Source organism: Mobula birostris, chromosome 6, assembly GCF_030028105.1.
Source record: "Mobula birostris isolate sMobBir1 chromosome 6, sMobBir1.hap1, whole genome shotgun sequence".
Lineage (NCBI taxonomy): Eukaryota > Metazoa > Chordata > Chondrichthyes > Myliobatiformes > Myliobatidae > Mobula > Mobula birostris.
In genome coordinates, this window is record NC_092375.1 from 42,525,382 (window position 1) to 42,669,560 (window position 144,179).

Consider the following 144,179-nt stretch of genomic DNA (forward strand, 5'->3'; position numbering starts at 1 on the left):
AAGGTACAATTTAACAACTAACTGAATGTATTTGCTGGGGTGATCCAATGGAATATTCTGATTATTTTGGTAAATGAGGATGAAATGATGTTGAAGACAGCTCTTCACTTATATAGAGGCTTTGTGATTGTGTTAGCCTCCATGTCACTGATGTATCTTCTAAATTTTAATGTTTTTTTAAAAAATCTTATTTTGTGTTCAAGCAAACTACAATATAAAATAGGCAGCAGCTGTAGCGTGCACAAGAAAACAGCACTTATTAAATCTTATTTTACAGATTATAATCTTCTGTTCTTTCATACAAGAACCAAAAAGCCAAGCCTTTTTTTTAAGTTAGAGGAAAAACAGTCCGTTATATGAAAAGGCTAACTAGTTTTTTTTTTGCAGAAAGAGCAAGTAACTCTGTGTGTGTTTAAAAAGTTTTCTATAAATGCTTAGTTTGGCCAAGAATTGCACATCTGGAATTTCTGCAGGGGTTCTTTCAATCCCCCACTGTAATTGCAATAGAAGATTGGGGCACCCTTGAGAAATGGCAAACATTTTCCATGTTGTTGAGTAGACGCCATAATCATGGTTATGTAATGGAAAAACTTGGCGTGGCAAGTGCCGAGCTCTGGGGCACAGGTGCTTAGCCACAGTAGGATATTGTCCAAGACCTTCTGTTGGACCTTATGCACTTAAGTGTCAGGTGCACTGAGGATGAATGCACATTGGTGACTCTATTGTGTTTTGCATTGCATGTCCATATGAACTTCCCAAATGATAACCAACAGGGCAAATTAATAAACAGAAAATAATAAATTAAAAAATGGAACCAGTTGGAAAGTTACTTCCAGGAAACAAAGCCAGGACTATGACAATTCAATTAGTTAAGGTGTTATTACATCAGTTGGTACGTTGAAAATATTAAAATACAAATATCAAACTATCTTAATTACTGTTACTTGAGCATTTTGGCTAATTATGTTTGGAGCGACTTCTTTCTAATAAATTGTTGGGTTTCACCACGGTAGAGAATGTGAAATTTCATTTCTTGTCCACCAAAATTTTTACTGTTAAAGAGCTCTGCTCTAATTCATTTATTGGTATACAACTGTACCATGTGTTGCACTAGTCAGATTAATTACAGGCGAAGTAATAAAAATTAATGATTGCATTGTTGAGCACACAAAAGATAACTGATCTCCAGATGGCTTTGTTTCTTCTGATAGAAAAAAAGAACAGTGGCTGAGTAAATGTGTAGTTATGGCACGCCACAAATAGGGGACAGCTCACAAACTTCTCCAATCACTAACATGGCACGGCCCTGTAAGCAAGTGCAAGAAATTAGACTTTGATATCTGCAAATAGCTTAAAGAATTAAGTCCGAACAATAAACATGTTGATATGCTGATAACAACCAAAATTTAAATGATCTGGAGAAGTCAAACTGCCAAAGTTTGATAAAAGTTGTGGTTGGGATTCTCCAGTCTCACCTTGTTTCAATGAAGTTCAGGGAATGGGTTCATACAGCAGTTCATAAGCTCAACAGTGACAGTAGAAGGCAGATTAAAATATCATGCAATTAGTAAAACACTTCAGCCTTTAAATGCTTAAAATAGTAAATTATCATAAAATACTGCATTGAAATGAAAGCCAGTATGTACCATGTGCCTGTAGTACAAATAACGTTTTCACACGTGGGCTCAAGCTCCACAAACAAGATATGATTCATGGAAAAGATTTTACATGGTATAATCTGTCCAGATGTACACTCAGATGTGGTTTCTGGATTAGTGGTTGTATTTGCACTTACTTTTAAGTAGGAAAATTGCAGCAATTTCACTTGGATCATTTGAAGTGATATGTATATGTACTGATATACTTGTTTAATCCCTAAAAACAAGCAAGCAATTTCTCATTAGAATTATTATTACTGACTTATAGGGCACAGAATGGCTTTGGAGGCAGAAGCAATACAATTATACATCTTAACCATAAATTACATAAGTTAATTATCATGCAAAAAATAAGCAATCATGAGACTGTGTTCATGAGCTCATAGACTTTTCAGAAACCTGCTGTTGGAGGGGAAGAAGCTACTCATTATGATTAGTCTCTTAGCGACGGATGCTGCCTTCTCAAGGCACTGCCTCTTAAAGATGTCCTTGATGGTACAGAGGGTTGTGCCCTGATGAAGCTGGATGAGTCTAATGAATAGAGTGGGAGGTATTTTTCTCAAATAATTTTGCTGGTTCACTGAGAAATCACCAGTTTTTAAAAAAAACATTTTTGTATCCATTATAGAAACCATAGAAACTACAGCACAGAAACAGGCCTTTTGGCCCTTCTTGGCTGTGCCGAACCATTTTCTGCCTAGTCCCACTGACCTGCACACGGACCATATCCCTCCATACACCTCCCATCCGTGTATCTGTCCAATTTATTCTTAAATGTTAAAAAAGAACCCGCATTTACCACCTCGTCTGGCAGCTCATTCCATACTCCCACCACTCTCTGTGTGAAGAAGCCCCCCCTAATGTTCCCTTTAAACTTTTCCCCCCTCACCCATAACCCATGTCCTCTGGTTTTTTTCTCCCCTTGCCTCAGTGGAAAAAGCCTGCTTGCATTCACTCTATCTATACCCATCATAATTTTATATACCTCTATCAAATCTCCCCTCATTCTTCTACGCTCCAGGGAATAAAGTCCTAACCTATTCAACCTTTCTCTGTAACTGAGTTTCTCAAGTCCCGGCAGCATCCTTGTAAACCTTCTCTGCACTCTTTCAACCTTATTTATATCCTTCCTGTAATTTGGTGACTAAAACTGAACACAATACTCCAGATTCGGCCTCACCAACGCCTTATACAACCTCATCATAACATTCCAGCTCTTATACTCAATACTTCGATTAATAAAAGCCAATGTACCAAAAGCTCTCTTTACGACCCTATCTACCTGTGACGCCACTTTTAGGGAATTTTGTATCTGTATTCCCAGAGCCTCTGTTCCACTGCACTCCTCAGTGCCTTACCATTAACCCTGTATGTTCTACCTTGGTTTGTTCCAGATATTTTCATGATTTGTGGATTAGCAGTCTCGTTGAAATACACTACTGGGATTTAATAATATGACATTGACGCGCCGAACAGGTGAACCCAGACGCAGGACACTGATACAGAGGTAGCGTAATCAGAAGAGTGTTTATTAATGGTTGCAGGGAAGGCCGGGGAGTGAGGATTGGGCAGAGGAAAGCCAAGGAGTGAGCGAGGCTGGACCAGGGATTGAACCCGGGTCGCTATGGTGAGAACGTGGCGTTTAACCACTGAGCCAGCAGAGAGTGTAGCCGGATGGCAGGACGAGGCAGAGCAGGGATGCGGACAAGGGAATGAGTGTGGCTGGGGGAGAAGGGCAGTCGGCATGCCATGCTCCCGTTAACATGGAGAGACAGAGTTAACACAGGCAAACAGAGCGGAAACAGAACGTAGAATACACAATTCTAAGCAGCCGAGAGACAGGGTTAACACAGGCAACCAGCGCAGGTCAACGGAAGAGCAGGAGGCAGGCAATACTTTTCTTGACACCAGGTATTGCTGCAGCTGAATGGCAAACAGGAGACAAGCGGCAGACAACACTTTTCTTGACACAGGAGCATTAAATGGAAAGGCAAACGGTAGGCAATACTTTTTTTGACACCGGGCGTTGCTGGAGCTGAACGGCAAACAGGAGACAGGCGACAGGGAACACTCATCTTGACACAGAGTGTTAAATGGAAAGGCAAATGGAAAAACAAACGGCAGGCAATATTTATCTTGACACGGAGAGACAGAGTTACACAGGTAAACCTCGGTACTGAAGTAAAACTTGGAATACACAATTCTAAGCGGCCGGGAACGTGAATTACCACACTAGTTGAAGCAACGGTCTGGCAATGAGTGGATGCAAAGCCAGGGATTTTATGCTGCAGGTTTAGATGAGAATCAGGTACCACAATCAAGGAGCCCAGGAGAACACAGGGAAAAGGGAATTAGGAGAATAAGAGGAATTAACAGTCGTGACCGTGACAGACATGCAATGACCTTGGCAGCATTTCAAGAGAGGTAGATTTTCTTATAGATTCAATTACTAATATAATAAAATGTTTATTATGTGAGCTGTTCAATCATGCGTCGCATAAGTTACAGTATATAGTGATATAGACCCTATCCAAATTCTTGTATTTCCAATTTGACTGATACTGAAAAATTACATTCTGTAATTAACCATTGGTCTGTTGCTGGCTTTCTTGACTCGAATCCACTAGTAAGATGGGTTGAAGTTAAGGAAATTATTAAACATGGAGAATTTGGCAGAAATAGCCAATATTGGTAGCTATCCACCTTGCTCCAAAACAGAACACATTAAATCACTAGTAGGTACAAATTTCTCAAACAACAGGGAAAGTGATTGGGAGACACTGTTTAATATACAGAAAAATATAACCAATGTCTCTTCTGCAGAACTATAGAAAAGTTACTTTATGTATGTCAGATTGAGCCTGTTTGTCTTCATGCGTAATTTAGTTTATTTCAGAGCCTAATTGAATACACATTCACATTATGTGCTGTAAGTAATGGGAATATTTTATATAGTCCAAGTTTAAGGCACTAACGTTTCTTATTTGAGATTTACCCATCAATAAAACACAAATCTTTACATCATAACATGATTGGTATTTGTATCAAAATTATTAGATTAGGTAGATGTACTCATTGCTCAAAGCCATGTTTATGCAAGGGAAATTATATACCAGCATCAACATATCTGAGTAGTAAGAGAACCCAGGATTAATAAGCTTCAGGCCTGGTGTTTACTGATCAAGCTGATCTTAATTGTAAGGACAGGTATTGATTAGGGTTCAGTTTTGAACACTGGGTGAGACAATGTCAGATTGAACTAAACTGTCTCTCCATTACACACTGCAGATTTGACTCCAAGATATCATCGAGACCTCTCCATCAAGAATGGGTCTTTGAAGATATGGCAGATAGCACCCAGGATTGACAGAGAGGCACATGTCAGTACTATATGCCGGGGAGATCAGGAAGTAGAAAGTATATTTTACAATCATTATTAGATTTGTTTTCTTTATATCTAGATGACCGATTTACATCAAATTCACAATTCTTTGATTTACCTTTTTCCGTTTCATCAGACTGTTTGCAATATTTATGTAAATATAACCACGAGTAATGCGGTACTCCTCGTAGTCTCATTTCAATCAACAGAGAAACAAGACCATTTGTGTCCTTACAAGACAGTTCCGTATATATCATAGATATTCAGATGTGCATTTAATTCTTCAGGTTTTCACTAACAAAGATTGATTCTATTTTGAAACACTCACAGGCATGTTTAGCAGCAACTTTTACCCATTTAATTCACAGAGCACAAATTTTAATCTGGTTTTCTTCTCATATATTTTTGGTTCATTTTCTGAGGGCAGAGAACTTGCCTCTTGACCTCTTTTTGTCTTTAGTTAGCTGAAATGTGCGAAACAGGATTCTCACATATCCTCCTTCAAGTTTCTTCCCTCTGCACGAGGTTCCATTGTGAAGTCATGGCAAAACTATGAGAACACTTATTGTGCTATACGTTAACACAAGTGCTCAGGGATATTAGTATGGGAGCTAGGTGTGAAAATTTTCCTCTTTAACTCGGGATCAAATCCAATCAAAATAAAACAATTTTCTTTTTGCCTTAGGAAAACAGATGGCAATGCATGTTACAGATTTGAATTCTCAATGAAAAATATGCTAGATAACACTGTTTGGTTTCATACATCTTGTTTGCTTTGGAAAATAATTTGAATCCAATTTGACTTTGAAGGACATGTTAAAAAAATGTTGTTTTTTCCGGAGTGTTAGGTCAACCTTGAACACCTCTTCCCTTAAACTAATGAGCTTTTCATTGGTCTGTTTTCTAATGTATAGTTTAGAATAAAGTGTATTATAGTCATTTAGTGTTAATCTGAACACAGTTTGAAATTTAATACAATAGAAACAGACAATGCAGGAGATTCTCAGTAGGTTATCAGGAAGTGTCTGTGGAGAAAAAAAACAATTTCAGGTTGATGATCTCTTGTCGAGAACAGTTAAAGGTAGAGACCAAAAGGTTTAGAAGAGAACAAAAGGAATGTTTGAATGATGTACCTTAAATAAGCGCTCAGCACCCATTAAGTATATCTTCTACCAAATGCTTAGTTCAATAAAATTTGCAACAATGCTATCATAGTTCACAATTTAAAAATGGTTAGCTAAAGCCAACCAGCTTTTGGATTTCTTGGTAAAACGGGTGAGCCAGCTCTTTCGCCTTTTCAGCTCCACGATACAAAACCTGTTCCAGGAAACCTTGCTCTGTTCTAAGTCTTTCAATTTCATTCTTAATTGGTGCAAATTTCTCAATCACTGCCTCAGCTACCACATATTTGTAGCGTGCAGTGTCCAATCCTTTGCTATCTTGCACAACCTCCTCAATCGTCTTTCCAGTCACTGCTGTGTGCACTGCTATCAGATTTGATACTCCTGGCCGTGTTTCAGGGTCATATGTCACTTCAGAGGTGAAGTCTGTAACTGCTTTGCGAAACTTCAATAATATGTCCTCTGCTGAATCATTGATGTATACTGTCGCTAACTTTTGAGAGTCTGACTTTGACATCTTTGTGGCCGGATTTCTCAGTGATTTAATTTTTTTGGCTTCACCTGCAGGAAAAGGAAGGAATAAAGGGAAAATACTTATTTTGGAAGCAAAATGAAACAATAAGGTAATATTCAATACTGAACCTAAATGTTGTACAAACGCAGTCCAACGCAGGTAACACCAGAGCCAAATATTAATCAGATAAAAACATAGAATGAATACGTTACACTTCCCATTGGAAATTTCATGATCCGGAATGGTTCTAGCTCTTTCTGAATCCTTACTTGGACTGAATAAAGAGTGTTCAATCTCACTAGCTTGTACCATCCTGACTTGAGCTAAAGCCAAAGCAGAGACACAAGAGACTGCAGTTGCCTCAGAAACTCAGCCAGTGAGGCAGCACCTATTGAGGCAAAGGGATATTTGACGTTTTGGGTTAAGATCCTGAATCAGGACTGAGAGTGCGAAGGGGAGATAGCTACTATATAGACATGAGAGGAAGGGGTACGCAGTAAGTTAATCCAGGCAAGCAGGGATTGAAGGGGAAACGGTACCAGATTTTGGAAGAAGAGGCAGAAAGGGAGAAAGGGGATAGGGGTTTGGAAAGAGGTGAGTGTGTGAGAGCACAAGGGTGCATTAGGAAGAGAAATAAAGGAACAGAACCAACAGCAGGCTACCTAAAATTGGAGAATTCAATGATTGTGCTGTAGGCTGTAGACCATCCTGGCAGAATACAAGGTGCTGTTCTCTAGATTGTGTTTGGTCTCATCCTTGCAATAGAGAAACCCAAAGATGGACTAGCTGACTTGTGAACGAGGAGGAAGCTGGAATTCAGAATCTCCCATCTCACCAATTTACACTGACCATCATTCCCCCCCGTATTGCCTTTTTAGTTATCTTCTGTTGTTCCTTAAAAGTCTCCCAATCGTCTGGCTTCTCACTCATCCTTGCAGCTATTTACAATATACATTGATGATTTAGATGAAGGGATTAAAAGTAACATTAGCAAATTTGCAGATGACACAAAGCTGGGTGGCAGTGTGAAATGTGAGGAGGATGTTATGAGAATGCAGGGTGACTTGGACAGGTTGGGTGAGTGGGCAGATGCAGTTTAATGTGGATAAATGTGAGGTTATCCACTTTGGTGGCAAGAACAGGAAGGCAGATTAATATCTGAATGGTGTCAAGTTAGGAAAAGGGGAAGTACAACGAGATCTAGGTGTCCTTGTTCATCAGTCAGTGAAAGCAAGCATGCAGGTACAGCAGGCAGTGAAGAAAGCTAGTGGCATGTTGGTCTTCATAACAAGGGGAGTTGAGTATAGGAGCAAAGAGGTCCTTTGCAGTTGTACAGAGCCCTGGTGAGACCACACCTGGAGTATTGTGTACAGTTTTGGTCAAATTTGAGGAAGGACATTCTAGCTATTGAGGGAGTGCAGCGTAGGTTCACGAGGTTAATTCTCAGGATGGCAGGACTGTCATACGTTGAAAGATTGCAGCAACTGGGGTTGTATACACTGGAATTTAGAAGGATGCAGCGTAGGGGATCTGATTGAAACATATAAGATTATTAAGGGATTGGACACACTAGAGGCAGGAAACATGTTCCCGATGTTGGGGGGAGTCCAGAACCAGAGGCCACAGTTTAAGAATAAGGGGTAGACAATTTAGAACGGAGTTGAGGAAAAACTTTTTCACACAGAGGGTTGTGGTTCTGTGGAATGCTCTGCCTCAGAAGGCAGTGGAGGCCAATTCTCTGGATTCTTTCAAGAAAGAGTTAGATAGAGCTCTTAAAGATAGCAGAGTGAAGGGATATGGGGAGAAGGCAGGAAAAGGGTACTGATTGTGGATGATCAGCCATGATCACAGTGAATGGTGGTGCTGGCTCGAAGGGCTGAATGGCCTACTCCTGTACCTCTTGTCTATTGTCTATCTCCCCTTCACTCTCTCTCAGCCTGATGCAGCATCTGAACCCAAAACATCAACTACTCCTTTCTCTCCTCAGATGTTGTTTGATCTGCTCAGTTCCCCCAGCAGCTGGTCCTGAACTATAACCATATCTAATTGCTCAGCAGGCCTATTTGCATTCCTATGTTTTACTTACATTCCTAGTTCAGCTCCATAATGCTCCTGAAAACTTTATTCACCCTTTCAACACTCTTCAAATAGTTGCTTTCTCAAGGATCCTTTCACTGATTCTATCTAGTCCTACACTTCGCAGGCATAGTGGCCTTCCTTACCTCCAATAGCTACTGAGCTACCAAGCTCTAACTTCACTCTTCCTTCTCATTCTGAAACACCATTTCTCCAGTTTCTACCTCTATCTATTTCATAATGAGTGGTTCTACCATCATCTGGCAAGCTGCATCTCCATCTGCATGGTAGCAGTCAATATTTGGGCCAGAAGTCCCTACAAAGAACTGTGTGAATAGCTGAGAGGATCATAGGGGGCCTCCCTACCATCCATCGGAAACATTTATCAGGAGCACTGCATATGCAGGGCCCTAGGAATTATTAGGTATCCCACCCATTCATCCAGCATCTTCTTTGACTTTCTACCATCAGGCTGGAGACTACAATGTATAAAAACAAGAAGAGTCAGGATGAGAAATAATTTCTTCCCCCAAGCTATCAGGTTTCTGAACTCCCTGCCCCATCATATTTGAAGTGTTGCCGGCTAATCTGTTTTGCACCTTACAATATTTAAGATTAATACACTTTATTTTGTTATTTATGTGTGATTCATCTGTAGATTTTATCCTTAGCTCCATAAGTTATCATGTGTTACGTGTACTACTGTGCTTCACACCCTGGTTTGGAGAAATGTCGTCGCATTTTTATACACATTATAGCCTTATATATGTTATATACATGTATATAGTTAAATGGCAATAAACTTGACTATCTGCCCTCAAAAGTCATTCCCCTAAATTTTTTTTTCCTTATAGCCTTTCATCTCACTTGCTTAATAGCTTCTCAAAATCTGCTGAGAAGTCAAACTGAAGATTTACCTGCCTTTTCAGATGACTGTAAGCAACCCTGTAACATTATTTTGAAGAACATGGGAGTTATATTTTGGGTCCAAGGTAGTATTTATCTCTCAATCAACATTATTAAACCAGATTATGCAGTCATTACAACATTATTACTTCTAGGACCTTGCTGTTGTAAAATTGCTTGCTGTATTTTATACATTACAGCAATGACCATTTCAGATATGTGTCAGAAAAGACAAGCAGTACTTTGGTACACCCTCAAGCACCATAAAGATTCAAGATATTCCTTTAGCTGGGCATTGGTCTCTTTACTTCTTGTTCAGCTTTCTGTAGCCATCTAGGAAATATATGGGATGTGCAAAAAAGAACCATTAAGTGGTAGTAGATTTTTTTTACTTACTTAGAATAGCTTTTGGTATAGGGAAAAAGCAGCCATATTGGTTATTGAAGATTCGGGCTAAATCCTGTGTCAATTCTAGGTGTTGCAATTGATCCTCTCCAACAGGTACGTGGGTTGACCTTACAGGAAACAAAAAAAAAAGCACCGCTTAGATTTGACTAAAAATGACAAGAGCACAATTTAAAAAGACATTTCTCCAAGGGACCATAAATAACTGTACCTGAAAGACATCCTTACATCCAGGGCAATTTAGATCTCATCAAAAGTTTTTAAATGTGGTCATTTGTCGTGGAGAAAAATGCGGCAGACATTTACAGATATGAAGGAATCACAAGTTAAAGTACTATAACAACCAGAAACATTTTAATAATGCTGGTCAAATGATATACACTCAATGGCCACTTTATTAGGTGCCTCCTGTACCTAATAAAGTGGTCTTAAGTGTATGTTTGTGACCTTCTGCTGCTATGGACCATCCACTTCAAGTTCGATGCGTTGTGCATTCAGAGATGCTCTTCTGAACACTACTGTTATAACAGGTGGTTATTTGAGTTACTGTCATTTTACTGTCAACTTGAACCAGTCTGCCATTCTCCTCCGATGTCTCTCATTAACAAGACATTTTAGCACACAGAACTGCCACTCACTGGATTTTTTTTTGTTTTTTGCACTCTGTAAACTCCTAGAGACTGCTGTAAGTGAAAATCCCAGCAGATCAGCAGTTTCTGATATAATCAAACCACTGTCAAGCACCAACAAGCATTGCACAATCAGTCTCTTGGATCACATTTCTTCCCCCATTCTGATGTTTGTTCTGAACAATAACTGAGCCTCTTGACCATGTCTGCATACTTTTATGCATTGAGTTGCTGCCACATGATTGTGAACGAGCAGGTTTACAGGTGTATCGAATAAAGTGGCCACTGAGTGTATATTGTCTTTGAGACTGGGCAGAATTCCCCTGCCCTTCTTAATTACAAGAGCACATTCCACTTCCACCTAATGGGCTGATGAATCTTGCTTTAACATTTCATATAAAAGACGACTTTTACCAGTGTGATACTCAATATTACGCTGATGTGTTAGCCTGGGTTATGTTTCAAGTCTCAAAAAGTTATATGGAATAATTGAACATTAGTGACTGACAGCTCTTGGTTTTACTTACACTGATGCTGATGGGGTGCTTTACCTTAATCACTTCCTTGTACAAAACTGGCTTGTTAGGGCAATGGTCGAGTATGTTAGGGAAAGGGTAAACTTCCAGCCATGAATTCCTTACCAGAAAAAAAGTATAGGGGCTGATGATGTGGTGGGGTGAGGATTGGGTTCTTATTCTGGGTTTGTAAAAGGGAGCAGAGAACCTGCATAAGGAGGATGCAAAATATTAATTCAGAAACTACCAATTCTTGTCCTCCCCACAAACAGTCTCACAGCTACAAGTGCCAGCACATATCTGGCCTGATGGTTCAGGCACTCTCCAAGATCTGTGCCCATTTTGGATGGAGTCTAAATTCCCAAAAAGATCTGATGCTGTTAAAGTTGCAGCACATGGAAAGGGATACACAATAATACTTGCAAAAGTTCGTCACACACCAGTTTCAATATTGTAATCTTCAAGTGAGGAGGAGGCAGGTTTATTGTTCATATGATCTACATTGATTAGTCTCATCTCAAATAATAACAAGGCAGCCTACAGAGAAGTCATCACCCTGACACAGTGGTGTCAAGAAAACCTCTCCCTCAATGTCACAAAAACAAAGGAGTTGGTTGTGGACTAGAGGAGGAATGGAGACAGGCTAACCCCTATTGACATCAATTGATCTGAGGTTGAAAGCATGAACAACTTTAAATTCCTCTGCATACACATCACTGAGGTTCTCACATGGTCTGTACATACCAGCTGTGTGGTGAAAAAAATCACAACAGCACCTCTTTCACCTCAGATGGTTGAAGTTTGGCACGAGTCCCCAAATCCCAAGGACCTTCCACAGGGGCACAATTGAGAGCATCCTGACTGGCTGCATCACTGCCTGGTATGGGAACTGTACTTCCCTCAATTGCAGGACCCTGCAGAGAGTGGTGTGGACAGCCCAGCACATCTGTCGATGTGAACTTCCCACTATTCAGAATATTTACAGAGACAACTGTGTAAAAAGGGCCCAAAGGATCATTGGGGACCTGAGTCACCCCAACCACAAACTGTTCCAGCTGCTACTGTAGCATAAAAGCTAGGACCAACAGGCTCCGGGACAGCTTCTTCCAACAGGCCATCAGACTGATTAATTCACGCTGATACAATTCTATTCCTATGTTATATTGACTGTCCTGTTGTACATACTATTTATTACAAATTACTATAAATTGCACATTTAGATGGATACGTAAAGATTTTTACTCCTCATGTATGTGAAGAATGTAAGAAATAAAGTCAATTCAATTGTGTTTCTGATTGTAAATTTAAACCTCTTAAGTATGGATATTTGTCTGAGGGTGGCCAGCTGCAACGCTTTAGAAACAGCATCTTTCCCTCCTCCATCAGATTTCTGAATGGACAACGAACCAACCCATGAACACTACCTCACTACTCTTGCTCTCTTTCTGCACTACTTAATTAATTATTTCAAAAGAAATAAAGAGACAACTACATGTATAAACCAAACCAGGGTAACAGTAGCACCGAGACAGAAGAGTTTTATGATAATCCAGTTACACAATTACTGATCCCACCTACTTCAATTGAGTATCTATTTCTTAATTGAATTTAAATTTCCTGACTACTGTGTTAAAATTTAGACTCGTGTCTCTGGATTAGTAATGTAGGTTTCTGGTTTACTAGTCTAGTTATTAAACCACAAAGCTACAATGACCCTTGTGGAGAGCTAAATGGCTCTCAAATGCTGCTGGAAAGGCAGGCTAAGCTTAATTAACGATGGAATAGACTCTTTTACATGCAGGATTGTTTGCATATGTCAACCATGTTCAATATGCAGTCAGTAATCAAATAAGAGAATGCATGAAAGGAAGGCACAATGCATCTATGAAATGCAGCTAAAATAAGTTAAGGGAATATTGAATATATAAATAATATACAGATGCTGACAGGACAAATGAAGCCTGTTAAGTTGCTTCACAGGCTTTAAAATACGCATGTACTGAAATGAAAGAACAGATTGGTAGCTCGGGTTGACTGCTTGCTTGTAGGGTTGTTCACTGAGCCTGGAGGGTAGCTCACAAACTTTTCATCACCAGTTGAGGTGACATGATTAGTGCGCAACTGAGAGTTGTTACTGCTGAGTGCTTATTTTTACATTGGTCTGCCTCGTTCTGATTGGGTGGCCGTTGCATTGGCCAGGACCTAGTGGAGATTAGCGGCCAGCACAACAATCAACCAATCTGATCAAGGAGTCAGACCAATATAAACGCAAGCACTTGGCAGAAACAACATTCAATTTCACACTGCTGATGTCACCTCAAACATCGACGAAATGTTTGTGATCTAACCTCCGGGCTCCATGAACAGCTCTACAAATAATACACAAGTACTATGAACACTTATCCATGCATACACCAAGTAATTGACTTGCAAACCTGTAGAATTGTATCTCTTACTTGTATAACAGAATATCTGCCGATTGCAGGACTGGATAGGTAAACAGACCCAAACTTCCTTCTTCCTTCTGACCAGAGGTTTTCACCTGTAAAAAAAATAGTAAAAGTACTATTCCTTACATGGCTTTAATGCACACTTTTTAAACCTCTAGTTAAAGGTTAGGTTTATAAAGTAGCTTTTGTTCAGCATATACTATATTTCTTGCATACGAGGATGCTATCAGTCAGATTTTTGCTTTGTGTTAAAATAGGTAAAACAGATAACTTTCCAAAATGTTAAAGGATAAGTTATTGAAAAGAAGGAGCCTAGTTACATTAATAGTTTTCACATCCTCAGAATAAATTTTACTTATAATACAATTTTAAATAATGGGATACCACAAGTGTAGAGGTAGAGAGGTAAATTTGCCTCAACTGGTGATGGTTGAAGGAAATCTATTGGACAAATAGCTGGATGACTTTCTGCACCTTTGCATCACCTTTCTCATTATCTAGTGGGAATTTTTATATAAAATTGAATCAACAGCCATGGTCTATTGTTAATAATAATAAAATATAATATGCTTAATATGGCACAAAACCATTGATTTATTTGCTCATCTCAGAATGTTCAACAATATAATCAGGTTATTACAAAACGGGTTATATCAACAGTTCACAAGGCTACGAGTTTATTCTTTGTGGTTCTATAATCCAAGTGATATAGTGCTGTGCAAAAGTCTTATATATATAGATAGATAGATAGATAGATAGGGTGCCTAAGACTTTTGCACAGCACTATAGTAATTTTATGGATTGTATTGTACTGCCATTGCTACTGTTGCAAAAAACAAATTTCATGACATATGTAAGTGACGATAAACCTGATTCTGATATGGGTCTCTATTGCGGACTGAGAGTGGGAAGGGGGCAGGGAGAGGGGAAGGGACAGGGGAGGGGGGAGGGAGCAGGAGAGACATTCTGTAATGATCGTTTGGAATCAAGTAACCTTGCCTGGTGTCTCAGGGCCAGATGTGGCTGCCCACGTGCCACCTCCTGCCCTTGGCACTCCTTCTCTGCCCGTAGGTTGTGGAAAGATACATTTCAATGATGGGGCAAGTGAAGTTGAGTGAGATTATCCCCTTTGGTTCAACAGCCTGATAGCCGAGAGGTAAGAATTGTTTCTGAACCTGGTGAAAGAGGTGAGAGTGGATACTGGACCACTGGAAAATGACACAGAAGAGGTAGTAATGGGGAACAAAGAAATGGCAGATGAACTTAAGTATTCTGTGTCAGCCTTCACCGTGGAAGACACCAGCAGTATGCCAAAAATTCTTGCTTATCGGGGACAGAAGTCAGTGTGGTTTCTATTACTAAGGAGTAGGTGCTTGCGAAGCTGCAAGGTCTGAAGGTAGATAGGTCACTTGAGCCAGATGGACTGCGCCCCAGGGTTCTGAGAGAGGTAGCTGAAGAAATTGTGGAGACATCAGTAATGACCTTTCAAGAGTCATTAGATTCTGGAATGGTTCTGGAGGAGCAGAAAATTGCAAATGTCACTCTACTCTTCTATGAGGGAGGGAGGCAGAGGAAAGGAAATTATAGGCCAGTTAGCCTGTCATCAGTGGTTGGGAAGACATTGGTTTCCATTATTAAGGATGAGGTTTCAGGGTACTTGGAGGCAACATGATAAAGTAGGCCAAAGTCAACATGGTTTCCTGCAGGGGAAATCCTGCCTAATAAACTTCTTGGAATTCTTTGAGGACAAATTGGAAGAATGGGCAAAAAAGCAGCAGATGGAATATAGTGTAGGGAAGTGTATGGTCACACATTTTGGTCGAAGGAGTAAAGGTCTGGACTATTTTCTAACCAGGGACAAAATTCAGAGCTGCAGAAGAACTTGGGAGTCCTTGTGCAGGATGTCCTAAAGGTTAACTTGCAGGTTTTGTCAGTGGTAAGGAAGGCAAATGCAATGTTAGCATTCATTTAGAGAGGACTTGATTATAAGACCAAGGATGTGATGCTGAGGCTTTATAAGGCATCAGTTAGACTGATCTTGGAGTACTGTGAGCAGTTTTGGGCTCCTTATCTAAGAAAAGATGGGTTGGCATTGCAGAGTGTCCAGAAAAGGTTCACGAGAAAGATTCCCGGTATGAAAGGGATAATGTATGAGGAGTGTTTGATGATTCGGGGCCTGTAAGCACTGGAGTTTAGAAGAATGAGGGTGGATCTCATTGAAGCCTATAGAATATTGAAAGGCCTGGACAGTGTGGAGAGAGTGTTTCTTACAGTGGGGGAGTCTAGGACCAGAGGGCACAGTCTCAGAATATAGGGACATTCATTTAGAACAGAGATGAGAAGGAATTTCTGAAGCAAGTGGTGGTGGTTTATCTATGAAATTCATTGCCACAGATGTCTGTGGAGGCCAAGTATATTTAAAGCAGAGGTTGATTAGTTCTTGGTTAGTCAGGGCATCAAAGGTTATGGAGAGAAGCAGGAGAATGGGGTTGAGAGGGATAATAATCAGCTATGATGGAAAGCAGAGCAGACTCATTGGACTGAGTGACCTAATTCTGCTATGTCTTATGGTCTTATCTGCTATCTGTATTTTTTCATATAGATGGCACTACTGAAATTGGACAGCAGCTTACTGGTGGTTCATAAAACAAGAAATAGAACTACTTTATTAGTAGCACTTTTTCTGTGGAAAATTGTGGTAAACTATCACCGCAAACAATGAAGAGGCAAGCAAAGGCCAGGTTAACTGGAGGGTCGTAGCGTGTGGGTGTGATGCAAAGTCGGAGCAAGGTCAAGGCATGTTCGAGACAGAGACGAATTTGGAGAGAGTGGAGTGGAGTAGTTTCAGAGCCCATCCACCTAAACCGAGAATAAGGTTGAATAGATCTAAGCACCAGGCGGATTTGAAAAAGTCAGGTACAGGCCAGAACATGGTGGCGGGGTTTATGGACCAGTGCATATTAATGCAGTGGGGTCGGGGTCCGGGTCCTAGTACAGGGGACTTTTTTTTTTTTAAATTGGGTTCTTTCAGGTTTCTTGTTTTGTGACTGCCTGTAAGCTGACGAATCTTAAGGTTGTATAATTTATACATACTTTAATAAAAGTACTTTGAATTTTGACAGGCATCGGTGGCTATATAGAATTCGTACAGATTTAGTGGTTCAATAAGAAAAAGGGTACCTTCCACTGAGGTAAATGACGTAATCGCGGCATACTTGTCAGACAGCCCAAAATCCAACCTAATTCATTGTGTTCCGAGACCTTTAATAAACATAATTCATATAAATAGGTCAGTGATTAGGAAATGTATAGCTGTCTAACACATGAACATCAAAAATTTCAATAAATTTGTGATGCAAAAGCAAGAATCTCCCAAATGCGATGACATTAAAATGTAACTGTACAAATACCTCACTACAAATTTCATCATTATATTCTGCAAAATTCATTAGTGGATATTTCTTTTTAAAAGGAGATAATTTTATTTTTTTTCCCATGCAAGTTCAGAGACGACAGTGGGAATTATCCCCTTTCTAGATACTTTGCTTCAATTTACCAATTCAGTAATTGCGGTATCAAAACGGATTAATTTTATCTTTCTTGATGAATACTACTCATATGTGGATGGTTCTTCCAAATATATATATATATATATATATAGCTCTATTAAGTTATACAGCCTAAATACTGTAGCAATAATGATGAGAAAATATCTATGATCATAGTCTTTGTAATGTGAAACTGATGGCTAGTTCTGAATTTTCATACATGAATAGCTTAATGTGGAAATGCTAAACATGTTCTTAGTGATTCAGTCTCCCTCACAGGATGCACTATGTGTGGTCTTCCTCAGCTGCATCACTTAAATTCTCATAGACATTTTGACCAACTAGTTGTGTTGCAATTTACCCAAAAAGCTGCTGCTTTGCTGGAAGAAGCTTAAGCCTTAACAAATTCCTCAGTCCTTAACATTCACCTCTTCAAAACAAAACTGATTTTACATACACTGTACAGAATGTAGGCAATTTTATTTTTAAAATGAGATTATGAGTTTCAGTTCTTACTTTAATATGTTATGTTTATGTCTTGATTTAGTGCTCATTTTATTTAGTTAATTGATCTATCAGCTACTTAAGGGAAAGTTCCACACTTCTATCATCTTTTGTTTGAAAACTATTCATTTGTGAATAGGTAAAATTGGATTTTTAAGGTTGCATTCTCTTGTCTCCTACTGCCCTATCCATAAAGGGGTTAACTGGAAGATTGGTTTCACAAGGTTGCTATGTAGCTCGTACCATTGTGTATTTCAAATGGAGTGCATAATCTGTATCGTTGATAGAACCTAAAGATTAATTGATTGTCTCTGTTAACCAGAAACTTCCATTAATCCTAGTTATTTTGAATAAATGTTCATTGATAACAACCAGGTTCTAAGCTAGTATAGTTATTTACCCTATTGAATAAAACAGAAATATTGAAAATTTTTAAAAAGCACAGATGTTAGAAATTGAATATAAACACAAAAAAAAGAGGAAGCACTCAGCAGGTCAAGCAGCATCTGTGCAAAGAGAAACTGAGTTGACGTTTTCAAGTTGAACAGCATTCAACAAAACGAAATGCTTCACTCTCATGGAATGCAAGCTTACCATTCTGAATGAAGGCCTGACTTGAAACTTCGATTCTGTTTCTCGTTTCACAGATGTTGTCTGACCTATTGAATTGTTTCCCGTGTTTTCTGATTTTACTTCATTAGAAATAAAACCAGTTTCCCTTCTGCATTCTTCCCTTGAAACTTCTCGAAAATAAAACTATTCTTCATCTTCCAGATTCTTATAAAAACATAAACTTCCACATAAAATAATCTCACTAGTGGTACTAGTGGCAAATGTGGCATGCCTTGCCCTCATACTATGCAAATCTATTGTAAATAGGGAAAAAAAATATGACTATATCAGGTATTGGCAGGAAGCAAAGTCTGCAGGATCTTTAAAGGTTAAAAAACAAAAATTAAACTTCTACAGGAACCTTATCACAAACATTCCAGATAATTCTGAATCCAATATTTATGAAAGAAAGAAATTATGGTTTCTCATTACAGTAACAAACGAACTGTGTTGGACTTTTAAACGGTAATGGGAACAAATATACTCATGCCCATAAACCACAATGAATTAAATTTACTACAATAATGTAGCTTTGAAATATTAAAAAAATTGCTTTGAAAAGATTCCATGCCAGAAAGTGGAGACCCAATGATACAGCATAAAGCCTCAATTAATACCACAGAGAACAAGATCAGGAGTGTTAGAAAGCAGATTTAAGCAATAACATTTCTGAAGTAGAAAAGGAATAAAGAGCCACAAAACTTTGTGGCCATCCCAATGAAAACATTCAATTAACGGCATGAAGTTATTTTTACAATTCAAGACACACTGTAGTAGCCACCTGTGTGTTCAACTGCAAAAAGCTTGTTCAGTGTTGCTGAGTCTGCTTGGATCTTCCAGTCCAGCTAAGTGTTTTCTTTGGATGAATGTGCTATTTATACATTAGGAATGTAAAACGTTCAATAATCTTCAGGAGGTCTACAGCTCTACCAAAATTAAAGGGGAGTGGGAAATAGAAAGGGTTTAGAAAGTTAGTTGGAACTGACCTTGGATTGTTGAAATAGGACTGATTGCTCAGGGTTAATACCACATGCCAAGAGACTGGCTGTCATGTCGAGAATGTTTTGCTTGAGTGTGCCAGCATGCTGAGGAACAGTGATGGAGTGCAGATCCGCAATACTGTACAGAATGGAGCTATGTTCATCCTGCAGCCTCACCCAGCTCTCAATTGCTCCAAAGTAGTTTCCCAGGTGAGGAACTCCAGTTGGCTGAATTCCGGAGAAGACTCGATTAGCAATCTGCATTTTAAAAGTAAATATTTCCTTACAATGCATCACTTACTAAAGAGTTAGTATATTCACTAAACAATCTCTCACTGAATCAATTATTTTAGAATATTAAATGTATATGTAAATTCTGATTATTCAGTAATCCAGGATGTAGGTTATCCTTTCAATTTTGTTGCACATTAAACTTTATACTAAACATTAAATGGGAGTCTACCTAGAGTATTTTCAAAGCAGTTTAATTCAGGGTGCATCCAAGTCTACTCCAGCTGTTGGCATCTATTTTCCAGGTGGAGTCACCAGGTAGTAATAAGCAGCTGCAACTCTAGTTCAGAGTTCAAAGTTCAACTCTACTTATGTTCCAGCTGAAATTTGAGATCCTCCATGACTCACACCTCAGTATCATACTGTGAAGTGCATAAATCAACTAGATTCACAGTGGGTTTTAGATCCAGTACATTTAATTAAAATAGCAACACATCATACTGATGCAAAAGATACATTTCGTAGGACTAATGACCTCGTAGCTTAGGACCAACAATTACCATTTCCCCTCGTGGGTAATGACAAAGACTTGCATGAAGGTTCAATTTATTTATAGCATTTCAGGGTATAAGATCTAAAAGGAATTCATACCACCTAAAAACAGATTGTGAAAAATTCCAGTTTCAACATGCTCTGCCTGCTGGGATCCTCACAAAATCCATGGCTGGTGTGGATACACCAGAGATTAACAGCCCTCCAATAGGAAATATTTGCTGCAGGCTTGAATTTGAATTTGACCTGCTGGAAGTGGGTGGGCACTGTTGTGATTTTTTAAGGCTGGAGGTGGATAAAGGAGGCAATGGAAAGATGACTTCCATGGAATTTTAACAGCACCATTTAAAATCCCAACATCGTTCCTCACCTCATCAAAATGAGAGACTGTTTATAAATATGATTCAGTTTAATGCTGACAAATACTGGATTGAGTGTGTCTGGCATTCCACTGATCCTCAGGGATTTAACTTTCAAAAACTTACAATCTGATTTGGTTGGCAAAATTCCAGTGTCGGACCAATCAAAACAGTGAAGTACTAAAGTGTACGCTCCAAGCAGAACACGGGCTTCCCTTTCTAACTTTTAACCATTAACACTTTAGTTAGCATGTTACAATACTGAAGAGGTAGAAAAATCAGTTTGCATTCCTTGAGAGTGAATGGATCCCAAAAGCTTTTCTGTATATAGATGCACAGACTAAATGCTGATGTCTCAAGCAATGGAAGGTTCAAAAAGACTGGTCTAGAGTATGTAACAGCAATAGCTGTGAAACTGCAGGCAATCACCATTTTTATTCCATCAGGCTGACAGCAACTTCAGGAATTCTCTTCAGGAGTAACTTAATGAAATAACAAAATTACTGATAACACACCTCTATAGAGGTGTTGCTTGGAGTTTATTTCCAACACAACTTGGAAATTACTCAGATTGACACATATTTCATCTATTGATTAATTAGATCCACTGCAGTCTAAGAATTTTTAATAATGTGTCAAATTATAATTAATTTTTGAAGACACTCAGAAGCTAAAAATATCTTGTGCATTATTTTATATGAAAATTTCAAAATGCATTGCAAACTTAAAATAATATAGGTCTTGGAGGCACCTGTGTTATTAGAATCTGTGTTATTAGACAACTATTATAGGCAAATCTAACATTTAGCTATCTTTTCTCTTGGGAGATGTGATAACACCCATAATATATAAAACAAAGCATATCATATCTAAGCTGCATTGTAATATTAATTTAAAAATAAAACATCATCCCTTAAAAATATTAAAATACTTCAGCCTCTTTTTCATTGTATGAATACATGTTAATCTTCACCTAACACTCTACGTAATATTTATGGAGCTACTGAAAATATATACATTTTACTCCTTATGTGAGAGCTCTCTCATGTGACTGGCTGTTCAATCAGTCTCACAGCTAACGGCTGTTGGGATCCAGTTGAACTGACATCTTACACAAAGTGCTGGGAAGAAAAGGCTCTTGCCACAGAAATCACCAGATCTTTCTGGGAAACCTATTTTGAGGTCCAAAGAAAGCACACTTGCTTCAGTACCAACTGTGCATCCTGCTTCACATAATCATTTCTTTTGTTGTTTTGAAGTATTTTTAAAATCCAAGCTGCTGGTAGGAATTCTAACAAATGTGGGATATCTCTAACTGCTGAAAGGCCATCAGCAACACACATAAAAAGTGCTGGTGAACGCAGCAGGCCAGGCAGCATCTATAGGAAGAGGTACAGCCAGGACAAAAGGTCTCTGCCCAAAATGTTGACTGTACCTCTTCCTATAGATACCGCCTGGCCTGTGTGTTGCTTGAATTTCCAGCATCTGCAGATTTCCTCGTGTTTGCGAGCTTACAACAAGGGCTTTGTTTCTCTTCCCACCACTGCTGAAATTCTAGGATTTTCTGCTTTAAGTTTCTGCTTTCCAGTATCTGCAACTTTTTGCTTTTTAAGTCTGAACAGTAGGCCACTCAGAGGGGAACTTGCAAGTGATGGTGTCCTATTGTGCTTGTTGTTATTCTTCTTGGTGGCAGAGCATGGAGGCTTGGGAGGTGGCTTCTAAAAGCCTTGGGGATGCTCATATTTTGGATGTCATGTACGCTGTGGCCAGAATGTGCCACCTGTGAACCAAGTGATCGCCTATGGTAATGGATAGGAAACTAAGTAAATACTGCTTTGTCAAGGAAAGCTTTGAGCTTCTTGACTGTGCTTGAGTATATTTCAATCTTTAACACTCTACATAAATTGTAAAGACATCCTGTAACCTACCCTAAGTGACAATTATAGAGTCATGGAGCAAAACACCATTGATACAGATCCTTCAGACCAACAAGTCTATGCCGACCACAGTGCCTACCCCCCTAGTTCCAATTTCCTGTTCTTCAGCCCGATTCCAAAAGCTACTTAAATGATACTGTTGTACCTGCCTTAACTACTTCCTCTTGTTCTACGTCAGTATCAGAATCAGGTTTATTATCACTGGCACGTGATGTGAAATTTGTTAACACAGCAGCAGCAGTAGCTCATAATCTAACTGAGAAAAAAGAAAAAAAATAAAATTAAAAAAGTAAACAAACAAGTAAATCACTTACGTACGCTGAATAGATTTTAAAAAGTGTGCAAAAACTGAAATATTGTGTATTAAAAAAAGCAAGGTAGTGTCCAAAGATTCAATGAGCGTTTAGGAATCGGATGGCAGAGGTGAAGAAGCTGCTCCTGAATCGCTGAGTGTGTGCCTTCAGGCTTCTGTACCTCCCAGCTGATGGTAACAGTGAGAAAAGGGCATGCCCTGGGTGTTGGACGTCCTTAATAATGGACGCTGCCTTTCTGAGACACCGCTCCCTGAAGGTGTCTTGGGTACTTTGTAGGCTAGTACCCAGGATGGAGCTGATTAGATTTACAACCTTCTGCAGCTTCTTTTGTTCCTGTGCAGTAGCCCCTCCATACTAGACAGTGATGCAGTCGGTCAGAATGCTCTCCACGGTACAAATATAGAGGTTTTTGAGTGTATTTGTTGACATGCCAAATCTCTTCAAACTCCTAATAAAGTATAACTACTGTCTTGCCTTCTTTATAACTACATCGATATGTTGGAACCTGGTTAGATCCTCAGAGATCTCGAGATCCAGGAACTTGAAGTTGCTCACTCTCTCCACTTCTGATCCTTCTATGAGTATTGGTACAGTGGCATGCAAAAGTTTGGGCACCCCTGGTCAAAATTTTTGTTACTGTGAATAGTTAAGTGAGTAGAAGATGAACTGATCTCCAAAAGTCACAAAGTTAAAGATGAAACATTCTAAGCAAGTGTATTATTTCTGTTTTGTACAATTTTAAAGTGGGAAAAAAAGGAGCACCATGCAGAAGTTTGAGCACCCCAAGAGATTTGAGCTCTCAGATAACTTTTACCAAGGTCTCAGGCCTTTATTAGCTTGTTAGGGCTATGGCTTGTTCACAATCATCATTAGGAAAGGCCAGGTGATGCAAATTTCAAAGCGTTATAAATACTCTGACTCCTCAAACCTTGTCCCAACAATCAGCAGCCATGGGCTCCTCTAAGCAGCTGCCTAGCACTCTGAAAATTAAAATAAATGATGCCCACAAAGCAGGAGAAGGCTATAAGGTAGCAAAGCATTTTCAGGTAGCCGTTTCCTCAGTTTGTAATTAAGAAATGGCAGTTAACGGGAACGGTGGAGGTCAAGTTGAGGTCTGGAAGACCAAGAAAACTTTCCCAGAGAACTGCTCGTAGGATTGCTAGAAAGTCAAATCAAAACCCCTGTTTGACTGCAAAAGACCTTCAGGAATACTTAGCAGACTCTGGAGTGGTGGTGCACTGTTCTACTGTGCAGCGACACCTGCACAAATATGGCCTTCATGGAAGAGTCATCAGAAAAAAACGTTTCCTGCGTCCTCACCACAAAATTCAGCATCAGAAGTTTGCAAAGGAACATCTAAACAAGCCTGATGCATTTTAGAAACAAGTCCTGTGGACTGATGAAGTTAAAATAGAACATTTTGGCCGCAATGAGAAAAAGTATGTTTGCAGAAAAAAGGGTGCAGAATTTCATGAAAAGAACACCTCTCTAACTGTTAAGCACGGAGGTGGATCGATCATGCTTTGGGCTTGTTTTGCAGCCAGTGGCACGGGGAACATTTCACTGGTAGAGGGAAGAATGAATTCAATTAAATACTAGCAAATTCTGGAAGCAAACATCACACCGTCTGTAAAAAAGAGCTGAAGATGAAAACAGGATGGCTTCTACAACAGGATAATGATCCTAAACACACCTCAAAATCGACAATGGACTACCTCAAGAGGCGCAAGCTGGAGGTTTTGCCATGGCCCTCACAGTCCCCTGACCTAAACATCATCGAAAATCTGTTCACAACATGCTGGAGGAACTCAGCAGGTCGGGCAGCATCTGTGGAAACGAACAGTCAACGTTTCGGGCCAGAAACCTTCGTCAGGACTGAAGAGGGAAGGGGCAGAGACTTGGTGTTTATCAAAAATCTGTTGATAGACCTCAAAAGAGCAGTGCATACAAGACGGCCCAAGGATCTCACAGAACTAGAAGCCTCTTGCAAGGAAGAATGGGCGAAAATCCCCCAAAGAAGAATTGAAAGACTCTTAGCTGGCTACAGAAAGCATTTACAAGCTGTGATACTTGCCAAAGGGGGTGTTACTAAGTACTGACCATGCAGGGTGCCCAAACATTTGCTTCGGGCCCTTTTTCTTTTTTTTTTATTTTGAAACTGTAAAAGATGGAAATAAAAAAGTAATCTTGCTTAAAATATTAAAGAAATGTGTCATCTTTAACTTTATGCCTTTTGTAAATCAGGTCATCTTTTACTCGCTTAGCTATTCACAGTAGCAGAAATTTTGAAAAGGGGTGCCCAAACTTTTGCATGCCACTGTATGTGTTCCTTCGTCTTACCCTTTCTGAAGTCCACAATCAGCTCTTTCGTCTTACTGACGTTGAGTGCCAGGCTGTTGCTGCATCACCACTCCATTAGTTGGTATATCTCACTGCTGTACGCCCTTTCGTCACCACCTGAGATTCTACTGACAATGGTTGTATCGTCAGCAAATTTATAGATGGTATTTGAGCTATGCCTAGCCACACAGTCATGTGTATATAGAGATTTGAGCAGTGGGCTAAGCACACACCCCTGGGGTGCGCCAGTGTTGATCGTCAGTGAGGAGGATATGTTGTCACCAATCCACACAGATTGTGGTCTTCAGGTTAGGAAGTCGAGGATTCAACTGCAGAGGGAGGTACAGAGGTCCAGGTCCTGCAACTTCTCAATGATGGTATTAAATGTTGAGCTATAGTCGATGAACATGCATCCTGACGTAGGTGTTTGTGTTGTCCAGGTGGTCTAAAGCCGTGTGGAGAGCCATTTAGATTGCATCTGCCGTTTTCCTATTGTGGCGATAGGCAAATTGCAATGGGTCTAGGTCCTTGCTGAGGCAGGAGTTCAGTCTAGTCATGATCAACCTCTCAAAGCATTTCATCACTGTCGATGTGAGTGCTACCGGGCAATAGTCATTAAGACAGCCCACATTATTCTTCTTAGGCACTGGTATAATTGTTGCCTTTTTGAAGCAAGTGGGAACTTCTGCTCATAGCACTGAGAGGTTGAAAATGTCCTTGAATACTCCTGCTGGTTGGTTGGCACAGGTTTTCAGAGCCTTACCAGGTACTCCATCGGGACCTTCTGCCTTGAGGGGGTTCACTCTCTTTAAAGACAGTCTAACATCAGCCTCTGAGATGGAGATCACAGGGTCATCAGATGCAGCAGGAATCTTCACAGCTGTAGTTGTGTTCTCTCTTTCAAAGTGTGCATAGAAGGCATTCAGTTCTTCTGGTAATGAAGCATCGCTGCCCATTCATGCTATTGGGTTTCGCTTTGTAGGAAGTAATGTCTTGCAGACTCTGCCAGAGTTGCCGTGCATCCAATCTCGCCTCCAACCTCATTCAAAATTGTCTCTTCGCTCTTGAAATAGCCCTTCTGCAAATCATACCTGTTTTTCTGGTACAGGCCTGGGTTGACAGACTTGAATGTTACAGATCTAGCCTTCAACAGATGACGTACCTCCTGCTTCATCCATGGCTTTTGGTTTCGGAATGTACAGTAAGTCTTTGTGGGCACGCACCCATCCACGTAGGTTCTAATGAAGTCGGTAACGACTGAAGGATACTCATCCAGGTTCGAAGAACCCTCTGTGTAAAAGCAGTTGTCTCTCAAGTCTTTTAAATCTTTCCCCTCTCACCCTAAATCTATGCCCCCTAGTTATGGACTCCCCTAATATGGGGAAAAGATTGCTAAAATTCAGCTTATCTATGCCCCTCTATGCCTCTATAATGTCAACCCCATTTTCCTGACTGCTAAGAAATAAAGACTTGGCCTAGACAACATCTTCCTATAACTCAGGCCCTCTATATCCTGCCAACATCCTCATCAATCTTTTCTACACTCTTTCCAATTTAACGATGTCTTTCCTAATTGTAGAAAATGAACTCTCAAGTACTGTAAAAAATTAATCTTAGAAGTATGGAATCCCAGTTCTTAATAGAGTCAATGATGCTGATATTTTAAAAAAATAAGAAGTAAATTTCCTTTTATGTCTCTTCCCTTGAACTCAGGTATTAGCCCTGAATTTTATTTAATATTTTATATTTCCTGGCCTTTATTTGAAGATTTGTATTCTGCTGGTCTCTGAGGATACTGAAACCTGAATGGTTGAGCAGTTTCCTCACTGTGGAGGTGCCACATGTAATATCAAAGTCCATGCACTCCAGCCCGTGTAAAGTACCCACACAAATGTAAATGAGGTGAATGGTTGTCACCTCTTTGTTGCTCACAGCAAGTTCCAAGCCATTAAAATATCAAAGTTACTACCTACCAAAAGGCAAGGATATTTTAGAAGTTGCACTATACATCTTTAAAACACAAAAGTGGGTTGGTACATAAGGTTTTGAAGGTAATGGCGTGCTTGGAGAAATTAGAAATCCTGATAGGACCTTTAGTTTTAAGAATAGACAAAGAGAACTCAAAAGTGAAACAAATTTTAATAAAATGTGGTTAAGCTTCAGTTGGAGTAGTGTATCCAACCGAGAACCAGGTCTACATGTTAAGAGAAGATAGAATTGCCTAAAATTAGGAATATTTAAAAATACTAAATCAGATGGCTTCTTTTCTCATGGCATCAGTGATAGACTTAAGATTGCTATAAGAATCAGAAATGATGTGGAGGTTCAAAAATAAAACATGCAGTGGTTTATTACGACTTAGAATCCACTTCCTGAAATGACAGTGGAAGCTGGTTGGTCCAATAGCAATATCTGGTTGGAAAAAGGATAAATATTTAAAGGAAAAACTCTTATGAGAGTCTACAAGTGAGCAGGGAGTTGCCTAATAGCTTCATCAAAGTGCTGATACAGGGATGATGGACTGAGTGGTGACAGGCTAAATGTCCAACAGTGCTTCAATCAAGCAAAACTAACTAGTATAGGAGAACAGTTAAGGATGAAGTGCAAAGCAAACTAAAGAAGAGACAGTTAGGAAGCTGGAGGGTTTTAGGTAGAGTATGGGTCTTCCAATATCATGCATGAAGCCCAAAGTTGGAAGAGCGAAAATCAAATGTTGAACAGAGCTGAAGGAACTTTAATGACGTATAACTGAAACACAGTGTCCTTTGTTTCAAATACAGTCAAATGTAATTAGAACAAACTTTTCTGAAACAATCCTCTTCTTACAACAAGTCATTTTGTTGCTCCCTGAGGTAGTTTCCTTCAGTCAGTAAAGCTCAAACTTAAATAATATACCCCACAAATAACTACTTCTTCAACTAACTGAATTAATGATGAAATCTGACCGCACACCAGATTCATTGCCAGCTTTCTATAAAAAAAATTCCAGCATTCTAACAGCTTCCTTAATATAACAGAATTTATTAATACATTTAAATTCACTGTGACAAATTGACTCATGTCATATTTGAACTCACCATTTAGCAACAAATTAAATTCGAATTTAAAAAGAGAGTAAATTTTCAATCTCATCTCGGGCCTACACACAAAAAAAAAATCCTGTCATAATACCCCATGTTTTGCAATGGCACTAGTCCTGGTTCCCCCAGATCAGACAGCTCCGGTCTTCAAAGGGAGAAGATTAATTTGCTTCTTCGTGCAAAGGGAAACAGTCACAAAATGACAATCTTAAAGTCGTTCTTATGCAGACTAGCATCAATTATAGAATCTTAACAGATACTACTTTCATGGGAAATAATTAGTTTCATAAGAAGTATCTGTCTCCATAGAATTGTGTGGTGAAATTAAAAACAAATGATTGTTTGTTCATCATGTAAAGCCATTTCCACAGCTTACTTTATATATGACATTCAAATCGACAGTACAAATGTACTCTATACTCTGCCATAAAATTCAAATAGCAGCTGAAAATTAAAACTCAATTTCCACTAAATATTTTAAATTTAATGTATTATATTACCAGACCTTTTTAAACAATATGTTCAATTTTCATTCCGCAAGTCATTATTATATTAAAGCATTAGTTAAAATTCAAGTATCTGCAATGATCTTGCAGGAATAATTATTCATGCTAAATGATTACAGATATTTGCATTTTCATTTATTCTTTAAAACAGAAGTAGTTTGATTGACATGCCATTTAGAACTAAGTGTCAAAGATGATATCTTTTGCGTAACATGTTAAATTAAGGCCCTCTCTAGTCCTGTAGGAGGATACTTCAGGCATTATTTGAAAGTGACCAGGCGAATTATCTCAAGGGTTCCAGATAGTGTTCACCTGTTAATCAACAGCACTGAATAAGATTGTTTAGCCATTATCATATTCCCCTTTGTGAGAAATTGCTATGTGAAGCAAAACAAAATCACTTTATATTCCCAAATTACAACTAAGACTACACTTAAAAGTGCTTCACTAATTGTAAAGTGCTTCGAGATATACAGAAGTTGCAAACAGATAATTCTTTAAGAAACTGCTTCATAGTTGAAGCAATGAAATTCAGTCACACAAAGGGGATATTGGAAAAAGGCAACCAAAAGCATAGTGAAGGACATAAGCTTCAAGTAGCTCTTAAAGGAAGGGATAAAGGAGACAGCATGGAGTGGTTCAGGGAATGAGTAGTGAAACCTAATGTCTAGGGTCTGAAAAGATGGCCACAGAAGTGATGGATGGAAACTAGGCACAAGGAATAGGCACAAGTTGGGATGAATAGTGACCTTGGACTCCCGTCTAGCCAGAGGAGATGATTGAGACAAGTATGCTGGGCGAAGAGGATTTGAGACAGTGAAATATGAACCAAAGGTTAAGAATTTTAAAAATTGAGGCATTTCACAAATGAAGACAATGTAGCTCAGCCTACAGAGAAAATGTACACGGTTTAAGTTAGAGCATTGGAACTACAGTGAAAGTCAAAAAAGGTTTGGTTCAGGATTTTAGCAGATATATTCAAGGCAGAGGTGGAGAAGAATGATGTAACAAAAATAGAAATAGGTTTGCAGCATGATGGAGTGGATCTTGGGTCAGAAGCTTTGTTCAGGGCTAACTAGTGTGCGAAAGTTGCAGTCTGATTCAGCTCAGCCACGGCCACTGCCAGGCGCTCACTATCTGTGAGTGTATTGTACAACCATCAGGTCACTTCGTTCTTGATCAAGCTCCCAAAACATTTATTCTTTTTTCTTTCAACCACATGCAAGGCTGACAGTTTTGGTGAAAAATAAATAAACCTTAAGTTGCATCACCTTCTCCTCTATGCAACTGTGTCCAAATTCGTCAAAACAACCAAGTTCTCCATCAACACGAGCAGAGTACACTTTGATGTATTGCAACCCAGGGCACCAGGACACACTGTTCATTATATTCACAGAAATCTACAGCACAGAAATGAGCCCTCAAAGCCCTTCTTATCCCTCCAACCTTGATAACTATCTTCTACATTATCCCATTTGACCACATTAGACCTGTATCCCTCTACGCTTTGGCTACTCAAGTACCCATCAAGATACCTAAGCATTGTAATTGTAGCTGCCTCCTCTGGTAGCTTGTTCCAGATATTCACCACCTTGTGTAGGAAATACTTACTAAGAATTTTAAATTTCTCCCTTCCCATTTTAATTCTAGGCCATCTAGTTACAAACAAGAGAAAATCTGCAAATGCTGGAAATCCAAACAACACACACAAAATGCTGGAGGAACTCAGCAGGCCTGGCAGCAACTAAGGAAAACAGTAGTCGACGTTTCGGGCCAAGGCTCTTCATCAGGACTGGAAAAAAGATGAGGAGTCAGAGTAAGGAAGTGTGGGGGGGGGGGGAGGGTAGGAAGAACCACAAAGCGATAGGTGAAACTGGGAGGGTTGAAGTAAAGAGCTGGGAAATTGATTGGTGAAAGAGTTAGAGGGCTGGAGTCCTGACAAAGGGTTCCGGCCCGAAACGTTGACTGATCTTTTCCACGGATGCTGCCCGACCTGCTGAGTTCCTCCAGTGTGTTGTGAGTGTTGCTGATAGGAGAGGGCAGAAGGCCACGGAAGAAAAAAAAGGGGTAAGAGCACCAGGGGGAGGTGATAGGTAGATAAGGAGATACAGTGAGAGAGGGAAATGGGAATGGGGGGGGTGGGGGGGGTTTGCTGGAAGTTCAAGAAATCAATGTGTATTCCATCTGCCACTGTTCCATCCAACTCTCCAGCTGATCTCTGTCCCACTTATCCACTACTCCACCAATGAACTTACTAATCATCTCTCTCCTCATTCTCATCCAAATCATTTATATAAATTACAAACAACAAAGGTCACAGCACCAACTCCTAGAGTATACAGCATGAAAGAAACTCCTAGTCAGAAAAATACCAATCCACAACTACCTGTGCCTCTATCAGCCAGCTAACTTTAGATCCAGTTCACTAACACATTTTGGATCCCTTAAGCCTTAACCTTTTGGACTGCCGTACCATGTGGGACCTTGTCAAAATTCATACTCAAGTCCATACAGACCCCATCAACCACCCTGCTTTTTTCGATCTCCTTGAGTTTTTTGAGGAGGTAACCAATAAGATTTGCAAGACATAATCTCCCCACCACAAACCTGTAGTGACTTCTCTTAATCAATCCCCGCTTCTCCAAATGTATATGAATGAACTGTCTCAGAATCTTCTCCAACAACTTTCCTGCCACTGATGTAAGAATCACCAACTTAGTGTCTCTGGGCTTATCCCTGATGCCGTTTTGGAACAAGGGAACAACATTAGTAATTCTTCAGCCTTCCAGTACTTGATCTGTGGCCAACAAATATGCAAAATCAGCAAGAGCCCAACAACATTCTTACTTGCTTCCTGGGATAAATTCTGTCAGGACATAGAGGACTTGTGTATATAGTGTAATGCACTCCAATATTTCTCGCACTTTTTTCTTTTAAAGATGTGCTTCAGAATATCAGCATACTCCTCCCTTAACACTTTAGCCTTCATGTGCTCCTCCCTGGTGAATACTGTGGAGAAGCATTTATTTAGGAATTTGCTCATGTACTGTCACCAAGCAAAGATGACTCTAATGGTCCCTGACATGCTCTATTCTTTCCTTAGCTACCCTATTGATCCACTTCCTATTGAAGTATATGACTACAACAGTCAAAGCAGATGATCTTGAGTTTTTACAAGAAATGAAGATACGACTTCCACAAAGCATCAGAATGCCATGAAGGGCTATAAAACAAAGTCAAGGCAACACTGCTGATAACAGCACAACCCTTCAGCATGATGCATCCTGTGCAGTTTTTGAACAGGTGGGGATTGGAATATCAACACCCATCCCAACAGTCTCCAATGTCACAGAACCCATGGTCACCGTTCGGGATGCAAGATCAGTCTTCCAGAAAGTGAACCAACAGGAAGCATCTGTCCCAGATGGTACCCCTAGCTGTGTCATTACATCTTGCAGGACTATTTGCAGATATTTATACCCTCTCCCCACTTCAATCAAAAGTTTCCACCTTGTTTAAGAAGGCCATTACCATCCTGGTACCTAAGAAAAACAAGGTAACGTGTCCAAATTACTACCATGTCTGATGGCTTTGACATTTACTATCATAAAACAAGACTGCCCTCCAGGTACTCTATCTACACTTCTGTCTTGTTAAAGCAAGCAGCTAGCATAATTAACAACCCCCAGCCGGGCATTATCACTTGTCCCCCCTGAAAACACATACCACCAAGTTTAAGGACAACTTCTATCCTACTGATAAAAGGATATTGAACTGTTCCCTAATATAAGATGGCCTCTTGACCTCACAATATATCTTGTTATGATTTTGCACCTTATTGTCTATCTGCACTCTCTTTAATTGTAATACTTTATTCTGTCCAGTTATTTTTTTTAAACCTTGTCCTACTTCAATGCACTATTGCAATGCATTGTTCTGTATGAATGATATTGCAAGACAAGTTTTTCCACTGTACTTCAGCACATGTGAAAATAATAAACCAATCTACCAAATTACATACATATCAAGAGGTTTTAGAATTCTCCATAACTCTATTTGTCAAGGTTGCATCAAGGCCTCTTTGTGCCCCCTTATTTTTTCTATTTTTCTTCTGTGTCGAGAAACCTTAATGACTTCTTTGACACCAGTTTCCTGTACCTGATATACATTTCCTTTTCCCTTAAACCATTAATATCCTTCGTTATCCATAGTTCCTGTAACTTACCATCTCTGCCTCTTATCCTTACAGGGACATGCTGACTATGACCAACTTGCTTCCGCTTATCTGCTGTTTTTTTTCCTCCTTGTAGCTGCTCCCAATTTACCTTTCCTGGGTCCTGTTTTACACTAATAAAATATGCCTTTGCTAAGTATAAGGCAAAAGAAACAACTTCATCCTTGCCATTATTTGTGATTGGCAATGGAATTATACACAGTCTTTTTATTAGGGAATAGGATTGACATTGACTTGGTATGATTCCAATTTCCTCAATTTCTAGCAGAGATTGCATGTTCCACCACAGCATAGACCTAGATCTGTAAATGGAGAACTGTCAGGGATCAAAATGGGTGTGTATGGCTCAGCAATTCACTGTTCAAAATCAAGACAGGTGGGATTTACTCTGTACACTTTAGGAAAAAGACTAACTTTATTAAAGCACATTTACCCACCTCATTGAGTTACTCCTTGTGCTAAGATATTATAACTTTGGAATGCTCTGGAGTTCAATGGCAGAGCACAGTCTTGCTGGAGAATCTGCACTGAACTTTTGCATCAGGTTGGAATGCTTCTTTTCTAGTTACTTGTGTTTGGTCTGATAAAGTTTAAGGGAATGGGGGATTCTCAAGATTCCTGTAAACAATGGATTCAGTACTGACTATGTCTGTGACTGCAGTGTGTTTGAATAATGTCTCACAACTGCTTTCCCTGGAGCAAGATTAGGGTTAAAGTTCGCCCAGATCCACATAGGATGTCTCTGGGCTTTTCCCATCTTTTGATTTTGACAAAAAGCAGTACCTGGTGGAAATTAGACAGAACATTCCTTTCTTAATTAAAGCATAAATTTGACAGATGTTCTTACCTTTGTAATTAAGTTGTGGCTCCAGCAAACCAGGTAGGACATTCTTTTCTTTAATTAAGGTGGCTGGAGTGTCTAACAAATTGATTGTACTTTTGTATCAATAGTCCATTGACTTGACTGGAATAGTTATCAGACTGATTTTTCTCTGTATCAATAGACCATTGACTTGACCGGAATGGTTATCAAACTGATTGTTCTTTTGTATCGGTGGCCTTATAACTTCTGACAATTCTGACATCGGGCAGTGAACTTGTAGAACCGCCGGGGAGATGAGAAAGAGTCTCTCCTTGATGTCGGGTCCAAGTTCACTCGCCGGCTGAGCTCGAAGAAATAAACGGGTGAAAAGAAAAGTAACAATCTTTTTGTGCTGTCGTTATTTGATCCAGCAAAGTTACATTTACAGGTTTAATACCGTTAACAATTGAAAACTGTTTCAGTTGATTTTTCTTTAAATATATTTTCCATTTACAAACTTTTCAATTTCTTCTAAATCTTCAACAGGTTTGAAGGAAGATAAAACTGGGTATGGGACATCTGCACAGGCTCTCAGCTAAATTTCATGGGTGGGGCTTGTTCATGACATGACTTTGTTACGTTATATTATACCACTTAGTTTGATGTTGCTCAGTTCTGAAGTTGTATCCGCCATCCTGCATTTAGAATCCATAAAAGGTAAATTTGGGAGAATGATGAGTGTGAGTGGCTAGACCCACGCAGGGAAATTAAGTCCATTCACTAATTGCAAATTTAAGACATTCTTTAAGACTGAAGTATCAAACTGATGTTTTGGAATGGCTCCATTATTTAAAATCTTCTCATAGCAAATTTCACCCTGTAATTTAAAAGAAGTAAAATGACTATTGAGAAATTGAGGACGAACAATGCTTTTTCCAGTTTTTCCTTTTATAGATATCTCCTCCAGATCAGGAAGCATTATACTGGAATTGATTCAAACTTGATATTGGTATTATACAATTAGTTCTTCAGGTGGTAATGTGATAGCCTCAGGAGAGTTTGAAAGTGCTACACAGCCAGTTTTGTGATGGATTTGTGGACCTTTGTGACTATGAGTGGACCTTTCTCTTGCAAACTGCAATTAATGATCTAGGTATTGTTGTGCATGAATCACAACAAGTTAGCAGATAGGTGCAGGAAAATACTCGGCAAGCGGGTTTCAATTTCAAACAATGAAGCGTTGTTACAATTGTGCAGGGTGTTTGTAAGGCTAAATGGCAAATACCTGTACTGTGAAAATTTTTGGGAACCTTATTTAGGACAGGATACACTGGCATTGGAGGCTGTCAAAGAGATTCACAAGGCTAACTGTTGTGATGTGCTCCTATCAGGAGCATATAAAGAAACTAGATTACCATTCTTTGTAATTCAGAAGAATGAGATTTCCTTAATGAAACATTCACAATTGTAAGGAGGTATGATAGAGTAGAAGACAAAATATTTCCCATTTCAGATAGATTTTCGAATGAAGGGACAGGGCTACAATAATGAAGCTGTGGTCACAGAAAACTGAGGTGTGTAGAATTTCTTCTAGTGGAGGGTGGTGAATCCCTGGACCTCTCTACCACAGAGGACTAGAGTGGTCAAATCATTAGACTTATTCAAAGAGGAGATAGACATACTTATGATAGATTAGGAAATTGCAGCTATAGGGATCTGCCACAGAGAGGAGTTGAGGCCTTGGGCAGATTAGCTATTATCATATTGAATAGCAGAGCTTGAGTGGCCAGATAGCCTACTCCTATTCCTATTTTCTTGCCTTCACCCTACAAGTACCAAGTCTGCTTCCTAACTTTGTTCAGTACCCTCTTTACAGCTTCTGTTCTGAAGCAAAACTGCCCCTATTTTTGAACATGTGCCAAATCTTTACTAAAGACATGGTCAGCTAATGAGGCTGATCATGACATGCAATAACTCCAACCTCTCAGGCAACCTTGACCAATTGCAATTCATCTACTGCCAAAACAGATCTATGGCAGATGCCATGTCCTTGGCCACACACTCATCTCTGGAGCATCTGAATAGTAATGACACTTATGTCAGATTATTGTTTGTTGACAACAACTCCAATTCCAAGCAAACTCATCTCCAGACTCCTAGACCAAGGACTCAACAACTCTTTGCATCTGGATCTTTAACTTCCTGACCAGACCAACAGACCATAATCACGAAGGATAGTGAACAACACCTCCACTGGTGCCCCATATGGCAATGTCCTCTGCTCCTACTCAATTCCTTGTAGCTAAATTCTGTTCCAATTCCATCTACAATGTTTGTAGATGATACCACCACCATGAGCTACATCTCAAATAACAATGAATCAAGAGCATAGGAAGGAGATAGAGACCCTGGTGACTTGGTATCATAAAAACAACCTTTCTTTCAATGTCAACAAGAGAGCTGTTCATTGAATTCAGGAAGAAAGGCAACATGCATTCCCATTTATATCAACAGTGCCGAGGTCGAGAGGGTTGAGAGTTTCAAGTACCTCGGAGTGAACATCACCAACAGTCCGTACTGATGCAACCACGTAGAGACCCCATAAGTGCCACAGTCAATAAAAGCTCACTATGGAAAGCACCTTACATAGACACATCACAACTTGTACAGTAATTGCACTGACCATCACTGTAAGGAACTGCAGGGAGTTGTAGATATAGCTCGGTATATCATGGAAAGCAGTCTCCCCTCATGGACTCTAAATAGCATAATCAAAGACCCCACCTACCCTCAACAATCTTTCTGATACCTTCCCCATTGGGCAGAAGATACAAAAGCCTGAAAGCACGTACCACCAGACTCAAGGCCAACTTCCATCCTGCTGTTATAACACTATTAAATGATTCCCTAGTACAATAAGATTGACTCTTGATCTCACAATTCAGTTCATTGTTGACCTTGCTTGCTTGCACCTTGTCTGTAACTTAAACACTTTATTTTACATCGTTATATTTTTGTACCTTGTACTACTTCAGTACACTATTGAAATGAATTGATCTGTATGAATGATATGCAAGACAAGTTCTTCACCGTACTTCAGTACATGACAATAATAAACCAATTTACTAATTTTAGTCAGATTGATGTATACCAGAAAAAAGCATAAGTTATTCAAATTATACACATGAAACAGTAATTGTTGTTTACATAACCATCTGCCCACTCATTTGTGCTGCTGTCCACTGCCATTTGTTCCATTCTGGTGACTAAAATACTTATGGGACAAGAGGCTATTCAGCTCATCACATTCATGCTGATCACAATCAGACTTAGTGACTTATTCCCACTATCCTGCTCAGATACGGCCATTTCCTTTCAACACTATCAGATCCTATAACCCTTAAAATGATAATGATCAGATAATTTAGAGGAAAATATACTTGCCAGGAAGAACTCTGCTCTTCTTTGAAATAATGCCACAGAATCTATTCTGTTCACCTGAGATGGCAGGCAGAGCTTTAGTTCAATGTCTCTTTTGAAACAAATAGCATCTCTTCTTGCTGCTCTTCGGTATTCTATTTGATTGTCACATTAAATTTCAAAAACAACACTGAAAACCAAATTCCCAATTGAGGGGAAAAAGTGCCACCGAAAAAGCTTTAACCATTGCCATAAGACCATAAGACATAGGAGTAGAATTAGGCCATTTGGCCTATCAAGTCTGCTCCACCATTCAATCATGGTTGATCCCTTCTTTTCCCCCCCTCAGCCCCACTCCCTGTATCCTTTGATGCCATGTCCAATCAAGAACCTTTCAAGCTCTGCCTTAAATACATCCGATGACCTGGCTTCCACAGCTGCCTGTGGTAATAAATTCCACAAATTCACCACCCGCTAGCTAAAGAAATTTCTCCGTATCTCTGTATTAAATGGACGCCACTCTGTCCCTCTTGTCCTCGACTCCCCTACCATGGGAAACATCCTTCACACATCCACTCTGTCCAGGCCTTTCAACGTTCAAAAGGTTTCAATGAAATCCCCCCCACCATCCTTCTGAATTTCAGCAAGTACAGACAGCTATCAAATGTTCCTCCTAAGATGACACTTTCATTCTCGGAATCATGCTTGTGAACCTCCTCTGAACCTTCTTTAATGTCAGCACATCTTTCCTTAGATGAGGAGCACAAAACTGTTCACAATATTCAAGGTGAGGCCTCACCAGTGCCTTATAAAGCCTCAGCATCACATCCCTGCTCTTGTATTATAGACCTCTTGAAATGAATGCTAACATTGCATTTGCCTTCCTCATCACCAACTCTACCTGCAAGTTAACCTTTACTGTGTTCTGCACAAGGACTCCCAAGCCCATTTGCATCTCAGATTTTTGGATTTTCTCCCTGATTAGAAAATAGTCTGCACATTTATTTCTACTACCAAAGTGCATGGTCATGCATTTTCCAGCTCTGTATTTCATTTGCCACTCTCTTGCCTATTCTCCTAATCTGTCTAAGTCCTTCTGCACCATACCTGTTTCTTCAACACTACTTGTCCCTCCACCAATCTTCCTATCATCTGCAAATTTGGCAAAAAAAGCCATCTATTCCATCATCTAAATCATTGATATACAGCACAAAAAGAAGCAGTCCCAACATTGACCCCTGCTGAACACCATTAGTCACTGGCAGCCAAACAGAAAAGGATCCTTTTATTCCCACACCCTGCCACCTACCAATCAGCCAATGCTCTAACCATGCCAGTAACTTTACTGTAATACCATGGGCTCAAACTTGGGTAAGCAGCCTCATGCATGGCATCTTTCAAAGGCCTTCTTAAAGTCCAAATATACAACATTCACTACATCCCCTTTATCTATCCTTCATATAATCTCCTCAAAGGATTCCAACAGGTTCTTCAGGCAAGGTTTTCCCACAAGGAAACCATGATGACATTGCCTATCTTGTCCTGTGTCACCAAGTACTCCATAACCTCGTCCTTAACAATTGACTCCAACATCTTCCCTACTACTGAGGTCAGGCTTATTGGTCTTTAATTTCCTTTCTGCTGCCTACCTCCTTTCTTAGGGAGTGGAGTGACATTTTCAGTTTTCCAGTTCTCTGGTACCATGCCAGAGTCCAATGATTTTTGAAAGATCATTACTAATGCCACCACAATCTCTACCGCTATCTCTTTCAGAACCCAAGGGTGCAGGTCATCTGGTCCAGGTGATTTATGTACTTTTAGGTGTTTCAGCTTTTTGAGCAACTTCTCCCTTGTGATAGGTACTGCACTCACTTCTCTTCTCTCACACCCTTCAACATCTGGCACCCTGCTAGCGACTTCCACAGTAAAGACTGATGGAAAAATACTCATTTAGTTCATCTGCCATCTCCTTGTCCCGTTATTATTTTCCTGACTTCATTTTCTAGTCACCCTCTATCCACTCTCATCTCGCTTATTTTTTTTTTACATACTTGAAAAGGCTTTTCTATCCACTTTGAAATTGTTTGCTAGCTTGCTTTCATATTTCATCTTTTCCCTCCTAATGATTCTTTTAGTTGCTCTCTGTAGGGTTTTAAAAACTTCCCAATCCTCTGTCTTCCCCCTAAGTTTTGCTTTGTTGTATATCCTCTCTTTTGCCTTTACATTAGCTTCGACTTCTCTTGTCAGCCATGGTTGTAGTATTTTGCCATTTGAGTATTTCTTCAAATATCTATCCTGCAACTTCCTCACTTTCTCCGGAAACTCAAGCCATTACTGCTCTGCCGTCATCCCTGCCAGCATCTCCTTCCAATTTACTTTGGCCAACTCCTCTCTCATACTATTAATTTCTTTTACTCTACTGAAATACTGCTATGACAGATTTTACTTTCTTCCTTTTAAATTTCAAGGTGAACTCAAACATGCGGTGATCACTGTCTCAATCACAGTGTGCTATAAAACTACATCTTTAATATTGGCATAGCTCTATGACACATTTCAGTACCAGTCTCATTTTGTAATTCATGTCTTTTGCCTGGTTATTCATAGACCCAAATTATTATCAATGAATGCTTTAGAACACAAGTGCATGATGAAAACACAAGTGCATGATGAAATGAGAGTAACTACCTGATTACAGAAACAGAAGGTACACATTACCTAGCTTTTAAGGAGGAGGACATGGTGGAATGGGTTAAATTTCAGTATCTGAATAAACTAAAATAACAAAAAACAGAAGCTCATAGACATCATTAGCTGTTTGCCAAAAGTAACAGGCTTAGGAGAATGGGATCTATAGATGTGCTTAATCAGAAATGGGAGATGATTTATGGCCATCAAGTATAACAAAGACAGTTGTGCAAATGATATCAAAGATAAAAATTAAAGATAAAGATTAACTTTACCTGGCACATGTATATTGAAACATAGAGTGAAATGCATTGTTTGTGTCAAATCAAGTCAGCGATGATTGTGCTGGGCACCCACAAGTGTCATCATACTTCCAGAGCCAACATTGCATGCCTACAACTTAATAACCTTATCCAGTACATCTATGGAATGTGGGAGGAAATCCACTCCTTACAGATAGTGCCTGGAATCAAACCCTGATTGGTGATGGCTGTAGCTGTTAAGTGATTACATTAACCACTCTGCTATAATAACACATCATTAATTGCCTGAAGTTAAGAAAAAGGTCAGAAACCAAGCACTAATGTGAACAAACAATACCTTGTAGTGAGAAAAAATATTTGTAAAGAAAAGATGACGGAGAATGGGAGATAACTTGGATCAGTATGTTAGTACATAAAGAAGAATAGTACTAAATACTAACTAAAAGAAAGAAGCTTCATTTTCTCCATCTTAAAATGAATTTTCTTCTTTGCTATAAATTTAATGCTGCTGTTGGGATGAGAACACATGGGCTGGATTTTCTGTACTTTATCATTTCTACCAGGAAGGATTTCTCTCTTACAATTTAGTTTGTGCCCACCTAAATTGTAATAAGAGTCATCTTTCCATTGTAGCTGGATATAAAGAATGCATGTATCTAATTAACCATCCAAGATCATTAAAGGAGCAGAGAAAAACTATAAATAGATAAATACAAAGAGGCAGGATGCCTGCTCCACTGCATCTGGACCGCTCAGTCACAGTCATGTACTTTTTTCAAATGTGATGAAGGGTTCTGTCTCCAGTATCCAAAAAAACTGGCAGATCCTGGAAACTTGAAAAATAAACAGAAAATTCTGGACAGAGTCAGCAGGGTAGGTATCATCTGCAGAGTGTGAAACAGATAATCATCAACATGAAACATTAACTGTTTTTCTCTGTACAGATGGTACTTGCTTTGCCAAGTGTCTCCAGAACTTTGTTGTTTTTTTAAAATTTCTGTATTTGGATAGTTTGATTTTCATTTAACCAAAGCAGTCCACATCTTTAATCTGTCGCAGATGGCAAACATCTAGAACAGCAATGCTTTTTATTACTCTAATCTTACTAACCCATGTTAGTAGAAGGACATCTGGTTAGAAACTACCACATAAATATATAAAAGATGGGAAATTTATTAGCATTATCTGCATGTCAGTTTGGTCCCACCAATTTAATGTCAAAGCTTGGAGGTAACGTAAAAAATTCAGGACTGCATGCCTTTGGGTTCTCCCAAAATTTATGCTACACTTTAATCTTCTGTATGGAAAGACACACTATGGTCTCACAACATAAAGGAACACATATTGCCTCTTTAATTAAGGAGTGGAACAATGACCAAGATAGAATAATACAGGATGAAAGCTGAGAATTACCAATTAACAGATTCAGTTGTTTCACTCTTATAAGAAAAGTAATTCTGTTAACTAGTCCAGGGTGGGAGAAGAGAGATCAGGACCTCAACTCTCCCCAAAAGACTGTCCATTTCTAGGAGTGTCTGGCATGTGTGTGCAATCACCTGCATTGTTCTATATTCATTTTTGAATGAAAAGTGTTTTGGCAAGTGATCCAAATTCAGAAAACTGAAAGTTTATACTCAGCACATCCTCTTTGCCACTACTAACTAATAAACCTTTCAAATAAAATATTACTAATATTTATGAAATGCCATACACACAGGTCGACGTTCAGTCATGATCTTACACCTTCAAGAATCTCAAGATTGTTTGTCAATTCCAGTACACAAGTGTAAAGGAGAATGAAATAATTATTACTCAGTGTATAGATGTAGATTAATTGTATTTCCATAAAGTGATGCAAGGCATAGGAGTGTCTGCACATAAGATGAATGTCAGGAAATAATAAAGTAGGGGTGGTAGGTTAGTGGGTGGAGATGTAGGTCAGCCTTTCTGCTTGGGGAAAGTAACTGTTCCTGGCGTGGATGCTACATAGCCTCCTCCCTGATGGGAGTGGGACAAACACCGATTGTACAATTTTAAAATCTCACTGATTTTAGTAGACTTCCATATATGGCAGACGCAGCACCTTCACAGAGACAATAAAATGTACTAAAAGAGGCAAAAAGACAAATAGGGACAGAGCGAGAGGCATTCAGCAGAAGGGGGAGCAGCGAATGTCATCATGAGACCTGCTAGTTGAGGCAAGTATCTAATCAGCCAATCATGTGGCGGCAACTCAATGCATAAAAGCAAGCAGACATGGTCAAGAGGTTCAGTTGTTGTTCAGACCAAACATCAGAATGAGGAAGAAATGTAATCTTGGTGACTTTGACCGTGGAATAATTATTGATGACCAACAGGGTGGTTTGAGTATCTCAGAAATTGCTTATCTCCTGGGATTTTCACCCACACCAGTCTCTAGAGTTTATAAAGAATGGTGCAAGAAACAAAAAACATCAAGTGAGTCAGTGGCAGTTCTGTGGTCTAAACGTCTTTTAATGAGAGGTCAGAGAATGGTCAAACCGGTTCAAGCTGACAGGAAGGCAAGAGTTACTCAAATAATCAAGTGTTACAACAGTGATAGGAAGGGCAGCATCTCTGAATACAAAGCACAACAAACCTAAAACTAAGTGGGCTACAGCAGTAGAAGACCATGAACATACACTCAGTGGCCACTTTTTTTAGGTATAGGATGAACCTAATGATGTGGCCACTAAGTGTATAACATTTGAAGAAGAGAATGCATAGTTGAAAAGTCTTACAGAAGTTAGTGGTATGAAATGAGAATTGGATCAGGAGATCATTATGCTGGTTTGAGAGATAGGATATGTAAATAATGCTAAAAACACTGAAATTATGCCAGACCTCACATAGGGAACTCAGGAGGCTGATAAGGTAAGCATCAAAAAAAAAATCAACGGTTGAGATGGAGTCCATAGATGAGAGGCAAAATAGTGCTAGTTATGAGGTTAGCATAGAAGCCAATGTCCTGCACGCCTGCTGAGCTCGTTGACTTCATTAACTTTGCCTCCAACTTTCACCCTGCCCTCAAGTTTACCTGGTCCATTTCCGACACAGCCCTCCCCTTTCTAGATCTTTCTGTCTCTGTCTTTGGAGACAGCTTATCCACTGATGTCTAGTATAAGCCTACTGACTCTCACAGCTATCTGGACTATTCCGTTTCTCACCCTGTCTCTTGCAAAAATGCCATCCCCTTCTCGCAATTCCTCCGTCTCCGCCGCATCTGCTCTCAGGATGAGGCTTTTCATTCCAGGACGAGAGAGATGTCCTCCTTTTTTAAAGAAAGGGGCTTCCCTTCCTCCACTATCAACTCTGCTCTCAAACGCATCTTCCCCATTTCACACACATCTGCTCTCACTCCATCCTCCCGCCACCCCACTAGGAATAGGGTTCCCCTGGTCCTCACCTACCACCCCACCAGCCTCCGGGTCCAACATATTATTCTCCGTAACTTCCGCCACCTCCAACGGGATCCCACCACTAAGCACATCTTTCCCTCCCCTCCTCTCTCTGCTTTCCACAGGGATCGCTCCCTACGCAACTCCCTTGTCCATTCGTCCCCCCCATCCCTCCCCACTGATCTCCCTCCTGGCACTTATCCTTGTAAGTGGAACAAGTGCTACACATGCCCTTACACTTCCTCCCTTACCACCATTCAGGGCCCCAGACAGTCCTTCCAGGTGAGGCGACACTTCACCTGTGAGTTGGCTGGGATGATATACTGTGTCTGGTGCTCCCGATGTGGCCTTCTATATATTGGCGAGACCCGACGCAGACTGGGAGACCGCTTTGCTGAACACCTACGCTCTGTCTGCCAGAGAAAGCAGGATCTCCCAGTGGCCACACATTTTAATTCCACATCCCATTCCCATTCTGACATGTCTATCCACGGCCTCCTCTACTGTAAAGATGAAGCCACACTCAGGTTGGAGGAACAACACCTTATATTCCGTCTGGGTAGCCTCCAACCTGATGGCATGAACATCGACTTCTCTAACTTCCGCTAATGCCCCACCTCCCCCTCGTACCCCATCCGTTATTTATTTTTATACACATATTCTTTCTCTCACTCTCCTTTTTCTCCCTCTGTCCCTCTGACTATACCCCTTGCCCATCCTCTGGTCCCCCCTCCCCCTTGTCTTTCTCCCCGGACCTCCTGTCCTATGATCCTCTCATATCCCCTTTGCCAATCACCTGTCCAGCTCTTGGCTCCATCCCTCCCCCTCCTGTCTTCTCCTATCATTTTGGATCTTGCCCTCCCCCTCCCACTTTCAAATCTCTTACTAACTCTTCCTTCAGTTAGTCCTGATGAAGGGTCTTGGCCTGAAACGTCGACTGTACCTCTTCCTAGAGATGCTGCCTGGCCTGCTGCGTTCACCAGCAACTTTGATGTGTGTTGCTTGAATTTCCAGCATCTGCAGAATTCCTGTTGTTAGCATAGAAGCCAATGTCTTTTAAGTAGCAGAAATATGTGATATTGAGATTGATGGGATAAGCAGTGTAAACTTCAGTTTCAACTGTGATATTGAGTTTGTGAAAGTTATTTCATTTTTGGCTGAAACCAATCTGCAACTGAGAATGTGACAAAAGTTGATAGTTGTAGTGGATAGAACACTATTAAGGTAAAGTTACTTTAAAATATCAGATCTCAGCAAGTAAATATTGAGCCATAGTTCTTTTAATAAGTCGGAATAATGTTATTTTCATATCAGTCACAATCAAACCCATATTTTTGGGGTTGAATCTGTCAAATGATTAGTTTAACAGATGACAGATTCGTTGGATTGTGTCACATGTGAAACCTCACCAGCTATCATGATCAATAATCAAACATATCAAGTGCAAAGATCTAGTATCCACCATAATGGCTTTGCTATTTTCCCCTTTCTGAAATGACTTGGCCAGAACACTAGATGTGATCTTTATTACCCATGTGAAATATCAGATGAGATTAATTAATGGAAATTTATAATTAAGGTAAGGCCGAATGACTTCATCATGACTGAATTTGAATCTTGACTTAAAGACCTCAGTGAATCTTCGCTCTTTGCGCAATGCTATAACAGATCAGTATATATTCCTAATATAAAAATATAGTTAACTGTCTTAATCCAAAATATTTTGCGTACTGTCAGGTGATTCACCCTACTTTACTTTTACTCTCCTGAGAGCAGAATTATTTGGATGTGTGTTAATTTTTCTACTTTTTAAATCAAATATGCACTTTTCTAAAGCTCAAGTAGTTCCCAACGGAATTGGGTGATGGGAACATGCACATACTACTGTAACTTCCACATGCACCAATCCCGAGTTTCAGGAAACTCCTCAGATTCAATAAATGTTATAGAATAGATTGCATGGAGCCAGTTACATGACTTTAAAAAATGTAGTACATGGCAGAACTATGTCTTGGTAAATTTATCGGAGAAAAATCCTCGTAAGGGAACATTTTTAAACATACTTGGTGAGCAGTGGCATTGTTACGAATCACATTAACCTACATGTCATATTTTTTTTGTCCTTTACAAACAAGCTGTTGGTTTGAGTAATGCACATGTGGCCAAAGAAAGGATCTGTTCATTAAAGTTGCGGTTCATGGTCAAGACAGGCAAGATTGATGCTTTCCTCCAAAGTTCCCACTGTGAAGGGCAGAGCAAGCACAGAGACTTCTTGTAAAAGCTGGAGTGTCTGGGGGAGCTGCTCACCATGGGGTTCAATGATAACAAACATTAACACTTAAACTGCCTGCTTGGGCTCAATTTCAGAAAAACTGGACAAACTCTGGGTTTCAACTAATAATCCTTTATGTAGCAGCTCCTTCATGTAACACCTGTGCATTATGAAACTCTAAATTTTAAGATGCAATGCCTAATTCAAGAAATGTACTGATCCAATTTGCAGTTATGGGTTGACTAGCCTGATTTTGGGTTCAAACTAAATCCAAATTGTATACAAATAACAAGTAATGTAACTTTTTTTTTAACTCTATTTATTCAATTTCAGTATAATGAAGTGTAAATAATATTTTACAAAAGTTATAAACAGAAAAATTTATTGTATGTAAAAATATCAAAGTCACACAGAAGAGAAAGGCCGTTTTTCCCTCATAGTACATGCAGACCATCAATTACCTGTCCACATTTATCCCATTTACCAGAACTTGGCTCCCAGCATACAATGCCTTGGTGATTCAAGTCCTCCTCCGAAGGCTTCCTAAAATTTTGAGAGTACCTGCTCCCACCACCATCTCAGGGAGATTGCAAACATCCTCAGCTAAAAAATTTATCTTCCGAAGCCCCTCTAAATCTCTTATTCCTCACAACTTTGCCATGGGGAACAGTTTCTTACTTTCTACCTTATTTATGCTCATTTTGCTTACCTCTATCAGCCTCCTCTCTGTCTTTTCTACTCAAAGAAACACTGCCTATCTGGTGACTTCTCATAACTGCAACATTCCAGACCAGGAAATATCTTGGTGAATCTTACTGTGCAACCTCTTCAGTGCAATGAAGTCTATAGTCATTGAAGTGTGTGACCAGAACTGCACATAACATTCTAGCTGTCACCTAACCAATAATTCATAAAGTTTAAACAAGATCTCACTGGACTTGTATTCTGTTTTAGCCAACAGTTAGGGAATGATACACTATAAAAATGTCTACACAAATTTAATTTAAACAAAATTTGAGTTTTATCACAGAAACCTTTCCAAAGTCAGGAATGTCATGTGCTGAAAAAAGCAGGACAAATTCAAAACTAGTTGATTACTACCAAATCAGTCTGTATCTAATTCCCAGAAAAGTAATTGAAGGCATCTTTGACAGTGCTATAAAATGACACATACGCACCAACAACCTGCTTACAAGTAGCTTATGGGCTTTGTCAGGTCCGCACAGGGCTAACCCTCAACTAGCTGAAGATCCAAACATGATCCGAGAGCGTAATTCCAGAGATATGATAAGAGTAACTGGCCCTGACTGAATTAGACATCATAGAACTAAGGGAAACTGCTCCACTGGTTGATCATATCTTCCACAAAACATGGTAGGGCTGCAGGAGGGCAATCATACTGCAACCAAGTTAGAGGTGCACTGCAATTCCTCATTTCTAACTGGCCTACCAATCAGCTTTGTTGGAGTAGCTTCACCAGACGGTCTACAGCAGTTCAATGTGGCTTACATTAAAATAAGGAAAGGCAATTACTCTGTCCAACCAGGGATGTCTGCACCCCAATTATTTAAACTCCTATTCCTAAAATCCATCATAATAATTCTATTGTGCACTACAAGTACGTAAGGAAAGCATGTATTACAATGGTCTTACTAAATTCACTAAACTGAGAGCTACTTAAAAATGAAGCCCAGTATGCTGTACACAAGGATAGAAATGAATGCGTAATAGTTCTTAATTAACAGTTTTTGTTCATGGTATTAATTGAAACTCAATAAATGATGATAGCATGTAAAATATTTTTTGGCATGTTATCAGATCATATGTTTCTCTTTATAATTGTTCAAAAGATTGTTGATGGAGAAGAATGCTGCTTTTCATTGGCACTACTGTTACAGTGTAAATTACACTAGAGGTTGGACTGAGTATATTGCAGTCCTGAAGCAAAGCTCCTTTAATAGAACATTATTGCAATTCATTCTGAGAGGAATTAATTTTTGTTGCAGTATATAAAGTTATAAGTACATAATTTACTTCTAAAATGAAGCTACAAATATTTTTTTGAGTTTATACATCTTGACAAATTTTACCCAAAAAAATTGTAGAATTTTCCCTTGTGGGATCATTTTGACCTAAGCACTGCGAATGTTCATTAAGGACCTTGCACCCTCAAAACCTCCCAAGAGAAGCAAAACTTTTCTGGAACGCTTATTTTTTCTCTGTGGCAAGAATCTTGAAACTTTACAGAATTGAGTTTTGATCCTGATGTGATTATCTTGTATTTTCTTTGCTAAATTTCTGCTCCAAGTAATTTGTGCATTGGCAAGTATGAAATTTGCCATGAACCAGCATAAACGGGGCTGTGTTTAAGATACATTACATGAAAAGAAAATCCTTGATATATTTCAAAGTGGCAATTTGGTAGAATATGACTAAAGTTGGGTTTATCATGTAAATCTTCATGCCAACCTGCCACCAAAGAATTTGAAGTTTTCAGAGAAAACTGAAAATGGTTTCCAAAATAAACATAGAACGATTTGCTAGGTCCAATGGACTGCTTCGTTATAAAGTTAAAAGAACAATCTTTCAATCAAGATGTGCCTATTACTATCCTTGCATTTTAAAGTTTCAAGAGGTCTATATTAACTACAATTAACAGAAAGTTGGGGTTGATAAATTCGCTTTGGGGAGTAATCTGTTATAGCAGACCCATGCACTGGGTCTGCCTCTGGTGCATTTTTGCCTAAAATTAATGTAAAAAATCTAAGTTACATGGGCCATACACTCAGTGGCCACTTTTTAAGGAACAGTTGCAAGAAATTTGCAATTACCTGGCTTTCTGCATTAATTACTCATAAAATATGGTCTGATCTTCACATAAGTCACAATAATAGGCAAACGCAATCTGCCTAAACTAATAATACACAAACAATTGTACTTTTCAAGTTTTTATTTAACACATTGTTTAATCATTCACAGTCCAGACTGGAAAAAGTATGTGATCTCTTGTATTAAACAACTGGTAGAACCTCCTTTAACAGCAAAAACTTCCACCAAATGTTTCCTGTAGCTGTTGATCAGACTTGCACAATGGTGAGGAGGAATTTTAGGCCATTCCTCCATACAAAACTGTTTCAGTTCATCAATATTTCTGGAATATCTTGCATGAACAGCCCTCTTCAGGTCATATCACAGTATCTCAATTGGATTAAGGTCCGGACTCTGACTTGGCCATTCCAAAACACAAATTTACTTTTTTTAAAAAAAACATTCTGTTGTTGATTTACTCTTGTGTTTCAGATCATTGTCTTGTGGCACCATCCAACTTCTAAAGGGCAACGGACCGCTACCCTGACATTTTCCTGTAAAGTTTCTTGATACAATTTTAAACTTGTTGTTCTCTCAATGACTGCAAACTCTCCAGGACCTGAGGCAGCAAAGCAGCCCCAGAACATGATGCTCCTTCCACCACACTTCACAGTTGGAATGAGGTTTTGGTACTGGTGTGCGGTGACTTTTTTCTTCCAAATGTAGCGGTGTGCATTTCTGCCAAAAAGTACAATTTTTTGAACATTGTCCCAGAAGCATTATAGGGTATCCAGGTGGTCTTTTGCAAACTTGAGCTGTGCAGCAATGGTTTTTTTTGGAGAGCAATGGTTTCCTCCATAGTGCCCTTCCATGAACGCCATTCTTGTTCAGTGTTTTTCTTATGGTGGACACATGAACAAACACTTTAACAAGTTCTGGAGATCTCTGCAGGTCTTTTGCTGTTACCCTGTGGTTCTTTTCATCTCCTTCAGCATTACGCATTGTGCTCTTGGTGTGATCCTTGCACGACGCCCACTCCTAGGGAGAGTAGCAACAGTACTGAATTTCCTCCATTTGTAGACAATTTCTCTTATTGTGGACTGTTGAACACTCAGGTCTTTAGAAATGCCTTTGTAGCCTTTTCCAGCTTCATGCATCTCTACAATTCTCCTTCTAAGGTCCTCTGAAAGTTGTTTTGATCGAGGCATGGTGCAAATAAACAGATCTTTTTTGAGAAGGGCAGGGTCTGTCAGTAACCTGACAGTGTGGCTTTTTTATAGGGCAGGGTATCTCTTCAACCCACACCTCCAATCTCATCTCATTGATTGCAACACCTGATTTCAAATAGTTTTTGTAGAAGGCACTACCCCAGAGGTTCACATACTTTTTTTGAACTTAAGGCTGTGATTGCTTAAATATTGTACTCAGTATTGACGAGAAGAAGTCTAATTGTTTGTATTATTAGTTTAGGCAGATTATATTTATATATTATTGTGACTTGGATGAAGATCAGACCACATTTTATGAGTTATTAATGCAGAAAACCAGGTAATTGCAAAGGGTTCACACACTTTTTTCATGCAACTGTACATCTGCTTGTTAATGCAAATATCTAATCAGCCAATCGTGTGGCACCAACTCAATGCATATAAGCATGCAGAGATGGTCAGGAGGTTCAGTTGTTGTTCAGACCAAACATCAGAATGGGGAAGAAATGATCGTGGAACGTTTGTTGGTGGCAGACAGGTGGTTTGAGTATCTCTGAAACTGCTGATCTCCTGGAAATTTTCATGCACAACAGTCTCTAGAGCTCACAGAGAATGGTGTAAAAAAAACAAGTAAACACCAAGTGAGCAGCAGTTCAGTGGGTGAAAATGCCTTGCTCATGAAAGAGGTCAGAGGAGAATAACCATACAGAGTCAAGCTGATAAGAAGGCAACAGTTACTCAAGTAACCACACATTACAATAGTGGTGCTCAGAAGAGCATTTCTGAATGCACAGTACATCAAACCTTGAAGTGGATAGACTACAGCAGCAGAAGATGACGACGGACATAAACTCAGTGGCCACTTTATTAGGTACAGGAAATACCTAATAATGTGCTGAGTGTAATTGGCACTTTAAATTCTACAATCTTTTTGACATCAGTAAAAACATAGTCTTCATTAAAAAGCAAAACTGGATGGAAACATATTTAATGGAAAAATTATCCATAGTCCTCATTGAAGGGAATACTGTACATGCTGGGTGGGTGGGAAGGTTAGATTGTTTTCAGAATCTAAATTTAAAGGAGAGAGAGAAAAAACTAAGTCATGAGTATTTATAAAGGAAGCTCCATATGGGGTTGCAACACCAGTGTAAGGTCAGACAAAATGGCCACATACATAAGGTCCAGGATGTAGGACAGTAGGAAGCATATGGGAAAGCAAAAGTGGACAAAGTTGGGTTTGATGTGGCTGAGAAAGGACTAGTAGACAGGCAAAGAGTTTATTCAGTGACAACATGGATGCCAATGGCATTAGTTCTTGACAGCAATGAGATGAATGGCCAGTTAAATCTGCTGGAAAACATTTCCAACATTATTTTTATTTCAGATTTTCAATTCAGACCTGCAAACTCTTTTCAAGTCTTTAAAGTCAGAATTGCTATGATTTGCTTATTATAAATTTTAGCACCGAACTTGACTTTTACAGTTCATTGAAACCATTTGACCTGCCCATTAATAAGAATAACACCCGGTGGCTCGATACTAATGTTATGTCCATAGAGACCTGCATTTATGTGGACCACTGACTTCAACAGGACAATAATCAACCCCAAAAGAACTTTGAACAAATTCAACTAGTATAGAAAGTAATTTTACTATGTGTAAATTTTTTAATTAATCAGCACCCTTACTTGATTCATGCTTTAGATTGGAAGGAGAATCACAAATTGGATTCTGTCATTCTTGTAATGAAACGCTGCACTGAATGTGCTTGGCAATTTTCCAGGAACCCTGCTGCCAACAAGAACAACTTACCTCAAAATATTCACAAACCATTTTCTAATGAGGTTTAAGAGTCCCTAGGTTAAGTTTCTGCAATAAATTCCAAATAGCACCACTATTATTTGCAATTTTTCTTATTTCAAATGGAGTTTCTGACAATGGCTTAAAACTCTACATTGTGCACTGATGAAACCCCAAATTACATTACGACAAGTGGACTGATTCACAATTAGCCATGTTGCTTTTTTTAAATGAAATCATTCATTTTTATATATACCTAGGGAACTGTGATTTGAGTTAACACTCCATAAATTTCTGGCGTCACATGCCTCTTCTGGCAGAGTCACTGGAATGCATTAACCTTCACAGAATTACAGGACAACATTTATAAGCCCAGCAGAAAAAATAACAAACCGATCCATGAAATGTCCAATTTGTTGAAAGAAAGAATACTAAAAGACAAGGTTGGTAGATCAAGTTACCAACTCAAAGCATGTTGACATGAAACAGGATCATCAACAGCTTAGGATCGATCTTCATCTGATGAAAATTCCAACCCAAAATATTCACCTACTTTTCTGTTTCTAGTGTTGACACATGTGCTTCATATTGTTAGCCCGTTCTGTCAGTTGGTATTTTTCTTTTTATTTCTATTCTTTGTACTTTTCCATATTAGAAAATCTGGTCAGAACAGTACCTCTGTTCATTTGTATTTTCCAAGGGTGGAAATATGCTGGAAGAAAAATGTGTGGGCCTATACCACAAGACTACAGGCCAAACACTCATTGTCATAGAAGCACAGTCACCATAATAGGGTGGAGCAATGGAAAGATATGAAGCATACATTAAAAATAAATAAAATAAGTTAAAGGTATTTTGAAATGCTGCCGATAAATAAAAAAGGAGCCTCGATTCAATGTTGTTGATTTTCAAGGTTTCCCCCTCCAACTGCTACTCTACTACACTAATCTCTCTACTGGATCACTCTGCCACTTTTGCAGGTCATACTTACGAATTGTGATGGAGGACATTGTTTAAAATGTATAATACTACAGTACGACTTTATTAAACTGTTAATTATTATATAGTCTAATCTAAAGAAAACTCTGGTACAGTATATACAAATCTATACTAAACCTATACAAATCTAATTCTGTATGAAGAAAAAAGCCAAGTTTCATACTAACACTTACAGTACATTAGCAAATCGCAATATTCCTGACTTTAAATAAGTTAAAAGATCTCTTCTGACTTTACTTGCAGATGTGAAACTGCTTATGAGCTAAAATCAGAAGTTCAATTACCTTTTAAATAGTTCAGGTATAGGTTCAGTGATGAGCAATATAATGCAAACAATACCATAAACTGCTCTCATCATTGACATACGACTTACAACAAACAGCACTCAACCCTTAGAGTCAGCAGAAACTCCACATGTACATGGTAGTGCCTGCTGAGAGAGTGATGAAGGCATGCTTATCCCACCTGATGTGTCTGCAGGAGATAAATGGGAAAAAACAAATGAGAGAAAACAAAAATAACACTGGAATTCTGGGACACAACACTCAGTAGCTATAATATGCTGGCAGGAATACACCACATAGGAGACACAAGAGCCACTGGAATCTGGAGCAAAAGACAATTTGCTGGAGGATTTCAGTTGGTTGAGCAGTATCTATGGGAGGAAGGAATTGGCAACATTTCAAATTGAAACCCTACAAGTTTGTTGCAGTAGTCCCAACTCACAAGATTGATTTTGTTACTTAGATGTTGGAATGACTTTAAGTACATACTTAATCATCCAAAAAAAGGGTTACTATGTTGTGTCAATGTAAACTATGCATCACAAAGCCTTGAACAAATTTGAAACATTAAAAAGATAATCTAAAGAATATCATGAAAGGTCAAATGGTAAGTTTAGTTATAATGCTAAAAAAAAGTAACTTCAAAATTCACAAGCCAAAGTTTGCAAGTTCTAAAGCAGCAATGAGGAAAAAATTAAATAGCATATTATTATCTGCCCCAACTTATCTCCCACCTTACACAATAATTATTTCAGATGATACCCACTTGAATACAAGAACAAGAAATACTGGTACTGTACAGCGGGTCAATCTAAAGAGGCTAGGTAAACTCCAGCATCTGTGACAAAGGGCTCACACCTAAAACATTAAGCCAGCCATTTATTTCCAGATGTTGGCTAAATTTTATGTACAAACGTTTGTATTTCCAACATTGCCCGTTGAATTTATTTAAACATGGGCTCCCCTCAGGAACAGATTTCTGATATAACCCATTTCTGGATTACATCCTGAAGCTAATCCTGAATGCAACTAATGGAGCTATTGTGTGAAAGAAAACAATAAATATTAACATATGAGACTTGAAGTGGTAGTACCATTCGGAGGAATTAAAAATGATTAGAACCATTTCTTCTAAATGGCAAGAGATTTTCACTCATTTTCACATATTATTGAAATTTTGCACTGACACCATACCCACACACAACCATTCTACCTTAAAAAAACTATGGTGTTACAGAAACATTTCAGAGATAATTACTGTAGTTACCAGAGAAGAAAATCTGAAAAATGGTTGATGTTGTTTCCGTCTTTAAAAGTGGTTAGTAGTTGGATGTGGAAGTGACAGGCCTGTGAATCTAACTAAACTTAGCAGTGGAAGAAAGATAGGTTCATGTCAACATCAGCATCATATCATATTTCATTTCAGACAACTGCAATCACAGCAGCTCCATCCGGATCAGTGCAACTTACAATGTGGAAAGGCAGATGTCCTGAGGCACATCTCTACAGAGAACATATCTCTTATCCACCAAGTGAAGTTATGGGTACCTTGAAATATTTTTATATTATACTTCGTGAATCGTTAGCTATTGGCCCAGAAATTATGGGCAAAAGTAACAGCAAATCCATGTGCAGTTAATATAACTGTGTAGTTGAAACATCAAAAGAGAAAAAGTACAGATACCTTCCAATTTGCTGATTGATTTGCCATTAGCCTCAATAAGCAGGACCTTAACAACCAATTCAAGAAAAACGTTGTTCAATGCACAAAATGTCAGGCCCAACACATCCATACTATGGCTACAAGAGCAGGTTTAACCTGTACCAGGTGAATTCACTTCCTGACACTCTAAGTCTTCCCAATATCCCCAGGTCACACACACAAAAAGCTGGAGGAACTCAGCAGACCAGGCAGCATCTATGGAAAGGATTTCCAGCATCTGCAGATTTACTCTTGTTTGTGATTGGATCCACAGATCAGCAGTGTTCATGGAACTCCAATTCCAACATCATCATCCAAGACAAGGCAACCTACCCCATTCATCATTCTAAATACTTATTCTCTCCTTCACTTGTGCTCAGTAGCAGCAGAATGTTTTGCAACAGTAACTGTCACAACCAAAACCCACATCATCAGGAGGAACAAAGTCTTTGTGCACATGAGGACACCACTCCAAAACATGCAACAGCATGGCATTGAAACATTGCATTTCTTTCATCACTGCTGGGTCTAAATTCTGATATTCCCTGTTGGAGCACCCTCACAAGAAGGATTTCAGTTGTTCAAGAAGGCTGCTGATCCCAGCATTCTCAAAAACACCCACCCAGAGATCAGCAATGCCATGAACATAAAAACTGTATTAATAAAAATCACAGTGATCCTTCATTGGGATCTCAAACCAAAATGTCGACAGTTCATTTTTTGTTCATAGATACTGCCCGACCTGAATTCCTCCAATAGTTTATGTGTATGTTACTGCTGAATATCAATGTTTCAACTGATTCTTAGAGCATTGCAATTGAAGCAACAGCTAAAATGTGGCAAGTTAAATTTGAAGCTGTACCATCAATTCCAACCTCACCTTTGATTTATACTGACAGGTCTACTCCAGGAAAGAGCAAGCGTTGCTCAGCATCAGTTTCCCATTACTCAAAATATTTGTTTCTAAATCTTATTGTCAAGAGCATATTTTTTCCTGTTCTAACTGAATTTCATTTGATTTGTGAAGAACAGAGTGGTCCAATTATTGCATTTAGAATTATTACAGCAAGCTTCTATCTAAACAATACCATATTCATTTTTTACCTATTACCAGATTTTCCTCCCATTACTCCAAGACACTTGGGACAGCTCTCCTAGTGTTTCTAATATTACATATAGTTACAGTTCATGGTTTGATCCTGTATTGTTTCATGATTTAATTTTCTAGAATTGTTTTTAATGATAGAGGAAATAAATGATTTTGTTTTGAAAGTAGTTTGGTACTGAAAACTAGGCATAGCACAAATTCCACAGGGAAAAACATATTTTATAGATTATTCCCAGTGCTTCTGAGCTATTGAACTTTAATAAAATAATAATTATAGCAGTAAAACACTACTTTCATGTGTGATGAGCAATTATTTCAATTCAAATTGCACAGAACATACAAATACAGTGTGGGTAACACATTCATTCCATTAGATGTGTAATCCTTATACAACACTGAAGTCCAATTTCTAGGCTGTTCGAACAGCAAAGGAATTAATAGTCTCCACTGGCCCTCTGAACTGAATGGCTGGTTCAGCAGTTTCAAGCTGCAGTTAAAAATCAACCACACACAAGCCAGTGGGCATGGATGGCAGATTTCTTTCCCTCAATACCCCATATGAAGCAAATGAGTTTTTACGACAGTCTTGGAATTTCAGGGTTGCCATTATTGACACTAGCTTTTTAATCCAGACTTTGAATTAAACTAGCTAATCCAAACTTGTTTCTGGATCAATCATACATCTCCTAAATCTATTCTATTAAGAAACCCTGAAATAAATTATTTACTTAGGCCAAATAATCGCTAGCTATCTATTTAACTGGAAGAACAAGCACTCTGAAAAACCTTATACGTTTGGAATGTGTGTTCAGGTATCTTAAAGAATTAGCATAAAGACAGCCTGCTATATATAGAAGAATAAATTGTAGCCTTTCTGTACATAGTCTAGTTTTCTGGATGCACAACTTCAATCTCTGAGGAGGAAAAAGCCACTGTTTATGCCTGCTGAACTGTAAGATATTTGTTGTTGTGGGATCTACTATATAAGCAATTATTCCGAAATTGTCGTCAAAAGAATCTGCACAGCAATAATTTCTGAAAACTAGTGATAAGAAATATCACTAGCCAAAAAGATTTTATGTTGCAAGTGAACATATATTCTTTCATTCTTACGTCAAATTTATCATAAATGAATAGAGGTACCACAATTGACAAGACCAATTGTCAGGACAAGGCCACACTCAGGTTGGAGGATCAATATCTTACATTCCATTTGGGTAGCCTCCAATCTGGTGCCTTGAACATCGATTTCTCCAATTTCTGGTAATTACTCATCTCCTCCCCTTCCCTCTCCCCTCTTTCCCACCTCCCTCTGGTGCCCCTCCTCCTTCCCTTTCTCCCATGTTCCACTATGAGATTCCAGCTTCATCCCTTTTCCCCTTCCACCAGCTACCTCCCAGCTTCTTAATTCACCCCCACCCCACATCTACCTTCCCTTTCACCTGGTTTCACCTATTACCTGTCAGCTTAAGCAACACTCACAACACGTTGGAGGAACTCAGCAGGTCGGGCAGCATCCGCGGAAAAGATCGGTCGACGTTTCGGGCCGGAATCCTTCATCGGGACTGTAGGGGGAAGGAGCAGAGGCCCTATAAGGAAGGTGGGGGGAGGGTGGGAAGGAGAAGGCTGGTAGGTTCCAGGTGAAAAACCAGTAAGGGGAAAGATAAAGGGGTGGGGGAGGGGAAGCAGGGAGGTGATAGGCAGGAAAGGTGAAGAAGGAATAGGAGAAAACACAATGGGTAGTAGAAGGTGGTGGAACCAAGAGTGAGGTGGTAGGCAGCTGGGAGAGGGGGCAGAGTGACATAGGGATAGGGGAAGGGAGGGGGAGGGAATTACCAGAAATTGAAGAATTCTATGTTCATACCAAGGGGCTGGAGACTACCTAGATGGTATATGAGGTGTCGCTCCTCCAACCTGAGTTTAGCCTCATCATGGCAGTAGAGGAGGCCATGTATGGACATATCTGAATGGGAGTGGGAAGCAGAGTTGAAGTGGGTGGCTACTGGGAGATCCTGTCTGTTTTGGCGGACGGAGTGGAGGTGCTCGACGAAGCAGTCCCCCAATCTGTTTCGGGTTTCACCGATGTAGAGGAGGCCGCACCAGGAGCACCGGATGCAATAGATGACCCCAACAGACTCACAAGTGAAGTGTTGCCTCACCTGGAAGTACTGTTTGGGGCCCTGAATGGTGGCAAGAGAGGAGGTGTAGTGACAGGTGTAGCACTTGCGCTTACAGGGATAAGTGCCAGGTGGGAGATCCATCGGGAGGGACGTGTGGACCAGGGAGTCGCGGAGGGACCGATCCCTGCGGAAGGTGGAGAGGGGTGGAGAGGGAAAGATGTGCTTAGTGGTGGGGTCCTGTTGAAGGTGGCGGAAGTTGCGGAGGATAATGTGTTGGATCCGGAGGCTACTGGGGTGGTAGGTGAGGACAAGGGGAACTCTGTCCCTGTTGTGGTGGCGGGAGGATGGCGTGAGAGCTGAAGTGCGAGAAATGGAGGAGATGCAGGTGAGGGCATCATTGATGACAGCAGAAGGGAAACCACGATCCTTAAAGAAAGAGGACATTTGAGATGTCCTGGAATGGAAAACCTCATCCTCAGAGCAGATGCGGCGGAGACGGAAGAACTGGGAATAGGAATGCTGCCTGACCTGCTGAGTTCCTCCAGCGTGTTGTGAGTGTTGCTTTGACCCCAGCATCTGCAGATTATTGCAACACACATCAAAGTTGCTGGTGAACGCAGCAGGCCAGGCAGCATCTCTAGGAAGAGGTGCAGTCGATGTTTCAGGCCGAAACCCTTCGTCAGGATGAAGTCAAGACAATCCTGACGAAGGCTCTCGGCCTGAAACGTCGACTGCACCTCTTCCTAGAGATGCTGCCTGGCCTGCTGCGTTCACCAGCAACTTTGATGTGTGTTGCTTGAATTTCCAGCATCTGCAGAATTCCTGTTATCTGCAGATTATTTTGTTTACCTGTCAGCTTGTACTCCTCTCCACCCAAACTTCATATTCAGGCTTCTTCCCCCTTCCTTTCCAATCCTGATGAAGGGTCTCAGCCTGAAACGTTGACTAATTCCTCTCCGTAGATGTTGCCTGACCTGCTGAGTTCCTCCAGCATTTTGTGTGTATTGTTCAACACTGAAATGCCTGGTAATGTTAGATTTATTGCGTTATTTAGTACTTTGGGTGTTGGGAAGAACCATGTACTTTTTAAACCTTAAAAAACACTGACTGAAATTAAATGTTCATATAAATAATTCTGGAAGGGGGAAGGAGGTCAAAGACAAACTCTGAATTATTTTGGCAAGCAAAATGATAACTTGTAAACTAAGAAAAGGAAAATGACAGTAAAAATCATTCCAGGCAGAAATATAAAAAAGATGAATGTGGAGGACTGAAAGTATCATAGGCACAAAACTATAGTTGGAGTAGTGTCAGTGGCATTTAGCCCAGTACTCCAAGTAAGGGTCAGAGCCGTCTCTATTTCCTGAGGAGACTGAGGTCCTTTAACATCTGCCAGACGATGCTGAGGATGTTCTACGAGTCTGTGGTGGCCAGTGCTATCATGTTTGCTGTTGTGCACTGGGGAAGCAGGCTGAGGGTAGCAGACACCAACAGAATCAACAAACTCATTCGTAAGGCCAGTGATGTTGTGGGGATGGAACTGGACTCTCTGACGGTGGTGTCTGAAAAGAGGATGCTGTCTAAGTTGCATGCCATCTCAGTCAATGTCTCCCATCCACTACATAATGTACTGGGTGGGCACAGGAGTATATTCAGCCAGAGACTCATTCCACCGAGATGTAACACAGAGCGTCATAGAAGTCATTCCTGCCTGTGGCCATCAAACTTTACAACTCCTCCCTTGGAGGGTCAGACACCCTGAGCCAATAGGCTGGTCCTGAACTTATTTCCTGGCATAATTTACATATTACTATTTAACTATTTATGGTTTTATTACTATTTATTATTTATGGTACAACTGTAATGAAAACCAATTTCCCCCGGGATCAATAACTATGACTATGACTATATAGAACATTTTAATAGTGGCTGGGTAATAGCAGTGTCCTGTTGTGATTAAATACATATTGTATACACTTTAAAAATAGTAAAAAGTTTAAAAAGAACCTATTAACCATATTCAAATCCAATTACTAATATAAGCAAATATAAATCCCAGTAAAAACATGTGGTCAATTTTGAAGTCAGTAAATACTTGAATATTGTTTTGCTATCAATACAGCTCTAACAATTATTGATTGCTGGAAACAGAAAGATCTTTCCTCCATGACATCTACCCCCAAATGCCCACATAGTACAAGACGGATCAGCAAGTTTGTTCAAATATGGTGGCAGTATTTCTTGAATCTGCTATTGAGAGATTTATTTTTTAAAGATAGTTTTAGTCACAGTTCTGAAAAGACCGAACCCAGGACCATAAAATGCTTACTCATAGGTTTTGTTAAAACTATTATGCATATAAATTCAACACGAGTCGACTTCTATTTTGACACATAGAACATCAGACTTTATATTAAACAAAGTTATAGAGCAAAGCTAGTATATAGCAAATTCCCCACAGAATTATAATGGTGAAGCTTACGTACTTTGGAACATGTGTACCTTCTGTGCCAACTTTATTTGTCAGCAATCTGTCTTTGTAGCACGGCTAGCAGTTTTGACAATTGCCTGTCTATTTCCCATAATATTGCTGACTATTATTCCTAAATTTGCAAGTTGACAGCCAAATTAAAATGAGAAGATGATAGCACATAATACAGAGACAGGGCTTAGAAGGACCTGACTAAAGAATAAAAGCTAATGTGCAAAGTTACATCTGGCTTGTATATTCTGCAGCAGAAATAAAAGTATAACACTATTCTCAAAATTCTTTCTCAGCACTGCCTTGCTTCCATCCTCATGGCTTTCTGGCATTGTGCTCCACTTGAATGTTTTGATCTTGATCTAATTTCTTTTCGCTTTTACTCAGTTACATCCGGATCCCAGGAAGCTGGGATAACATAACAGAGTATTATTGAGGGCCAGAAATAGAAAAGTAAGTGTTCATATGACCTCCTGACTGAGAATATTGCTTGGCCTATGTGGAATGGATTCCAGAAAGTGTTGCTGCATATTGGGTTATCTAATTAGAGGCAAGTTAATTCTTAAGGTCTAAGATTTTTATAAATTTGTGTGATTTTTTTTTAAATTGTAGAGATACATAGTAATACATTATAACTGCCTAAGAGGGTCATCAGGGAATACAATTGTTTCCTTATTTTAAAATGGTTATTGAATACAAATTATTGTTTACTTGATTTAATGCAAGATAAATTTGAGAGAATTTTCAAATTTCATGGATTCTATGGACATCTGGAAAATGCAAACCTTTATTATATTTTTCATTGATTATTTGTCCTTAAAAATGGCATTCCTTCATTTCCATTACAGATTAATCTCCTGCAATCATTTTGTAACAAATCAGCATCAAAAGCAGAAATAAGGGAAGACAGCTAAATGCTATTTAAGGATATTCACAAGAACATAAAAACAAACAGAAGCAAGAGTGAGGGAACAATTACAAAATATGGAGATTGCACAAAACCATGTTAGCATGGTAAATTATGATGAGAAAAGTGAGAACCTTCAGGATGACAATGAAAATGGAATGAATGGGGGCATAATAAATGAAATATAACACAGAAAAGTCTGAAATTATGCACTTCATTGGGAAGGAGGAGAAAAGTCAAAATTAAATGGCACACTTGGAGATGTCTGAATAAGGCCTGGGTCCATATTTACATTGAGGTTTGAGGGCAGCAGGGCAGGTGTATCCTGGGCTTTATATACAAAGATATCCCATGCAAGAGCAAGGAGTTACGATGATTTTTTAAAAAAGTACTAATTCAACTGTAGCTAGTCATTACGCTATAGGAAACGCACAGAGGTTGCAGAAAAGATTTAAGAAAATCAACTACCACCCAAGTGTCAAACAGAGAAAAGGACAAATTGAACAGGCAATGTTAATTCAACCATCACAACCGTTTAATGGTTTCAGAAAATATTCATTACATTAAGGGTCATGGAATATTTTACAATTTAGCAACTGAAAAGTAAATAACAACTTGTGTTTTCTTTTTTTAAAATGTTGCACTTGAGGTTTTGCATATTTAGGGAATCAAGGGATTATAGAGTTGGTGCAGTAATGATCAACCATGATCTTATTTAATGGAACAGCAGCCAAGAGGCCAAATGGCCTATTCTTGCTTCTATATTTATTTCCAATGTTACAGCTTCATACAACACCTTAATTTAGAGTCAGAGTTATACAGTTATTTCTTTGCCCATCTTTGGCCCTACTTGCCATGCCCACTAAGGCACCTTCCTGAGCCAGTGCTATTGTCTCCATTGGACCCATATCTCTTGGACTGATGCATGGTTTTGACTTGAAATATAGACAGTTTCTCTCCGTCAGATGCTGCTCAAATCTCCAAGTTCCTAAGTTCAATATTTGTTGCTCTAGATTCCAGCACCTGCAGGCTCATGTCTCTGCCAAACCAGATTCCGGTTTCAGCAATCTTGTGTTTCCCTGTCCAAATATCTTTTTTTAAGCTTTATTCATGTATCTGCCTCTACCACCTCCTCTGGCAACTTGTTCTATATACACAGCAGTCTCGTATGAAAAAGTTGATCCTCAAATTCTTTTTTAAATCTTTCCTGTCTCATCTATTTCCTCTGAGTTTAGACTCCTCTGCCCTGGGGAAAAAGACAGTAACCCTCCACATTATATAGGTCCCTCATAACTTTATAAACTGCAATAAGGTCACTCAAGGGAAAACTGTTTTAATCTATCCAGCCGCTCCCTAAAACCCAAGCCCTCCAGGCCCAGCAACATCTTTTTGAATCCATTCTTCACCCTCTTGAACTTAATAACATGAATAACAGATGAAGATCAGACCATATTTTATGAGTAATTAATGCGGTAAACAGGTTATTGCAAAGGGTTAATAAACTTTTTCTTGCAACTGTATATACAGCTATCACATGCTGCTTCAGCTACTGAATTCAATGCTCAGCACAATGAAGGCAAACAAACCGTATTCTTCCCTATTTGCATCTCCACCTTCAGGGAAGTTTATATTTGTATCTCCAGGCCTCCCAGTTCTACAACACTTCTCAGAGACCTGTCATTTACTGAGTATATCCAATGCCGGTTTTACTTGCCAAACTGCATCACTTCACAATTGTTTGAATTGAACTTCTTTGCCTATTTTCTCAATTGATCTAGATCCTGTTGTAATCTTAGACAATGTTCTTCACTGTCTACCACACCACCAATTTTGGTCTCGTGCAAATTATTAATTTTAACAATTTAGCATGACAAAATGTTCTTTCTTTTGCTTTTCTTCAAGCAGACTAACATTATTTTCATCCAGCTGTTTATGCTATCTTCTATATAGTCCATAGAATCCCAAGCTACTGAGCTATACAATAAATCAGACAGATGCCAATGCATTTCTCTCCCACCATTGCCTCTAAGTCAGCTTAGTGCAGTTACAGTCCTGCAGAACACGTTGAACAAACTACAGCATTTTTGTGTTTCTTCACCATAGTACAGAAGATATCCTCATGCCTGTTGGTCAGATTTAATCATTCCCATTCACAACTCACAAGCATTTTTCAGCTTGAAACTGCCTGATGGCATTTTGGCCAAAGATGTTTCTTATCGAATGGGGTAAAGATGAAGAGGTTGGTCCAGGTTATTGGAAAATTTTGCATCTACTCACCCATTGTGGCCAGACCTAGATTTCACAGAAGTGGAGTGTTGGAATATTATACAGTAACATTTAGTTTGAGGACATGCATGTACTGCTTTTGTGAATGCACTCAATACTGGAACCCAAACAAAAGGTTAACAGGGTTTAGGAAAAGCACACATAAGAGTTTACATGCAGTAAATGTGCATCATCTACCTCATCACTAGGCATTTTTTCAATTATGGTGGTGATGCTCCCATTCAGAACAGTTTTGGGTGTAAACCTCAGCATCCTCAAGCAGCTCCTTCAGCTAATCCAATTTGACAGACCAATTCAATTGAAACATACAGTTATACAGAATACAATTCTGAGATTTGTCCTCCCGCAACGAAAGAAAGAAACATTGCATTCAAAGAAAATATCAAACACCCAATGTGCAAAAAAAAGAACACTGTGCAAGCAGAAAAAAGTGAGCAAACAAAACAGAATATCAAGCATCAAACTAGAATTTTGCAAATGGGTATACTCCACAGGTCAAATATATAAGAAATACCTTACAGGAAGGACTAAATAAGGTGACCCAGAAAGCCAATCATCTGATCACGGAGTCAGTCAGTGCACAGAAACAGGTCCTTTGGTCCAAATGTTCCATACGAACCAAGATGACCATCTGTTAGTCCCATTTACCCACATTTAACCCATATCCTTCTCAACCTTTTTTATTCATATACCTGCTCAAATAGGTTTTAAAATATTGTTATTGTACCTGCCTCAACCACTTTCTCTTACTATTCATTCCATTTAAGCACCATCTTCTGTGTAAAATTACCCTTTGGGTCCCTTTTAAATGTTTCCCTTTTGTCTGGGAGAAAGATACCACAGTCACCTCATCTAAGCCTCTCAATTAGACACCTAAGGTCAATTGACCCAAGGTCAATTATTTGCAATGTACACAAAATCTAGCACACATTTGTGTTAATTGAAAAGAGTCTGTATCATAGATTGTGCTTATTAGAACAGTTGAAATGTCTAACCGGAACAATTTTTCTAGAGTATTCTTTTTATTAAAATGTATCCAGCACACGTCATCTGTTTAATTGTGAGACCTCTTGTACCATATTAATTTCACCAGGGGGAATCTGACAAAAGCACATACTTATCAACGAACATAAGTTCAGATCAGGCTTACTGATTAAAAAACACTCAAGCTGGTCCACCTCATTCCAAGCACGTTCAATACAGAAGCCACCCAGGACGCTGGGATCACTGCAGTAAAAATTACATTTATAGTTTTATTCTCGTGAATCCTTAACTCCTGCTTTGGAGGCAGCTTTAGACCAGTTTCCAGAGATAAGAAACACAATCCCCACTCTGTAGCACACAAATTAAGGATTACAAGGAATCAGCAAAACAACTCAAAGCGGCTGACACTTTATGACTTCAGAGCAGCGCGTTCCCCCGTGGACGTCTCCCTCTAAAACAGGAGGGCGGGGAAAATGGTTGGAGGATAGAGTAGAGCTTGCAATAGCATCGTTACAGGAGCGCGGATCTAAACACCTTGCGACCGGGGCCCGTGTGCAGATGCCTTCGAACCCTACAAGCGTAGAGACGTGAGGACCTTGAGACCGGTCTCGCCTAAAAATCTGCGCCCGCGTGCTGTCACCTTGGGACAAGGACGATTCTCTCCACTAAAGGAACTGGGCCTAGGTGCCGTTACCTCGGGGCCGCGATCGCTCTCCTCACTGAAGGGCCTGTGCCTGTGCCCTGACGTAAACGCTGGAAATCTAAGGATCCTCCTGGCGACCGGCGCCGCCATCTTCGAGGTAAAAGGTCACCCGGGATCCGACGACGTTATTGGGCAGCGCCGGACGTCATAGCGGAGAGACGAGAGATTCTGTAGTTGTTGGGACTCTGGAGCAATGCCCACAAAGTGGTGGAGAGGCTCAGCGGTTAAGGCAGCGTCTGTGGAGATGAATAGACTACTGGCGTTTCAGGTCCTGATGAATGGTTTCGACCTGAAGTGTTTACTGTGTATTTCCTTCCATAGATGCTTGCCTGATCATTTAGCAACTAGAAGTAAGCCTGACGGAAAATTGTAAGCCAACGACTGAATTTCGTGGCTGGGTTAAACTTAAAGTTGCCAGGAAAGGCTATATAAACACAAGAAATTATTCAAATCATCTGATTAGATTCTGCAGATGCTGGAATTTCAGAGCAACACACACAAAATGCTGGAGGAACTCAGCAGGCCAGTCAGCATCTTGGGAAGCAGAATCAGGTATGTGTCGTGAAAATCGTTGTTTTGCGGCAGCAGTACATTACAATACAAAATAATAAAAAGAACTATTAAGTACAATAAGGAGCATATATAAAATTAACATAAGTAGTGTATAAAATTTTTAAAAGCTAGTTCATGAGTTAATTATCCATTCAGAACGCCCGACGATGCTGAGGATGTTCTACGAGTCTGTGGTGGCCAGTGCTATCATGTTTGCTGTTGTGTGCTGGGGCAGCAGGCTGAGGGTAGCAGACACCAACAGAATCAACAAACACATTCGTTAGGCCAGTGATGTTGTGGGGATGGAACTGGACTCTCTCACGGTGGTGTCTGAAAAGAGGGTGCTGTCTAAGTTGTATGCCATCTTGGTCAATGTCTCCCATCCACTACATAATGTACTGGGTGGGCACAGGAGTACATTCAGCCAGAGACTCATTCCTCCAAGATGCAGCACAGAGTGTCATAGGAAGTCATTCCTGCCTGTGGCCATCAAACTTTACAACTCCTCCCTTGGAGGGTCAGACACCCTGAGCCGATAGGCTGGTCCTGGATTTATTTCATAATTTACTGGCATAATTTACATACTACTATTTAACTATTTATGGTTCTATTACTATTTATTATTTATGGTGCAACTGTAATGAAAACCAATTTCCCCCTGGGATCAATAGAGTATGACTATGACTATGACTAGAAATCTGATGGCAAAGGGCAAGAAGCTGTTCCTGAAACAATGAGTGTGTGTCTTCAGGCTCCTGTACTCCGTTCTTGGGCACTGTATGATTGTCACCCTTTTGAAGCAGGTGTGATCCTCTGACGCCAGCAGTGAGAGACTGGAGGTGTCCTTGAACACTCCTACTAGTTGGTTGGCATAGGTTTTCAGTACCCTACCAGGTACACGATCGGACCCCAATGCCTTGTGAGTGTTCACCTCTTGAAAGATGTTCTGACATCGACCCCTGAGACAGAGATCACAAGGTCACTAGATGCTGCAGTATGTTGTTTTATTCTCCCTTTCAAAGTGTGCGTAACAGGCACTGAGCTCATCTGAGAGTGAAGCATCGCATGTTAGCTTTTACTTTGTACAAAGTAATGGAAGAAGTGAATAAACAAACAATATTTTGGGCCGAGAACCTACATTAGGACTGAAAAACAAGGGGGAGCAAGGCAGAATAAGAAAATAGGGGAGGGAATGGCGTATCAGCTGGCAGGTGATAGGTGGAATCAGGTGAGCGGAAAGGTGGGTGGGCTGTGGAAGGATGTGGATGAATGAGAAGCTGGGGGGTGATAAATAGACATGTAGCTGTAATTGTGAATATGGATGATCATACGGTTGAACAGTTGGAGAGCAGCAGAGATTACAGAGAGAGGATCTAACAGAACTCCCATCCAGGAGAAAATTAAACTTTCTCACAGTAGGCATACCTCAAAGGGACTTTGCAGTGGAGCAGCAAATCATAAAAATGAGATTCTGCAGATGCTAGAAATCCAGAGTAACACACATAAAATGCTGGAGGAACTCAGCATAAATATGGAGGGAGACTCAGCATATATATGGAGGGGAATAAAGCTGATCAGTGGGAAGTATCCCTGGACCTGTTCACTTGTCCATCAGCTCAGGGCAGGGAACACCCACTGAAAGTTTGTCTGTCATCTCAGGGCAGGGTACACCTGCTGAAAACTTGGTGCGGGTGCATAAGTGTGGCTAAATCACTTCTGATGTGAAAAACAATGAAATTACTGTGATATTGGACAGGCTCTAGCTTTAAAACAAGACCTTTAAAACATTTCGGTTTCAATATCTGAAAACTAACATCAGGAGTTATTGCAATGACAATACTGAAACAAGAAAAACATTCTGACACTTTGCATTACAGTATGTATTTGGCAAGTACTGACTATATGGGGCAAAAAGTTAACTGACCTTACAGTTAACTGATCTTTCATCAGTGTGAACTTGTAGCCTTATGGTTTTCGCTAAATAAGTTACCTGTTGCACCAAGTCAGCAGCACATAAATTAAACAAAAAAACTGTCTCATTTTTAAAAAAATAACTATAATGGGAAACATCAAACTGAGAAATATATAAATTGTTGATAATGTACCATGTTTTTTTCTTTATAGTTCCTACTGGTCACTGAAAGCTTCCTGCATTCAATAGCCACAAGACAATTCATCCCCACAGTCACTGAGACATATTATAAATCATGGAGGAATGCAGTCCAAATTGGACCTCTACCTATCTATCCATCATTACTAATTATCAGTTAAATGTAATTCTTGTGTTAAAAAACCTATGATAGTTATTTTCAGCATTAAATTAATTTATTTACTGCTAATTTTGAGTTCTTAGAAATTTAAGAGACTCTTTAGATATCTAGAAATGATACAATCTTGTTTTAATTAGCTTTCCACCCTAATTAATAAGATTATTTTTATGGAAATTCCTTAAATGACAGTTCAAAGTAAATTTATTATTGCAGTACTTAAACAGTTCATCACTGTGTACAAGCCTGAGTATGCCCAAAAGAAAACAAATCTCAGTGTTGCATATGGTGGCATCTATGGACTTTTACTTACTTTGAACTAACTTTCAACTGCAATTATACAATAACAGCAGAAATATTCAACAGTTCACTGTGCAGAACTACGAACGTTTGTACATTTGTACATGAAAAGAAATGTGGCTCTAGGACAACATCCCATGCTCCATCAACCTTCAGGTCATGGGTCATGGGACTTGTGCTAATATTATTTTGTGACTATGTGCTGTTGTAACTATACGTGCTGTGTGCTGTGTGTGACTGTATGCACTGTGTTTTGCACCTTGGCCCCAGAGGAATGATATTTTCTGTAGCTGTATACATGTGTATGATTGAATGATAATTAAACTTGAACTTGAAACCTTTGGGTGCCCTTGGATTGTAAACAAAATTCCAAATACCTAGGATCTAGAGGTATTGTATGTAGCCGGTAGAATGTCACCGTGATTCACCAGCGCCATGTGGGGTGGTCTTTATTTGATTGTATTATTGTTATTATTTTTTATTGATTTATTGAGTATGCCTGCAAGAAAATGAATATTCGGGTTGTGTATAGTGGCATATATGTATTTTGATAATTTATTTTGAAACAGCCTTAGAGAACAGGGGTTCTCTTCATGCATAACATGGCTGGTAATGATGTACGGTACCAGAGATCCAAAGATGAAGAGAATAAATAAATTTAATCTCTGCTCAGTGTGGCTAATATTGGTTCTGTTTTATACTACTCAAGTCTTTTTAAAATGGCAACTTTCTTAAGTGATTAAAAACTATTCACTCACACTTATAGAACTGTAATGCTTGCTCATGTTATACAGTATAACCTTTTTCATATATTCACAATGGTTTTCACAAATTGCGGGGGCCCTGGCAGAAATATTTAAAATGTCGCTGTCTACGGGTGAAGTGCCGGAGGATTGGAGAGTGGCTCATGTTGTTCCGTTGTTTAAAAAAGGATCGAAAAGTAATCTGGGAAATTATAGGCCGGTGAGTTTAACGTCAGTAGTAGGTAAGTTATTGGAGGGAGTACTAAGAGACAGAATCTACAAGCATTTGGATAGACAGGGACTTATTAGGGAGAGTCAACATGGCTTTGTGCGTGGTAGGTCATGTTTGACCAATCTGTTGGAGTTTTTCGAGGAGGTTACCAGGAAAGTGGATGAAGGGAAGGCAGTGGGTATTGTCTACATGGACTTCAGTAAGGTCTTTGACAAGGTCCCGCATGGGAGGTTAGTTAGGAAAATCCAGTCGCTAGGTTTACATGGAGAGGTGGTAAATTGGATTAGACATTGGCTCGATGGAAGAAGCCAGAGAGTGGTGGTAGAGAACTGCTTCTCTGAGTGGAGGCCTGTGACTAGTGGTGTGCCACAGGGATCAGTGCTGGGTCCATTGTTATTTGTCATCTATATCAATGATCTGGATGATAATGTGGTAAATTGGATCAGCAAGTTTGCTGATGATACAAAGATTGGAGGTGCAGTAGACAGTGAGGAAGGTTTTCAGAGCCTGCAGAGGGACTTGGACCAGCTGGAAAAATGGGCTGAAAAATGGCAGATGGAGTTTAATACTGACAAGTGTGAGGTATTGCACTTTGGAAGGGCAAACCAACGTAGAACATACAGGGTTAATGGTAAGGCACTGAGGAGTGCAGTGGAACAGAGGGATCTGGGAATACAGATACAAAATTCCCTAAAAGTGGCATCACAGGTAGATAAGGTCGTAAAGAGAGCTTTTGGTACATTAGCTTTTATTAATCAAATTATTGAGTATAAGAGCTGGAATGTTATGTTGAGGTTGTATAAGGCATTGGTGAGGCCGAATCTGGAATATTGTGTTCAGTTTTGGTCACCAAATTACAGGAAGGATATAAATAAGGTTGAAAGAGTGCAGAGAAGGTTTACAAGGATGTTGCCGGGACTTGAGAAACTCAGTTACAGAGAAAGGTTGAATAGGTTAGGACTTTATTCCCTGGAGCGTAGAAGAATGAGGGGAGATTTGATAGAGGTATATAAAATTATGATGGGTATAGATAGAGTGAATGCAAGCAGGCTTTTTCCACTGAGGCAAGGGGAGAAAAAAACCAAAGGACATGGGTTATGGGTGAGGGGGGGAAAAGTTTAAAGGGAACGTTATAGGGGGCTTCTTCACACAGAGAGTGGTGGGATTATGGAATGAGCTGCCAGACGAGGTGGTAAATGCGGGTTCTTTTTTAACATTTAAGAATAAATTGGACAGATACATGGATGGGAGGTGTATGGAGGGATATGGTCCGTGTGCAGGTCAGTGGGACTAGGCAGAAAATGGTTCAGCACAGCCAAGAAGGGCCAAAGGGCCTGTTTCTGTGCTGTAGTTTCTATGGTTCTTTGGTTTTCTGTTAATTCATGATCTGATTTCCATAATGAATCATACTTCATATATACTTTGGTAACAACCTTGAAATATGATATTCCAATCAAGTAGATTGTTTCTCTAACAGTTTTATTGTCCTCTTCATCTTAGGGCATTGAGGTACCTCATGAATCTAAACTTGTATCTCCACATGAGTGAAATCCTCAGGCAACAGACCAACGCTTGTCCTAATCATATTAAACACCCCCAGCCTGTACTTGATATCAGTAAGATGTAAATTTTACTAAAATGCCAAAGGATTATTTGAACTTGCTTGGTAGTGATGAAACCAATATAGAATATAAACCCAAGATTTCAAAGAACAAAACTCAAAATGTTGAAGATATCAACAAACCTATTTCAAAAGAAAGAAATGTAATGAGGAATAACAAGAGACCTTGTGCAATATGAATCCTTACCACATACTTACATTTATTTACCTTGTGATTGAATTTGTTGTACTGTAATTTAGACAGTTGAGATGATGAGTATTTACCTTGCAAATATAACAGAGTGCTGGTCTAATGGTGCCATGAAACTCCACAACACATTATACTGTATCATGTAAGAAACCATTATGGGGATTCTATTCACCACACGTTTGAATACTTATTTTAAGCTGTGACGTTGGAAGGGCAGAACAGCAAATAGAGACCCTTAATATGACAACATCCATAAAATCCTTCAAAACTAGTTACAGAAATCTGTGAGCAGATTAGCTAACTGGGTTTTCAGAACTTCTGATCTAACCAGGTTGGTTAACTAAGTGATAATATCCAAATTCAGTTATAGATTGTGCTGATTTAATTAACTGTAGTCATCAGTACCTGAGAAATATATGCTGCCTTGGTCCAATATTCCCAGAAGTTAGAGGACAGAGTCTGTAAAGATTTATTTACTAAGATGACTTCTTTCTTGCAAAGTACATTTGTGTAGACAGTGATTGAGGGAAGTCACTGGAATCAACAGTGAAATGGTTCAAAGAGCTTATCTGCATACATTTAAAAAATGACTACTTAAGAGTACAACTGACTTACTGACAAACATATATCCTTAAGTTGCTGTCTTCACAAGATAGAACAAGATTTTAAAAAGGGCAAAATTATTTCAGAGATAAGGTTGTGTTCAACAGAATGATTGCATAAATAAAGCTTAGTGCATATCTTATGCAGCTTTATAAAGGTTTCCCAAATGTCACTGCCCTCTTTACTTACAATGTCTGAATGAGAGGGAAATAAAGGAGAGAGCAAATGTTTGCCTTTATTTATATCTCTATGTTGGATAGAGCACAGCCTTCCATCTGTGTCTCTGCTTGAGGCTGACATGAAAACTATTACTAAGATAGATGATCTTGTACGGCAATGTATGTTGCACATCTTGTTTGCATCAGCTAGTAATAAGACAAAAGATGTAATACCCAACTTGTTGGAATCAGTTATGCAGCCCTTAAGTTTACAAAGGGTACAAACTACACAGTTGGTTATTCTACTTCCTTGTCCTCATACATTATATGTAACTCAATGGACTACAGTAATTGTTTTAAAATCTCATTTGTATGAATGTGTTCACCTTTATTTTAAAATATTATTAATTCCATTTTTTTCATATGCTTCTTGATAAAGATTTTGAAAGAGAGCTTGTGCCTGCTATTTAGTTCTCAAAGGGTTAGTTCTGGATAAAGGGATTAATATCTAAACAAACATGTCACTCACCAATCTGACCTTCCTTGGTGCACAGTTTTTGAACCTTGCTGTCTTCGCCATCTGAATTCTTCAGAATCTGGTGGGGAGCGACCACCTGCACAAACATAACCATTTGACAGAGTCAGACTTCCAATGGAGGCATCTGATACCCTTGTGCATGTGCTTAATTCACAACAGACCTGACACCATCTTGTGCCAGACAATGTCTAAAGCTTGAGCTTTACTCTTGGGTTGACAGGGTGGGCCTGATTGACAGACATCTGGCTGGAACTGGGAGGCTGAAGCCACCCTGGGAGATCACCAGAGGTTTGGAATACTTTGTGAGAGTCTTTATTATAGATATAATACAGTAGAATCTCAGTTAAAGACTTTGCCTTGAGGCAGTTCTACATATGGCTCAATGTTTGATCAACCTAAACAATATTGAACAAAGAAAGTTGGCATATTTTTTCTCTCCATTTAATTTGTTAATAATATTACCAATAATTATATGGCATTTTATTATTTGGAAGCATCTCAATATATTTCCTAGCTAGAATTATTTTTGGAGATTGCTGACTGTAGTTATGCTTGAATATCAGTTCATGCAAGAAGGGCTGAATACCAGTAAAAGTGAAAACACAGGCACCTGAGTTAGGCACATAACTAGGCCTTCAAATTCTTTGGCTGGAAATGCATCATAGTAGACTGTGTAGCAGTTCTACTCAAGTTTTGTGCAAAGACATGTTGCTCTAACTTATACACGTAAGGCTAACACATTGTATTTTGAACATGCTCAAAGATCTTTTCTCTGGTTGCTCCATTTGTCATGGTCCGGTCCATGAAGTCTGCATTCCGGTTCACGGTCCAGTCCATCGATCCGTATTCCAGGTTTTCCGGGTTTCCCTTGCCTCGTTGTGTGCCTTAATTGAGGCACATGATTCTCATTTTGGGCTGGCTACATAAATAGCTCTTGGGTTCAGCTTCATTTGCTGGACTGTTCCCTCCCCTTCCCCTTCCAACTGAAGTCTCACCTGCTACCTTCGCCTGAAGCCTCGCCTGCTACCTTCGCCTGAAGCCTCGCCTGCTACCTTTGCCTGAAGCCTCGCCTGCTACCTTCACCTGTGTCCTTACCTGTAACGCTGTCAGGTTCAACCGCCAGGGCAAGATCGGGGCCTTGCTGTGTCTAGATAAGGAACTGTCTTTCGTTGTTTGGAACTGTCTCTTTGTGTCCTCGCCTTCGCTAGGTAGGTCTGGCCGTTTGCCACTACCTTGAGTTGTGAACTGTCTCTGTGTCCATGGCTTCGCTAGGTAGGTCCAGCCATTTGCTACTACCTTGTATTGGGAACAGTGTCTGTGTCCACGCCTTCGCTAGGTAGGTCTGGCCATTTGCCACTACCTTGTGTTGGGAACCGTCTCTGTGCCCACGCCTTCGCTAGGTAGGTTTGGCTGTTTGTCACTACCCTGTGTTGGGAACCGTCTTGTCATGTTCAGCATTCTGTGTATGAGTCCCGGCCCTACATCCTGTTCCGAAGGAGGGGTCCTGGCTCTGTGTTCCATGTTCCTGTCTCCCAAGACCAAGGGTCTGTATTCTGCTTCCTGTTACCCAAGGCCAAGGCTCTGTGTTCTGCATTTCTGTCTACCAAGACCAAGGCTCTGTGTTCTGCATTCCTGTCTCCCAAGACCAAGTCTGAGCTTTGTGTCCTCATCCAGTTCTGGTCCCGCGTCCTGCCCAGGGGTCCCACATCCTGCCGCCACGTCCGGTCCTGTTGCCTTGCCACGTCTTGTCCTCGCATAGATTCAGAGTCTGAGCCGGAGTCAAGACCCAGGTTCCGGGTCCCTGTCCAGTCTCTGGCTCGGAGACCTTGTCCAGGTTCCTAGTTCCTAGTTCCTTGTCCTGGTTCCGCTTTCCTAGCCAAAGTCCTAGCCCAAGTCTGTGTTCTTGTCCCAGCTCCTGGTCTGCATCCAGTTATGTCCCTAACTCTAGTCCTAATCCTGTTCCTAGTACTTCAGTGTCTGTGCCTTGCATTTGGGTCCGCTCCCAGCGTACCCCCATGACACCATTATTGAGCTGAGGAAAATGCAGTTATTTGGTTTGAAATTCATCTCAGTAGTATGATTGAATACACTATATAGTTATGCACTGCCTTGTGCTCTGCAAGTCATAGGATTCACTTATTTAATTATAATATCCATAGAGAAAATACAAAAATGATTTTCTGCACTATTATTGCATCCAGTGGTGCTCATGGCAAGGTGATGGGAGTATCTTTTTATTTCTATACACCGGTGAGTAAACTGGTCTTAGCATGAAATGGTGGAATGCAGAGGGTCTTACAGAAACACAAACTCCTAATTGGAATGATTGGAACATTATACACTCTGCACCAGAGTTTTCAATATGTACTGCCAATGGCAATGTTTCTGTCAGCAGTGCTGTAGGAACTTAAATAGTTCTGAAATTATTTAACTCACTGAGTTGCATTGGAGCTGAAGAAATTAAATCAAACAAAAACAATTAACACTGAAATAAAAGAAATATTTGAACATATTAACAAAGCTGGGATAAAATGCACTGAAATCTCTCTACAAATAGGAACACACCGGGAATGGAATACAACATCCAAGCACAGTTAATGCATTTCAATTGTGTTACTGATATTAATGACAAAAATTAAATGGAAATACTTTCATTCCTTGCATGGCTTCAAGGCACCAATTGATCATGAATATAAATTCTGTTGGTTGAAGAAAAAAATGTTCACCACAGGGGAATGCCCATGAATTCTTCTTAAAATAGTGTCATCGACCTTTACATCCATATATTTGGTCAGGTTGGACATCAGTTTGCTATTCCACCTGAAAGACAGATCAAGTACACGTGACATCTGTTTTACAAGGGATTGTTGTAGAGGAGTTTCATTCCAATAAAGCGATCCGCATCATAATTTTCCATAAAGCAAAGCTGCCTCATCTGGAATTCATCAAGAAGCACTAGATGAAATAAAAAATAACATTTTTTATTTATATATTTATTCATTTGACACATAAATTATGTGAGAGCAAATTTTAGTCTGTATCTCAAATTTTTGAGTAGCAATTTGTAAAGTCTGAAGGGACAAATTTCTATTACCTAAACAGTCATAAAGCAAGGGTTACCTGTCGTATCTTCGCAATACTGTGTTGGAGTGGTGACGCCGAAACTTCTGGAGTGGTTCTTGAACACAGAACCTTTTGATTCAGAGGAGGAAGCCCTACCAACCAAGCTTTTACTGAAATCTCATTAATATGTGATACTTTGAAAACTAACTCATGTCCAACGTAGATTGAAGATAAAGTCACAGCTTTTATATTGTTTTGATACATATGTAAGTTAAAAAAAATTGTCTAAGAAGGAGTAGCCAATTAATTATTACATGCATGAAAACATATTATTTAATAATGGAATAACATAAAATGTGCACAGTATTAGGCAATAGTTGCAATGAATATCAACATTGTACAAAGCTTGCCATAGTTTCTGAAAGAGTTTCAAATTAAATCATGGAAAGTATGTAACATGTACCATTGCTATGACTTTCCTTAATAGGTTCAGGCATTGTATTCTTTTCAGATCTCCAAAGAAGCAGTTTTGTGCAAGATGTAAAAATTATATTAATGCTTCGGTTTTAAATAAGTATTAAATGAATATTCAGCATGGAGACACAAGAAACTGCAGTTGCTGGAATCTGAAGGGAAAAACAAACTGGTGGAAGAATTGACATGTGTTTTCATATATCAAAATGTGTTCTCAAATATCTCAAAAATATCAAGCATACAGCAATGTTTATATAAAGGACTGTGGTACTGAGCAGTGTCTTGCTTAAGGGTCCTTTTCAGGAATGTTTCAACACATCCCATGACAAAGAGATGGAGTATTGGTTATTGCACAAGGTTTCCCATAGCTTATGTATTTAAATGCCTTACCCCAGGCAGTTGGTGGTTGTAACACAGAGATGCAGCTACCAGAGCTACTGCCTCACAACATCAACAGCCTGGACTTAATCCTGGGCGAGTTTGCACGTTCTCGATATATTTTGAGTTTTTGAGAGAGTCTCTTTTTTTTTTAACCATATCCCAACGACATGTGGGTTGGGAGGGTAACAGGCCACTGCATCTAAGGGGATTAATGAGAATGTGGAGAGCAAAAAAAATGGATTAACATAGAGTTCGTGTAAATGGGTGGATGAAATTCCTGTTTCTGTGCTGTAGCTTTCTTTGACTCGATGGTCATTTCCCATGGAGATCAGGAGAAATAGACTGTAACTTATTGAATTGACAGTCTTTGTGCTAATATACCCAACTAAATTGTCTTGCCTGCAGTAAAGGCTACATTAGTGCCATAAGGCTCCTGGCACTACATATTAGCCTTGTTCTTTGTACCTTTTGGAATTCCCTGTCCTCCAACACATTATGATCTTGGCCATGGCCACAGTGAAGCAAATGGCAAAGAGTCAGTGATAGAAGAGTAAGAAACCAAAGATTTCCTTTATAAGGCTGCTGTAGGCCAATCTGTAAAAACCTGATTTTGCTTATCAGTTCAATCTAAAGTTATACTTATAACAAATGCAGGAAACCTCCTGATTTTGCAAACAGATGCTTACGAGTCTGAAGTTATGTAGGCAATTTTTCCTCCTCTCTACAGGGTTCAGTTACAGCAGTGATAATCTTGTTGCAAATTATAAGGTTTGGGGACAGCAGCTTTCTGTGGAAGAATACATGGCAAGACTGCCAGTCCATCACTGAATAAGGAGAGTATTCAAGCTTGCAGATCACATGAAAAAGTTCAAATTTCAAAATAAAATTCATTATCAGCGTACATACATGTCACCACATAGAACCCTGAGATTCTTTTTCCTGTGGGCACACTTAGCACATCTATAGAACAGTAATTGTAAACAGGATCAATGAACAACAAACTGTGCCAATGCAAATATAAATAAGTAGCAATAAATAACAAGTAAGAAATAACATGAATTGAAAGAACAAGATAAAGATTCCTTAAAGTGAGACCATCGGTGTGGGAACACTAGAAATAGAATGAGTGTAGTTATCCACTTTTGTTTATGAGCCTGATGGTTGAGGGACAGTAACTGTTCTTGAACCTGGTGGTGCGAGTCCTGAGGCACTTGTACCTTCTACCTGATGGCAACAGCGAGAAAAGAGCACCGCCTGGGTGGTGAGGATCTTTGATGATGTATGCTGCTTTTCTAAAGCAAGGTTTCATGTAGATGTGCTCAATCCACAGTAAACTGCAGAAAAATGGTGGAGAATATTAAGATGTGCAATGAATCAGTAAATGATTAATCAAATAAGTTTGACAAAGATCATCCATGTACAAGGAAAAGAGCCCCAAGCCCTGCATACACAATTGGGAATGACTGCAAGATTAAAAAAAAAACACAAATAACAAAATCCAGGTGAAGAAATCAAGCTACAGGCAAGGTTAAAAAGTGAGTGTCAGATCCTCGCCTTGCATGTTGGCCTCTAATAACACCCTGCATATCAGTGATCTGTTCAAGTTTTAGATTTAACCATTTAACTCTCGCCCTCATAATGGCATTGATTTGGAATGAACATAAGCTGAATGCTGAAGGTGAGGCAGATGCCCCTCAATTTCAAAGTAGTGTTTTTTTGGAACGTATCGTTAAAGAACTAAAGCAAAATTAGGTCGATGCTGATCAAAAGGGAAGTACTTCAGTGACTAGGATATTACCTCATTGGTGGAAAATCATCCCACGGCACCATTGTAAGATCAATGGGATATTACCCTTGGCCAGTTGTACTTCATTTGGGTCATCAATCAAATTTCTCTCTGGGAGGTAAATTATGATGTTAAGCTCTATGCAAAACTACTTCAAACTGCATAAAAACCTGCATTTATATAGCTTTTTGAACATAGTAAATTATGCTGAAGCTGCATAAAGCAGTTGGAGCTGTGGTTGCACTCACCAAAGAGCATCTGGGACGTAGAAAATGTCACAGATGTATATTTAGCACGTCAGTCCCACTGCAGGTACAGAAAAAAGATGGATGACAGGTAAAAAGGTCAATAAGTGCAGGCCTGTAGTGCACAAGCCCCCTGTGGTCATTCCCCTCTCAAATAGATATACCATGTTAGATAACATTGTGAATGGTTGGGGGGGGGGGGGAGGAATAGCCTCTCACAGCAAAGTAGTAGGAACCAGGTTGTGGTCCCACAGTTGGCTCTGATACATACCATGCAAAGGAGAAGCAACAAACAATCCGCTGGGGGAACTCAGCCAGTTGAAAACCATCAGGAGGGAGAAAGGAACTGTCGGCATTTCAGGTTGAAACCCTGTATTGAGACTGCATCAAGAGAAGTAGTTTAGTGGTAGCGGATTCATTAGTGAGGGGCACAGACAGGCAATTCTGTGACTGAGAGTGAAACTCCAGAATGATATGTTGCCTCCCTGGGCCAGAGGTAGGAGTGCCTCAGATCGGGTACAGAATATTCACAAGGAGAAGGCCATGTAACCAACAACACTGATGCAAAGAGGCATTAGGTCCTACAACTGACACATGCAAAATGATGGAAAATCTCAGCAGGCCAGGCAACATCTATGGAAAAGAATACCGTCAATGTTTTGGGCCAAGGCCCTTCAGCAGGACTAGAGTAAAAAAGGTCCTACAAAATGAGTTTAGTGAGTTAAGTTCAAGGTTTAAAACAGGAGCTCTAGGACCATATTATCAGGATTAGTCTCTGTGCCACATGCTAGTGAGGATAGAAACAGAAAGATAGGATAACTGAACATGTGGCTAAAGAACCAAGACAGGAGAGAGAGATGTGGACAATTCGGAGTAGGTCAGTCTTCAGAAAGCAGAGTTTTATTATGTATTATTCTGTATTTATAAAATCCCTTTTAGTTTCTATAATCTTCTCTGCCAAAGTTATCTCATGGGACCTTTTACCCTCCTGATTTCTTCCTTGAGTACACTCCTGCATCCTCTACACTCCAGGGATCCCAGCTGCCTGTATCTGACCCATGCCACCTCCTTTTTCCTGATCAGGGCATCAATATCTCTTGTCATTCTGGGCTTCCCTACTCCTACCAGCCTTGCCCTTCATGCCAACGAGAACATGCAGACCTTCATCTCTCATTATCTCACCATTAATAACCTCTCACTTGCCTGTGGACTCTTCACCCACAAACAATCTACTCCATTCAACCAAGGCAAGCTCTTGTCTCATACTGTCAAAATCTGCTTTGCCTCAATTTAGAACTTGAACCTGTGGACCAACTAATAGAACAATGGGTCCGAAAGTGTTCTCCCACTGTCACTTCAGTCACTTCCCGGGCCCTATTACACAAAAGTAGGTCGAACTTTGCCCTTTTAAGGTAAGATCATCTATATATTGCCCAAATAAAGTTCACTGAATGCACTTACCCAATTCCACCCCATCTAAGTCCTTAACAGTAGAGCTGTTCCAATCTATTATAGGAAGGCCCTAAATCCTTGGCTTTGCCTATTGCCTGTTGCCGGGGCCGGGGTCGAAGCGCTCGGCAGAGATGGTGTTCGGTGCTCGGTGTCGGAGAGCTGGTCGGAGGCTCGGAGTTTTCGGACGGACTCAGAGTCAGACTGTGGTCGGGTGCTTCCAGGATGCTGCATCGGCAAGTTTGCAGCGCTGGAGGTTCACCGTCTGCATGAGATGATGGGACTTTCAAGAGACTTTGAGACTTTTACTGTGCCCATGGTCTGTTTTTATCAAATTATGGTATTGATTTGCACTGTTGTAACTATGTGTTATAATTATGTGGTTTTTGTCAGTTTTTAAGTCGGTTTGTCATGTGTTCCTGTGATATCATTCTGGAAAAACATTGTATCATTTCTTAATGCATGCATTACTAAATGACAATAAAAGAGGACTGCGTGTCCTCATAATCGATAATCTAATCTAAATTACAATTGCCCATATCAATCCTATTATTCTTATAACTCTGCACATTCACCCTGATAAATCCCCTGGACCTAGCAAGGTCTACCCCAGATTGAGATGGTAAACAAGGGAGAAGATAGCTGGGACCCAACAGAAATTTTTGCAACTTCATTAGCCACAGATGAGGTACTAGAAGACTGGAGGAATTCTCACCTTGGTTTTGTTGCCAAGACCACTATTTATTGATCTTCACTAATTACCTTGACAGGGAATTCTTGAGCTGCTATAGTCCTCATGTTTTATTCTGTCATTGGGACAAAACATAATCAGATATAATAGAAGAATTTAAGACATTGAATGAAATCAATGATCCTGTGGATCTTATTGAGAATAATTTTCAGGTACTCTGCATTCTGTCCAATTATGTTTTTCATGTAGAGTAGTGACCATAATATTCACAGTACTCCAGCTAGTACTGCCATCTGGGTGGTTGTATCATTGCTCTGTTTGAATCTAGTGCTGGGAGCGTGTTAAAAGATAAAATAAAAGCAGAAAATAATGGAATATTCAGCAAGTCAGTCAGCATCTTTGGCATGAGAAATAGTTCATATTTTGATTTGATATCTTTTCAACAGTTCTGATGAAAGGTCACTGACATGGATCATGAACTGTCTCCACAGTTTGTTCCTGACCTACTGTGTACTATACATTTTTGGTTTTGTTACTTAAAGAGCTGATCTTTATTGTGTTAAGACATGGTGATTTGATACAATGATTTGTTACTTCACTTCAGAGGGCAGTTAAGAGTCAAATATTCCTTTTGGCTTGCACTCTTCTAAGCCGGACTGGATAAGGAAAGTTAGTGTACCTATCTTTTGGATAGCATAATGCTTTACAGTGCCAGCTATCAGTGATGGGGTTCAATCCTTTTTCTCTCTGTAAGGAGACTGTAAGTTTTCCCCATGACTGGATGGGTTTCTTCTTGGTGCTCTGGTTTCCTTGCACACTCCAAAGACATACGGGTTAGTAAAAGCTAGTAAGTTGTGGGTATGCTCTGTTAGTGCCAGAAGCATGGTGACACTTGCAGGCTTCCCCAGCACAGTCTTGGACTGTGTTAGTCATTGATACAAATAACATATTTCACTGTATGTTTTGATGTTTCAATGTACATGTGTCAATTAAAGCTAATCTTTATCTTTTAATCTTTAATGTTGGTAAATGTACCTGTTGAATTTTAAAAATAATGTCTGAAAGTTTCATAGTAACTGTTGCCAATGCTTCCCAAGAAAATGGATTATATCTATTTTTGCTGCATTATCAAAGTTGTGTTTTAGAACTAACCATCAGTTGTTTCCCCTACAAAAGAACATGCAATTGGTCAAAAAGATATTTGAAACAGTATTAGGGAAACACAAAAGACTACAGATGCCAGAACTATTTCAACAAACAAAATGCATAAGGAACTCACTGGGTCAGGTATCATCAGTTGACGTTTGTGTCAAGACCCTTCATCAAGACAGATGACCTAAAGTGTCCCTGCACAGATGCTGCCTGACCCACAGAATTTCTTCAACATCTTGTTTGTTGAAATAGCATTAGAGTAGTTTACACACAAAACAAATGCTGAAATGGGCACTGTATAGGTTAACTTCACTCAGATTTGTGCATTTCTGACATGTTGCTGCTTTGCGGTCAGAGAAAGGCACATCTGCATGCATACCACAGAGCAGCAATGTACATCATGGCTGCTGTGGAGATTTTAGAGGCTGCAGGGAAGAAAGAGGCAACTGTTATATTCGGTCAGCTTGGTGACTGTAGCTAGAAAGGAGGTGCTGATCATCTCAGGACCAAGAAACTCACCAGGACCAGAAACTCACTGGGGGAGGAAGTAAATACAGGAAATTCCTCCAAGAATGGAAATCCCTTGCCAAGGAGCTCTGTGAAAAGTCCATCCAAAAACTGTTATGATGATCTTTACATCATGGTTTATAGTGCAATGTGAAGGTTCTGACAGGAACATATTTCATGTGGAGATCTGAGTTCTTTGAAAAATGTGTTGCATCAGGAAATACATTGCTGTCATACAGTCAGCTTCTTTCTTTGTGGGGGTGCATAACAACACTGATCCTTGCTCCAGGTGGCCATCTTCATTGCCCAAAAATAAAGCTATGATGCTGCTTTCACCTCTGACCTGGAACTGAAAGGCAAAGCTGCTTCAAATTGGTCCCACTTCTCAATGTTACATTTCCCACTGAGAGCGACTGTTTTCAGAACTCCTGCGATATTTCTGTAAAAGGTTTGAAAGTAAGTCCAACTCTCCATTGAAGATTAAGAACAACCTTTCCTCTTAAGTGGCCTTAGAGTTCATCACATCACAACAACCTTGTCTTATACTTTATGTTGATTTGCGTATTTAGGTAATAAAAACACATCAGGATACACCTCATAATACAGAGAACTGGATGAAACCTTAATTCATAATTCTTCAAATTGGATCTCATAAATTTATTATAGAAACATAGAAAACCTAAAGCACAATGCAGGCCCTTTGGCCCACAATGCTATGCTGAACATGTACTTACTTCAGTAATTACCTAGGGTTACCCATGGCCCTCTATTTTTCTAAGCTCCATGTACCTATCCAAGAGTCTCTTAAATGACCCTATTGTATCTGCCTCCACCACTGTCAGCGGCAGCCCATTCCATGCACTCGCCACTTTCTGAGTAAAAAACTTATCCCTGACATCTATAGAAACATAGAAAACCTATCTGAGTTCCTGCAATAATTTTTTAGCCCCCAATGTACTTTCACCTGCTTGACCTCACCAGACCAGCATAGTGGAGAAGAAGACATTTCATAAAGCTGACAAACTTATTTCAAAATATGTCTACTCAAAAATAAAAATGTTCCCATAATTATTACAAAACTTATTTTTCATGTATTCCTCTTTCATAAACTAATCTTTGAGGCAAAATACAATAATTTTTAGAATTAAATTGCTGGCTGTCATGTAGTAACAACTGCACAATAATAAGCCTGGCAGCCAATCCATTCTGGAAGCATTTGTTTCCGTTTAATTTTAAACCTAAGAATGAGAAAGAATTTAGCTGGTGTTTTAAACATGTGATTTGCAATCTGTCCAATTTCACATGTTTTCCTCCTTGTGTAATTCTTCAGATATCAGAAGTATGATTTAATAGAAGTAACCATTTCAAAGCAAGAGCTGAAAGGCTTAAGCTAAGGCCATACCAGGAACTCATTAAAGCAAATGCAACCAATAGAAAGAGCAATGCGAAGCAACAATTCTGGAGTTTCTGCATGGAAAATGTACCACTGGCCATTTTTTTTAAAATGAGAGAAACATGCTAAAAGATAATAATTTAATTGCTTTTAATCAATCAATGTTAGAGAACTAGAATTCATGTGGACTTGGAAGTCATAAGTTACCAAAACATAACTGGAAAGTGTAATTGTTTGGCCTAAAATGGTAAATAGAAAAGGTACACAAAATTGTAATTCTCAATGGGAGGGTTGCTAAAGCTCACCCTTTAGAAAAAATATCTAATGCTTTCAGCACATAGCTTCCCTTCATACACATCTCTGAAAGTGACAGTATCACTTTCTAAGAGGTTGACAAGTAAGATTAATAAGGTGCTTTATTAAACAAATGAATTTACTGAGAAGAAAAAATTCTTCTGTACATTTATTTGCAGACAGCCAATAGGGTTAACCCTGTTCCATAATCACAGATTGATCCTTAAAGCAATACATTGCATTAGCCACATATGTTACAGTTCGTACCCTTAAGTTGAAGTATAATTGACTTTAGCTTATGGGAATTTAGGTAATCTTTATTTGGCTCTGTTTTCCTTCTCTTTCTGAAGTATGCACCATGGCCAATTTCTGGCCAATAAAGCATACCTCTACATCGTTCCTAGACCTCTACCCATAGACTTTGAAACCTTTCAGTTCATTCTCTTTGTTCAATGTTCTTGATTTCACCAAGAGTGAAATTCTCATAGGTTATTTCACTGTAAAGAAGAATGACTTTGTGATTAGCAATATCTTGAGCCGCACAATTTAAATTGCTTTATTGCAAACGATTGTTAAACTACTGGTGCAGCAGAGGGATGTACAGTATTAAACAGTGTCTCATTGTTCCTTGGGAAACCAGCATTTTGCATTATTCCTTCACCAGAACTTGAAAATACCAAGAAGCAATTTTTGACTAACTTAAGACAATTAAACAATCATTATTTAATTAGTTATTTGAAATAATCTCTACATTTTTGAGTTGTAAAATATTTTAAAATATTAATTTTGTTAGTATTGTCAATGGAATGACATTATAAAGATGGTTAAAACAAATTTGTAAATTCTATTAAAATGTCAGGTTGAGAAGCAAGACATGATGGACAGTTAATTCAAAAATAATACCAACTGCAAAGAAAGTGCAGAACCTCAATTATGTTTAAAGCTTGCAGGATGCAAAAGCCCAGCTTTAGACTGTGGGGCTGTGGTAGTGTGTTTTAAATGGAAGGATTGCTCTGGGTGGAGCAAGTACATTACACTTACCAGGATCATGCTATTGGAGAACAATACACAAAACAAGTAGGAGCACTGATTAAGGGTCAGAGAGAAGAAAAGAGAGGTTGAAAACTCCAAACAAGTTAAGAGAAGTATGAGGAGAGAGAAAGAGAGGGAAAATAAGAATACCTATAGAAGGGAGGGAACATGTAGTCATCAGCACACAGGAGGAAAAGAGACAGTATAACAGTCATTCAGATGGTGAGTCTGTGATTTTTCTACAAACGAATATGTTACTATCATATTTATTAAGAAATGTTTTATTTTGTACTTAATAAATCTGTTAGGCTTATGCCAATATTCTTTACCCAGAGTGATTTGTTGTAGTCTCAAACAAAACTCTTGAGTTAGGTTAAATTATATATGAATTGGCATGGATGATGCACATTGAGAGTTAAATGCAAAGGAAGTACACATACCACAATTTATAACTTTTGATTACTCATCAAAGTCCATGGCTGTCACTTTCAACAGATAAAAAATATCAGATGAAATAAAATCACAGATATAACTTACAAAAACAAAATAAACCAAATATAACCATTATTCTGATATTCTCTGAAGTTTAATATCAATTCAGGCATCTTCTGATTGGAAGTTTCCTACTTAAGTCAGGACATTGAGGCAGCATCAGAAAAAAATTGCCATACAACTGAAGATATATTGCTCTGAATTATTGACAGTCATAACAAGAAACACTATGGAGATACATATAGAATATGATATTATATTTTTGAATGCACCAAGCAATAAAGAATATCAATGTGGATATTTCACATTTTCCCTTCATATCTTGTTGAAAGAGAATATATTCTTGATTACCTCAGGTTGCAATGATCTCTTCATTAACTTAGACAGGTAGCACTGTATGTCCAGGAAAACACAACGTTGGTGGCAGAAAGTGACCAGGAGAATGGAGGCTAACGACGCCACAATAAGTGGTATGAACAGTAAAATAGCCAGGTGTATCATACTCCAACACAGAGGAATATTAATTGCATCAGACTGCCACTGTCAATTCTCTACACCATCCACAGGATCGGTCTTGGATTATATTCACAATTGGTGACACAGTTCAATTCATGTCTGACCAGATCCTTGACTTCTTTTGTATGGACCAGAAGCTTTTATCTCTTTTTCCAAATTGTTCCACAGGCAAATAGAACATGCACCTTTTGTTCATGCATTGATATGTGTCTGCTTTAAATTAGTTTTTGAAAGATTGAATACAAAATCTTAAGTATATTCTGCATGTTTCCTTTTTTGATGGACATGTGGACAGTTAGGAGACATTAATATGCTGCCAGTATTATTTCTCCATGAAACCTCCATTACATTCTAAATTTCTGTGCATGTAAATTTTATCATAACTTTTAAGCAGCAAAGATGTTTTTTTCTTATCTCTTTTCAAAGTAAACCACATATTAATATTAATTTCCTTGGGGAATTATTCTTGGCACCAGAAAATGCTGAAATACAATGTTGATTGGAATAACACCTTAGATGCATTGATGCTGTTGAACATTTCCAGAGACCAGAACTGCTGTAAGCAATAAGAGTGAGCATTTCTCTTATTCACACTAATTTCTTGTTATATATTTTAAATTCGTGTTTTCATTAGCTAATGACCTGATGGAAAACAGTGCAAAGAATTTCCTTTAAGGAAACAATTCATTGTGCTAGTTAACATGCTAAACGGCATAGTATTTGTTGTTGTTTTTTTTTTTTGCAGGTTTCAATCCTACCTTCTGGATGTTGGTCCTGGAAGTCAACAAGGAAATATCTGTCTAGACATAACACTGAGGCTAGCTTAAACCATGCAGAGCAGAGAGACCTGCCATTCAACTGCTCATCCAGCTTTAACTCTAGGCAGTAAGAAGACGTATCTCACAGTTCTGATGCAAGCAAACAGGTCCACCTCCTGAATAAAAACAAGCAGCCTATGGGGTACCTGTCATACTGAACAAATGGTGCATTGAAAGGTCTTGTGGAGAATTTAAAACATCAGGTCATTTTCCTTCAGGTCCAGGCCAATCATACAAATCTTCTCATTGAGAAGGGACAGAAAGCCAACTTTTAATGAAGTAGTTCCCAGCCCAATCAACCAGGATGTCAATGCATCTAACAAATAGCTTACCTGCTCTTCTCCAATATGAATTGTATGTCTTGAAAGATGGAGTGCTTACCCTGTCAGTTATTCCACAACAATATGAAGGACTCAACTGCATACAGTTTCTCAGTGTATTTATCTATACTGCATGTACCATGTATCTGACATATTGCCTATTTTGTTATTCTGTATCCATATGTATATTCTGGTGCAAAACAGTAATGTACAAAATTATTGAATTGAATACTGGATGGAATAGTCTGTGTGTTGGAATTATGAAGCCTTTAGGAACACTGGCATGGAAATTCCAGTAGGTCTGCATTGCACAGATTACATGCCCACACAGGAGTCCTAGTATTAGCCAGCATCATGATAGGTATCATACAGCTGTACTTCAGCAGCAGGCCATTTGTCTGAATATATGGAAAACTACAAACTTAGATATAGATTGATGGAGATTATGTGGAGTAACCAGTTTGAAGATGTCAGTGGCCTGAATGATTCTTTTGACACCTTACTGATTCAAACTAGAACTGTAAGCCCACAAACTGTTTTGCTAATATAAATTAAGGGAATAACTGTAGCTCTACTCTCTCTACACCCATGCACAACTCAAATGGCATCTAGAAATTTGCTGATGATACAACCATTGCTGGCGGAATCTCGGATGGTAACCAGAGGTACAGGAGTGAGATATACTAGCTAGTTGAGCGTTATCATAGCACCAACCTTGCACTCAATGTTAGTAAGAAAAAAGAGCTGATTGTGGACTTCAGAAAGGGTAAGATGAGGGAACACCAACAAATCCGCATGGAGGAATCAGAACTGGAGAAAGTGAACAATATCAAGTTCTTGGATGTCAATATCTCTGAGGATCTAACTTGATCCCAATATGTTGAGGCAGTTATAAAGAAGGCTGTATTTCATTAGGAGATTGAGGAGATTTTGTTTGTCACCTATAACACTCAAAAACTTCTACAGAGGTACCATGGAGAACATTCTGATTGCCTGCATCATCATCTGGTAAGTTGTAAAATTAGTCAGCTCCATCACGGGTCTTAGCCTCTAGAGTATCCAAAACATCTCCAAGGAACAGTGCCTCAGAAAGGTGGTGTCCATCATTAAGGGCCGCCACTACCCAGGCCATGTCCTCTTCTCATTGCTACCATCAGGAAGGAAGTACAGAAGCCTGAAAGAACACACTCAGCAATTTAGGAACAGCTTCTTCCTCTCTCTGATTTCCAAATGGACATTGAATTCATGAACACTACCTCACTAATTTTTGTTGTATTTGTCTTTGCACTACTTATTTTAATGTAACTATTTAATATACATATTATATCTATATATTTACTGTAATTCAGATTTTTTCTATATTATGTATTGAATTGTATGGCTCTCACAAAGTTAACACATTTCATGACACATGCCGGTGATATTCAACCTGATTTTGATTCTGAAATTAATGATTGAATTACATCATTTCGAAAGTTCTGTTCCAAACAAAAGATATATTTCACAATTATATATTTTCTATTCCAGTATTCGCCGACCAACTATAATTAGTGACTTTGATAAAAGTGAAAAGAATGCTTCACAGTCAAGTATTTTTAAAAGTTTTAATTTTATTAATATGAAACAGTTTTAATAATAACATCTTTTCAGGTAGTTTATTCCAGATCTCAACTGCACACTTTGTAGAACATAATTCTCCTGGTTCTTTTGACTATCACCTTAAATCTGCAACACTGGATTAGTGATGCAGATTTAAGATGACATTTACTCAATAGATCCTTATCTACTATAAATTTATAATAATCTTCGGCACCACCGTCACGTCACCTCATAACCTGCTCTGCTGCAAGGAGAACAAAGTCAGCTTCTCCAATTCCAGACTACTGAAGCGTCCCTCATCCCTGGTACCATTCCAGTGAGTCTCTTTTGCACCATTTCTAAATCTTTGACTTAATGTTTAAAGTATTGCACTCACAACTGAACATAGTTCTCCATCATTGGCCAGACTGGAGTTTTATAAAGGTTTGGCGTGAATATATGCTGTTTTCTGCATCTCAGAATAATCCATTCTCGATCCATATAGTAGCCAGTAACAGGTCCCAGACAGCAGTGCAACACCAGGAGAAATACCCTGGGAAAAAAATGGAGAATTGCTCTGTCAGCTTGCTTTGCTATGAAAGAAGACAGGTGTATTGTCTTAAATAGAAAGATGTATAATTAACTGCTAGTAGCTGGTAATGTTAACAGGTACTGACAGTAATGCTTACAACAGCAGGCAAAGGATCTGCTGCAGATGCAAATAAAGTTCTGCCAAATAGTGTTAGAGTGCTTCGCTCAATAGCACATCTGGCTCCTTTGATTGTTGCTCTCCTTGCTCCCGCTTCTGTTGCCAATGACAAGATTTGTTAAAGTTGAAATTAATTCTGACTTTAAGCCAGTGCCAAGCGTTGGATTGGGATTGGGATTGGGCGATGAGGGGAAGCTGTCACTAGACTTCAGAAATGAAGTTCATTCTTTTACATTTCTCTGTTTTTTAACATTTACTTACCCCTAACTTTCTTCAGCTGAGGAAGAAGGGGCAGTCTTGAACAACATGGCTTTCTCATGATTGCAGTACAAAAGGATAACTCTCCAATTACTAGAGGACATATATAAGAACTGTGGAAGAACACACCTAGAGTGCCAATTGGAACTGACACAAGTGGAAGGCTAGTGTTAACTGTGAACAAAATCATCCACTTCTGATAACTAGGTCAGAACAGTAAGCAATTCTGCCAAACCGTATAAAAAAACAAGAACATAAGAAAAAGGAGCAGACGTAGGCCATCTGGCCCTTTCAATACGATGATGGCTGTTCTGGCCATGGACTGTACTCCATTTTCCTGGCATTTCCCCATAACTTCTAATTCCCCTGCTATGCAAAAAGCTATCTAACAGTATCTTAAATATATTTAATGAGGTAGCCTTCCTGGACATATATTTCCACAGATTAACTACTCTCTGGGACAAAAAGTTTCTCCTCATCTCCATCCTAAATCTATTCCCTGAACCTTGAGGCTATGTCCCCCAGTTCTAGTCCCAATACCCACTGGAAACAACTTTGCTGCCTCTCTCTTATCAATCCCTTCAATAACTTTATAGGTTTCTATAAGATCCTTCTCATTCTTCTGAATTCCAGCAAGTGTAGTCCCAAGTGACCTAATCTTTCCTTAAAGGTTAACCCCTTCATCTGTGGGATCAACCTGGTGAACCTCCTCAGCACCACTTCTGAATCCAGTATATCTTTCCTCCAGTAAAGAGACCAGAAGAGCACACAGTATTCCAGGTACGGCCTCGCCAATATCCCATACAGTTGCAGCATAACCTCCTTGCTCTTAAATTCAATCCTTCTAGCAATGAAGACCAAATTCCATTTGTCTTCCACACAACCTGTCAGATTTGCAAATCAACCTTTTGCAATTCATGCATAAGCACTCTCAAGTGCCTCTGCACAACAGCAATCTTTCATCATCTGAGTAAGTCTTCTATTTTTCCTTCCAAAGTGGATGCCCTTGCACATACTAGTGCTGTGTTCCATTTGCAAGACCCATCTATTCAGATGTCTTATTATTTCTTCCTTAATTATATCTTTAAGCATTTTCCTGACTATAGACATTAAGTAAATTGGCCTACAGTTACCTGTCCTTTGCCTAAAACCTTTTTTAAAAAGTGTTGTTACTTCCAACCTGCTGGGATCTGCTCAGAGTCCAGAGAATTTTGATAAATTATCGCAAGTCCGTCTGCTATAACTTTCGCAAATTTCTTTCAGTACCCTGGGATGTATACCATCAGGACCAAAGTTCAAAGTAAATTTATTATACATATATGCTATTTTGTGCTTACTTGAGATTCATTTTCTTGTAGTCATTTATAGGAAAGAAAAAAAATAGAATATTACAAAAAAAACTACACGTAACCAGACAAAAGACTGACAAAGAGCTAATGTGCAAAAGGAGGCACTCTGCAAACAAAAATAATACCGAGAACATTAGATTAGATTAGATTATGAGGACACGCAGTCCTTTTTTATTGTCATTTAGTAATGCATGCGTTAAGAAATGATACAATGTTCCTCTAGAATGATATCACAGAAACACAAGACAAACCAAGACTGAAAAACTGACAAAAACCACATAATTATAACATATAGTTACAACAGTGCAGAGCAATACCATAATTTGATAAAAAACAGACCATGGACACAGTTAAAAAAAGCCTCAAAGTCTCTCGAAAGTCCCGACATCTCACGCAGACGGTAGAAGGAAGAAAAACTCTCCCTGCCATTAGCTTCCAGCGCCGCAAACTTGCCGATGCAGCACCCTGGAAGCACCCGGCCACAGCCGACTCTTGAGTCCGTCGGAAAACTTCGAGCCTCCGACCAGCCCTCCGACACCAAGCACTGAGCACCAACTCTGCCGCGCACTTTGACCCCAGCCCCAGCAACAGACAATAGGCAAAGCCGAGGATTTGGGGCCTTCCCCTCCGGAGATTCTCGATCGCATAGTAGCAGCAGCAGTGAAGTGGGCATTTCAGAAGTTTCTCCAGATATTCCTCTGTGCTTCTCACGGCTGTCTCCATCAAATCAGGATTGTGCATGGCATCCGCGATATCATTTCGGAGCGGCCACGCCATGAGTTGTAAAGTGCCCTTGAAAGTGAATCTGTAGATCATAGATTTACATTGCGCATCTATCAAAGTTTGTCAAAGTTTTTGGTGACATGCCAAATCTATTCAAACGTCTAAAAAGTTAGAGGTGCTGTCGTGCTTTCTTTGTGATGACATGTATGTGCTGGTCCCAGGATAGATGCCTTGATATGTAGACACTAAGGAATTTAAAGCTACTGACCTTCTCCACCTCTGTTCCCCTAATGAGGACTGGCTCATGAAGCTTCCACTTCTTCCTCCTATAGTACCAGGATACTGAAAATACTTACTTTGTTTTTTTAATACGTAACTTTTTAACAGTAATGACACATTTCTCCTATAGGCAATAAGGAAATGTTCAGTATAGCAAGAGGTGAACAGTAGAGGAAATAGAGAGTATTGTCTCAGCTTCCCTTCTAATCTGAATTGTTTTCATTATCTTTAAATATGTCAGTTTTCAAACTTCTTGGTAAATAGAAACTCAGCAAATATTAACAAAACTTCCTGAAGTCTACATCAATGCTACATAAATGTCCCACTCCTCCACCCTCTCTCAGAGTCTTCAATTTCCTTTTCAGGTTTCTTTTAAATGCTACAAATGAACCACTGCCAACATTGTCTCTGGCACTTGATTCCTGTCTCAGATCACTTGGTTGTATAAATGTCTTCTACTCATATCACTTTGATTCATTTGCCAATCATTCCATGGCCCATCAATAAGAGCAATTTCTCTGTCTCTATGCAGTCCATAATCACTCACTATTTTGCTTCTATTACATATCTTTTCAGCCTCCTATGCTTCAAAGAAAACAGCCTAGCCTCCCCACATAACTGAAGTTCTTCATCCCTGGAAACATCTTAATAAACCTCTTTAACATTCTCTCAAAAGTATTCCTAACTTTTCTGGAACATAGAACCCAGGGATAACTTCCTTACGTCTGTTTTCTATAATTCCACTGACGAAGCCCAGGATCCCGAACAACATTTTAATCACTTTCCTTTCCCAAACTACTATTTTACCTTCAATGAGCAATGTACATTTAACACCCCCCAGCCCCACCTCTTATTATTTACTCTCTAATTTCTGTACTCTCTATTTTGCATTGACATTCTTATTTTTCCTACCAAATGCAAATTTGTATTTATCCAGAGTAAATTTCATCGCTGCCTCTTTACCAGTCCACCCACCTGTCTATAGTGCCTTGAAGTCTTAAATTATTTAGTCTGTAGCCACTGGATTTACCTCTACACACTTTCTAGAATCAGTGTGCAAATCTGGGACTTCAGTTCATTTGACCAAACACTGGCAGTTCCCTTAACAGTGGCTGGATATAGCTGGGAAGATTCTATGAAAAAAAAGATGCTGGTAATCTGACAAAGGATATCTTTCTTTCTTTTTAAATCTTTTTATTGAATTAGTACACAAAAGGTAAACCATGTAGGCACTAATACACTGTTGCAATATAACTTTACAAGAGATATTAATACACAAAAAGAAGTTAGTACAGACAGTGCAGTTTAGATATAAAGTAACAAGGTAATATAACAGTATACTAATCTTCATACATATCAATAAGGAAAAGAAAAAAACCCCCAAAAAACCCCCCCCAAAAAACCCACCGTGCAACTAATCTAAAAAGCAAAGCAAAGCAATGGGCTAACTAGGTATCAAGTAGAGTTAAACAACTTAAAACAATCACGTCCTCAAATCCGACCTCCATTAAAAACAGTTAAAAAGCAAGAAAGGAATGTAAATATGGACAGAGAGAGAAAAAAAGTTACATTAAATGAAAATGTTGAATAAAAGATCTCCAGGTCTGTTCAAATTTAACTGAAGAATCATAAAGATTACTTCTAATTTTCTCCAAATTTAAACATAGTATCGTCTGGGAAAACCAAAAGAACGTAGTTGGAGCATTAATCTCCTTCCAATGTTGTAAAATACATCTTTTCGCCATTAAAGTAAGAAATGCAATCATTCTACAGGCTGAAGGGGAAAGATTACTAGAAATTTTAGGTAATCCAAAGATAGCAGTAATAGGATGGGGAGAAATATCTATATTCAATACCTTTGAAATAATATTAAAAATGTGTTTCCAAAAAGTTTCCAAAGTAGAACAGGACCAAAACATAAGAGTTAAGGAAGCTATCTCCCCATGACATCTGTCACAAAGAGGGTTAATATGAGAATAAAAATGAGCTAATTTATTTTTAGACATATGTGCTCTATGGACAACTTTAAATTGAATTAGGGAGTGTTTAGAACAGATAGAGGAAGTATTGACTAGTTGTAAAATATGCGCCCAGTCATCCGCTGAAATAACAAAGCCCAATTCCTTTTCCCAATCTGACCTAATCTTATCGAATGGAGCTTTCCTAAGTTTCATAATGGTATTATAAATAATAGCCGTTACACCTTTCTGACATGGATTAAGGTGGAATTTTAGTCTTGAAATATGGACTGTTTCTCATTCCAAAGATGCTGCCTGACTTGTTTGGTATTGCCAGCATTTTCTGCTTTTGTTATAGAAAGTTTCTATCCCGTGTTAGGTACCCAATAGTACTTTTACTTCACTGATACAGAGAATTAATGTAAATCTAAAATGTGAATGGTGGAAATCTGAAATAAATGGAAAAAAGTTCTGCTAACTCTCAGGCTGTATGACATCTGTGGAAGGAGAAATAGAGTTAGCATTTCTGCCAGCTTAACAAACAGTCTTCAACATGAAACATGAGCTGTTTCTTTCCACCAATAAAGCCTGACCTATTGAAAGTTTCCATCATTTTCTGCTTCTATTATAGAAATAATATATTTGGATTTTGAATACTATTTGAAAAGATATGTACATGTAATTGAAAAATAAATAACTGCAGGTGTTGGAAATCTGAAATAAAAACAGAAAATGCCAGAAATACCCAGCTGGTCAGGCAGAATCCATAAATGCTAATTTTACTACTTTACAACTCAATCCTACAGCATGTATTATGTGATTCACTTTCTAGATCATTTTCAAGGAGATCCCAGGGTTGAAAGAATTTGACTTATGGTACAATTACTAGATTCTATTTTATATTTCATTATCCATTTCTCAAACTTTTCTGAACAAAGTCCACTTATTAGACCATAAGACCATAATATATAGGAACTGAAGTAGGCCATTCGGCCCATCGAGTCTACTCTGCTATTCAATCATGGGCTGATCCAATTCTTCCAGTCATCCCCACTCCCCTGCCTTCTCCCCATTCCCTTTGATGCCATGGCTAATCAAGAACCTAGCTATCTCTGTCTTAAATGCACCCAATGACTTGGCCTCCACAGCCGCTCATGGCAACAAATTCCACAGATTTACCACCCTCTGACTAAAATAATTTCTCTGCATCTCTGTTCTAAATAGACATCCTTCAATCCTGAAGTCATGCCTTTTTGTCCTAGACTCCCCTACCATGGGAAATAACTTTCCCATATCTAATCTGTTCAGGCCTCTTAACATTCGGCATGTTTCTATGAGATCCCCCCCTCCACTCTTCTGAACTCCAGGGAATACAGCCCAAGAGCTGCCAGACATTCCTCATACGGTAACCATTTCATTCCTGGAATCATTCTTGTGAACCTTCTCTGAACCCTCTCCAATGTTAGTGTATCCTTTCTAAAATAAGGAGCCCAAAATTGCACACAATACTCCAAGTGTGGTCTCACGAGTGCCTTATAGAGCCTCAACATCACATCCCTGCTATTATATTCTATACCCCTAGAAATGAATGCCAACATTGCATTCGCCTTCTTCACCATCGACTCAACCTGGAGGTTAATCTTTAGGGTATCCTGCACATAAAGTCCCAAGTCCCTTTGCATCTCTGCATTTTGAATTCTCTCCCCATCTAAATAATAGTCTGCCCATTTATTTCTTCCACCAAAGTGCATGATCATATACTTTTTAACATTGTATTTCATTTGCCACTTCTTTGCCCATTCCCCTAAACTATCGAAGTCTCTCTGCAGGCTCTTTGTTTCCTCAATACTACCCACTCCTCCACCTATCTTTGTATAATCGGCAAATTTAACCACAATTCCATTAATCTCGTAGTCCAAATCATTGACATACATTGTAAAAAGCAGCGGTCCCAACACCACACCCTGTGGAACTCCACTGGTATCTGGCAGCCAGCCAGAATAGGATCCCTTTATTCCCACTCTCTTGTTTTCTGCTGATCAGCCAATGCTCCATCCATGCTAGTAACTCCCCTGTAATTCCATGGGATCTTATCTTGCTAAGCAGCCGCATGTGCGACACCTTGTCAGAGGCCTTCTGAAAATCCAAGTGCACCACATCTACTGCATCTCCTTTGTCTACCCTGCTTCTAATTTCCTCAAAAAATTGCAGTAGGTCAGTCAGGCAGGATTTTCCTTTCAGGAAACCATGCTGGCTTTGGCCTATATTGTCATGTGCTTCCAGGTACTCCGTAATCTCATCCCTAACAATCGATTGCAACAACTTCCCAACCACTGATGTCAGGCTAACAGGTCTATAGTTTCCTTTCTGCTGTCTCCCACCCTTCTTAAATAGCAGAGTAACATTTGCAATCTTTCAGTCATCCAGTACAATGCCAGAATCTATCGATTCTTGAAAGATTATTGTTAATGCCTCCACAATCTCTCCAGCTACTTCCTTCAGAAACCGAGGGGGCATTCCATCAGGTCCAGGAGATTTATCCACCCTCATACCATTAAGCTTCCTGAGCACCTTCTCAGTCATAATTTTCACTGCACATACTTCACTTCCCTGACACTCGGATGTCTGGTATACTGCAGACGTCTTCCACTGTGAAGACTGATGCAAAATATGCATTCAGCTCCTCTGCCATCTCTGTGTCTCTCATTACAATATCTCCAGCATCATTTTCTATTGGTCCAATATCTACCCTCAACTCTCTTTTACCCTTTATATACTTAAAAAAGCTTTTAGTGTCTTCTTTGATATTAGTTGCCAGCTTCCTTTCATAATTCATCTTTCCCTTCCTAATGACCTTCTTAGTTTCCTTCTGCAAGTTTTAAAAGCTTCCCAATCCTCTCCCTTCCCACTAGCTTTGGCTTCCTTGTAAGCCCTCTCTTTTGCTTTTACTTTGGCTCTGACTTCACTTGTCAGCCACAGTAGCGTCCTTCTTCCATTCAAAAATTTCTTCTAATTTGAAATATTTCTGTCTTGCACTTCCCCCATTTTTCGCAGAAACTCCAGCCATTGCTGCTCTGCTGTCCTTCCTGCCAGTGTCTCTTTCCAGTCAACTTCGGCCAGTTTCCCACTTGTGCCATTGAAATTTCTCTTATTCCAGTGAAATACCAACACATTGGAATTCAGTTTCTCCCTCTCAAATTTCAAAGTGAACTCGATCATATTGTGATCACTATTCCCCAAGGGTTCCTTAACCTTAAGCTCTCTTATCACATCCGGATCGTTGCACAATACCCAATCCAGCACAGCCTATCCCCTAGTGGGCTCAACAAAAGCTGTTCTAAAAAGCCATCCCTTAGACAAATTCTCTCTCTTGAGATCCAGTACTGGTCTGGTTTTCTCAATCCACTTTCATGTTAAAATCTCTAATGATTATCATGACATTGGCTCTTCTGATATGCCCTTTCTATCTCCTGCTGTAATTTGTAATCTACATCCTGGCTGCTGTTTGGAGGCCTGTATACAACTGCATTAGTGTCCTTTTACACTTGCCATTTCTTAACTCAACCCATAGAGACTCTACACCTTCTGATCCTATGTCGTCCTTTCTAATGATTTAATATTATTTCTAATACACAGGGCCACACCACTCCGTCTGCCCATCTTTCTGATACACTGTATATCTTTGAACGTTCAGCTCCCAATGGCAGCCATTCTTCAGCCAAGTTTCAGAGATGGCCACAAAGTCATACTTGCCATTCTGTAGCTGAATTTCAAGATCATCCATTTTATTTCCTATGCTGCATGCATTCAAATATAATATTTTCAGTCCAGTATTTGTTGCTTTCTGTCTTAACTGCACCACACCTCTATTGCCCTCTAACTTATCCCACTCTCTAAGTGGAACTAAGAAAGAAACTTTAACCCTGTTTTATTCTCCCCAGACACCCCTTAACTTCTCCCAAATTCTGCCATTCTCCTGCACACCCGGAGCAATTTACAAGGCTAGTCAACCTAGATACTGCGGGAAGGAAACCAGCTCACTTGGAATAAATGCAAGTAGTCACAAGGAAACACGCAAACTCCACATGAATCCACAGCCGACCTTACAATTTCTGTTTGCAGAAATGACTGTTAAAGAGTGCAATTTGCTATTAAATGTGTGATGCGGCTGGGTTCGTTTGAGTGAAGGCATATCATAATAGTCCAGCCATTGGCTAACATAATATAACTTTCATTTTTTTTTTCAACTTGAACAGTTTCTTACTTCACTTCCCTTCCTTTAAGTTACACTAATCTTGCTAACTTTGAAGACATGAAATTCAATCAGGTTCGTTATAACAAAGAAAGATGGTTTCTGCAATTTCACTCATTGAACTTGAATCCTCTGTATCCTGAAGTAATTTTTACACATTCTCAGGGCGAAAAACAATTCTTCTCAGATTGCCTCTAACCTTCATGCCCCATGCCTTAAACCTGTGCCCTCCATTTTTAGACACATCTGCCGTGGGGAAAATGCTTTTGCTATCTATCCAATTAGTGCGCTGCATAACTTTATATATTTCTCTACGTTTCCTTCTCAGACACCTCCACTCCAAGGGCAACAAATCAAAGACTGTCTAGCCTTTTCTCATCACTAGCAAGCTCCGTGCATCTGTGGATGCTATATTCAGATTTCAGGTTACGGAGCTTCCATCAGAATTAGGAAGAATTCTTCAAACAGGGTTCAACAATTTCAGACAATCAGTAATTCATGCTGATATATTTCATTTGTAGCTTCCATAATTTCCTATTTCCTTTTCTTTCCTCCTCCTTTCTTCATTCATTATCTACTAGACCTGTGCTGAAAACATGCTCTGTTATTCACCTTGCATTACATTAAAAGAGCATTGGTTTATTTTACTTCAATCACAATGCCATTTCCAGAATTCTATAGCTGAATTCAAATCCTCAGACTGCAATGGTGCGGTTTGAACATGTGCTTTCTGGATTATTATTTCGAGTCACTGGAACCATAGTCCACCATGACTCAACTTTAGTTACAATCTGTTGCATAATGTGTTGATAATATAAGCAGATGCCATGGTGACTCTTGCATGAAACTTGGTTGGTTTGTTAGTTTCATTTTTCTGCTGCATTTGCTTTTTCATAGAATGGTCTTCAAGCACAATTCATTCCTCATCGATTACGAGCAAAGATCATGAGGCCATTTGACTAATGGGGGCACAATAATGGCTCCTGATAGTGAGGTGGTTTGTCAGCCACACCAATGCACTTTCCAGCAGCAACTACTGTATCATGAGCAATAGAGGGAATCCGGGATGCTAGAAGGTATAGATGGACAGATTATCCCAACCTCCCATAGGCTTTATGTTCTTCTCCAGCTGCTGTCGATTTATAGTCAATAAACTCAGCAAAACGTTGCATCATTATTTATAACAGAAAATGTGCCAGGGGTGCACTGACTTCACCTAGTTGTTATGCATGTGAACTGCTCAGAGTCCCTTTGTTCTGTCTTCCATCTCCAAGCTCTATGGCTTTACATCAGCCTCCAACGTGGTCTTCATTAGAGAGGCTGGGATCAGTTTACACTGAAGTAATGTTCCTCGCCCTTGGGCTCTGACACCAGACTCGGAATTTTTTTCATTTGCATTTCATTTAAGTTCAATCCATTTCTGTTCCCAGCATCAAATTAAACTTCACAATCAGTTCCAGCACAGCTTTGTTTTCCTCAGTTAAAAAAAATTAAAGAAGTGCACACATGTGTTTTTTTTTCTGACTTATCTGGCCAAATAATCAGAGCCATGAAATAGGATTAAAGTTTCTGGCTTCCATCACTATCCGAGTCCAAACACTGTGGCACTTTGTAAATCTGTGAATGCTTCACATTTAAAAAATTTAATACTCTCAACTGGGATTGGGATGGAGAACCTGATATTTGTCCCATTCCAGCAGCTGTGAATTTACACAGCTGTTTAACAGAGCACCATGACCACATATATCCTGTAGGAAGACCCAAGCAGCTGAGAATTCATTTTCATTTAGGCTTGTAAGAACTTGCTATTGCTATGGGCCCCAGTTATTTCATCAATGTGCATGTACATGTGAGATTCTCTGTATTAATATTTGCACAATTAACAAATACACATTTTCCTCCTCTCCAATTCCTTGTTCCTTCTACATGTTACTAGGCTATTGGGTATTGGACAGCCTCATCAAAGACAATGCTATCTGCTATTACTATTGGCTGATTGTAGATTGTAACCTTACAGGTTGGAACTATGTACTGTGCTCTATAATATTCCATGCCTTTGAACCAGCTGAGTGCCAAAATTCATACAAAGAACAGGTGAGTTGAAGGGTCAGTTAAAGCTGAGAAAAAGCTGGATTTCATTGTAGAAACTAAAGGAATATAAACAGAGTGAAAACATTCACAAAAAGACTACTCAAAAATTGATTGATGAGTTGTCACATTACATTGAAATAAGGAATGAAGTGAGATCGCTAGCATAATTGAACATTTTGTTACAAGAATAACCAAGAAACTTTTTCTTCAATTTTTACTAAGATTTCAACAAAAATTATTTTCAAGTAAAATTAAATATAGTAAAATGCATCATTCACCTTGACTTCCTACATTGCTGTTTCACAGACTTATATAAAATTAAAATAAAGGACCTTCAGCCCACCAAGTGCAGGTTGACCATCAGACACCTGTTCAACTTAATTCTCTTTTATTCTCCACAGATTCCCCTTAACTTGTCCCAAATTCTGCCATCCACCTCCCCACAAGGGACAACCTACAATGGCCAGTCAGCTGGTGTACTGGGGGAGGAAATCAAAGCACTTGGAATAAGTACAAATTGTCACAGGGAGAACGTGTAAACACCATATGGACAGCACCTGAGGTCAGAATTGAGCCAGGGTCACAGAGCTGTCAGGCAGATAGTCTACTAGCTATGCCACTGTGCAGGCTTTAGTTTCCTGCCTGTCCTTCAGCTGGTTCTTCATTGGCACTTTCCCTTTTCATTTAGGCGTGACATTGTCACACAACAGAAGGCTGAATGGAACGTGAAGCAGATAAAATATATTCTAGAAATCCTGGCAGAATGCCATTTGAGTCTGATGATAAAGTCTAAATAATTCTAATTTTGAGGGCCATAAGTAGTATGCAATTAATATAGCAGACTATCTAGAACATAATACACTATGTTTATGCCAAATTTTGACTTTGAATATGATTGACATATGCCTGTGCACCTATAACAGTACTTACATATTCTCCCTGTCACTACCTGTTTTCCGGTAAGATGGCATTGCGTGCGGACGCAGCAGCCTCTCTGAGGCCAACCAAAAGTGTTTTTGTCTTTGTTGCTTCAAAGGCGTCAGAGTCGCTGCATGAAGGCGGTGTGCAGTGTAACAGCAACTGATTGCCTTGGATGCTTTCCTTGTGGATGCAAGATCTTGTTGGACATTGATAAGGTAGAATACTGCAAGTCCGGTTCACTGGTTAATTGGGGAGACGACAGAGGAGAAGGTGCATGGCCTCGGCTGTAGCATAGACTAGGCCTCATGCCATGGGCACGTCTGTTGCAGCCACCCAGGAAAGGAAGCACCAGAGGCGCTGTGGCGTGCTGTCCATTCTGGATTTAGGGAAGGACTCTTCCATTGGTGCTGCTCTGCAGTGTTAGCTCAGTGAAAGTCAAATTGGATTGCATATGTGAAAGAGTGCATGCATTCATTTGCGGACTGCTGAGGGCTTGTTCTGGCTGACAATCATCCATGACCCATCATTCTGCAGCATATGTCACTCAGGGACTTGGGCTATGTTATATTTTTTAGTGTTACAGTATGTTTACTGCTGTCTTTTATGTGCCTTGTGCTGTGTATGACTGTTGATACTGTGGTTTGCACCTTGGCCCTGGCAGAATGCTGTTTCATTTAGCTGTATTCATGCTATTCCGGTATGGCTGAATGATAATTAAACTTGAACATGAACTTGAATAACAGACTATTAATTTGAGCAGGAAGTCATTATCCTCAATGACCCAAGGAAGCTCCTGCAGTATCTTTGAGCTATGCTTCTCTTAATAGACCTTGGCTTTCAATTTATCATATTTTTACGTCACCCCGGAGGTAACTGATTGGATGGAGCAACAGCTGGATCCCCTCCAATATCAGGCGCCACGATTACCATATGGATTTACCTCATACCTAGCTAATGAAATTGTTTGATGTGACTATGACTTCTGCTCAGCACTGACAGTGCTGTTAGTGGCCAGTACTATCCTGAACAGCTGAAAGATATGTACTGACTTGGAGAAGATGTGATGTGAATTTTGGCAGATGAATGGCTTTCCATGGGAATGCTTGAAGGCTTAGAATCTAGCGGGGAGGACAACAAAAGAACAAAAGAAAAGAAATTACTTTGTAGTACTTTCTTGGTTGGTAACACTGTTTTATTAGATTCTGCAACTAAATCAATATATCTCAAGGTCAGTAAAACATCTTTGTATCTGTCAGTGTCATATTCAATCATCACTACACCTGCGCTATTCACATATCAATGATCTCCATCAATGTTATATCAGTAACAGCCATATGCTTCAGCTCATATACTTAGCACTCTTGCAACACTTAAACCTATATCTCGTGGCTTCAAGAGACTGTCAGATGATCAATCACAACAGCCCCAGCTCCAAACTATATTGCACACTATTCAAGGACACTCTTTCATTTCCCGTGATGTGCTTGAACAGAGACAGAGGCAGAAGCAACGTAGAGGAGGAAAGGCATAGCTCCGTGGAGGAGATGATGTTTGCAATAATGTGAAGAGCCATTGACCGCTGAATACATAAGCACAAGTGGGGAGGAAACGATCAAAGATGACGGAATTCTTTAATAGAATTCTTCTTCTGACATCCTACTTCCTCATCTTCCCACAGCCCCTTGTGATTTATGAGTCGCAGATGGTGTAAACATGCATTCTTTGCCTTTCCTTCTCTACTCACCACAACATTACCCATGTAATTTTTTCTCCTTTCAGATTTCAAGATGTTCAATTTGGAGAATGCAGAGGAGGGAAACCACAGCAACAAAGATGATGCTGACACATGATTGCAGCTCATAGATCAAACATCGATATCAGAAAACGATGGGATCTATAAGTGATGAACTATCCAGCACAGATTTGTTGCAGATCACACCAGGTTCTATCCAGCTCATTATACTTTGGGATTGTTTACTCGTGTTGCTGGAGTGCTCTCCGATGAGGTCATTGATGGACCAGAAGATTTCTAACAGCTCTCTTGCTGAGAGCTGTTGTCCTCCCTCTTCTGGTAATTTGTCCTCTATGTGGTCTCCGCTTATTCAACCATTCAAGCTCGATTTCCTGAAGGATTCCTTTTGGAATCACGTTCAAGTTCAAAGTAATTTTTTAAAATCAAAGTACATGTTGTATGTACACACTATTTACTATATTTACTAGCTAATAAATCTCAACATTATATATATATATATATATATATATATACACACACTTTGATAATACATTTACTTTGAACTTGATTCCAAGTCCATTGGAATCTCATTTGTATGGAAACATTTAAGTCAAAATCTCAAAGTCCTTTAATATCTCTGAAACTGGAGCAACAAAAAATGTACTGGAGGATTTCAGCATGACAGCAGTGTTCGTGGGAGGAAAGGAATTGTTAATCCTTTGGTTTGAGTTCCTGCATCATTGATGAACCCTTTACATGGCACTGTTAGTTCTTCCTACTCACTAAATGACAGTGCTGGCATCCAACATACAGTACTTAACATCCTGATTGTCACTATGGACTGCCTACTTCACGTATTTTTGTCGATGGTAATTCTGTTTGCATATGCCTTCGTTAAGATAACATTTGACACTCCTTATGTCCTAATTATGTGTGCGTACTTTGGATTTATAGAAGCAAATATGCTAATAAAGTCAAAATCTCAAAATTCTTTAATACTGTATGTCTGAAACTGGAGCAACAAAAATGTGCTGCATTGGGTCAGTAACCAGTGGTGTTCCACAGGGATCTGTTCTGGGACCCCTCCTCTTTGTGATTTTTATAAAGGACCTGGATGAGGAAGTAGAAGGGTGGGTTAGTAAGTTTGCTGATGACACAAAAGTTGGGGGGTACTATGGATAGTCTGGAGGGTTGTCAGAAGTTACAGCGGGACACCGATAGGATGCAGAACTGGGCTGAGAAGTGGCAGATGGAGTTCACCACAGTTAAGTGTGAAGTGGTTCATTTTGGTAGATTGGATTTGAAGACAGAATATAATATAAATGGTAAAACTCTTGGCAGTGTGGAGAATGTGAGAGATCTTGGGGTCCGTGTCGATAGGACACTCAAAGCTGCTGCACAAGTTGACGGTGTTGTTAAGAAGGCATATTGTGTGTTGGCCTTCATCAACTATGGGATTGAGTTCAAGAGCCGTGAGGTGATGTTACGGCTATATAGGACCTTTGTCAGACCCCATTTGGAGTACTGTGCTCAGTTCTGGTCACCTCACTACAGGAAGGATGTGGATACTATAGAGAGAGTGCAGAGGAGATTTACAAGGATGTTGCCTGGATTGGAGGGTGTACCTAATGAGAATAGGTTGAGTGTACTTGGCTTTTTCTCCTTGCTGCGACGGATGGTGAGAGGTGACCTGATAGAGGTGTATAGGATGATGAGGGGCATTGATTGTGTGGATAGTCAGAGGCTTTTTCCCAGGGCTGAAATGGCTAACATGAGGGTCATAGTTTTAAGGTGCTTGGAAATAGGTACTGAGGGGATGTCAGGAGTACGTTTTTCACACAGAGTGGTGGGTGCATGGAATGCACTGCCAACGTTGATGGTGGAAGCGGATACAATAGGGTCTTTTAAGATCCTCTTAGATAGGTACATGGAGCTTATGAAAATAGAGCGCCATGCGCTCGGGAAATTCCAGGCAGTCTCTAGAGTAGGTTACATTGTGGCCAAAGCGTCCGTAATGTGCTGTAAATTTCTATGTCCTATACCCTAAGTTAATTGTGTTTTGCTCAGAAAATAATGTATAATAGAAATTGGACAGACATGAGCAATGATACAAGACTTTTACAGAATGTGAAGGCATATGGTACAAGACTTTCACAGAATGTGATTTTTCATTTGACTTAGTGCACTACGCTTGATGGTTCTTACCTGGTACACTCAATGTGTGCTGAATCCTTGCAATACACAAAAATGTGCTATATAGAAATGTGCCATATATTAAAAGGAGCTATATATCAAAGTGCGCTGTAAATGTATACCACAAACACAAGAAAATCTGCAGCTGCTGGAAGTCCAAAGGAACACGCACAAAATGTTGGAAGAACTCAGTGGGCCAGGCAGTATCAATGGAAAAAGTAAACAGTTGACATTTTAGGCCAAGATCCTTCTTCAGTCCTCAGGAGGGACCTCGGCTTGAAATGTCAACTGCTTGCTCCATTCCACAGATGCTGCCTGGTCTGCTGAATTCCTCCAGCATTTTATATGTGTTGCTTTATATATACATGTATCCTACCTGCATACACGCAGATGCTAAGGAGCAATGCTCCAGAGATAAGGACAACAAACAAGTGGTTGTGGGAGGCAGAGGAAGGACTCTGAGATTGCTTCCATTTGCTGGACTCGGTCGTGTTAAAGGACTCATCGGAGGTCTTGCATGAACGCACCACTGTTGTCATAGACTTTATAAAAACAGTTGTTGACGAATGTGTCCCCACAAAATCATTCAGATTCTTCTCTAACCAGAAGCCCTGGAGGAACTATGAGATCTGCCATCTGCTGAGGGCCAGATTAGTGGTATTCAGGTCTGGTGACCAAGAGGTCTGGATATCTCTGGAAAACTGCTTCACATGCAAAGTGACAATTTTAGACCCAACTTGAATCATTAAAAGCTGCTTGACAGCTGTGGCTGGGCTTGAATGATATCACCTCTTACAAGGTGAAACCAAGTGATGTAGGTGACAACAAAGCTTTGCTGCCAGATGAGATCAGTAGTCAATTCCACGGTCAGAACATGGCGGCACCATCACGGACACTTGCAGCCTCCTGATGACCTTGTGATTTCAGTCTCTGCGGCCAACGTTTGATCATCTTTCAGGAGAGTAAACCTACAAAAAACATCCAGCCCACACAGGGTACCTGGCTGAGTACTAAAGAGCTGTGCTAATAACGGTGCCTAAGAAGAACACAGTAACATGCCTCAATGACTATTGTCCAGTAGCACTTACATCTACTGTGAAGAAGTGCTTTGAGAGGTTGGTGATGAAACATATCAACTTCTGCTGAGAAGTGACTTGGATCTGCTCCAATTTGCTTACCGTCACAACAGGTCAACAGCAGATGCCATTACATTGGCTCTTCACTCAACCCTGGAATACCTGAACAGTGAAGATGCATACATCAGGATGCTCTTCATTGACTACAGCTTGGCATTCAATACTGTTATCACTCAAAACTAATCAATAAGCTTCAAGTCCTCAGCCTCAATACCTGCTTGCGCAACTGGATCCACGATTTTGTCACTTGCAGACACCAGTCAATTTGGATTGCCAACAATATTTCCACGATCTCCATCAGCACAGGTGTACCACAAGGCTTTGTGCTTAGCCCCCTGCTCTACTTGCTTTATACTGATGACTCTGAGGTTAAGTACAGCTCCAATGCCATATTTCAGTTTGCTGATGACACCATTGTCATTCGCCGAATCAAATCATGTAGGAGGGAGATTGAATATCTGGCTGAGTGCTGTCACAACAACAACCTCTCACTCAATGTCAGCAAGACCAAGGAGATGATTATTGACTTCAGGAGGAGGAAACTGGAGGTCCATGGGCCAGTCGTCATTGGGCGATCGATGGTGGAGAGGGTCAGCAATTTTAAATTCCTCAGTGTTATTATTTCAGAGGGTCTGTCCGGGGTCCAGCACATAAGTGCCATTATGAAGGAAGCACGGTAACACGTCTACGTTTTTCGAAATTTCCGATGACTCAGCATCACACCTAAAATTCTGTGAAACTTCTATAGATGTGTAGTGGAGAGTATATTGACGGGTCGCATCACAATCTGGTGTGGAAACACCAATTCCCTTGAACAGAAAAGCCTGAAAAAAGTATTAAATACAGTCTAGTCTGCCATGGGTAAAACCCTCCCCACCACTGAGCACATGTACATGGAGTGCTGTCGCAGGAAAGTGGTATCCGCCATCAGGCATCCTCCCCGTCCAAGCCATGCTCTCTTTGCACTGCTACCATCAGGAAGAAAGTACAGGAGCCTCAGGACCCAAGCCATCAGGTTCAGGAACAGTTATTTACTCCTCAATCATCGGTTCTTGAACTAGAGGGGATAACCACTCAACTTCAGTCACCCCATCACTGAACTGTTCCCACAACCCGTGGACTCACTCTTCATCTCATGTTCTAGATATTTATTGCTTACTTATTTATTATTATTATTATTATTTCCTTTTTTTTGAATTTGCATAATTTGTTGTCTTTTGCACATTGTTTATTTATCTGGGCTGTTGGGTACAGTCACCTATTGATTCTATTGTGTTTCTTGCACTTATTGTGATTGCCGCAAGAAAATGAATCTCAGAGTGACATTAATGCACTTTGAAAGTACATTTACTTTGAACTTTGAACTTTGAAGTTTGATAAATTTGCATTAGAATGGGCTCTGTCTTCCCTTCTGAGGCCTCTGAGAAAACAAATGCTCCATGTGGACTGGATGAACAGATGTATATAATAGGGAACCCAAACTGCCAATTTAATCAGTTCTTCTCATGAAAGTGGATCTGTTAGTGATTGGACTTCAAATCCCACTTCCATTAATTGGTTAATTTAGGAAAAGAGAGATTAAGTGAATACATCATATACAATGGAATGTCTGAGTCGGAGGGTTGTGGGTTCAAGTTCAAATCTCGAGGCTTGAGCTGAAAATCTTGACATATCGTCCCATGCAGTACTGAGGGGATATTGTAGTAATAGGTGTTATCATTTGATCTAGTGTCAAGCAGAAGTCATGCTTACACCCTCAATGATACTTTCAACAAAATACAGAACATTGCTGTTTTGGCTAATACTGATCTCTCAATCTACATTGATAGATCTATAAATTCGTACCAAAATGGGCAAATAAAAGGTCATTGCAGAGTAAAGTATCGCAGCATCTAAGAACAAAGGTACTAGGCATTATTGTTTGCCCATTGTAGATGTTCCATTCTGTGCAGTGGAACAAATGAAAATGTGTGACTACAGGCAAAGCTGTAGAGGGGAGGGATGGTAATTATGGGCCAGATCAAGGCAGGATGGAGAATGTGGTCAGGCTCTATAATGGTGGAGGTGGGAAGTGTCAAGAGATTGTGACCTATTAGTCATGTGGTTAGGTTTTGGTGAGGGCAGTGGTGGAGGTCCATTACAATTAACAAAAATAATAAAAGGCACCTAACTGAGTTTAGTTGGATTGTCATTGTTAGGCTAGATTTGGGGCAGAATGTTCCCTGTACAAGGAATTGCCAGAAGCACGGACCTGAAGTACCGGGTGGTGTACATTGACCTGGAAATTGTTGCAATAACATTACTCTAAAACTAGAGCAATTTTCAGAGACAACGTGTTGAAGAAAACGCACTTGGAATTCAAGGTCACGACCTTTCCTAATAAATTGATTTTGGAGTTAGTGCAAATTAGCTGCAGCATTTCCTGCAAAGCAGCAGTGACTGGATTTCAAAAAAATCACTTTACAGAAACTCAAATTATTGCTTCACTGCATATGTCATTTTTATTAGTCACTTTTAAATTAGAGTGGGAAGCTGTCTACAGTTCTCGCTGCCTCGATAAAGCAGTCAACATAATCAAAGACCCTGGCCAGCTCAGTCATTCTCTCTTCTCCCCCTCTCCCATCAGGCAGAAGATACAAAAGCCTGAAAGCATGCACCAACAGGACTAAGGAGAACTCCAAGTTCCTGAGTGTCAACACCTCAGAAGATCCACCTTGGCCCCAACGTATTGATGCAATTACAAAGAAGGCACGCCAACAACTATATTTCATTAAGAGTTTGGGGAGATATGACATGTTATCAAAGATTCCAGCAGATTTTTACAGGTGAACATTGGAGAGCATTCTGACTGTTTACTGTATTGTATGGTATGGAGGTACCAAAGAACATGATCGAAAAAAGCAGCAGAGACGGTAAACACAGCCATCTCCACCATGGGCTCTAGTTTCCCAAACATCAAGAACATCTTCAAAAGGCAATGCCTCAAGAAGGTGGCGTAAAGGACCATCCAGGGCAGGCCCCCTTCTCATCATTACCATCAAGGAAGAGGAGCGTCTTCCCTTTTACCATCAGATTTCGGAATGGTCCATGAACCAATGAAATTCTACTTCACTATTTCGCTCTTGTTTTGCACTATTTATTTATCTTGATACATTTTTATAGTAATTTATGGTAATTTTTTATGTATTGCACTTTACTGCAATACAAATGTCATGGCATACATCAGTGATAGTAAACTTGATTCTGATTTTGGTTCTGAGATTCTATGCTGATTTTCTAAGATTATTCAACAATTCACTAGTCTGATAAGTTGAACTCTTGACCTCAATCTACCTCGCTATGACCTTGCACATTATTTTCTGACTGCACTGCGCTTTCTCTGTTATGGTAACATTTTATTCTACATTCTGTTATTGCTTTACCTTGTACTACCTCATTGCACTGGTGTAATTAATTGGTGCTTATGAAAGGTATACCCAAGACAATTTTTTCACTGTACATCAGTACGTGTGATAATTATAAAACAGTTTGCCAATTTTAAAACTTGATACTGAAATGGATAAACATCTCTTCAAATCAGATAAAAGAGCAGGATTTAAGCTTTATGACACCAGGGGAAATTTGGCAGATTTGATAGCCTTGCCCATGATGGAATTTTGGAGCCAGTCTGGCCTTCAATAGAAGGAAATTGGAATGGGGGTCCATTCAGCGTGGGTGATCAGTTCTGCCACACTGATGCCTGTGTGGTGACGCTGAACAACTAGCTAGTGTTACTGTAGTCAACTAACATTTCCTTAATACTGTTTTTTCTGTAGTTAATGATCTCATAGGTGCTAAAAACCTTTTTCATACCACTTTTAAATAACTATTCTTCAAGGGAAAGGCAGAGAGTGCAGTAATGAAAAATGGCAGATACCCGACGCAGACTGGGAGATTTTTTCGCTGAACACCTATGCTCTGTCCGCCAGAGAAAGCAGGATCTCCCAGTGGCCACACATTTTAATTCCGCGTCCCATTCCCATTCTGATATGTCTATCCACGGCCTCCTCTACTGTAAAGATGAAGCCACACTCAGGTTGGAGGAACAACACCTTATATTCCGTCTGGGTAGCCTCCAACCTGATGGCATGAACATTGACTTCTCAAACTTCCACTAATGCCCCACCTCCCCCTTGTACCCCAACCATTATTTATTTATATACACACATTCTTTTTCTCTCTCTCTCCTTTTTCTCCTTCTGTCCCTCTGAATATACCCCTTGCCCATCCTCTGGGCTTCCCCCTCCCCCTTTCTTTCTCCCTAGGCCTCCTGTCCCATGATCCTTTCATATCCCTTTTGCCAATCAACTGTCCAGCTCCCACTTTCAAATCTCTTACTAGCTTTTCTTTCAGTTAGTCCTGACGAAGGGTCTCAGCCCGAAACACCGACTGTACCTCTTCCTACAGATGCTGCCTGGCCTGCTGCGTTCACCAGCAACCTTGATGTGTGTTGCTTGAAATTCCAGCGTCTGCAGATTTCCTCGTGTTTGCGAGATATTGGAAGTATTTAGCTATGAAAATAAGAAAAAAAATGATACTGTTAATATCAATCCTATTTACACTTGCTTGCTTCCCTAATGAATATTTATTATTAATAAATATTTTTCTTCTGTACCTTTCAATTTCAATATTTTTTGTCCCTGCTAGAACAAAGTTCAAAATAAATTTCAAAGTTCAAAGTAAATGTATTTTCAAAGTGCTATATGTCACCACATACAAACCTGAGATTCATTTCTTGTGGGCATTCTCAATAAATCTATAGAACAATAGCCATAATAGAATCAATGAAGGACCACACCAACTTGGGCGTTCAAGCAGTGTACAAAAGACAACAAGCTGTGCAAACACAAAACGAAAGAAGCAATAATATAAATAAATAAATAAATAAATAGTAACTATCAAGAACACAAACTGAAGAGTCTCTGAAAGTGATTCCATATGTTGTGGGAACATTTCAATGATGGGGCAAAATAAGTTGAGTGAAGTTATCCCCTTTGGTTCAAGAACCTGATGGTTGAGGGTTAAAAACTGTTCCTAAACCTAGTGGTGAGGCCGAAGGCTCCTTGTCAAGCAAGCCCTTCCCCCTTGTCATTTCTATTATTTATAATATACAATTTTAGCTTGGAACCAGATGATAGAATATGACAGAAATAGCTAAGTTGTTTATCATTTCATAATCTCTCAGAAGAAATATAGATATCTTCATTATTCACGCATTCTATACATTTTTAAAACATTTCATTGTCACACCTAACTACTGACAAAAAGCTGTATATAACTGATAGCTCTGCATCTGAGCACATAATCTGGTCAGCAGCACAGCTATCTATAAATTAGAGTGATGTTATATAAATATTTAATATTTATCAGTTATTAGTAATTATTAACAATCATCTTAAAGAATAACTGAAGCATCACTCCTGCTGTATTTGTTAAGTATACAAAGGCAGCTGGCAATTTTACCTCTGTTTTACTCCATAAACCAGTGATGTCTAGAGTCATAGAAAAGTACTGCACAGAAACAGGCCCTTCAGCCCATCTAGTCCATGCTGAACCATTTAACCTGCTTGCTCCCATTGACCTCCGTACCCCTGCCATCCTAACTTCTCTTAAACGTTGAAATCGAGATCGCATGCATCATTCATGCTGGCAGCTTGTTCCACACTCTCACGGTCCTCTGAGAGAAAAAGTTTCCCTTCATGTTCCTCGTAAACCTTGCACCTTTCACCCTTAATCCATGACCTCCAGTTGTACCCATTCAACCTCAGTGGAAAAAACCCGTCTGCATTTACCCTATCTTTACCCCTCATAATCTTGTATACCTCCATCAAATCTCTCAATCTTCGACATTCCAAGGAATAGCCTCACCTCAGTGGTTGGGAAGATGTTGGAGTCAATTGTTATGGGTGAGGTCATGGAGTACTTGGTGACACAGGACAAGATAGGGCAAAGTTAGCATGGTTTCCTAAAGGGAAAATCTTGCCTGAAAAACCTGCTGGAATTCTTTGAGGAGATTACAAGTAGGATAGATAAAGTATTGCACACTCTATCATTGGGATTTCTATGTACTGATTAAGGAAACTTTCCTGAACATATTTGACAAACTCTATCCCACCTGGTCTTTTTACGGTATGGGAGTCACAGTCAATATATGAAAAGTTAAAATCACCTACTATAACAACCTTATGTTTCTTGCAACAGTCTCTGATCTTTCTACAAATTTTTCCTCTAAATCCTGTGGACTGTTGGTTGGTCAATAATATAGCCCATTAAAGTGGTCATACCTTTCTTATTCTTCAGTTCCACCCATAAAGCCTCACTAGATCAGTTCTCCAGTCTGTCCTGCTGAACACTGCTGCGTTATTTTCCCTGACTAGTAATGGCAGCTCCCTCCCTTTAATCCCTCCTGTTCTGTTGCATCCTAAACAATAGAACCCTGGAATACTGAACTGCCAGTCCTGTGCCTCCTGTAACCAAGACTGACTAAAGACTATTATATCATAAATCAATGTGTTGATTCATAACCTGAGCTCATCTGCCTTTGCTGCAATACTTACTACATTGAAATATATGCAGCTCAGTACATTAGTTGCACCATGCTCAACTTTTTGATTACTGACTCTGTCTGAGGTCTTAACAACATCCATCACCACAACCTCTCCACTATCTGTTATGGCACTCTGGTTCCAATCCCCTTACAACTACAGTTTAATTTCCCCCCCATGCAGCACCAGAAAATCTTCCTGCTAGGATTTTAGTCCCCTCCAGTTCAGGTGCAAACCATCTCGGCTGTACGGGGCTCACCTTCACTGGAGGAGAGCCCAATGATCCAAAAATACGATGCTCTCCCTCCTACACCAACTCCTAAGCCACATTTTAAACTGCATGATCTTCCTCTTTCTGGCCTCACGAGCATGTGGCATAGGTACCAATCCAGATATCACAACTCTATCCTTTAACGTAGTACTTAACTCCCTAAGCTCACTTTGCAGAACCGTGTCACTCTTCCTATCTATAGGGTATGTCATTGGTACCTACATGGACCACCACCTCTGGCTGCTCACCCTTCCACTTAAGAATGCTGAGGACTTGACCCAAAATGCCCCAGACCTTGGCACCGGGAGGTAACATACCGTCTGGGAATCTCATTCCCATCTACAGAACCTCCTTTCTGTTTCCATAACTAATGAATACCCTATCAGCACAGCATGCCTCTTCTTCCCCATCCCTTCTGAATCACAGAGCCAGACTCAGTACCAGAGACCAGACTGCCGTGACTTTCCTCTGCTGGGTCATCCCCACAACAATATCCCATGTGGTATACCTGTTGTTGAGGCGGGTGGCCACAGGGGTACTCTGCACTGGCTCCTTAACCCCTTTCCCCTTCCTGACTGTCACCCAGTTTCCTGTGTCCTGCACCCTGGGTGTAACTACTTCTCTATATGTCCTATCTATCATCCCTCAGCCTCCTGAATGATCCAGAGTTCAGCCAATTCCAGCTCCAACTCCTTAATGTGGAGTGTTACAAGCTGCAGCTGGATTCACTTCTTGCAGGTGAAGTCGTAAGGAACACCAGAGATCTCCCTGCCTTCCCATATCCTGCAAGAGGAGCATTGAACTATCCAGCTAAGCACCCCTGTTGTTCTAACTGTGCAAATATAAAGGCAAACAATGAATAAACTGGAGGAAAAAAAGTACCTACAGCTTTTTCACCTTCTCTCAGACAAGCCTCTCCTCGCTGAAGCTTGAAGAGCTAAAGCCTCAAATAACAACTCTAACACTGTCCATTTCAGCAATGACCACTCTAACAATTGCCTCTCTGCCTTGCTCCAGCTTTATTTTAATTTGTTCTTGCCAATCAATCCCAATCACTGATTGGCCACTGCTCAAAACCCCAAACCACTGTGAATCGATGCCTTATGTACTCGTTCGGTGAACCTGAATGAGCTTTGTCTTCTCACTATTTCAGTCACTGATCACTAATTGGCTGCTGCTCAAAAAAAAACAATGTAGGCTTTAATCTTGAGTAGGTTTAATACTTGCTCAGAGGCCTGATATGCCTGATATTTAATGCACTGAAGTGCAATCTGAATCATAATTGACTCTGAGATCTAGAGTCAATTACACATCATGGATCTTGGGACCCTTTTACATCAGAGGATGCTATCATAATCTACAAGAATACAAGGTGACATTATAACCAGGTCTGAGAGATGCAGGATTATAGGAGATAAAATAGAATATGAACATTACTGAGATATGAAAATACAGAAACAATAACTCTGTTGCGAAATAAATACTCTTATCATTTTCAGTCCATACTTTGATTGTTGAAATTTTCTATAATTGAGTGAAAAAATATTATATTTGGATGATACATTTCCAGATGACAATTTGAGCAATTTTTGAAAAACATTTTCAATACATTGACATACCCAGCGAAGATGAGACTTCAGATAAAATATAGTTGATGTTGATATTTGCTAATTTCAGTAAGTATGCTTACAGCAAATCGAAATCCCATTTCGCAGTCCATCTAACTTTCCTTTTCATTTAGACAAACAATACTAATTCCACAGATAAATGTTAGACAGTGATCAACATGTGATGTCTTTACCCAAATTGATCTGATGTCAAGCGATTTTGTGGGATCCTGAGTCAAATTGGTTGCTGGGTTCCCACTCCTGACCTGTAACCTGCGATTGGTGGAGGATTCTGGGATATTAGTGAATGGGAATAATTCCTTGACTGTGACAGTGTTATATTGCTGCTATACCAATCTGTGGGATAGCTTTCCCAATTTTAGATATCAAGCTCCAGACGTTTGTCAGGATTATGCTGGTGGGTGTGGCTCTGTTGTATTCAAAACTGGCACATAGGCCAAAGTTGGGTGTTACATTTGGCTTTATTCTTGCAGGGGTTAGATTCAACTAAACATTTTCCCTGACCATTTCAGAGGACCATTGTGAAGCAATTGCATCGTTGAAGGCGTGGGTTCGCATATAGCCCAAACTGTTCAGTGGATATTAGCAGTAGGATATCAGTGAAACAAATTTGTTTTTGCAATAGTTTTTTTAATTCTATGGTCAAATTTTAAGGTCCAGATTAATAAACTGAATTTGAGTCACCTAACTATTCTGAGGGGCTCAAAAGTTTCAAAAGTTCAACTTCAAGTTAGAGGCTCTTAATATCACCATGATCATTCTGTGTTTCAGCTGTCTCTATACTCTAATGTTTAAATCTCAGGTATTATGCTCCAGTTCCCTCCGCCATATATATCCCAGGGGCTGCGCTGGAGTTTTGAAGCCAGAGTTGCAGAGTTTGGGAGATACTAAGCTCTGGCCAGCAATGAAAGGGTGCTTCTTGGAACTGTCAAACAACTGATCTGAATGGTATAGTAGGTGACTGTAGCTTGCTACCCTGCACAGGATGAATGATATATTAGGTGACTACATGTTGCTACTCTACTCAGGATGAGCAATTTTACTGTATTTCTTACAATATATTAAAACAACCATGTGTATACTAAATGCATATAATAATTTGGTGAATGCTGATGAGGGGCTTATTTGAAAAATTATGTCTGCCACATTTTGCCAGAAGCACCCAACACAGTCCTAATTCAGAATCATGTCCCATTTAATGTTTTTAAATATTATATCATATTTTTAATGAATGCTGTTCTGAAAAACAGGAAAATTGAAAACTATTCAGTTTGCGTCATCATTGACTCGTTTTACAACTAACATACACTGGTACTTGGTTTAAGGTAGATAAAAATTGTTGAGCTGCAAGCTGTATGCACTCTGCTCATTAGCATTTTGCCTAAAAGACAAAGGGGGAGGCATCACCAATGACATTCGAAGGCAGTCTGTACTCCGGTTAAGTTCAACAGAATTCCAGTTGAATACTCAAAATGGAAAGTAAAGTTAATGCAAAAGGCACTCATTTTTTGACACTGCTTCAGGGAAATAGGTCACAAGTCAAATCCTCTATTCATTTAGTACCAGTGTGGACCCTGGGCATAGCTCTGAACATTAGCAGGCAGGCAAACACAAGACGTCTTATATCCTAAACCTAACTACAAACCAAAAGTATGCTAATTCATTAATTACCCCAAAGATAACATATAAAATCCATATCTTTCATTCTTAGGATATTTGAGAATTGTAGAGTTGTAGACAAATTGATGGACCAGTAATGCGGACTCCTGAACCAATGAAGTCTGAATCAGAATCAGGTTTAATATCACTGGCACATTTGTAGAATTGGATGTTTTGCAGCAGCAGTATAGTGCAAAATAAAATTTAAAAACTCTAAATTAGAATAAGAAATGTGTATATATAAAAGTTAAATTAAATAAGTAGAGCAAAAAGAAAGTGAAAAAGAAAATGATAGTGAGATAATGTTCATTGTCCATTCAGTGATCTGATGGCAGAGGGGAAGAATCTGTTTCTGAAATGCTGAATGTGTGTCTTCAGGCTCCAATATCTCCACCTGATGGTAGCAATGAGAAGAGGGCATGGCCTGTGTGAGGGGGGGGGGGCTTAATTATGGATGCCGCCTTTTTGAAGGTGTCCTGGATGCTGGGGAGGCTAGTGTCCATGATGGAGCTGGCTGAGTTTACAACTTCCTTCAGCTGTTTCTGATCTTGTGCAGTGGCCCCTCCATACCAGACGATGACCGACCAATTAGAATGGTCTCCACAGTACATCTGTTGAAATTTGCTAGAGCCTTTGGTGACATACTAAGTCTTAAAAGACTCTGAACAAAATATAGCTGCTGTTGTACCTTCTTTGTAATTGCATCAATATGTTGGGCCCAGGATAGATTTTCAGGGAAGTTGACTCCCAGGAACTTAAAACTGCTCAGTGAGGATTGGTGTGTTTTTCCGTCGACTTCCCGTTCCTGAAGTCCTCCATCAATTTCTTAGCTTTACTGACGTTGAGTGCAAGGCCGCAACACCACTCAACCAGCAGATCTATCTCACTCCTGTACACCTCCTCATCACTATCTGAAAGTCTGCCAACAATTGTCGTGTCAATGGCAAATTTATAGATGGTGTTTGAGCTATGCCTAGCAACGCAGTCATGGTTATAGGGAAAGCAGAGCATTGAGCTAAGTACACATCCTTGAGGTATGCTGGTGTTGTTTGTCAGCAAGAAGGAGATGTTATTTCTGATCCACACAGATTGTGGTCTTCCAGTGAGGAAGTCAAGGATCCAGTTGCAGAGGGAGGAACAGAGGCCCAGGTACTGGAGCTTATAGAATTAAGGGTATGATGGTGTTGAACACTGAGCTGTAATCAATAAACAGCAGCCTGGCATAAGTATTGCTATTGTCCAGGTGACCCAAGCCCAAGTGGACAGTCACTGAGATGGCATCCACTGCAGACCTCTTGGGGTGAAAGGCAGATTGTAGTGGGTCCAGGTCCTTGCTTAGACAGGAATTGACTCTGGCCATGACCAACCTCTTCAAAGCACATAATCACAGAAGATGTGAGTGCAATTGGGTGATAGTTGTTGAGGCAGTTCACCCTGCTCTTCTTGGGCACTGTATGATCGTCGTCTTTTGAAACAGGCGGAAACCTTCAACTGCGGCAGTGAGAGATTAAAAATGTCCTTGAACACTCCTGCTAGTTGGTTGGCACAGCTTTTCAGTGTCTTACCATGTACACCATCAGGGCCTGGTGCCTTGCAAGAGTTCAACCTCTTGAAAGATGTTCTGATGTTGGTCTCCAAGTTAGAGATCACAGGATCACCAAATGCTGCAGGGATTTGCACAGGAGTATTTTTATTTTCCTTTCAAAGCGTGCATGAAGGACATTGAGCTCATCTGGGAGTGAAGCATCTCAACCAACCATGACTTTAGGTTTTACTTTGTAGAAGTAATAGCCTGCAAACCCTGCCAGAACTGACATGCATCTGATTCTGTCTCTAGCTTCAATCGGAATTATTTTCTCACTCTTAAAATAGTCTTCTGTAGGTCATACCTATACTTGTATTGTTCTAGAATTGAACTGAAGATCCAACACTGTAACTGAGGAATTTGAATTTAACTAATTAAATTATCCAGAATTATAAAAGCACCATGCGTAAACTGAACTTATATTTACCTAAATATGGTGGAAAAAAAACATCTAGTTCACTGATGAACTTTGGGTAAGGTATTGGTGTTAGTTTAATATTGTCACATGAACCAAGATACAGTCAAAATCCTGTCTTGCATACTGTTCATGTACTGTCGATCAAATCATCACTTGGTGCATTGAGGTTCAATAAGGTAAACCTACATCAATGCAGAATAAAATGTAAAAGCTACCAAAATAGTCCATTGCAAGTAAACAACGAAGTGAATCAGAATCATAATCAGGTTTATTATCACCGGCATGTGATGTGAAATTTGTTAAGTTAGCAGCAGCAGTTCAATGAAATGCATAATCTAGCAGAGAGAGAAAATAATAATAATAATAAATAAAATAAAACATTATAATAAATTAATGAGTAAATCAATTACGTATATTAAATAGATTTTTTTAAAAATGTGCAATAACAGAAATACTGTATATTAAAAACAGCGAGGTAGTGTCCAAAGATTCAATGTCCATTTAGGAATTGGATGGCAGAGGGGAAGAAGCTGTTCCTGAATCGCTGAGTGTGTGCCTTCAGGCTTCTGTACCTCCCACCTGATGGTAACAGTGAGAAAAGTGCATGTCCTGGGTGTTGGAGGTCTTTAATAATGGACGCTGCCTTTCTGAGACACACTCCCTAAAGATGTCTTGGGTACTTTGTAGGCTAGTGACCAAGATGGAGCTGACTAGATTTACAACCTTCTGCAGCTTCTTTCGGTTCTGTGCAGTAGCCCCTCCATACCAGACAGTGATGCAGTCTGACAGAATGCTCTCCACAGTACAACTACAGACGCTTTTGAGTGTATTTGTTGACACGCCAAATCTCTTCAAACACCTGATAAAGTATAGCCACTGCCTTGCCTTCTTTATGACTACATCAATATGTTGGGACCAGGTTAGATCCTCAGAAATCAAGAGTGCAAGATCATAATGATCAAGAGTCCATCTTATCGTATAAGACATCTATGTAAGAGTCTGATAACAGTCGGATGGAAGCTGCCCTTGAGCCTGGTGGTATGTACTTTCAGGATTTTGTATCTTCTGCTTTATCGAAGAGGGAAGAAGAGTAAATGCTCGAGGTGGGTGGGATATTTGATTATACCAGCTCCTTTACTGAGGCAGTGGAAATTCTTTAGACTTCTTTTGAGAGGAGGCTAGTTTCCATGACGTGTGGAGCTCTCTGCAGTTCTTTGCGGTCATGTGCAGAGCAGTTGCCATACCAAGCTGCTTTTTGTGGTGCATCAATACAAACTGGTAAGGGTTGACGAGGACATGCCAGATTTCTTGAGTCCCCTAAGGAAGCAGAGATGACGGTGAATTTTCTTGGCCATGACATCAACATGGACAGGCTATTGGCAATGTTCATACCTAAGAACGTGAGGCTCTCAATCCTTTCAACCTCAACATCATTGATGTAGACAGGAACATGTGCACTGCCTCCCTTTCTGAAGTCAATGACAAACTCCTTTTGAGTGGCAGATAGGTTCAGCAGTTCAAAAGTGGACTGATGATTGGTATTATGTGTACCATCTACAAAGTGCACTGCGGCCAATTGCTAACACTTCTTCAAAAACACCTCTTAAACCTGTGACCTCTAACATCTGAAAGGACATGGGCAACAGACTGTTACAACATTGAACAAGCTAAATAAAGGCAGAGGTTACAAAAGATGCATAATAACCATTAGTAATACAATTAATCATCCACATGTGACAAGCAGATGGAACAAATACTTTATGGGAAACGTACATAAGTTGTTTAGAAAACTGAGCTTTCTTTTGAGCTGCAGCAACAATTTTCTTTTGGTAAGTTTAATCCATGTGAGAATTGAAGTGAGGTTGAAACAGACAGATATCCATTAAGATGCAAAATTTGGAAACAATTGAATTATGGTCTTTCAATCTTTTCTAAATGACTGTAATTTAATCTCTGTTCCTGCTATCTTGTGGGCTTCCTGGTCAGAACCATACCATGCTTTGCTGCCTTTGTCTGTGTTTGATTCCCCACGCTTTCTCACAGTAACGGAAGTGTGGTCCTCCCCGCAGGGGTGTTGCAATTTTTTGATGTGAGAAATTCCCTGCCGTTTCTTTTCAGCGTTGTATCGTTCCACAACTCGTGGCCAATGCCAAAAGCTGTCTCTTCATATTTGGAAGCACATTAACCAGTCTGGATCTTAAAGATCTCCAGTTACATTTTAAAGACATGTTTCTGGAACATGGAAGAGAAATCTGTTCACATGCTTTAATTAGCCTCTAAAGCAGTATAATTAGCAAATGTTTAAAATCTCAACTGTAGGGCTCTATATTAATAAATCATCACATTTATTCCCACAAAGCACTTTTTGCAGTACTGTACGTTATTGTTAAATGGAAATACATTTGAGCATGCACTTTTTCAAACAGTACTTACAAAAGCTACCTGAACACTGAAGTAAAATAATTTGCAATAACATCTGCCAGACATGAAAACGTCAGTGCTACAGGCAGTACCTGGTCACAATACCTGCTTACATACATTTACTGATTAGTAGATTTTGCTTTGATCAACTAATTTAACCATGTCCTGAAGCACCTTCCTAACTGGCTGTGCTACTCAGCAAAGATGAAGCAACTTCAAGGAAAGTTGATGTGTGGCGCAGTAGAGAATGGATTAATGTTCTTCATGGGTCTTTGAAACTAAACCTACCATGAAAAATGTAACTAATGCTGTTGCTCTTGGGTATACTGGTTTTATTTCAGCCACTTTGTACACCTGTATCAATGGACACGAGGTGTTGAAAAGAGCATATTCTCTTCATTCTTTGCTCTGTGTTGTCATTTTAGAGGCAGCTGCCCTTAGTAAGTGATCGGTGGTCATTTCTTGCCGTATGCAATTTTTTCACTAATGCATCTGTGAAATCCCTCAGTATACTTCGATACTTTCAATGCGTTATTCAAGCTTGGTATTGTTGACGTTGATATTGTGGGTGTCAATTCACACATTATCCCCGTACTTCTGGTACTATAAGTGATTAGTGAAAGCTCTGAGAAATTGAATTAGACACTTATGTATTTTCATATTCGTCATTACAGCATTAAAGGTGGTTATTTAGTCCACTGAGCCTATTCTGGTTCTCAGAGCAATTCTATGAACACTTATCTACTTCCCTAGAATCTGTTATCTTTCACATACTCCAATTCCTTTATCTCCCACCCCCACGAGGAGTAACTTAACCTACTGACCTCCATACCTTTGGGAGGTGAGAAGAAACTGGAAAACCTGGAAGATAAGTATTCATTCACAGGAAGAATGTGCCAGAGGTCAGGATTGAATCCAGGTCACTGAAGCTGTGAGGCAGCGGGTAAACGTGTTGTGCCAATGTGCTAGGCTATTTCTATTATAGCTCTACTAAGGTCCCATTAACGTCATTAAGGACAAACCTTCAAGCTTCAATAAAGCATCAAATGTGGCATACCACTAGATGGAACATGGTGATAAAACGTAGCAGGATTGACAAAAGTAAAATATTGCAAACGCAGAGAGTGGAGTCCATAGTAATCACTTTGACTTCTGGAATGCTTTGTGATAACTAGCAAGCATAAGACACTCCCAGAACCTTGGATGGCAAAAATGAAGATCTCATTAACCAGTAGAAAAAAACAGTGAGAAGAATTCCAGATTCCAGAGATGAAATTTCAAAGCCTCCCAGGCTAATACCATTTGAGAATCATAAGTTAGATCAGTGGTTCCCAAACTTTTTTGGGTTCCTACCTCCTTGACTCTCAGATCATGATGTTCCCCTCTCCCTTTCCAGCCATTACATAAGAACTATAAAGAATTTTGATTTATGATACACAGTGAAAGAAAACAGGAACTTTAGAGTGTACATTAGTAGTCCATCTATTGACTACTTCACTGCTTTTTCGCCCTTCACCAGATGCTTCTCAACATCAGGCTGAATGTCACTCAGAAGGAGTCTCAGATCCCCAAGTTCAGTAACTTGCAGACTGTTTCATTGCTTTGAAAGAAGTTGAGTGACTGCACTGAAACCACGCTCCGTTAAGATATTGGAAAGGCAATAAAGAATTACCTTTTTTCCACAGGGCAGGATAGCATTCTGTCATTTCTTGCTGAACCAAAAGTCTTGATATGATTTTCTTGAACCTTGGCTTCAGCTTGAGGCCATTTCAAAGTAAGATCAGTTCTTCCTCCATCCTTCCTGTTATGTCTCATTACAAGTGTTCAGGAATGGATTTATTACCCAATCTGGAACTTGGATTGAGAGAAAATCCTGAATTCTCTCTGACATGTCTTTATGTAGATCATCCAGGTAAGCATAGTATACCTGAAGATCATCATCTGGCATTCTTTCATTCTCTTCCAACTCAGAGAGGCTCAGAAACTGGAAAAGGGCACAACAGCCAATGTGCACTTAAATAGGATTAACTTCAACAGAAATGTGGAGATGACTGATTTGACTTTGATAAGATTCACATAATTTCCTTGCAATTGAAGAATGATTTAATTAAACTGCAAATAATTCTGAAAAATAAGCAATGTCATGCCCGATATTCTTGAGTTGATTACTGAATGAAGCAGTTGAGTATTCAAAGAATTTTATTACAGTTTCAAAAAAAAAATGCAAAAGTATCTCAGGCAATTTCCCTTCCAGAGCCAACAACAAGTGTTCAAGCTGTTCATCATTCTCAATACAAAGCCCTCAAAATACTCGAGAATTGAGAGTATGGGACTTGATTTTATTTATCGTTGTGATAACTGTATTTGATGATTTGTGCAGCTGATCACTTAGGTTTTTGCAACAAGATGCCTGTGAATTACACAGTGAATGTTAAATATGTTAGGTACAGCTTTTTTCAAGACTGTAGTAACCCTACAGTGACATCTTGTCATTGATGCCCACCTGCTGCACAAGCAAGAATGATGGTGGGTGGAATGTCTCTCTTCTTGAAAAATTGCTCAACAACCCGAAATATTGACTCCCCCCTTTATTTCTCTTTCTAGTCCCCTTGCAAGTAACAACTCTTGAACCATGCTTTCATCTTTTATGGAGTGAGCATAACTAAGAAGCAAAGACCTGTGCCTGGCAAAGTTGCCTCAGCCAACTTCAGAGCAAATTCTGTTGTTCTCAGACATTTCATCTATTTGCCTTTGAACAGAGTTGATGGTTTCATTGTCTCATTTGAAAAAAAAACTTTTTCATTCAACAGACACACACATTGGCTGCTGTTGGTTGCTTGGTGCAGGTATAAATCTATATTTTAGATACTCCTATATTGTCTATATTCCTTTTCTTTTGGTCTGCTTCTGCCAGTTATATTATGGATTAACGACCATGGACAATCGCTTATTGTTTTAATCTATCCTCAAGCGCTGTAATCAGTAAAAGGGATAAACACCAATAATGCGTAGGCCAGGTCCTGAAATAACACAACTTCTTCAGTTCAGATTTCTCATGGTGTGCCAAATATTCTAATATTTGTATATTTTTTATATCTGTGTACTTGCAGTGCTACTGTGGTACTGTAATTTCCTTTGGGAACAATAAAGCATCTATCTCTCTATCTATCCAAATACAGAAATGTCATTGCTTTTCAAGAACTATGACATGTTTTGAGCAAAGTCTGAGAATGGTGTGTTTGCAGGAGATGAGGTGATAGTGCAAGCATTTATGAGCCACTGAGGATCAAACGCTTATAACAAGTGATTTATTTCTTAAGTTAAGCCTGTAATCCCTCAGCTGCCCATATTGCTACTGTTCCCCCCCCCCCCGCCATCGTCCCTTTATCTTTATCAGCCCCCTTAGGAACTCCCATCGCTCCCAGGGGGACAATATCGCCCACTTTGTGAACCACTGAGTTAGATTAATCAGGGTTTACGTCTGCCAAGACTTCGCAGCATAACTGAAACTGAATGAACAAAATATAATGCAAATATGAAGAACTTCCAGTCACCATAGTCTTGAACAGACAAGAGGTACCTATAGTCATTTTTCAGGACCCTGACGTTTGTGCCAAGGTCGACATTTATTTCCCATCCACAATTCCCCTTGAACTTGGAAGACCTTTTCAGGGGCACATAAGTATCACCACATTAGTAGGTTTTGAGATATATTTAAGACAACCTAGGTAAGATTGGCAGGTTTCCTCCCCAAAGGATATTAAGGAACCAACTATGTTTTTACAGCAATTTAGTAGTTTAATGTCATTATTACTAATGACCAGTTGAAATATTAGGTTAGATTATCCAGGAACTAGGCTGCTGTCCAATCTTCCTGTCTATGGTCCCCGAATGCCGAACCTCACTGACTCTCCACATCTGATAAGGAAGAGAAGGTTCATGAGGCAGTGTATCCTGCAAAGCATCACAAGTTTTTGCTCTCATATCCAAAATATTAAAGTTGAACGAACAAAGCATTTATGTGCTGAATCCACTCCACCCAAAAGGCGGGGTGACAAAGCTAGCAGAGCCGCTGCCTCACAGGGTACAGTACTGAGCTCGGCCTCTGTCTATGTGGAGTTTGTATGTTCTCCCAGTGACTGTAAGGGCTTCCTCAGGGTGCTCTGGTATCCTCCCACATCCCAAAGACATATAGACTGGTGGGTGGATTGGTCACTGCTAGTTGTCACTAATCTGTCAGTGAGAGGTAGAATCCGCGGCCGGCTGATGAAAATATGCGGAGCATAAGAAGATAGCATTAATGCCGCAATTGGTGAAAATGGGTGTCAATGGTCAGCATGTACTTGGTGGGCTGAATGGCCTGATTGGGTGCTGCCTCTCTCTCTATGACTCCATGAAACTCAGCTGCTTGTGCAAAGCATGCAACATGGTTGCTGCTGTGCGTTGCAGTCTACTTCTAAAACTCCTACTGCATTGGTGTCAAGGTACCAAATGTATTAAAGAAGGAATTAAACAGGGTGGCACAGTGATGCAGCCAACAGTGCGGCTGCTCCATATCTCTAATTAGACCATAAGACAATAAGACAAAGGAGCAGAAATCAGCCATTCGGCCCATCGAGTCTGCTCCACCATTTTATAATGAGCTGATCCATTCTCCTATTTAGTCCCACTCCCCCGCCTTCTCACCATAACCTTTGATGCCCTGGCTACTCAGATACACAGATTTGGGAGAATAGATTTATGACTCGGAAGATTAAAAAAAAACTGCTTATCTCAGAGAGTAGTGAATCTGTGGAATTCTCTACCCAGGGAAGCAGCAGAGCTACCTCATTAGATATACTTAAGCCACAGTTAGATTGACTTTTGTATAACAGGTGGATTAAGGGTTCTGGGGAAGGGGTAGGTAGGTGGAGATGAGTCTATGGCCAGATCAGCCATGATCTTATTGAATGGTGGAGCAGACTCAACAGGCCAGATGGCCAACTCCTGCTCCTGTTTCATATGTTTTTATTTGGCCACCCTGGCATGGCATAACACTGAGGGCTGGCTGTGAAATATATCCAGCCTCTCTCTTAATAAACTCACTGCACTTCTGCTGGATCCACAGTGAAAGCACAGTAAAGCAGTCACACGTGCTGATTTAGGCTTGTATTCAAATTGATTTTCCATAAAGTATTGGCATCAGCTTATTCATTATTTATATCACTGGCTGCACATATTAAGAAGTTTTAGTGGATCAGTAAATTACAAATTAAATAGACTCCCATATTTGGGTACAAAGGAAATTCTAATGGCAGAAAGAGCAAAGCCTATACAAAGACATACAAACCTAACTAATGAGGAAGAGGCTATGAACTGCCAAGCACAACAGAACAAGATTTAGCTAGCACAAGTTCCACTGAAATCCCTGAAAAATCTGACCAAGGCTAAAGTTAACCCATCTCAATTATCATGAAAAAACAGAATTTTGTTCTCCAAGGAGCAGAAGGCTTAATAGCTTTCAGTTTTTTTTTGCTGGCAGATTTGTCCCCAGTTGGATCAGCTGCTAGATTTGGGATGTGCCATTGGCCTTTGATCATTGGAAGTCCTGCTCCACCAGATTTCTTCCAGAGAAACTAGTACACAGGAATTTCACGCTCCTTGAATATCAGCCTCAGTGAGCAACATTCAAGGATTTAGAAGAATGAGAACCTTTCAACAACATTCCATGATTGGTTATCCACAGGTACTGAAATTGTCAGGTATTGTAAAAATAAAACTAACATTAAAATAACAAAATTTGCTCATGGTATCAGCAAATTCCCACCAAAGAAATTACTTTGGTCTTAGATCACATTTCATTGTTTGCATATGAATAAGGAACACAAATACAGAAAGCAAATCCACTACACAAGATCTGACAGAGCAAACTCAAAGCGTGCTCAGTGTTTCTGTTGCCTGGCCTATTCAGATGGGGCTTCACACTAGTCAGTTGATTTGGTATCATGGTTCACAGTGAGCTGTAGCAAGCAAAACACCTTGCCACCATGGAGGCAAATCTCTGCTAAAAGAAATATGGCAAGTAGAAGAAGGAAAATGAGGAAGAGGATATGAAATGGAGTAAACTCAAATTAACCTTCCATTCAGCAAAGGTGATCACCACAATGCCTGCATTGATGCAATGCAAGGAGAAAAACTCTCAAGTAACTATTTCAAATCAAATCCATGTAATAGTTTGTACTATATTACACATAAAACTTAATTACTAATACCTTGCAAACCTGTTTTACATGTACCTTTATCTATCCTTGTTATTCTGAGAGGTGAGACACAATTGCAGCACAGAAGGCATTTCTGCACCTGGAGACCTGGCTTTGGACTACACCATCTGAGCACACAGTCTAGGCTGGCCAACTGACAGGCAATAGCAAGAAGAGTGGTAAGATGTCAAAGATTGAATTAGAAATGTTGTCTTGGAGCTAATGCAAAGCCTGAAGCAGTGCCTCGTTAATGCTGGTAATGTGATAGAGGTGGGCTACTGGACATCTAAAACAATTTGCAAGCCCCTTGTGCATTGCAATTTAAGTGTACATTGCAGAAAGTTGATCTCAGATGAAGACAGTGGATACCACTACAGCATTTAGGTGTTAGGTGTCTGCTACTATGGAGTTGGTCAGCATATGCAGTTGACCATGGTAAGGATAAGCTCCAGCTTGTGCAAAACCCATTCCAAATTGCTGCTTGGCTTATTCATGCTCCTTCACATTGCCCACTAGTTTTCTGAAAGACCTCCCAAATTCTTCATTGTATATTTTCCTCTACAGGCTGCACCAGTAAAATGATCAATTTATCAACAGAACCCATATGTAGCCACATCATTCCATAAACTGGGCAAAATGGTGTATAGCTGGTGTTTGAGCTGGCGGCTACCAGGAATCATGGTATAACATTTCTGCACCATCTTAGATCTTCTTCTAATGTCTAATCAGTTTACAATTCTGTGATACTTGAAGTAAATAAATTGTCAGGTGTTGGGCTGTAAGGAGGTGAAAAATGCAAAGGATGCATGCTTACATCATCTGCAGCTTATAACTCAGAGCCAACAGTGTGTGGAGAAAAAGGGGTATGCAAACAGGAGGATTAGGTATGATCACAGAACCATTGTAATTCACAGCAAGGTAGGATGCTGCTTTGGCCTCCTGCCAGCCAAAAATGGACTAGATTGATCCCACATCTCAGCTCCTGTCCACAGCCCTGCAGGTTACAGTTCTTGCACTAGAGATGGCAAATTATATTGCAATCAACCAGAATTATGTGGTTAATATTGATCAGACACCATAATTATGAAAATGTATGGAAGTGAGTAAGTAAGGCCGACTTAATTCTGGGTATCCATCTTCAAGTCTGAATGAATACACCACAGTTGTCACCGACTTCACCAAGACCTGTGAGGATGAGTTTATGCCTTCGAGAACATACTGGACAGACATAACCCCAAATCTGTGGATGAACATGGAGTCTGCTGAGGGCTAGACCTGTGGCATTCCAGACTGGTGATCTAGAACAAGGAGTTCAGTCCAGGTATGACTTACGGAAGGCTATTTTAAGGGCAAAAAGAACAATTCCAATTGAGGTCACAGACAGAATCGGATGCACGTCAGCTTTGGCAGGGTTTTCAGGTCATTACTTCCTACAAAGCATAACCTAACATCATGAATGGCTGTGATGCTTCAGTCCCAGATGAGCTCAATGCCTGTTATGCACACTTTGACAGGGAGAATAAAACTACACCTGTGTGAACCCTTGCAGCATCTGCTGACCCTGTAATCTCCGTCTCAGAGGCTGATGTCAGAACATTTTTCAAGAGATGAACCCACGCAAGGCCTCAGACCCTAGTAGTATATCTGGTAGGGCTCTGAAAGCCTGTGCCAGCCAGTTGGCAGAAGTATACAACGACATCTTCAATCTCTCGCTCCTTTAGTCGGAGGTTCCCACCAGTTTCAAAAGGGCAATAATCATATCTGTTCCCAGGAAGAGTAGGGTGAACTGCCTCAATGGCTATCATCCAATTGCATCCACATCTACTGAGATTAAGTGCTTTAAGAGATTGGTAATGGTCAGAAACAACTCCTACCTGACCAAGGACTTGGCCTACAGCAATCTGCCTCACACCACAATAGGTCTACAGTGGATACTTTATACTTTATACTTTATTGTCGCCAAACAATTGATACTAGAATGTACAATCATCACAGCGATATTTGATTCTGCACTTTCCACTCCATGGATTACAAATATTAAATATTAAAAATAGTAAAAATAGTAAAAATTAGTAAATATTAAAAATTTAAATTATAAATCATAAATAGAAAATAGAAAAATCGGAAGTAAGGTAGTGCAAAAAAACTGAGAGGCAGGCCCGGATATTTGGAGGGTACGGCCCAGATCTGGGTCAGGATCCATTCAGCAGTCTTATCACAGTTGGAAAGAAGTTGTTCCCAAATCTGGCCGTACAAGTCTTCAAGCTCCTGAGCCTTCTCCCGGAGGGAAGAGGGACGAAAAGTGTGTTGGCTGGGTGGGTTGTGTCCTTGATTATCCTGGCAACACTGCTTCAACAGCGCGCGGTATAAGGTGGGTCCAAAGACGGAAGATTGGTTTGTGTGATGTGCTGCGCCGTGTTCACGATCTTCTGCAGCTTCTTTCAGTCTTGGACAGGACAACTTCCATACCAGGTTGTGATGCACCCTAGAAGAATGCTTAGGAGGATACAATCTCAGTGGCTCTCTGCTTGGCCTTGGATCACCCGGACAATTGATATACCAATGTTAGGATACTGTTTATTGACTACATCTCAATGTTCGACACAATCATATGCTCAGTTCTAATCAACAAGCCCCTAAACCTGGACCTCCGTACCTCCCTCTCCAAATGGATCCTTGACTTTTTCCCTGGGAGATCACAGCTTATTCTGATAGGAAATAACACCTCCTCCTCACTGACAATCAACACTGTGGCTAACGAGAGAGGTTAAGGCAAAAATAAAAGCAAAAGAAACGGCGTACAAGGAAGCAAAAACTAGTGGGAAAGATGAGGACTGGAAGACCTTTAAAAACTTACAGAAAGAAACTAAGAAAGTCATTAGGAAAGAAAAGATGAATTATGAAAGGAAGTTGGTGAATAACATAAAAAAGGATACTATGAGTTTTTTTAAATATATGAAGAGTAAAAAGAGTGACATGGGTAGATATGGGACCGATTGAAAATGATGCTGGAGTAATTATAATGGATAACAAAGAGATGGCGGAGGAACTGAATGAGTATTTTGCATCAGTCTTCACAGTGGAAGACATGAGCAATATGCCTGATAGCCAGAGGTATCAGGGAATAGAATTAGGTACAGTCAAGATAACTAGAGAGAAAGTGCTTGGGAATAAGAATAGATAAATCTCCCGGCCCGGATGAGGTGCACCCAAGGGTTCTGAAGGAGGTGGCTTTGGAGATTGTGGAAGCATTGGAAATGATCTTCCAGGAATCAATAGACCCTGGCATGGTTCCGGAGGACTGGAAGGTCGCAAATGTAGTTCTGCTATTTAAGAAAGGAAGGAGGCAGCAAAAAGAAAATTACAAACCTATTAGTCTGACATCGGTGGTTGGAAAGATATTGGAGTCAATCCTCAAGGACGAGGTTATGAAATACCTCGAGGTGCATGACAAGATATGCCGAAGCCAGCATGGTTTCACGAAGGGAAGATCCTGCCCTACCAACTCACTGGAATTTTTTGAGGTAATCTCGAATAAGATTGACAAGGGAGAGGCTGTGGGTTTGTGTATTTGGATTTTCAAAAGGCCTTCGATAAGGTGCCGCATATGAGGCTGCTTAATAAGATGAGAGCCCATGGAATTATAGGAAAGGTATTGAAATGGGTGGAGCACTGGCTGATAGGCAGAAAGCAAAGGGTGGGAATAAAGGGATCCTATTCTGATTGGTTGCCGGTTACTAGTGGTGTTCCGCAGGGGTCGGTGTTGGGGCTGCTTCTTTTTACGATGTATATCGATGATTTGGATTATGGATTAAGTGTTTTTGTGGCCAAGTTTGCTGATGACACCAAGATAGGTGGAGGAGCAGGAAATGTTGAAGAAACGGAAAGGTTGCAGAGAGACTTGGTCAGTTTAGGAGAGTGGGTAAAGAAATGGCAGATGAGATACAACGTTGACAAATGTACGGTTGTACACTTCAGAAGAAGAAATAATCGGGCAGATTATTATTTAGATGGGGAGAAAATTCAAAAATCGGAAGTGCAAAGGGACTTGGGGGTCCTCGTGCAGGATACCCTAAAGGTTAACCACCAAGTTGGATTGGCAGTAAGGAAAGCGAATGCTATGTTGGCATTCATTTCAAGAGGAATAGTGTATAAGAGTAAGGAGGTGTTGACGAGGCTCTATGGGGCACTAGTGAGACCTCATTTGGAATACTGTGTGCAGTTTTGGGCCCCCTATCTTAGAAAGGATATACTGATGTTGGAGAGAGTTCAGAGAAGATTTACGAGGATGATTCCTGGAATGCAGGGGCTAATGTATGAGGAGCGTCTGTCGGCTCTTGGATTGTATTCATTAGAGTATAGAAGAAAGAGAGGGGATCTCATAGAAACGTTTCGAATGTTGAAAGGGTTGGACAGAGTAGATGTGGAAAGGTTGTTTCCCTTGGTGGGTGAGTCCAGGACAAGGGGGCATAGTCTTAGAATTAGAGGGTACCCAGTTAAAACAGAGATGAGGAGAGATTTTTTTAGCCAGAGGGTCGTGGATTTGTGGAATTTGTTGCCACATACAGCTGTGGAGGCCCGATCATTGAGGGTGTTTAAGGAGGAGATTGACAGGTATCTAATTAGTCAGGGTATCAAGGGATATGGGGAAAAAGCCGGAAATTGGAACTAGATGGGTGAATAGTTTAGCTCATGAGGGAGCTGCGGAGCAGACTCAATGGGCCGAATGGCCTACTTCTGCTCCTTTGTCTTGTGATCTTGTGAACACTGGTGTACGTCAAGAATATATGTTTAGCCACTGCTCTACTGTCTCTACACCCATGATTGTGTGGCTAGGCATGGAACAAACACCATGTATAAATTTGCTGAAGACATAATTGGCAGAATTTCCGATGGTGATGAAGAGGCGTACAAGAGTGAGATAGATCAGCCAGTTGAGTGGTGTCACAACACCAACCTTGCACTCAACGTCAGCAACAGCAAGGAATTGATTTTGGACTTCAGGAAGATGAAGTCGAGGGAACACACATCCTCATTGAGATATCAGTTTTGGAAAGGGTGAGCAGTTTCAAGTTACTGGGTGTCAACACTGCTGAAGATCTTTCTGGAGCCCAACATATTGATGCAATTACAAAGAAGGCACAATAGCATCTGTATTTCATTAGGAATTTGAGGAGATTTATTATGTCACCAAAGACTCTCGCAAATTTCTACCGATATGCTGCGGAGAGCATTCTAACTGGATGCAGCATGACTTGTTTTGGAGGGACTAAGGTACAGGATCAGAAAAGCTGAAGAAAGTTATAAACTCAGCCAGCTCCATCTGGGCGCTAACCTCCCCAGTATCCAGGACACCCTCAAAAGAAGGTGCCTCAAGAAGGTGGCATCTATCATTAAGGACCCCAATCACCAGGGCTTGCCCTCTTCTCATTGCCACCATCAACTGAAGGTACAGGAACCTGAAGATACATTTCAGGATCTGCTTCTCCCCTCCACCATCAGATTTCTGAATGGACAGTGAAGACATGACACAGCATTTTTATGCTCTTTTTGCACTACTAAATTAATTTATTTTATTGTAATTTATAGTCCTTATTTATTTGTCTATCTATCTATGTGGTGCAGAACAGGCCCTTCTGGCCCTTTGAGCCCCACCACTCAGCAATCCCCTGATTTAATCCCAGCCTAATCACGGGACAATTTACAATGACCAATTCACCCATCAACTGGTACGCCTTTGGAGTGTGGGAGGAAACTGGAGCACCTGGCGGAAACCCACATGGTCACGGGGAGAACGTACGAACTCCTTACAGGGAGTGGCGGGATTGTACCTTGGTCATTGGTACTGTAAGGTGTTGTGCTAACCACTTCACTACTGTGCTACCCATTATTAAGTTTTGCAATGTACTGCTGCTGCAAAACGACAAGTTTCACGATATATACCAGAGATATTAAACCAGGTCCTGATTCTGAATTTGCAGCTGCATTCCATTAATTGTGATTCCTGCCCCTATTTGTGGAACCTTTGCAATTTGGGCCCAAAAAGCTTTGTCAGTTTGAGAACTGCCATACTGTTGGAATACAGTCCAGTGCTGCCTTAGAGAGGCTGTGCTGAAAGAAAAAAAAATTTAATGAGAGTAATTTTATTTCTATTTATGCAGATTAAAGTGCCTTTCTTGAGATAAATGCTAACTAGAATACTCACTTTATCTACTTGGAGATCAACTAAGAGAGGCTTTATAAGCAAAGGAAAAAGTTTGAACTTATTTTTGAGGTTTTTAAAATATTATATCTGACTTTCCAAAAATTCATTTGGTTTTGGTGCCTCTTATAAATTAATATTTGATATGTAGAAAAGGCAGCAAGTGCATTATTTCACTATTACAACAATTCAAATGACTGATCATCTATCTATATACTTCTAAAATTCTCATGCTCTGTTTGGCTGTTTGGCTGTTTATGACCTCCAATTAGCTCAAATGGTGCATTACAGCGGCACTTTTTTTTGACTAAATCGACTTAAGATGCGCTAATTTACAGAATGCATGCAAAGTTCAGGGTTATATATTCGTATAAAATTGCTCACTCGTCAATCAACAGGCCCCGCTTTCCACAACCCGAGCCAATTCCAGCTTTAATGGAAACCACGACGCGACACCATGACACATGCTCATGGACATCCTCAGCAGCGCCTGACGATGCTCACAGAGCCAATTCCACCTTCCATGGAAACCGTGATGTGGCACCACAACACATGCGCATGGCTAGCCTCACAGCAGTGACACCAACCACAGCAAAAGGGCAGGGCTATCACGTCCATTTAGGAGAGCGCCAACCACATCATCAAGAAAAATCAGCATCCTGGAGGCTTTAGTGTTACTGCTTCATATCTTCTATCCAGCATTAGGGTAACAAAATATGGTCAGCCTAATTATGCCTCGTGGAAAGAGAAGGGGGACTTTATGGTCAAGGAATGATGCCAAACGTCATCGGGAATTGGCAAGGAGAGGGAGAGAACAAGAATCAGATGAGGCCAGGGCCGCACGACTCTAGGATCAAAGAGTCAGGACAAAAACGATGAGAGAAGAAGAGACAGAGGAGGAGAGGCATGCACGTCTCCAAAATGACAACAATAGGCACAGAAGGAGGAGAGAAGAAGAATCAGATCAGGCCAGGGCCGCACGACTCCAGGATAGGGTGCCCCAACGGGTTGTCTAGTGCTATCTAAATTGGATATGGTGTGTCACTGCTTAAAATATCAATCATCAGAATATTATTTATAAAGATTCATAAATGATTCACCTTATTCCCTAATAATTAATTTTGTAATCTTCAGTCAAATTGCCAATAAAACAGCACTCATATTATATGTGGGCAAATACATGAGTAACAATAAAATATGTGGTGGATGGTTCCCTGTGATGTAAAGTTTATTGATATACGAGCCAGATTCCTAGACCTCATTTATACACTAAATTGGTTTCAGCTTTGGAATATATTAGATTTCGATCACAATCATTTCAATCACTCCATCTTTTATGAAAACTAACAATCATGGTAAATAATATTGTGAGGATGGAGAACAACTTTTATTCAGTTATGGAACTGGGATGCTGATATACCTGAAGTCAAGATACTCAGTAACATGAAGTGAACCTGCTTTGCACATTTTCCCCAAGTTCAACATCGTGGCTAAAGTCTTCCGTAGGACACAGTAATCTACATGTACTGTACCACTCCAGTACCAATCAGCTCTTTCTCCAGCTATTTTCCATAAAGCAGACTACCCTGAGAAGTACAGTGAAGCCAATTGGTTTTCGAAAATTGCACTAGCATTCATCTTGGTGCCAAAGCTGGTAATTGCTTGGCCTCAGTCCTAGTTCCTTTTGACTACCACAGTGCCAGCTGCAATGAGTCTTCAGGAAACCTTATATAGATTCAGCTTTCAACTGGTATTACACAAGCCCTGTTTCAACCTATAAATGGACCTATTACTGTTTTATTCAGGAATATATGCGCCATTTGAAAAAATAAATTATATCACTGAAATAAAGCTAAACTAAGAGCCAAATTACAATCAACACCCTGGTGTTAAGTTGTATCCTTTCAATCTCCTGTGCAGGGAGGACTGTGGAGTTGTTGACATATCATTACAATAAGGTTGAAACTTTGAGAGCCAAGCTCTTCCCATCAGGCTGACAACAAACAGCTTCTTAACAAAGAACACATTGGCTTCAAACCTTGCCATCCCAATGATGACAGCTGAAGGAAATGGCTTCTGTTTCTCATACACAAGCTGCAAATTGAATTTATTTGCAGTAACCAAAAGTCTTGCTGACGTATAATATTATCACTATTTGTTAAGTGTCACCAATACAACTCTGACATTCAAGGAGATCTTGTCAACAATTTGTATTATACAGTAAGCAAAATGCAAAGGATGTAAAATTCACAGTGATGATTCAGGTATGATTTTTCTTCAGTAGCACCATTCTTAGAGGCTGTTTCTCTATTAAGTGATTAATTAGGACATTTCAGCTTTCTTCTGACATAAAAACTCAGTCATTTCATCATTTTATAATATTGCACATCATAGTTTATGAATATATTTGCATAACAAAGCATTTGTGGAGACAGAAGGTGAAACTGTCACTTGAACTGAAAAGATATTTCTTGTAGGTGCAGAAACATGATAATATTTTTGTAATTCATAAACTGAATTAGAATTGTCAAATCCCAATGATAAGTCATGTACTGACCATAAACCTCTGGAGTATTCACTTATTTGTATAAATCTGACATCCATCCCACAATGTGAGGGAGTAAAAATTGTTGAGTAGAGATTTCCACAGGTTGTCTGGCCCCTGCAAGAAGCTGTTCCAACATATCTTGTTTTAAATAACTGCCTCCTAATCCTGTAACACTGTTCCCTCATTTGCAATTCTCACATTGGAGAAACTTTTGACATCTAGCCTATCATGCCCTCTTGGAATGTTCTATATTTAACTCTTTGAAACTCCGGAGAATATAGATCCAATTTCTTTAGCTATTAGCAACAGAACAATCCTCTCATCCCAGGAAATAGCCTAATGTGTCTCTTTTGGACTGTCTCCAATGTTAATATGTTCATTTTATTAATTAAATAGATGAAACGAAACTGTGAACAGTACTGCAAGGGTAGTCACACCAGTCATTTGATGGAATCCTCTCCTCTCGCCTGCATGAGTACAGCTCCAGCACTCAGACAACACCAGACTATCTGAAACATGTTATCCACTTATCTGGAACCAAAATTCACCAACTTCATTATTCATTCCCTCTACCATTGGTGCACTGATGCTGCGCGGTTTGTCATCTACAGAATTCATTACAGTTACTTGCCTTGGTGCCTAGATTAACAGTCCCTTCCAAATCTGTAACCTGTACCACATGATAAGAGCTTCATGGGAACATACAACAGTACAGCACAATACAGGCCCTTTGGCCCATGACATTGTGTCGACCTTTCAACCTGCTCTAAGATCAGTCTAACCACTCCTACATAGTCCTCCATTTTGCTATCATCTATGTGCTTCTTAAATATCTAAGAGCTTCTTAAATGCCCCTAATGTATCTGCCTCTATTACCAACCCTGGGAGGGCATTCCATATACTCACTACGCTCTGTGTAAAAAAAAACCTCTAACATTTCCCCTATATTTTCCTCCAATCACATTCAAATTATGCCCCCCTTCTGTCCTGGGAAAAGGTCTAGGCTATCCAGTCAATCTATGCCTCATCATCTTGTAGGGCAGAGATTTGTCTTTGCTCATTTCATCATGATAACATTTTGCACTGTAACATTCTGAAAGTAAGCTCACAATGTTGCTGCGACCAGATATGAGGGATAGCGCTGAACAGGTGAAACAACTCCGTATTTCTTAAACCAATCAGACTGTGGAATTTGGAAGTTCACAACTCAAGTGCTGAGCAGAAATTCTAAATTAATATTTGTTAATAAGTACAGGATCACTACTTATTAAGCTTCATTTTATTTAAGTCTCCACAACAAATAAAAATTGCCAGAATCTTATAGGATCACAGCACAAAAACAGCCCACCTTGTTCATGCTGACTATAATGCCTAATTGTGCTAATCCAACATGACTGCATCAGACCCATACCCCTCAATGCCTTTCCTCCCTGAGTACCTGTCCAAATGCTTTTTAAATGTTGTAACTCTGTCTGCATCTTCCACCTCCTCTGGCAACTCATTCCAGAAAACCACCATCTGCTGTGTGAAAAACATCCGAAGTTATTCTCAAGAAGTTTGATAACTGAAACTCATTGAAAGCACACTTAGAATAATGAAAAAGGCATAAACTGAAGAGAATTTTGTTCATTTTTACAAATTAAGAGCATTTAGACAGCAGTTTTGGATTTCTGCAATGAACCATGAATTTGGATACGTCTGAAATTGTATTTGACTAGGAATGAGTACTATTTCTTATTTTGAGACAGATGACGGCCTGGTCAGTTTTGAAGGGAAATTAGCAATATTTAATCATATATTTATATTATAATAAATAACTTAATATAAACTATAAAATCACGAATGACTTGCAAGGTGATTCATTTCAATAGGTTTTTAAGGGACTGCTATTTTCAAAGTATCAGAAATGTATTGATTCATTACAACTCATGTTTACCTCACCAGAAAGCAGATATCAAATCTGCTTCAAATAGCTCTTAATCGATCACATGTGTAGAACACTAAGAAAGTTGATTCAAACTGCTGAGCACATATTTTAGTCTGTTCCACTATTACTTTAAATTGTGGTTTATTACTTGAACCAGAATGCTTAAATCCTTTCATTAACTGACTGCTAAACTTAAAAATAACATCAAAAGATGTTTTCACTCCCAAAATAGTCCAGTCATCAATATTAAGTGCAGTAAAACTGTACCAAAGGCAAGTCAATTTTACATTGATCTCTAAACCACAAGGGAATCATCAACATTTGATGAATAGTTTCAAAAGACCACCATGTATGAGGGACCACCAACAAATAGCTATTAGAACATCATCAGAATTAGTCACTTAGCAATATAAATAACAACCTGCAAAGAAAACGAGAATGGCTGAATCATAAAGCCACAAAGCTATCTCAAATTTTCTGATGCACTAGCTCATGGTACAGTTAAATGGCATCCCTCTTCTAAAGAAGTGTGGGAAACGTTGGTAGGTAATCCCTTGGTGAATGGATATTTTCTTTTCAAAAGTTAGATCCTACCAATGCCAACAAACAGCCAAACGGATCAAAATACAGATAATAAATCAAAATTACTCAAATCATTTCTTATTCATTGGCAAATTGATTTTGATCTTATTCCAACTGACATATATTACATGTGATATCACAGGGATTTTAAGTGGAAGTTTGGTGTTACTGTTACTTTAAAAGCCATCGATAAAGGTAAAATGCATACTGTATGTAGAAAGAATTTGCAAAGGCCCAAAATTATACAAAAACCAATATAAGTAGTGTAGATCTTAATTTAAAAATTGTTCATATGAAAGGAATTTTATAACAGCGATATTTACAGTGCCTCCTCACTAGTTTGCATTTATTTATAAGGTGTATGAAGATGTCACTGGCAAGGGTAGCCTCTGCTTCCCATCACTAATTATTCTGGAGATGTTAGTAGTAAGCCACCGTCTGAACTGCAGTAGCCTCTCCAATGGAGATATTCTCACTATATTGCTGAGTAGAGCATTTGAAGAATGACAATGGCGGAATGGTGATATATTTCAAGCCCATGATGCCACATGACCTGGCATGAGAACTGGAGGTGGCTTGATAGAGGTATGGAGAGTGAGGGTTGGTGAAGGTAAAGATGTGTTTGTTGGTAGTATCCCATTGAAAATGGTGGAAATTGGGAAGAATGATGTGCTGGTGTGGACGCTCATGAAGACAAGAGGAATTCTATCCCTGTTAACGTGGCGGGAATACGGGGCGACCATGGATGTCCATGAAATGAAGGAAATTCAGATGAGGGCAGCATCAATGGTGGAGAAACGGAAATCCTGTTCTTAGAAGGACATCCCTGATACTCTGGAAAGGGCAGTCTCATAGTGGGAACAGACAAAGGAACTGAGGAAAGGGAATTACATTTTTACAGGAAATAGGGTGGAAAGAGGTAAGCATTTTTACAGAAAACCAATTAATGCTTGCTACCATTTGCTGACATGCAGCTGCAAATTACATCAGTGGAAGGACAACAGAGGATAATTAGTTACATTTTCAGGTGAATCATCTGCAGAAGAATTCCCTGCGTAAAGAGTCGTCAACATTGTCATTCAAGCCACTCACATCAATCCAGTATACAAAAGCTTGATTGAAATAAAACAGAAAAGGGCGGGAATACTCAGCAGTTCATGTAGCATCTGTGGAGTAAGATACAGAATGGAAGTATGAGCTTGATGACCTTTTGTCATATGCTTTAATAAAAACTTAATGACCTTAAATGCTACCTCTGTTTTACTCTCCACAGATGCCGCCTGAGTTGTTGACTGCTTCTGGAACTTTTTGTTTTCATTTCATATTTCCAGTATTTCTGGATTTTGCTTTTGCATTAAATTTTGAACAATGTCAATTTTAAGTTTAGAATTTGATGTTTTCTAATAAATGAATTTAGCATAGACAACAATCAAACATGAGGGGCTGAATCATCTACTTCTGTCTTCTATTAATATGGATGGGATGGCTGTAGACCGTAGTAATATGATAGAGTAATTATAATTTTTGCTGTTAATACCTAATGTAAATGGAAGGCACACATAATAATGTGTATAGTGCCAAATTTATTCATTGTGGCTCAGATTGTAAATTTTTCCAGTTGTCTTGGGAGTCAAGGTGGCATGCACAGAAATAAAATGGCTAATCTTTAAACTGGTGTACTTTTTCCATGTTTTACAAGCCAGTTAAAATAAGTGTTTGATAATATGGGAATTAAGTACTAAACTACCAAATTCTGAATCTGTAATTCCTTAATTTCATTTTCACATTTACACTGTATCTAATGGATATTATACATATGAACATTCTGCTCATGAATATCAATGGACAATACTTTTAGACTCACAACAAAGCAGCAATGGGACATACTGTATATACATTTCCTATTTTTAATTTTTCATTTGTACCTTTTCACCTCTAATGGACATAGATTATCTTTATTTTTTTCCCTCATCTTTCTACCTCTTCTTTTCATCACTAGATTTTCCCAGTATAGTTTATTATCAATTGTTTTTTTAACTCTTAATTTTTCTTGCTCACACTATTTGACATTGACTATATTTTCCGTACCACCAATGATCCCCCCCAAAAGGAAGCAAAGCAGACAGCCCCAGGCTACCAAAATCTGCAACTCCCATTCCCTAATTTAATTCCTACATTTTTAGCATCAAAAGAGTTTCACTTCTTATGCAGCTGTCACATAAATCATAAGTTTTACACCTTGGGAAACCCTTGTGGGCATCAAGGAGTCTTTTATTTGGATCCAGACACAAATTTAGTATATCTGTGCTAAATAACATTATTCTCCTTTCTTATTTTATCTGTATTTATGTATAAATACTGCAACAGAAAGTGTTCACAGAAACACAAGCCTCATGGAAGTATCGAATGCTAGATTTTATGCTCATCTTGAGTTGTTAAGGCTTTATGCTCTTACAGATTTGGTATGGCGAGTTTCTGAGATTTTCTGAGATAAAAAAAAAGTCAGAATGGGCTAAAATAAACACATGGATATATTTGGGTTGGTATTGTGTTTAAGATTAAAGTGCAAAAATTTTGGAAAAAAAAAGAAAACGGTATGTTCCAAGCTCAAACACTTAGAGAGAAAAGATAAAATGAAATTGGAATAAGTCTATTCCTGGAAGATTTTTTTTGGTTTTCACTGTCATTCAGTAAGATCATGGTTAATCCTTCAGCTCACCCATGGTTTGCTGGAATATGGAAGAGAAGTTTCCATTTCTCTGGCCTACATGGCTAACCAATAAGTTCAAGTTCTCAATTCTCCAGCCTGTGAAAGTGGCCTTACATTGTTTGTAATGCTCTTTTAGAACCTTACGTTTAAAAGAAACATCAAAATAAAATTCATTTTTTAGTGGAGGCAGGACAAGGGGTTGGTGATCTGTCTGCTCACCACCCTGGAAGATATATTTAACTGATGGAACGATGCTCATCTTCGCTGCCTCACTGCTTGGTATGGGGGTGGGGGGAGAGGGCTAATGCACAGGATCAAGGTAAGCTACAGAGTGTTGTATAATGGGTACTAGCCTCCATAGGATCCAAGACGTCTTCAAGGAGTGGAGGCTCAGAAAAGCCACTTCCATCATCAAGATCCCTCACCAATCAGGACATGCCTCCTTTTCATCGGTACCTTCAGGAAGGAGGTACAGGAGCCTGAAGGCACACACTCAACGATTCAGGAACAGCTTCTTCCCCTCTGCCATCTGATTTCTAAATGGACATTGAACCCATGAATACTACCTCACTACTTTTTTTAAAATTTCTGTTTTTGCCCTACTTATCTTCAGTCGGCTGGTGGCGCTGTGACATCAGCGCCAGACTCTGGAACGGAGGTTCCCGGGTTCGAATCCAGTTGGGCTGTTCCTGAGTACGCCTTCCATCTGTGCCGGATTGAGTGTTGAGCTCGCAACTCGGCCTCGTAAAATAAAGAAAATACTGCACTGTGAAAGGTCTATGTGAGGAGTGGCGCGCCACACAGTCTCTTGTTCCGCGCCTTGTAGGGCATGACGAGGCCTGATGCTGGCCTCTCAGGCCTGAGTCGACATCATCATCCGCCTACAAAGTACCCAGGACATCTTTAGGGAGAGGTGTCTCAGAAAGGCAGCGTCCATTATTAAAAACCTCCAGCACCCAGGGCATGCCCTTTACTCACTGTTCCCATCAGGTAGGAGGTACAGAAGCCTGAAGGCACACACTCAGCGATTCAGGAACAGCTTCTTCCCCTCTGCCATCCGATTCCTAAATGGACATTGAAGCTTTGGACACTACCTCACTTTTTAAATATACAGTATTTCTGTTTTTGCACATTTTTAAATAATCTATTCAATATATGTAATTGATTTATTTGTTTATTTATTGTTATGTTTTATTTTATTTATTATTATTATTTTCTCTCTACTAGATTATGTATTGCATTGATCTGCTGCTGCTAAGTTAACAAATTTCACGTCACGTGCCGGAGATAATAAACCTGATTATGATTCTGATTCTGATTTTAACAGTCCTCTATTTTGTAACTCATTTTATCTGGGCTTTCCAGGCCTTGGAAACCAAACAGTAAAATAAAGGCCAGAAGAACCTATTCCTTGATACATGATAAAATAGGTCATAGTCAGCATGGTTTCCTCAAGGGAGAATCTTGTCTGACAAATCTGTTGGAGTTCTCTGAAGAAATAGCAAGCAGAATAGATGAAAGAGAATTGGTGGATGTTGTGTACTTGGATTTTCAGAAGGCCTTTGACAAGGTGCCACACATGAGGTTGCTTAACAAGCTACAAGCCCATGGTATTTCAAGGAAGATTCTAGCATTAATAAGGCAGTGGCTGATTGGCAGGAGACAGTGAGTGGAAATAAAGGGAGCCTTTTCTGGTTGGCTTCCGGTACCTAGTAGTGTTCCACAGGTGTCTGTATTAGGACGGATTCTTTTTACGTTGTATGTCAATGATTTAGATGATGGGACTGATTGCTTTGTTGCAAAGTTTGCACTCAGTATGAAGATAGGTGGAGGGGCAGGTAATTTTGAGAAAACAGTGAGGCCTCAGATGAATTTAGACAGATTAGGGGTACAGGCAAAGAAGTGGCTGACGGTCATGCACTTTGGTAGAAGAAATGAAAGGATTGACTATTTTCTAAATGGAGAAAAATACAAAACTCTGAGGTGCAAAGGGATTTGGGAGTCCTTGCGCAGGATTCCCTAAAGGTTAATTTGCAGGTTGAGTCTGTAGAGAGGAAGGCAAATGCAATGTTAGCATTTATTTGAGGACTAGAGTATAAATGGAACAATGTAATGCTGAGACTTTATAAAGCACTGGTGAGGCCCCACTTGGATTATTGTGAGCAGTTTTGGGCCCCTCATCTTAGAAAGGATGTGCTGAAACTGGAGAAGGTTCAAAGAAGGTTCACAAAAATTGTTCCAGGATTAAACAGCTTGTCATATGAAGAGTGGTTTGCTCTTGACAGTTGAAAAATGGACAGTTTGCTTTTCAGACCATAAGGTGTAGGAGTAGAATTATTATTTTATGGTCTAAAGAGCAAACTGCTGGAAGAACAGCATGTGTGGAGGCAAAGGGATAGTCAATGTTTCAGGACTAGATCTTGTATCAGGACTGAGTGTATAAAGTGAGGGAGTGGGTTGAAGCAAGTATTGGCAAGTTCCAGAAATACTCCGGATTCAACAGCCCAAGGACCAGACCTGCTTGCCTTTGCTCTCTGGTGTGTTCCAGATTCATAAAATAGACGAGAGCATGCCTTGGCCAACAACTCAGTGACCATCCTTAAACATTGACTCTGCTTCTACCTCCACAGATATTACCTCATATGCTGAATATTTCCAGCATCCCCACAGAATCCTAGGGTCACACAGCACTGAAGAGGGCCCTTTGAGATGCCATGTCAACGCCAACCATCAAGAATCAATCTTTATTAAAGTTCAAATTTCAAAGTAAGTTTATAATCAAAGTACATATATGTCACCATATAGAACCCCGAGATTCAATTTCTTGTGGGCATACTCAATAAATCCATAATAGAATAATAACCATAATAGAATCAATGAAAGACAGCACCAATTTGGGCATTCAACCAATGTGCAAAAGACACAAATTGTACAAATACAAAAAAAATAAATAAACAAAGAAATAAACAATGAAATAAATTAATAAATAGACAGATAGATAAATAAATATCAAGAAAATGAGATGAAGAGTCCTTGAAAGTGAGTCCATAGATTGTGGGAATGCTTCAATGATAGGGCAAGTGAAGTCGAGTTAATTTATCTCCTTTGGTTCAAGATCCAATGGTTAAAGGGTAATAATTGTTCTTGAACCTGGTGGTTTGAGTCCTGAGGCTCATGCATCTTCTTCCCAAAGACAGCAGTGAGAAGAGGGCATATCCTGGGTGGTGCGTTCTCTGATGATGGATGCTGCTTTCATGTGACAATGCTTCATGTAGATGTGCTCAGTGATGGGGAGACCTTT

The 144,179-nt window shown here is 39.7% G+C and overlaps 1 protein-coding gene across 6 annotated transcripts; it reads right to left on the reverse strand.

Moving 5' to 3' along the window:
* Positions 1–929: 929 nt before the first annotated feature.
* wars2 (tryptophanyl tRNA synthetase 2, mitochondrial) lies at positions 930–65,206 on the reverse strand. 6 transcript variants are annotated; one of them, XR_011886305.1, is made up of 7 exons: positions 65,046–65,206; positions 19,307–19,558; positions 16,837–16,917; positions 13,663–13,748; positions 10,054–10,172; positions 6,174–6,722; positions 930–1,306 (listed from the first exon to the last, which is right to left on the reverse strand). XR_011886305.1 is itself a non-coding variant. In XM_072260343.1 (7 exons), exons 2-7 carry the CDS (start codon positions 33,740–33,742, stop codon positions 6,274–6,276), a joined length of 1,029 nt encoding a protein of 342 aa, XP_072116444.1. In that variant the 5' UTR covers positions 33,743–34,532; positions 65,100–65,182; the 3' UTR covers positions 4,105–6,273. The 6 variants fall into 6 exon arrangements, 4 of the variants coding, with proteins under 4 accessions (XP_072116444.1, XP_072116446.1, XP_072116443.1 ...); XR_011886304.1 differs by lacking the exon at positions 930–1,306 and adding an exon at positions 4,105–6,065; XM_072260343.1 differs by lacking the exon at positions 930–1,306 and adding an exon at positions 33,701–34,532 and having other exon boundaries at positions 4,105–6,722; positions 65,100–65,182.
* Positions 65,207–144,179: the final 78,973 nt, after the last annotated feature.

What these genes read in the sequence shown, in the direction of transcription:
- wars2 (XM_072260341.1), bottom strand. Translation starts at nt 65,198, where the DNA reads ATGGCGGCGCCGGTCGCCAGGAGGATCCTTAGATTTCCAGCGTTTACG. An exon ending in AGAATCGTCCTTGTCCCAAG is followed by an intron (nt 19,559 to 65,045) that starts GTGACAGCACGC and finishes TTTAAAATGCAG; the next exon opens with ATTGCTAATCGAGTCTTCTC. An exon ending in GTCATTTACCTCAGTGGAAG is followed by an intron (nt 13,749 to 16,836) that starts GTACCCTTTTTC and finishes TTTTTTTTACAG; the next exon opens with GTGAAAACCTCTGGTCAGAA.